The 107,470-nt window shown below is 50.2% G+C and overlaps 6 protein-coding genes and 1 long non-coding RNA gene across 9 annotated transcripts in view; 3 read left to right on the forward strand and 4 right to left on the reverse strand.

Annotated features, from left to right (window-relative positions):
* TAF8 (TATA-box binding protein associated factor 8) overlaps nt 1–3,772 on the forward strand; it is a gene marked incomplete at both ends in the record, with an annotated part of 17,279 nt that extends 13,507 nt beyond the window's left edge. Inside the window, 2 exons of one of the 2 annotated variants that reach the window (XM_079713549.1) lie at nt 2,811–2,950; nt 3,712–3,772. In XM_079713549.1, the coding sequence (XP_079569675.1) occupies nt 2,811–2,950; nt 3,712–3,772 (201 nt within the window). Of the gene's footprint in view, nt 1–2,810; nt 2,955–3,711 lie in introns of those variants that run through there. The other variant, XM_079713550.1, reaches the window with a different exon arrangement.
* Nucleotides 3,773–18,203: 14,431 nt separating this feature from the next.
* Nucleotides 18,204–20,073, reverse strand: LOC307058595. The gene is made up of 3 exons (XR_013811099.1): nt 19,980–20,073; nt 18,938–19,161; nt 18,204–18,341 (listed from the first exon to the last, which is right to left on the reverse strand). It is a non-coding gene; the product is annotated as an uncharacterized lncRNA (long non-coding RNA).
* Nucleotides 20,074–22,186: 2,113 nt separating this feature from the next.
* LOC307058594 (uncharacterized protein C6orf132) lies at nt 22,187–45,270 on the reverse strand (the record flags this gene model as incomplete). Its single annotated transcript, XM_079712118.1, has 5 exons — nt 22,187–22,304; nt 22,923–26,181; nt 28,277–28,352; nt 37,571–37,677; nt 45,126–45,270. The coding sequence occupies 5 exons, from the start codon at nt 45,268–45,270 to the stop codon at nt 22,187–22,189; spliced, it is 3,705 nt and encodes a 1,234-aa protein (XP_079568244.1).
* A 102-nt stretch (nt 45,271–45,372) lies between these two features.
* CIMIP3 (ciliary microtubule inner protein 3) lies at nt 45,373–62,687 on the forward strand (the record flags this gene model as incomplete). Its single annotated transcript, XM_079712643.1, has 4 exons — nt 45,373–45,461; nt 45,679–45,821; nt 60,411–60,466; nt 62,163–62,687. 4 exons carry the CDS (start codon nt 45,373–45,375, stop codon nt 62,490–62,492), a joined length of 618 nt encoding a protein of 205 aa, XP_079568769.1. The 3' UTR covers nt 62,493–62,687.
* Nucleotides 62,688–67,697: 5,010 nt separating this feature from the next.
* On the forward strand, nt 67,698–74,397 carry LOC307059152 (guanylyl cyclase-activating protein 1; the record flags this gene model as incomplete). Its single annotated transcript, XM_079712894.1, has 4 exons — nt 67,698–67,898; nt 73,295–73,444; nt 73,815–73,908; nt 74,225–74,397. 4 exons carry the CDS (start codon nt 67,698–67,700, stop codon nt 74,395–74,397), a joined length of 618 nt encoding a protein of 205 aa, XP_079569020.1.
* A 3,286-nt stretch (nt 74,398–77,683) lies between these two features.
* Nucleotides 77,684–87,205, reverse strand: GUCA1B (guanylate cyclase activator 1B; the record flags this gene model as incomplete). The annotated part of the gene is made up of 4 exons (XM_079713414.1): nt 77,684–77,811; nt 78,518–78,638; nt 80,035–80,184; nt 86,999–87,205. The coding sequence occupies 4 exons, from the start codon at nt 87,203–87,205 to the stop codon at nt 77,684–77,686; spliced, it is 606 nt and encodes a 201-aa protein (XP_079569540.1).
* A 9,084-nt stretch (nt 87,206–96,289) lies between these two features.
* MRPS10 (mitochondrial ribosomal protein S10) lies at nt 96,290–104,916 on the reverse strand (the record flags this gene model as incomplete). 2 transcript variants are annotated; one of them, XM_079713666.1, is made up of 7 exons in its annotated part: nt 96,290–96,687; nt 97,149–97,238; nt 98,363–98,471; nt 99,433–99,569; nt 101,725–101,797; nt 101,886–101,950; nt 104,869–104,916. In XM_079713666.1, the coding sequence occupies 7 exons, from the start codon at nt 104,914–104,916 to the stop codon at nt 96,604–96,606; spliced, it is 606 nt and encodes a 201-aa protein (XP_079569792.1). In that variant the 3' UTR covers nt 96,290–96,603. The 2 variants fall into 2 exon arrangements, with proteins under 2 accessions (XP_079569792.1, XP_079569791.1); XM_079713665.1 differs by lacking the exon at nt 104,869–104,916 and adding an exon at nt 103,981–104,167.
* Nucleotides 104,917–107,470: the final 2,554 nt, after the last annotated feature.

Consider the following 107,470-nt stretch of genomic DNA (forward strand, 5'->3'; position numbering starts at 1 on the left):
ATGACCGTAGGCGTAATACGTAAATACATCACTATATAGTTTGTAAAAGACGAAAGTACTACGGGGGGAAAACTGAGTAGGGGAGGATCCAGGGTAAAGGGTGGAGGTTTCAGTTTTAAATCGGGTGCTCAGGGTACACATCACAGAGAAGGTGACGTCTGAGCAGAGTCTTGAAGGAGGTGAGGGAGTGAGCCATGTGGATATCTGGGGAAGAGTGTCCTGGAAAGGGAACAGCCCGTGCAAAAGCCCTGGGGAATAGCACAAAGGAGAGTGGAGGTGTGACTGAGGAAGGTGGGGCCGGGGGAGGGGAGGGAGAGCTCAGATCAGGCGGGGCCTTGTGAGCAATTTTAAGAACTGTCTTTTCATTGGATGAAGTGGGAGTCCTGGGAGGGTGTGGAGCAGAGGAGAGGCAGGTCTGAACTTCTCCAAGGAGCACTGGCTGCGCTGGTGAGAACGGGACAGGCAGAGGAGGGACTGTGGCGGGAGGCCAGTTAGGAGGCCGTTGTCCATCCGGGTAAGAGACACTGGTAGGTCCTACCAGGGGGATCACGGTAGAGATAGTGGAAGTGGTCAGATTCTGCCTGTATTTGGAAGATAAGGCCAAGAAGTTTTCCCAACAGATTGGCTGTGGGATGCCAGAGATAGCAAGCAAGCAGGAGTGACTGCAGAGTTTTGGGCTTGGATAGCTGGGAGGACAGGACGGGAAGACAGTGGGAGAAGCTGTTTGTGCTCGGGGTTTAGTTCTGGGCACGTTGAATTTGAGATGCCTACTTGACCGCCACATGGAGATGGCACGTGGTTGAGCGACAGTGGCCGTGGAGGCCTGGAGGTCAAGGGAGAGGTGAGGGCTGGGGAGGTTCAAGTGGGGGATGCTGCCGTGGAACTGGTGGTAGAAGCTGTGAGGCTGGATGCAGTCACCCAGGGCGCATGGGGTGCATGAGGGGGGTGCATGAGGAGCGTGCACACATGCCCTGAGTCTGGCCTTTCCTGGCCCAGGTCGCTCCTGACAGACCTTTCTACTCCCACCTTTTTTTTACAAATCTCAGTCGTTTTAGTACTTTACTTCTTTAGTCTACTCCTCCTGTCGCTCCCCATCTCAAGGCTGCCTGTCCCCAAAGACAGCAAAGAAAGTGGCATTTCCAGAAGCTCTCCTTGGGAGTAGAGAAACCTGTTGTCCCATGACTCATGCCCCAAGTCCTGGCCTCATGAGGCTTAGCGAGCTGAGTGGGGGGAGCCTCCAGCAGTGATCCCAGGGCACCCCTGACTGGGTCCCCTCCACCCTAATCATCTCAGGAAGCACTTAAGGCACAGTTGAACTTCCAGTAACTTTGAAGGTCGGGCGTTTCCTGTAGAGAGATGAGAGGAGGGAGGTAGGGGTGAGCTACTAAACCGAGCCGTTAAGAACTTCAGAAAGGTCGGAGCCCGGTATCCAAGGCAGGTCTCAGTGTGGTCAGACATTGTGTCCGGCACCTAGTCTGGCACGCGCCAGCCAGGCTGATCTTGGGGTACTCGCTTTCAAGAGAGCCTCCAGGAGGTCCACAACAACTCTAGTGCCACCGGACTGGGTGTTGGAGAGGGAAGGCACAGGGGCCCTGGATGAACTGGGCCTCTGGGGAGAACAGGGCTGGCGGGCAGTGAGAGGGCACGCAGACGAACCTCAGAGTCATTGCTTTCTTCAGTCTCATTGAGCCCAGACTGGCGCTGCCGTCCTAGGCCAGTGGTCCCTATGGAAGAACCTGCCATCTGTCCACTGTCCCCCTGTCTTCTGACAGCATAATCTCCTGGCTGAGGTCAAGTCCTCTTTTGCCTCAAGTTACAGAACGGGAATCCCAGTGACAGAACCATTGGTCTGTCACCAGGGGGCGCAGCCCAACCAGCTGCTTCTGGTCCCTTACAGCCCCTTGGGCCTGAGCTGCTTCGTGTGATTTTTACCCCCTTCGCCTGCAGCTTCTGCTCATTTTAAAGAACTTGGAAAATAGAATAGAGTGTAAAAAAGGAAAGGAGAATCAATCACCCATATTTCCAGAAGCCGTCTGTAAAACTTCAACATATTACTGTTTTCTATGTCTACATCCCATTGTGATTTTAAAAAAATCTTTAACTGAGATCATATTGAATATATCCAAACTTATAAGCTTTTCTCCAAAATCACTTTCCTCAAAAAACGAACAGCAAAAGGCCTGATCCACGGGCTGCAGATGGAGATTTTGCATGATGTTCCTGTGTTGGTGCCTGCAGGTGTTGCTTTGCCTTCATGGGAGCTCTCAGGGCTTGAGCAGTTTCTGGCCTCTGCTGGGATATGATCATTTGTACCATGTTGCAAGTACCAGATATTTGAGAATTTGCGGGAAAATCGATTATGATTTGCATGAGCTTTGGTCCAGGGGGTGCCCACGCACATGATTTGTTTCAGTCCTGTACCTCTCAGTCCTGCAGGGCATCGGGAGCCACTTCTCTTTTTCTTTGTCTCCGCACAGGCTGGGCTTCCTCCCTGAGGCGTCTAAATGGTAGCCCCTGACTCTGCCCCTCCCAGTTCTCTGTTCCTTCTCACTCCTGTCCCTGCCTTCTGAAGAGGTTCAGGGTCTCGTGTTTTGTGCTCCACTGTGTCAAAGCTGGGCTCGCCGTCCTCTGATAGCAGCCGCTGCCTGGCCTCCTTTCGTCTGGGGCAGAGAGAGGCACATTAGCCAAAAGGTGGTGCTTGGGCTTCTAATTTCTCAATGAAGGGGATGCTAACAGTAGTTCTTACCGTGGGCATGATCTCTTTCCTTATGCCATTTGGTATTTTGCTTTATTTCGGCTTTTGCTCAAAGGATGATTCTGGAGCCGAGAAGGAGAACACCTCTGTCCTGCAGCAGAACCCTTCCTTGTCGGGGAGCCGGAACGGGGAGGAGAACATCATCGATAATCCCTATCTGCGGCCTGTGAAGAAACCCAAGATCCGCAGGAAGAAGTGAGTTGGAGGCCAGGGTGCAGAGAGGCCTCCCTGGCCGACCGAGGTGGTCTTCTCTGCTCCTTGGCAGAAAAGAGAGGCTCGCCGGTGGTTCTGAACCTTGGGGAGAGCTAGTCTGGTGAGAGGGGAATGTTGTCCCCTTTCCTCTCCGTCCTCATCTCCCGCATGTACCTTTTGTTGCATGGAGGTTGAGCATCCTGCAGCCCAGGGACCAACCCTCACAGCCCAGCAGTTGTTCCCCCGCAAGCAGGAGAGCAGCTGGGGCCCCCACCAGGCGGGCTCCATGGATTCCTCTTCTTTCTAGGTCCCTCTCATGAGCTGAGAAGGAAGCCTGCCTTGTAGAGAGACGCGGATGCCACCCTCCTGGGGGAGTTAAAGCCACTCAAGGGAAGAAGAGGGTGGCCACCTCGGGGACAAGCTGAGGCTCTAGGGTGTGACCGGGCATGATTTTAATAGCAAACTCTCTATTAAGATTACCTGTTTTCACTGGATGTTTGGGTTGACGAAGATACGATGGTAACAGTGAGGCTTTTTAAATCAACCGGGCCATACCGTGGGGCACAGGAGCAGCCAGTGACTTCATTTATAATCATGGAACTTGATTCCTTGAAACCTGGGAGACCAGGGAAGGCAGCAGAAAAGAAAGGACTGTTTGCCTGCTTTGCTCACTGCCAGAAAGACTGTTTGCTTAGTTTGTATTTCAGGATATCTTGACCCCTTTTGTTGACTGACAATTTGTGGCATCTATTTTATCGTCCTAGAACCTCCTTACTTCTCACCTCACCTGGGCTCCACGTGCCCTGTAGAGCTGATCGAAGGTGACTTTCCCTCCTTTAACATGTTGGAAACAAGAGGCCCACCCATCGCAGCCTCAGTCTGGGGCCGGCAGGAGTCAGGAGGCATAAGCAGATGCGTGTGGAGTAGAATGAAAGGCAGTACTGACTCTCATCAGCATCTGATGAAAGCTCCCTAAAGCAGGGCAGCGCCCTCTCCTGAGGGGTTTATCGTTTACTGGCCCTCTGTGGAGTGTGTGCTTGGGAACAACCAAGTTCTACCCCATCCTGGAAAAAGAGATTTTCTTTGACAAGAGCCTACGTCAGTGGATATATTACACTGTGACTTGATGGAGGAATCACTGGTTTTATGCAGTAGGAAAAGGATTTGCTGGGGGTGGGAGGTGGCGGGGATGAGATTTTGAAGGCCGGGCTTAGCCTCATGTTCTGAAAGCTGAGAAACCTGTTCGGTCTGCTGAAAGTTGGCGTGGATGGAAGGCCACGTGCCCACCTTATGGCAGAAGTGGGCCAAGAAGAGCCTGCAGGTCTGGATCTGTCCAGCCTCTTTGCCTCTTTATCCTTGATGTGCCCTACAAACCAAAAAAGAAAGATGCTGGGCAAGCTGATACCTTTTGACTGTTCTCCAAAGGAAGAGGTTTTAAAACCAAGTTGGAGGAAGAGAAATGCCAGTGACACCTGGAGGTTAACACAGGGTAAAGGAGGATATCCTGGGTTAGTGTCCTAAGGTCCGTACTGAGCTCTCCTGATACTCGGCTTCCACGGTCAGCCCTTAACTTTCTGTCCTCTTGGTGAATTTGAAAACTCGAAAAACCTAGTGACTTGACAGCAGGCTCCATGTTCCTCTGGCCTCACTGTTCTCTAAGCATTTCATCCCACTAGCTGGAAGGAAAGTGCTGCTCGTCAGCACCTCAAGAGAGGATACTGAGTGAGAAAATCGGATTCCCCAGCTCTGGACCAAATAAGAGTTTTTCCGGTTTGTAGTGACCTGAAACTCTTCCAGTTGAAAGTAGTCAGATCGGGCCTGTGCTGACCCCCTTTGAGCTTGTCATTTGGCTGTTGGTGATTCTTGGCCTGTTGAGTTTAAATATAGTTCCAGGTTTGAGCCATGGCAGATGCAGGGCTGAAACTTTCCTGGCTTGCTGTTCTCACCCGCTCCCGGGAGCAGTCATCCCAGCAATTCCTCCTGCTACTATCCCAAACAAGCACCTGTTGAGTGCTGTAACACTAAGGGATGAGGTGGGATTTGGAAAAGAATTGCGCTTTCTGCTGTTGAGATTTCAGAGGCCTTGCTGCTGTAATTCTGTTCTGCATGAGACACTGGGAGATGGTCGGACAACCTGAAACATTGACCTGACTATCGTGTAAAAACTGTGGATAATCCTCAATGGATATTTATAAGTTTTTATTTTTTATAACTTTGGGGGAATCATGGAGGGAAAAAGTAGTCAACAGAACCAGATTAAGCATGTGATTTATGAGCTCTTAATAAAAGGTCATAATAAAAACTTTGTAAATGAAACAGAATTATAAGCTTTGAACTTAATTTGTATGCAAATGTTATAGCAGTGAGTAAAGCTGTATACCAATAAGTAAGGCTTAGCCCTTATGTTGGACAGGGTACCCTTTTCAACTGTCTAAAACTTTTTTTATTTGGGAAGTCTGCAAACACAAAACTAGGGAGGAAAGTATATATACTTTCCCTATGTATTCTTCACCCAGCTTCAACACCTATCAACATCTTTTCTGTTTCATCTATTTCTTCTACTTTTTTTCTCTTATTTTTTATTCCTAGAGTATATTTTAAAACAAATCTAAGAGCTATGTCATGTAATCTGTAAATATATTGTTATGCATCTGATAGACTTTTTAAAGGTGTTTTGTTGTGTTTTTTTTTTTTGCGGTACACGGGCCTCTCACTGCCGTGGCCTCTCCTGTTGCAGAGCACAGGCTCCAGACGCGCAGGCCCAGCGGCCATGGCCCACGGGCCCAGCAGCTCCGCGGCATGTGGGATCCTCCCAGACCGGGGCACGAACCCGTGTCCCCTGCATCGGCAGGCGGATTCTCAACCACTGCGCCACCAGGGAAGCCCTTTAAAGGTTTTTTGAGGTAATTATAGATTGTGGATGTTGCAAAAAAAAAAAAAAAGTTCAGGGAGGTCCCATGTACCCTTCACCCAGTTCCTTCATTGGTAGCATCTTGAATAACTAGTATAATATCAAAGCTAGGAAAACGACATTGGTACAATCCACAGGGCTTATTCAGATTCCACCATTTCATGTGTGTGTGTGTGTAGTTCTATGCAATTTTGTCACGTGTAGATTCACAGTCAAGGTATAGAACATTGTGAGGGGGAGGGATAAATTGGGAGATTGAGACATATACATACTATACTATATATAAAATAGGTAACTAATTAAGGCCTACTGTATATAGCACAGGGAACTCTACTCAATACTCTGTAATGACCTATATGGGAAAAGAATCTTAAAAAGAGTGGATATATGTATATGTATAACTGATTCACTTTACAGCAGAAACTAACACAACATTGTAGGGACTTCCCTGGTGATCCAGTGGTTAAGAATCCACCTTCCAATGCAGGGGATGTGGGTTTGATCCCTGGTCGGGGAACTAGAATCACACATGCTGCGGGGCAACTAAGCACGTGCACCACAATTACTGAGCTCGCACGCCTCAGCGAGAGAGCCTGCCTGCCACAAACTACAGAGCCCATGCGCCCTGGAGCCTGCACACCACAACTAGAGAGAAACCTGCACACCACAATGAAGAGCCCGCACTGCAATGAAAGATCCCATGTGCTGCAACTAAGACCCGACGCAATCAATAAAATAAAGAAAATAAATATTTTTATAAAAGAACAATGTAGCAGATAAACTTATTTAAAAAAAAAACTAACAACATTGTAAATCAACTATACTCCAATAAAAATTAAAATATATATAGAACATTTCCATAACCACAAGGTTCCTTCATGCTGTCTTCTTATAACCACATCCACCTCTCAGCTCTTCCCCATCCCTACCCCCTGGCAGCCACTGCTCTGTTCTCCATCTCTATAATTTTATTTTTAAAATATTATGTAAATGGAAGCAAAGTTTGTGACCTTTTGAAGTTGGCTTTTTCACTTGGCATAAGCGAGTGAGAGCCATCCAGGTGGTTGTGTGTGTCTGTAGTTCCTTCTTTTTGTTGCTGAGTAGTATCCCAAGTATGGATGTACCATGTCTGTTTAACCATTCACACAAGGAGGGACATCTGGGCTGTTTCCAGTTTGGGGCCATTACGAATAAAGCAGCTATAGACATTTGTGTATAGGTTTTTATGTAAACATAAGTTTTCATTTCTCTGGAATAAATGCCCAAGAATGCAACTGCTGGGTCCTGTGGTAACTGTATGTTTCATTTTCAAAGAAACTGAAACTCTTTTCCAGAGTGGCTGTACCAGTTTGCGTTCCTGCTAGTAGTGTACAAGTGAGCCAGTTTCTCCACATCTTCGCCAACACTTGGTGTTACCGTTTTTTTTATTTTTTAATTTTAGCCATGCTGATAGGTGTGCGGTAATACTCATTGTGATCTTAATTTGCGTTTCCCTAATGGCTAGATGTTAAACATCTTTTTTTCTTGGCTGTGTTGGGTTTTTGTTGCCACGCGCAGGCTTTCTCTAATTGCGGCGAGTGGGGGCTACTCTTCCCTGATGTGCGTGGGCTTCTCATTGTAGTGGCTTCTCATTGTGGTGGCTTCTCGTTGCGGAGCATGGGCCCTAGAGCACACAGGCTTCAGTAGTTGTGGCACGCAGGATCAGTAGTTGTGGCGCACGGGCTTAGTTGCTCTGCAGCATGTGGGATCTTCCTCAGCCAGGGATTGAACCCATGTCCCTTGCACTGGCAGGCAGATTCTTAACCACTGCGCCACCAGTGAAGTCCCTAGATGTTGAACTTCTTTTCATGTGCTTTTTTGCTGTCTGTGTATCCTCTTTGGTTAATTATCCATTTAAATCTTTTGTCCATTTTCTAACTGGATTGCTTCTTTGCTTTTAGATTTCTTTATATATTCTAGATATAAGAACTTTGTCAGGCATGTGGTTTGCACATACTTTCTCTACAAGCTGGTCTTTTCATTATCTTCACAGGGATCTTTTGCAGAGCAATAGTTTCTAATTTTGGTGAAATCCAATTTATTTTTTCTTTTATGGACTGTGTTTTTGGGTTGAGCCCTACGTCCTGCAGATCTTTCTCTGTATTTTTTCTAATGTTTTTATAGATGTATGTTTTATGTTTTAGGCCTTGATCTAGTTTGAGTAATTTTTTTTTAAGGTTTTTGGGTTTTGTTGGTTTGGTTTGGTTTGGGTTTTTTTGGCCAAGCTGCTTGAGGGATCTTAGTTCCCTGACCAGGGATCGAACCCGGGCCCCTGCAGTGGAAGCATGGAGTCCAGGACCACCAGGGAATTCCCTTGAGTAAATTTTTTTATAAGGTTGGGGTTTAGGTTGAGTTCACTATTTTGCCTGAGGATGTCCAATTGATCCAGCACCCTTGATCAAAAGTTACCCTTCGGGCTTCCCTGGTGGCGCAGTGGTTGAGAGTCCACCTGCTGGTGCAGGAGACACGGGTTTGTGCCCCGGTCCGGGAAGATCCCACATGCTGCGGAGCGGCTAGGCCCATGAGCCATGGCCGCTGAGCCTGCGCGTCCGGAGCCTGTGCTCCGCAACGGGAGAGGCCACAGCAGTGAGAGGCCCGCATACCGCAAAAAAAAAAAAAAAAAAAAAAAAAAGTGACCCTTCTTCCATTGAACGATGTTTGTACGTTTGTCAAAAATTAGGTTTTTGTATGGGGGGCATATTTATGTGGGTTGATTAAGACTTTCTTTTTTTAACATAATCACCATATCAATATCACACTTAACAAATGAACAGTGATTTTATAACATCCCCTAGTATCCAGTTCATATTCGGATTTTTCCAGTTGTCTCAAAGATGTTTTTATTTTATTTTTTAATAATTGGCTGGTTTGAATCAGGATCAAAATAAGATCCACACATTGCACTGGGTTTTCACATCTCCTAAGTGTACAGCAGTCCCTCCCAGCTCTGGCCTGGGGATGAGGATGCCCCTTTCCTTTGTTTCTAACCACGAGGCAGTTAAAAGGTGATGAGTGCAGTTAACTGAAACACCAGTAACAAAGTGGCCTGGCTTCGGGGGCAGGGAGCCGGGGTGGGGGACAAGTGTAAAAGGAACTGGCTTTTCTGGGCTTTGTTTTTGTGGAATCCTGAAGCTGCTCAACTTAGAGGCACGTGGTTCAATAAAACAAGACTCGGTGCCATTTGTACGTGTGGCCCGACCACAACCTATCAGCTGTGAGATCTAGGGCAAATCCCTAAGCATCCAAACCAGTTTCCATAAAATGAATACTGATGATACCTCATCAGGAGGATTTAATGAGAACGTCTGTACCTGTGCCTTATAAACGCCAACGTTATTCCATTGCCAGACTTCTCTTTTTTCTTTTCTGTTGTTTTTAAAATTATACACAAGCTAATACTAATTGAGAATTGAGTCGCTGTTCTAAGTGTCTTACAGATATTGACTCATTTAATCCTCACGATTACCTCCATGTTCTTACTGTCCCCACTTGCAGTTGAAGACCTGGAGACCCAGGAGTTCAGAAACACCTCAGTCCGCTTGGCTGCTGAGGGGCAGAGCTGCGGTCCCGCCCCCAGGCATCCTGCTCAGGTCCATGCTTTTTACCTTTCACACTCTTGCTTCGAGACCGCATGATTCTGTTCCTCAAAGGCATTGACACTACTGTGTGCAGAGTGGCTTCCACCCGCACACCCACACGGTCTCTGGGAAGGGAGCTAGAAACGGAACCAGTTACAGAGAGAGTGACGGTGAGGCTGCTAGTTACTGTTATTCATTCCTTGAAGGGTTTTGCGTGGTTTATGAATAATGACTCTGTAACAATGGCTCGTCTTCCTATAAGCTCCACCTTTGTCCCCCGACCCCCAGCCCCGCACTAGGATTTGTAGTTCATCCCTACTGCTCTCCACGCAACTTCCAAACTGCCCAACCCGGCTTTCCAGGTCCTCTACCAATTCACTGTTTCTTTTGGATAACTCATATATCTTTCCTTCATCTGACAAGTATGGATCTGGTGCCTTCTATGTATGTCAGGAACTGTGCCAAGCTCTAAGCATACCACAGTGAACAAGACAGACATGGCCCCTGCCCCCAGGGAATCCATTCTAGTCGGAAGACATACAAAGAAAACAAAGACCAAAATCACCAGACTGTGAAGCGCTAAGAAGGACAGAAACAGAGGTTTTCATGCCTTGAGGGGAGGCGGCATCCTCATCCCCACCGCCTCCTGTGCCTTCATTTGTGCGCTGCCTCCCCATCGCCTCCTAAACTCTTGCCTGTCCTTCCAGCCTCTACATCCTCTCTCCAGATGACCTCAGTCCCTCCCTTCTTCATTCACTCATTCGACAAGTACTTATTGAGCTACTGTGTGCAGGCGCCGAGTCAGACGTTGGGATGCAGCAGAGGATAACTAAGCCACTATATTTTCTGACCTTCTGGTCTCTTTGGGGGCCAGACAGCTCACAAACCATAGGCATGTAATGGGTGGTGAATTGGGGGCCTGAAAGAAAAGCCACAGTATATTCAAGCTGGGTAATTTGAGGAAAGTTTAATAAAGGGATCACCTCCAAAGGTGTGGGCAAGGTATAGGGGAGCACAGCGTAGGTAGCCAGACCTGGGTGAGTGAGAGGGAGGGGAGGGAGCAGTTACTAGAACCTGGAGAGAAGCCGAGGTGAGACCCTTCTGCTAAGAGCTGAGGCTGTGGCCATTGAGGGGCCAGTGGGCGGCAGCCACCCTGCAGGGAGAGAGCCAGTCCGGGGATTAACGCCCTGGCCTCCTGCCCCCTCCCACCTTCCAGGATCTTGCCTGTTCTCTGCTGAACGGAAGCCAGAGGGCGTGGGGCCTGTCCCTGCAGGCAGAGCGGCCAGCCTACCAGGGCCCTGCGCAGGGTGGAGAAGTGGTGAGTGAGCGGATGTGGAGGGGCAGGTGAAAGGGGCTGGGTACTGAAAGGGTGCCATTTTGGAGCAGGGCCCCGCGTGCATCGATGGGACCAGCTGCATGGAAAAGCATTCCAGGGAGAGGGAAGAGCCAGCACAGGAGCTCTGAGGCAGGGTGTGGGCTCCTGGACCCTGGAGAGCGGTGGGAGAGGGGGCCGGGGGGGAGCAGGGCCCAGTCAGTGCAGAGCCTCCTGGGCCTGCGTCAGGGCTTTAGGTGCTATTCAGAGAGAGACGGGTAGCCAGGGAGTGACAGCAGTTGACTTAGCTTATCAAAGGGTCATTCGGGCTCCTGGGTGGCATTCTGGCCGGAGGGACATGAGAGACACCATTTCTCTTCAGTAATTTTCACGTAGTCTGGCACTTAGCAAACATGATGGAACTGGGGGGAGGTGAGTCTCCTCAGTGAGTTGGAAGTGGGGGGAAGTGGGTTTCCTCCTCTCCCCCCAGGAGAGCCAACAAGGCCGAGAGTGACTACTACCTGCAGACTGAGACCTGTATCAGTACCAAGGGGAGAGGAGGAAACACAAACACACGGATAACTCCCTCCCCCTGGGGTGTTCGTCAGGGAGACAGATAAACACTGGAACCTGTTTAACACCACTTACCAAGACAGAGGAACCACTGTCAATAGAAGGTCGAGTTGAGGACTTTAGGACTTGAGGACTTGAGGGATAAAGGCTGTGCTGAGGTCTGAATGGGGAGTGGTGAGCAAGTGAAGCTTCTGAAAGAGGTGAGTAAGGACAGTGGAGGGCGGAGATGGCTTGAGGGAAGGCGGGAGGGCAGGTGACCCAGCGGCTGCCCCAGCACAGCCCCTGAGGCCCCTGTGCCCTCCTGTTGTGGTTTTCTCTTGTGAGGCTACTTTGGTGTCAGCGGTCACCAGCTTTCTCCTTGTAAAGATGGAGGAAGTCCCCTCCGTGGCATTGGCCCTCAGGTTGAACCCCCGCTGGGCAGGTTGGGTTTTGGAGCGCGTCTGCCGGCTCTGTACCAGGGTTGCCCCAGGAAAGGGGTCATTTGAACTGGTGGGGTCCAGGGCTGGAAGGGGCCCTGCCCCAGCTCCTTTACCCAGGTGAGTTGCTGATGATCTGAGAAGCTTTTAAATAGAAGGGCCGGGATCCTCAGAGGCTCTAAGAAGTGTTTGTATGGGGAAAAGAGGAATGACCCGAGCCTTGTCAGTTATTTGTCATCACGAAAGAGCCCTGGGGCCCCAAATTTTAATGGTATTTCTTTTGGATTTTGTTAGGCGTTCATTTATGAATTTTCTTCAGCCACTGATAGTGGGGTCTATCATTCTTCTGTTTTACTCAGGCTCGTACTGAAATAAGTTTCTAATTCTCTGAACATCACCTGACAGTGCCTGGGCACAAGTGGGGAGCAGCTGGCCTGAGGATAAAGATTTCCCATGGGCACTCTCACTCCTGGAATCAAGTTCAAGGTATTTTTCTTCCTCTTGGAGCAGGGGGCTCACCGTCATCTCCATTTTATTACGTTTTTTTTCCCTACTTTACTAAAAAGTTATTTAATTTTGGGCTTCCCTGGTGGCGCAGTGGTTGAGAGTCCACCTGCCGATGCAGGGGACGCAGGTTCGTGCCCTGGTCCGGGACGATCCCACATGTCGCGGAGCGGCTGGGCCCGTGAGCCATGGCCGCTGGGCCTGTGCATCCGGAGCCTGTGCTCTGCAAAAGGAGAGGCCACAGCAGTGAGAGGCCTGCATACCGCAAAAAAAAAAAAAAAAAAAATTATTTAATTTTGAATAGATAATATATGTACACAGTATAACATTTAAAAGACAGAAAAAGATATAAGTAATAACTAAGCATCCCCCTCCTCCCCTCTCTCCCAGACTCTCAGTTCTCCTCCTTGGAGGCCTCCAGTATGTTGATATCAATATTATCTTATGTATTTTTCCAGAAATAGTCTATGCATTAAACACAAATGCCTGTATATACTTTCTTCCCTTTTTATATAATGGTAGATACTATCCATGTTTAACTATCCATGTATAAACTATCCATGTTTTTTGTTTTTTGTTTTTGCGGTACGCGGGCCTCTCACTGTTGTGGCCTCTCCCGTTGCGGAGCACAGGCTCCGGACGCGCAGGCTCAGCGGCCATGGCTCACGGGCCCAGCTGCTCCGCGGCATGTGGGATCCTCCCGGACCGAGGCACGAGCCCGTATCCCCCGCATCGGCAGGCGGATTCTCAACCACTGCGCCACCAGGGAAGCCCTATCCATGTTTTTTATTTCCCACTTCTGAGTATATTTGGTGATAGTTCCATGCTAATAATAAAAAGCTTCTTCTTTCTGTTTTATGGCTGCATCATGTCCCATTGTATGGCTTTACTGTAGCTTATTTATTTAACCTGCTCCCGGTGGATGGACACTTAGGTAGTTTCCAGCCTTCTGTTCTTTCAAGTGTCGATGCAATGAGTGGCTTTGTGCCTCTGTGATTTCACTGCATGTGCCTACTAACTGGACAGATGTGCAGGCAGGTGTGCCTTCCAGAGCCTCTTTCCACCCCCATGCTCAGACATCTCTGACCACCTTCACCAAAGCCTGCTCCCTAGTAGTCATCACACTGGGAGTCCTTCAGAGTAAAAGCAGCTGAGGGACCAGGCTCTAAAGCCAGATTACAGGGTTTCTCAACCTCAGTACTACTGACATTTTGGGCTGGCTTTGCTTGTTGTAGGACATTTGGTAGTAATTGTGACCTCCACCTGCTAAATGCCCTTAGGAGCCTCCCAGGTCTGACAACAAAATGTCTCCAGACGTTGCCAAAAGTCCCCACCCCCATAAGAACCACTGAGTTAAAATTAGGCACCAGGGCTGCGTGTTCAGGCACCAGTGAGAGGCCTGTGGAAAAGAATTGGGAATAGTGGAGATTATTTTTCCCTCTCAAATCAGAATGTATCTTCTTCAACTGTTTCCTTTGTTTAATTTCTTCACGGCTAGGCCACCGGAATGTTCTAGAAGACAGTGTGTGTAACACTTCAGAGCTTGCATAGGAATCCTGGCTGTGCAGCTTGCTAGCTCTGTGACCTTGGGTAATTTACTTAGCCTTTCCCTCTGTTTTCTTACCCATAAACTGGGGATAATAAAAACACCTACATCCTGGGTTGTTGGGAGGGTTCCTTGAAATTATATGCGTGAATGCTCGGAACAGTGCCTGGTACATAACAAGTTGTGGCAGGATAGGTTCCCGGGAGACTGAGATTTGTGTTCAGGACGTGTTTGGGGAGAGCCTTCAGGATGCACACCTGCGGGGTAAGGAGGGGAGGCGGCAGGACAGAGGGAGAAGCTGGGCCGCCCTGGGGAGCCCTGGAGCTATGAGGCATCTTCAGAGTTGTCCTGAGTTGGAAGGAGGGACCGTCAGCAAATGTGGGCCACCCCCAGGGAGCAGGCATGATCTTGGGTGAGCTGGCTGTCTTATGGAAAGAGCAGCTGCATGGGGTGGGGGGGTGGGATGAATTGGGAGATTGGGATTGACATGTATACACTAATATGTATGAAATGGACAACTAATAAGAACCTGCTGTGTAAAAAAATAAATAAAATAAAGTTCAAAAAAAAAGAGCAGTTGCATGGAAAGGACGGTCCAGGAAAGGACCCAGGTGAGCGCAGTCAGCCGCTGGGGGAGCCACAGCTTCAGTCCTGAAAAGGAGGGGGGTCAGGGCAGCAGCAAGGCGTCCACGGTGTGAGTGCTCATTGGCCAGTATTATGAGGCTAGATTCCAATAGAAGCAGTAGTGCTTCTACACTGTGGACACCAGGGATGACTGCCAGCCTAACAGCGCCCCGTGCCTCCTTTCAGTACCCTGCTTACCCCTACCCTGCTCTCTCCTCTTACTGCCCTCGCAGGAGAGGGGCTCATACCCACCCCAGCCACAGTGCTCTTGAGGCAGAGGGCAGAGCAGCCCGTGCTGGTTGGCTCCTCCCCATTCTCCAGCTCTGTGGCCTAGGCCAGGTCGCTTGGCCTGTCGGGAATTTAGCTTCTTCACTGGCACCTGGATGCTGCCTGCCCAGAGAGGGGTGGGATGATTAAATGGGATACCGCACAGCAGCAGTTCTCAAAGTTCGGTCCTTGAGTCATCAGGACTGGCAGCCGCATCTGGGGACTTGTTAGAAATGTGAATTCTCAGGACCCACTGCGAACTCACTGAATCAGGAGCTCTGGGAACGAGACCCAGGGATCTGTGTTTTCAAAAAAGCATTTCTGATGCACGCTCTATTCTGAGAAATACTGGCAGACGGGGCAGCACTTAGCTCCGTGCCAGGATCCTAAGGGGACCCCTGTCAACCTCAGCAGAATTGGAACCTGAACTCCACCTCCTGAGCTTGAGGTCAGGCACCTGTGAGTAGAGTGCCACCTGCTGCTTACAACCTGTCTCGCGTGCACACACGAGATTCACACAAGGGATTCAGGCTAGACCCATGGGGCAAGGACAGCAGTGCTCGACACCAAGGCAAGTGACACAGACGTCCTTTCCTCACTCTCCTCCACTCTCCCTGGAGAAATCAGGTTAAAGTGAATGTCAAGGGCAGCTTTACATGGCCAAGAGGTCACCAAAGATATCAGCAGTGTGTGTGTTTGTGTCAGCAGTAACAGGTAACCTTTCCCAAGGGTTTGAGTGTCAGACACTGTAGGAGAAACAGGCAAACAGGGAGCAGCCCTCCTTCCTCTGCACGCTTGTGCATGCACTCCCTCCGGGGTCACAGGGCTGAGGGCAGCCTTGATGACCTGGTCACAGGCCAGCAAGGAGGGCCAACCACAGTGATGGGCCAACAAACGGTGTGTCCCATTACGTGTGTGTGTGTGTGTGTGTGTGTGTGTGTGTGTGTGTGTGTCCTGCACTTGACTGTGAGCCTCTTACCTGGCTCCTGGCCTTGTACTGGGTGCCCCCCGCCTCACCGAACTGTGGGATTGAATTGATAGAGGTTTGTGCTACCTCAGATTTTTGGAACAAATGCTGGAAAGTTTTGAGCCAAAGGGCAGGAAGATCACAGGGTAGGAAAGAGAGAGACAGACAGAGAGAGAGGAAGCAGGAGACTACCAAACTCTCTTTGAGTGGCTCAGAAAACAAATGACAGTGACAAGAAGTGGCAGGAGATAGACCGCTGCTGTGAGGAAATCTTAAAGGAGACCGGAGGCTCAGTCTGTAGAAGACAAGATTGAAGAAATACAGTCTTCAGGAATGAGAAGGGAGCATCCCACAGTTGGGGTGCCAGTGGCATCCCACCCCTGAGAGCAGCACTGGACGCGTGATCCCACATTAAAGTGGGAGAAGTGGAAAACAGCAAGTCTGCTGGGTCCCCACTCTGTGCATAGATCCCTCCTAGGCCCTGAGAACCCTGTGCAGGGAGCTCACTGTTTAACAACAACAACAAAAACCCCAGGGACTTCCCTGGTGGCACAGTGGTTAAGAATCCACCTGCCAATGCAGGGGTCATGGGTTCGAGCCCTGGTCCGGGAAGATCCCACATACCACGGAGCAACTAAGCCCATGCACCACAACTACTGAGCCTGAGCCTGCGCTGTAGAGCCCGTGAGCCACAACTACTGAGCTCGTGTGCCACAACTACTGAAGCCTGCGCGCCTAGAGCCCGTGCTCCGCAACAAGAGAAGCCACTGCAATGAGAAGCCAGCACACCGCAACGAAGAGTAGCCCCTGCTCTCCAAAACTAGAGAAAGCCCGTGGGCAGCAACAAAGACCCAATGCAGCCCCCCCAAAAAATTAATTAATTTAAAAAACCCCTAGAACCATAAGGCTGTCTCCTGAGGGAGGGCTCTCCAGGTGGGCGGGACAGTGAACAGGTTGGTCCTGACTGGCTTCTGCCACCCTGGCCCCCAGCGGTGCTGTTCTTTCTCGTTGTGTGATCCACGTTTGGCAGAAACATTTCCAGTGGCCCTAGTAGCACAGGAACAGGCTGGAGAGCCCAAGCAGGGTGCTGAGGATGGAAGGAGATCAGAAGAGGAGCAAATGTAGAGTGCAGGTCGCTGGGCTGCTTGGCACTGGCAGCTGCAGGTGGCACAGGGGGCAGTGGACCTGACCTGATGATACGAGGGCTGCCCGAGGCCCCCACGCCTAGTCCTGTAAGGACCAGATGGGCCGCACCTGGTACCATCACTGCCCAGCTCCTTGTGTCTCCCCTTATTATCTTTTTTTGGCCACACCGAATGGCTTGCGGGATCTTAGTTCCCCGACCAGGGATTGAACCCGGGTCTACGCCAATGATAGCGCCGAGTCCAAACTACTGGACCGCCAGGAAGTCCCTCGTGTCTCCCCTTAGAGGGCATCGAGTGTCAGCCCATCAGGCAGGAGCCTCTTCAAGGCATCTTGACGCCTTTATGATGAAATGCAAGAAGCCCATCCCTAAAACCATAACTCTGTGTCACACAGGAACCTCAGCATTAGATCAGGTCACTCACCTCTAGAAACAAGAGGGTTATGTGGTCATGCGTCCAAGGGAGACGTGGCCTTTGCCCTCAAGGAACTTAAACAGTGCGTGACAGCATTTGATTAAATACTAAAAGGTAGTCATTCAGCAGACACATATTAGTACCTGCTGGTGCCAGGAGCAGCACTAGATGCTGGGGATACTGTGATGAATAAGACAGGCAGCCCATGAGTTGTGGAGCATACAAGCTGCTGGGGGAGGGAGATGTGGAGCAAGTAACACCATGAGAGGGGGACTGGGGGCCTTTAACAGGAGCTGATGTGGCAGAGGGGGTGAGGGTGTCCGGCTGCGCCTGAAGGATGAGAAAGAGCCAGCCAAGGTAAGTGGTTGCAGTGGTGTGGAGGAGGGAGGGGTCTCCAAGCAGCTCAGGGCTGGGGCGGGCTTCCCGCAGGAGCTGATTTATGCTGGGCTTGAAGAGCGAGTCAGCCTTGAGGAAGCAGAGGGGGCAGAGTAGTGAGGCCATCAGTCTGGCTGCTCTGGCCTCAGGATCCTGTGAGAGGGAAGTGAAGGGGAGAGGCGAGGCTGAATCTGAGTGGCTGGCAGGGAGCCACATGGAAATGGCCAGGAGGGCACTTTCAAGTTAGAAATGGGGAGCTCAGGTACAGGTGAGACGGGAGTGAAACTCAGTCTCCTGAAAAGGAAACTATGGAGAAGGAAGACTGGGCGGAGGAAGGGATCCAGGCTGGAGGACAGGAGACATCAGAGCACGTTCTGTAGAAGCTCAGAGAACGGTTCTCAAGGAGGGGAGGGAGGAGGGGCTCTTCTGTGCCAAGTGTTAGCGAAGCTTCTAGAGCTCTGAGAATTGGGCAGGGAGCACAGGATCATCCAGGTAAAGAGGGAGCATTCGCAATGCGTTGCCCTGGTCACCGCCCCTCTCCCAGAAGCTCACCTTTTCTCACCTTCCTGGCCAAAAACATCCCCTGAGGCCCCGACAGCGGGTCTGCAGCAGCCGGCCATCCCTGTGCCGTCAGAGGGAAGAAGCCCAGCTCCTCTGCCTGGAATCAGTGGCCGCCCATCCTGGGCAGCTGACTCATGGTGGGAAGCCAGCATCGCCTTGGAGCTGCAGAGATGAAAGCAGCCACAGGCCACTGAGGGTAGGCAGGTGGTGGGTAAGCAGGCAGGGGCAGGCCCGCCTGAGCACTTAGGAAGCTCCTCCCTTACGCCTCCCAGGTGGAAGGCACCTCTCCCCTGCAGCTTCCTGCAGGAGTGGGAGGAAGCCTCTCTGTTTCAATGAAGCCCAGCCCTGGAGAAAGCTGTGCTCCTTTTGGGAGAAGAGGACCCTTCAAGTATTGCTGACTGCAGGCCCCAGGACCTGCCCCCGCTGCTGCTTTGGGCGGGGCCTCAGAGAGGGGTTCTAGCCACTGGGGCTTGGGCCACGTCCAGGGAGCAGTGAGGAGGCTCCAGAAACCAAGGTGCAACCAACTCGATCAGGAACACCTGTGCCACCTACACCCATTAACTTTTTGTATTAAGCTTTTCCCTCCTCAGGCCCTCCTGCATCCCTGCTCTGATAGAAAGGTATAAAGTTCAGGGGTGGTGTGATTGGGAGAGGGATGAATGGGTGGGAATGGGTGGGAATGGATACAGCTAGAAGGGAGGCGGCTGTGAGGAAGCAGACAGAGTTTGGAGTCAGGTGGGCTATTCTGAGCAATTCACCTTTCTTCCTGGAGCCTTAATTTTCTCATCAGCAACATGGAATTAAGAGTATTACGAGGGCAACACACTTCAGAGGACTGTCGTGAGTAAACGAGGGAAGGAACGAACTTTCCAAACTGTCAAAATTAAGCGTTGGTGGTTACCATGACCACTGTTGCATCAGGAGTGCTCAGTGTGAAGTCCATGGAGCCCAGTTTGGTGGTGGTGGGGGGTCTGTGGAGTGCCTGAAATAATGTGTAAAAATGCATGTAGGGTATCTTTCTGGGGTGAGGATCCATAGCTCTCGTCAGCTTTTTGAAGACGTCTGGGCCCAACAAAGCTTAAGACCCAGACACAGCACGAGCCCATCCCCATCACTTTTGAGATGTTAGCCGAGACCCAAGGTCACACAGCTTGTCAGAGGCAAGGCCAGATGTGGGACCCTGATGCCCCAACCCTCCGCTCCCATTGCCCCTTCCTTGTCAGGCGAGGGGAAAGAAGAGTTAGGAGGGAACAGGGGTGGGGCTGGGGGCGGAGGAGCAGCCAGAGGCAGGGCCCCTGTCCTCACTGTTACCAGATGAGGGCCTCGCGGTACAGGGCAGGGGACGGTGAGAGACAGAACAGGGAGCCCCAGGATGGGAGACGGAGGCCCTTCCTGGAAGCACAAGTTGCTGAGTAAGTGAGTCGTCCTCCCAGCCTCCCTTTCCCAACAATCCCCCACAAAAGGCTCAGACACAGGAAACACAAGAAACACACTCTCTCCCTCACACTGTCTTGAGATGACCTCTGGTTCTCAGTTTCCTCTACTGGGAAATTTAAAGATGCCACGTCAAAGCTTTACGGAAAACCGTGAAGGGCCACATGCAAACGTAAGGTAGTCATCACCCAAAGATGCAGTTTCCTGAGCGACTCCTGAATACCAGACACGTGCTGGATGCTTGGCCTAAATCGGCATAAACGTCACGCCTTCAAGAGGCCTCCCCTGACCAGCCAGTCAAAGTAAACCCACCTCTCTCTCCCACCCTCTAGTTATTCTCATAGTCTCCGTTCCTTCCCGTCCTACCACTTATTATAATAGAGGCTGTTTCTGTGCGTTCCTTCCATCCTCTCTCCTCCACGAGACTACTGTCTTGCCATGGGCAGGAGGCGTGTCAGTGTGTTGATGGCCGTATATCCGTGCTAAACACAGTGCCTGCCGTCTAGTAGTCACTCAAATCCTTGTTAAATGAACGCATGACTGTCTCTAGTCTTCACAACAGCCTTATGAGGTAGGTTATCACGCTCACTGTACAGAAGAAGAAACTGAGGTTCAGAGAGTCAGAGACTTGCTTAAGGGCACAGTTTGTTATCACCAGACTTCAGGCCTGCTCCTTCTCCTTGAAGGACTTGGAGAATGAGAAAACCTAAGGGTCAGAGAGAGAGTTGGGTCCAGCATAATGGCTCCAGTTCAGCCACCACCCTGCGCTCAGCCTTCCCCAGCTGAGCTCCCCCAACCTCTGATCATACCCCAGTAGCTTCCAGTTATCAATCCATAGCCACAGAGCTGGAGGCCATCCAAACTGGCCTGTTTATTTCCCAAGCCAAGTGCGAATCAGTCCTTCCCTGCCCACCCCAGAGCAAGATACAGTTGGGAATCCACACCCCACCCCTCAAGCCTTAACACAGCAGATAAATTAGTGAACTCTTTTATAAAACATTGTACAGGGAAAATACATACATATATATAGAGCCAGTGCTGGCACTGGGGTGGGGTTCGCTTCTTAGACACAGGTAACCAGATCCTGGCCCATCAGGGTGCCCACCCACCCCTGTACTCTCTTTCCCTGAAGTGGTCATCCGCTATCTCCACACCCCAGTACCTTGGCTGGTTAGCACAAATCATAGAGGTCCATCATCGTGCCCCCAAAGGGAACTGCTTCCTGGCTGCCCCTACCAGCCTGCTCCTCTGAGGTGGGCACCCCCTGCCCTTCCTCCTTACCCAGGTAGCCTTCCTTGGCCTGGCCCCAGGAATTCGGCCCACCAAGACCTGAAGACAGAAGAAGATTGACCAAAGAATACTGTTTCCTGATATATTGGTGACCATATATTATTTAAACCAGGACTTTTTTGAAAGTGGAAGGGGTTCTCACTCACTGGAAAACAGGCATAAACCCAGACTTCCCAGCAAAGTACAAATGGTCACCCTACTGATAGGGCTCCCCTGCTCTGAACTGGCCCAGTCCTGCCACTCTTGACTTTCCAAAACACGTTCCATACTTGCAGCAAACTCCTCTCAGACCTCTATTCCCATCTCTGTCACCTTCTACTCTACAAGGCCTTCTGGCACCTTGGTTACACATTCTAAGGCCTCAGTAATATTGGAGACCTGTAGTATTGGGGTTGGGAGGGGTGGTTGGGAATGATGCCCCTCCAAATCCCATACAGGACCTGGCCATGTAAGGCCTTTGGAGTCAAGCCCCAGGCTTTCTGGCTCCTTGGGCCCGATCCCCCAAATAGTGGCTGCCTGGGTCTGAATAGAAAAGCAAGCCTTAATCCTCTGTCTTCCATCCCAAACCTGCCACGTCTTCTCTCTCTAGGCCTTCCTGTAGCTCAGGGCCAGGGAGAAATGAACCATCAGTACCCCTATCCCCATCCTTGGTCAATGCAAAGCACTTTGTTCCACTACCTTCTCTACATGTTGTGTATGCATATTCCTGCTCACACCTCAATGTGGCTTCTATGCTAGGAACCCCAGGTGTCGCCTCTGGGAGTGGCAACTGGTGGACTGGTGGAGGCTGAGGAGGTCAACCTGTAGCACCCTGCACACCCAATCCAGTCAGGGCTGGGCCTCAGCCCCTCATGAGGGCCTGACCAGCAATAACAGCCATCCCGATGGGCTCCCAATCTGAGCGAGTGCTCCAGCCCTTGCTTTTAGAACCTGCTCAGTAGGCCTGCTTGGAAAACTGCTTTCAATAAGCCTTGCTAAAGCAAATAGTACCAGACAGTGAAAACTCAGGCTCCAGCTCCTTAAAGGTCCCTCCTCTCCTCCCTCCTTCCCCCTCCCACCCCCATCTGCAGACAGTCCACAGCCACACCAGTGCTTTGGGAAACAGAAGTTCAATCTTACTCTTCCTGGGGTCACTGCTTCACTCGTTGTCCCCGTCTGTCTTTGGGAAACAGACTCCTGTGTGACTGAGTGAGGCTACTTAACACCTGCTGCGTCCCTCCCACCCCCACAAAAACAAGTGCCTGGATCCGACCCCTTGGAGAGGAACTGAGAAAACCCTGGGCTCAGGATGGGGACTTCCGATGGGCCCCCGAGTAGGCATAGGAGATGGGATGGTGGGTCCCGGGCCTCACGGTGAATGTGTTGATGGAGCTTCCATAGTGGGGGTTGCTGTGGGGAGACCTGGTGGGGAGCAGGAGAGAGATGAGGTTAATATCTGGTTAACCAACACCGCTTCCATCTCCCCCAGGGCACAAGAGGAAGGACGTGGCTCAGTGCGATGGAGCTGCCCCACAAGCTCAGGGCTTATCCCCAGAGTGGGACCCCAGTACTGACTCACCAGACACAGGGCTTCCCTCCTGTCTAGGCCCTGATGCCAGAGTACATGCCTCATACCCTTCTGCTCAGAACCCGTCCCTCCTAGGCTGGCTCTGGACGCATCTCTGTGATGGGAAATCCCAGCACCCAAGGACCACTCAGGTCTCCCCCCACCCCACGCTGAGGCTCCAGGGAGTGGGAGAGAGGAGAGAGAAGAGGGAGCTGGTGGGGAAAGCAGGAGGAGGGGGAAAGAGAAAACAAAGGAGATAAGGAAGCAGATCAAGAAAGCGCCAAAGGCGCCCTTTCCAGGTGAAGTGTGCCTCCCTCCCCCTTCTCTCTGCCCTGAGAGCCAGAGGGGAGAAAACCAAATGTCCCAGACTGATGGCCGTGGCCTGGCCAGCTTCCCCGTGGTCCACGGGAGAGCCTCCCTCTCCCCTGGCTTCCCAGCCCAGGCTCCCGCCATCACCCTGGCCCCCAACTCACCTGCGGGTAGCCGGGGCGCACCCGCAGTCGCCGTAGCTGCAACAGTTGCCGCCGCCGCCGCCGCCGCCGCCGCCGCCGGGCGCTTTGTACTTGGCCTCTCCGCGGGGGGCGCCCTCCAGGGGCATATTCCGCGCGTGCAGGCCGGCGGGCGGCGCGCGGCCCGTCGAGTTGACGCGCCGCACCTCCGGGCCTCCGGGCGCTGCGAAGGGCCCTCTGGGCTGCGGCCCGAAGCAGCTAGGGGAGGTCGGGCTGCGGCCGGTGCCGCCCCGGGGCAGCCTGGGGCTGCGGGGGCTCTCCCCGAAGACGTACAGGCGCTTCTTGATAAGCGAACGGCCCACGCCCGAGAAACGGGCCAGGCCCCTGGCGGCCCCGGCGGGGCCCGCACTGGCGGAAAAGCGCGAGGAGCCGCGAGCGGGGCCCGCGTCCGCGAGCTGCCCCAAGTCTGAGAAGTTGTTCCGGGGAGGGGAGCCCCGGCGCCCCAGATACTGCAGGGAGTGGGGCAGGGGCTCGGGGTAATTGCTGAATTCTGGAGGCGGTGGGATGATCTCAGAGTTGAACTCATCCTCCCTCTTGTGGGAAGGAGAAGGAGGGGAAGAGGAGGACTTGGGCAGCAGGCGGCCCTGGGGGGGGCTGGAGGGCGCTGGTCTTTCCCAGGCCACGGAGGGCCCCGTCTTTGTCCAGCTGTACCCCCGGCTGGGCTCCGTGCCCTTTGAGTCTCTGCGGGGCTGGGGCTTCCACTGACTGGGTACCTTGGGCTGTCCTGGTGAGGTTAGCTGGGGGTCCTTCTCAGTCTCCTTGGGTACCTTGGGGACCACTGTGAAGGAGCTGGGCTGGCCGTCGTTATAGAAGATGCTGTCAGAGCCTGCCCCGGGCTGGCTGTGGCCACAGAGACTCCCTGGCAGGGAGGACTGGCCCAGGGCAGCCCCTCTGGACCTCCCCTTCTGTGCCCTCTGCCTGGCTGCAAGGAGCAGAGCCATCGGGGAGCCCTGCTCCACCACCTCCCCTGTCACTGGATGCCTGAGGAGTTCCTCAGCACGCTGGGCTGAGGCAGGGGGTTTGGCTGGCAGCCTTTGGGGCTCCTTCACCTCCACAGGCTCCCATGACCCTACAGCCTCTCCTCTGGACAGGGTGGGCATCACCACGGCCACATCTCTGCTGGGGCTGTTCTGGCTGCGATGGGGCTTATAGAGAAATGGCACCTCTTCTCGGCCAGGGGATATCTTTGGGGGGAGGGCTGGAGATGAGAGGGCTCCCTGTGTAGGTTTACTGGTCTCTGAGGAGCGCCCTTCTGCCTCTGGCTTGGAGGGCACTGCAAGTTCTTGATGTTCTGGCTTCTCCCACTGCCCAGCTGGGACTAGGTTCTTCTCTGCTATCAGTTGGGATGATGTGGTGGGCAGAGGTGTGGCCTTGAGTGGTGTGGCTGGTCCAAGTGTGGCTGGCTCAGGTGTGGCCTTGGGTGGTGTGGCTGGTCCAGGTGTGGCTGGCTCAGGTGTGGCCTTGGGTGGTGTGGCTGGTCCAGGTGTGGCTGGCTCAGGTGTGGACGGCTCAGGTGTGGCCGGCTCAGGTGTGGCCTTGGGTGGTGTGGCTGGTCCAGGTGTGGCTGGCTCAGGTGTGGCCTTGGGTGGTATGGCTGGTCCAGGTGTGGCTGGCTCAGGTGTGTCCCTGGGTGGTATGGCTGGTCCAGGTGTGGCCTTGGACTGGAGTGGTGTGGTTGGCAGAGGGGTGGTGGATAGACGTGGCAGATTCTTGGCCACGGGCTTGGAGAATTTGCCGTTATCAGCCCTGTTTTCAAAGATTCTTACCCCTTCTAGCTGAGGTTTGGGAGGCAGAGACCCTCTGCTGGGCTTGGCTTCCTTCTCTGCTAATGAGGAAAGCTGGGCCTCCAACTTATTCCGGATCTGCCAGATGCTAGGAGTTGGTGAGTCTTGGGGGATGTAGTCCACAGGAGGGAGGGTCAGGCTGGTGGCAGCCTTCCTCTCTGGCTGGCTACAAAGACTCTCCTCAGGAACACTTGGGGGCGCCTCCTTCTCTGGCAGGCTTTGGGGCACCTCCTTCTCTGGCAGGCTTGGGGGCGCCTCCTTCTCTGGCAGGCTGGGGCCCTTCTGGCTCTCCTTTCCCTGAGAGGCTGCAGTTGGGCCTGGTCTATGACTGGCAAACCGGTCCTCTCTCCTTGAGCCACAGAGATAGGCTGACAGCTCATTCCGCAGCTTTGCCATCTGGCTGGGATCCCACCAGTCCACGGACTCTGAAGAGGCTGTGTCCTCCGGGCTGGTGGGGTCAAGTTTGGGTTTGGGAGCAGCAGAGCTGGACTTGGGTCTTTTCATAACCCCAGCCGGTGGAGGGGCTGCTTTCTCAGCAGATGGCAAAGGAGGGGCAGCTGGGGGCAGAGGGGGTGCTGGGGGAGGGAGTGGGGGTGGAGGAGTGGGCAGGGGAGGGGCTGGAGGTGGAGTCTCGGCTTGTTCACTTGTCCAGGCCTGGAACTGGCCCGGCCTCGGACTGGCTGGTGCCGTAGCCCTGGGCTCCTCGGGATGGTCTGGCTCAGTGGCCCTGTCGGGGTAGACCTGGGACGCGGGGCGGATGTGGAAGCTGGGAGGCAGTGGGAGTCGACTGGGGGCCTTCTTGGTGGCCTCTCCTTCCTCAGGAAGAGCCCCTTGTGCTTCCTGAGTGGAGATGGATGAAGTCCTGACTGGGGCTGGGGGAGGCACCTTGAGCGAGCTGGGGAAGGTGAGGTGTGTCTCCGGTCCCAGGAGGCTCCCCTTGGGCTCAGCAGGGCTCCTGGGGGGGCTGCCTCTGGGGGCCTCTGGCTGCCTGTCACTCAGCGCTACCTCTGATTTCCACTCGGTGACACCCGCAGCGGGTAAGGGGTCAGTCCCCGGTGTATGAGGAGACACTGGAGCTGGGGGAGCCGGGGTTGGCAAAAGGGGTAGGGGAGGCGCAGGGGGAATGAAGTCCGGAGGGGTGGGTGTGGATGGGGAGGAAAGGCGGGGTGTGGTGGATAGGGCCCCCATTACTGGGGGCAGAGGCGGAGCCATGCTGGGTGGGGACGGGGGCTCCAGCAGCAGCGGGGGAGGCGGGGGAGCTGTGGAAGGTGGAGGTGGTGGTGAGGGCTCCTCTTGAGGCTGTGGAGTGTCTGGGGGTGGTGCCGGGGCTGGGCCCGGGGGTGGCGGGGGGATGAGCAAGTCCTGGCCATAGTGCCCGGGCCTTAGGTCCCCCACAGAGCTGTATAATCGGAGGTTGCCATTGATGAGCTTGCTGGTGCCTGGAAGGAGGGAGAGGCAGAGATGAGAAGGGCGAGAAGGCAGCCGGGCTTGCCCATCTCTGAGTGCCCAGGGCAGGGCGGGGTGGGCTCCTGAGAGAGTAGCTGGCCGGTGTCGTGCCTTTCCTTTTGAACACCACGTGAGGAGCAGCCATGTCTCGAGTCTCCTGAGCTCTCCTGGGAGTGACCCTCTTCTTTCTAGGGATGGGCCCCTGCCTGTCCCTGGCACAGCCTCTTGAGCCTGTGCTAAATCTCCACAGGCTCCCGAGGCTCACCCTTCTCTGCTCCACTCACAATCCTGTATATAATCCCTTTACTAAACTCTCTTCAGTTAGGCCCTTCAAGTGCACCAAGTGTTTCTTACAGGTGCCTTGGCTGGTACAAAGCCAGAAAGGCCAGGGTTCAAATCCCGGCTCTTCCACTTACTAAATGTGTAACCTGAGACACACTCATTAACCTTGCTGAGCCTGAGTTTCATCATCTGAAAAATGGGAACGATGTCAGCACTTACCTCATAAAGCTGTTGTGAGGATTAAGCAAGAGAATTCATGTAAATGCAGGGCAAGAGCTTATCAGGTGCTAGGCCCATAGTAGGTGCTTAACGAATGGTAATTGCTTTGACTACTACCACCTGTGCTTACCTTTTCATTCAGCCATAAGACAGACAGAGAAGGTGGCAGGGATAGGAAGTCATGGATGGGGGCAGGGGCCTGGAGACCTCAGTAAGGAAGGAAGTCTGGGTGAAAGTTTGGGAGGGAGAAATTTGCATGAGCACCTCCTGCTTTCTAAAGATCCTGAATCTACCAAGAACCCAGCTTTCCACCTCATAGAGAACTTCTGGAACAGATTCTGGACTGCAGGATGCATGGGGGTCTCTGGAAACGAGGTGACCTGGACGACCGAGGCACCAGAAGGTGACCTGGACGACCGAGGCACCAGAGATGCTGAGCCCCCCTGGCCCCAGCGGCTCACATCCCTCTCTTCTTGGCCCCAGTCCCTGCCCCCTCCCTATTGTCTGCAGGCCACCAGGATGCCCTGATTACTTCTCTCTGAGGGGCACCTGTCCTTCACCTCTCCTCCTCTCAATGTCTAGGGCAGAGAGAAACAAACCTGGGAATGTGCAGCTCTGAAGGGCTCCTCCCAGCTGTCTGACTTCAAAACAGAAGCCAGACCGAGAGTAGGGAGGGGAAAACCAACACCCGTTGAGCACACAAGTGTTAGGAGCTAGGACACAGCGGTAAAAGACAGACCAAAAAATAGTCAAAATACTGGCTCTCGTGGCGCTTGTGTTTTAATGGGACAATGAGACAGGCAATAAACATAATATATTAGTAAATTACTACCACATTAGGTGATGAGTAATATGGGGGAAACCCAGGAGGGGTGGGAGGGGTGCAATGTGAATAGGGTGGTCAGGGAAGACCTGGCTGAGAAGATGACACTGGAGCAAAGAGGGAAAGAGGGAGGCGAGAGCTGTCAGGGCAGTGGGAACTGCAGCGCAAAGGCCTGAGGGTGGAAATGTGCCTGGATATTGAAGGAGCAGCATGGACACCGGGATGGCGGAGCAGCATGAGACGGGAAAGCCAGCAAGAGATGAGACCACGTAGGGCCAGATTCTGGCGGTCCTGGCAAGAACCCTTCCACTGGGTGACAAGGGAAGTCACTGGCGGGTTTTGAGCAGGGTATGACAAGAAGTGACTTGCATCCCATCCAGTACTTAGTTTACTCTTCCAGAACTGGAATTGTCTTGCCCGTGGCTCATTGGAAGATACGGAGGTGCAAGGGGTTAAGTGATTTGCCCCAGGGAGCGAAGCTAGTATGCAGGGGAGCTGGGACTCGAAGCCAGGTCTGCCTGACTCCGGGGTTCTCTCTACCAGTCACGCTGAACTTGTTCCTGCTCTGGCCTCGGCCCTCACCATCCTTCCCCAACTGGGCCTTAGCCAACCGTGGCTCTCCTCATCTCCCACCCACAAGAGCCAGCAGCCAAGAGGCCTGGGGACTCCAGCTTTCTCACCAGCTGGGGAGGGGGGACCAGATGCTTGGGCTTAAGGAGGAAAAAAAGAAAGATGGACAAGCCCCAAGCTTAGGGTCCTCTTACCTGTCATTTGTTTGTCTGCAAAGTTGTCTGGGACAGATGGGGTGGGCACAGCCAGTCCATGGTTCTCCTGGGCATCCTGAAAGAGAGCAGAACAGTTAGCAGACAGGGAAAGACAGATGGTTCTTAAATCGCTGCTCCGTGAGGCCATTTTACTGCTGGAAAATCCACAGTGATGGTTGCACAACCTTGTGAGTATACTAAAATATAAAAGGGCTCATTTAAAAGGGTGAATTTTATGATATAGTCGAGTCTTGTTATTCGCGGTAGTTAGGGTGTGTAAAGTTGCTGCGAACACTCAATTAGCAAAAACTGGATCAAAATGCCCGAGGGAAATACAGGGTTAGGTTCCTGTAAACGTTGGTCAAGGCACCTTCATCAGCTGATCAATACATAACTTTGTTTTATGCGTGTTTCTGTTTAAAGAGACCTTATTTAATATCTATTGTTGACTCACTGACACTGAACTCATGGCCAACAGCACCATAGCTCACACCTTCGGAGCTTACCTAACGCATGTATTTTCTCTGTAAAAGGCACCTCACCTAGCCTCCTCGCATATAGGGATGTCAGACGGCACATCAGCCCTATGCTTGGGGACCATTTTAAATAGCAAAATCACCAACAAAAAGCAAAGAAATATGAAAAAACATGGCACTAAATAGAAAAGGATGCTTATTTACAGCATGAGGGCTGAAACAAGAAAGCAAAGTGTCTTGTTCGACCTCAGCAGGGCCCGTGTGCATCAGGTGACTCAAATTTTTCACTACTCTGCATAGGTCCAAAGCATCTTGAGTACTGATTTGGGGGGTTACAAACAAATTTTAGCAAGTAGGCGAATTTGCAGATACAGAATCCGCAAATAATGAGAATTAACTGTATATAAATTGTATCTCAGTTAGAACAGAACAAACAAAAAAATTCTGCATGACTCCCCAGGGGTGGCCCCAAGATAAAAAGCCAAACCCCTCAGCCTGGCCTCCTGTTCACGCTTAGTTTTCATTAGGTATTTACAGAAAAGTACCTAAGTAAAAAGTGGTGAACTGGAGTATGGACAGCACTGCAGATGCCCTTCTGATCTCTAAGCTTGGCAGACCATAATGCGTTTACACAGCTGTCGGTTTGTACATACTATTTTACATTCTTTTTTTTTTTCCCCAAACACACATTTCCATATGTCAACAACGACCACACACCTGTCCTTTGGAGGAGCTGTGGAGCATTTTATGGTCACTTTCAAGGTCCTCAACACCCTGGCCTCATCCTTTCCAGCCAATGTTTATTTCCGCTCACCTGTTACAGCCATCCTGCATTCTAGCTGGACCAACTCCCTCTCCAGGATCCTTCCAACCCACACATCTAGTTCACATTCATCCCTGATGCTGGGTGTTGGTCAGGCTGTGCTCCTCTTCCCACCCTCCATTTCTAACAATACCACCCATTGCTCTGAGCTCTAAACATATGATCACCATCACGCCACTCTGTTAAGAAGCTATCCCCATTTGTCAGAGACCGCGGAGGCTCAGAAATGTTTGGTAAGTTGTCTATAGTCACATGACCAGTGCTGTCAAACCCAGGTCTGTGGAGCTCCCACCCCTGGGTATTTTGCTTCCCTAAAGTCTAAGTCTCTCATCCTGCAAGGATTCGCTGAGCCCCTCTAGAAAGATGGTAGCAGGGAAGGGGAAGCTGTGGAGCCAGACTGCCTGGATTTGAATTCCGGCTCTGCCACCTACTAGCTGTATGACTGTGCCAGTGACGTAAACTCTCAGTTTCCCTGACTATGAAATTGTGATGAAAATAGAATTTACCTATTCTAGGGAAGCTGTGAGGATTAAGTGATGCAATACACAAAAAGCACTTAGCTCCTGGCATGTAGTGAAAGCCCAATAAATGTTAGCTCTTGTTGTTATTCCTAAGAAGCCATCCCTTGTCTGCACCAGCCCACACTGACCTACCCTGTTCAGAGCAACCCACAGCCAAGCCCCATAGGGAGGACTTCTGTTTGCTCTCTAGATATTCCCCCAGTTCCTCCAATAAGATGTGGTTGCTCCTTGGAGCCCAGGGACATGTTTTACACGAATTCCCCAAAGCAGGACACATAGTAAGCCAAGTTGTTACTCGCTGATGGGCTGATGGTGCCAACTCTCTAGACTTAATGGTTTAATATATAAGAAGGGGGATTCAAAGTAGGTGTTTCAGAAATATCCACAAGACCCTGGGTTACCAAGGGCAATCTCAGAATTACTCTCTGGCCATTTGAGGGCAACAAACAACCCATCTTCTTGTTCTTACAGAATTCTGGGGACTTCCCTGGTGTCACAGTGGTTAAGAATCCACCTGCCAATGCAGGGGACACAGGTTCGAGCCCTGGTCCGGGAAGATCCCACATGCCGCAGAGCAACTAAGCCCGTGTGCCACAACTACTGAGCCTGAGCTCTAGAGCCCGCAGGCCACAACTACTGAGCCCGCACACCATAACTACTGAAGCCACGGCCACTCCCGGCACTGCTGCCACAGAGCAGCCCTTGCTCAGTGCCTGGGGTAGAGTCCAGCCCTGGCCCTGCCAGATGGGGCATTCCCCATGGAACTGGGCCTCAGGCCTTCTGCATCCCCACACCCGGACAACACCCAGAAGCTAAGATCACTGGTCACCTCACGCACCTCACAGAGGGGTGCAAGCCAGCTCCCCAGCTCAGTCAAGCAGCCCTTTAAAATCCCTCACAGCCTCGTATATTGAAAAGTCACCCAGCAATGATTAGCTGGCAGGGAGGCTGGGGGCAGAAGTGCCATTCCAAGACTATTTATATATATTTTCTTCCTTATACTTGTCTCTATTTTCAGTTCTTAACAATGAACTTCTGTTTCCTTCATAATTTAAAAAAGCACACAGTACATAGTTTTGGGTTTTTTTTTTTTTAATTCTTGTAATCAAGAAGAAAGAACATGGATTTTATAGGCAGGCAGACCAGATGGGCAATTTTTTTTTTTTTTTTGACCAGACCGCGTGGCATGTGGGATCTTAGTTCCCACACCGGGGATCAAACCTGTGCCTCCTGCACTGGAAATGTAGAGTTTTAACCACTGGACAGCCAGGGCAGTCCCCAGATTGGCAATCTTAATTTAACTCCATCATCTCAAAGACAGAATTGGACACAAGGTCAGTGGTCAGGAAGTGTGCCCCTCTCTCGCCTTTTGAGACTCAGTTTTCTCATCTGTAAGATGGGGTTGATCCCACCTCCCTTAGGTTTGTTGTGACACCCCACACCTAAAGAGATCCTGCAGAGAAGCACTCAAGGAAGGGCATTTCCCTGGGCTCCTGGCCCTCAGGCCCTAACAAGGCTCAGTAGGTGAGCAGTGGCCTGAGTCCATGGACACTCTGCCTGGGCACAGCTCCCGGGATGTGTTTGCCCGGCTGGACCTGAAGAGATACATGGGTGCTTCCCCGTAGTCAGGGTCAGGTAGCCGGGAATCTCCTACTGCCCTTTCAACCACAGACATTTCAGAGTTGAAGAGAAGGAGGAAGGAAAGAAGGAAGGAGGAAGGGAGGAAAGCATTCACTATTCAGGATGAGGTTGTCTCCCCCTTAATGTTACAGGGGGTCAGAGCCCATTGCTAGCCCCCTGCTGCACCACCAAGGGCTCAGGGGACAGCCTTACCCCACCGATGGGCCCAGCCCTGCCCCCTTGGCCTCCCTGGGCCTGGGACACACACATCCTCATGCCTGGGATTCCTCAGAACCCAGGCAACCCCCAAGGGTGGGTCACCAGGGGCTTGGCCAATGGGCCACACACGGTTGACCTTGGACACAGGCCAGCTTGGTGCCTTGGACACAGGCCAGTTCGGTGCCTTAGTGACACATTGTGGAATGCAAACTTCCTCACCAGATTCCTACAGTAGTCTGGCTGGGGCACCTCAGGGTGAGGTGTGGAGCTGCAGGGGGTGAGGGAGATGACCCTGAGTCAGAGTCAGAGCCAGGCACAGCTGGGGACACTGCTGTAGGCTAGGGGAGCAGGGGGACCCCCCAGAGTGAGAGCCACAGGAAACCCCTCCAGGCACCCAACGTCCCCAGCTGGGTGAAGCCCAGCCGGTTAGTTGTTTCCTGGCTTTGTGGGGCAGCATGAGGGTACAGAGTGTGTTCCCCACACAGCAGCTTCTCTGAAGCTGGGAACCAGTGAGCATTAAAAAAAAAGAGCCCCATTACTTCCCCACCCTGCCCTCCACCCTCTGCCACAGCTCATACTCCCTTCCTGGGGAACAGAGAATTCCACCAACAAGGCCGTCTTCCTCTGGACCAGCCTGCCATCCCAGAATTGCTTAGACCCTCGTTTCAGGGTCCTGCCCTGGACTCTGAGCTACAGAGGGCCCTGCTCTGGTTCCCTTTAGGGCAAGGAGTCCATGGGATCAAAGGGACATGCCCTAAGAGCCCACAACACCCTGTTCTTGACCCTGCTCCAGGCACCAAGGTCCCTAGAATCCCCCATTTAAATGGCCCTGAGCCCATTTCTAGAGCTTCTTTCCTAGTCAGTCCTTCTGAGGGCAGCCCAAGCTGGGGGTGCACATCCCTGAGCCCAAGGGGTGGCCATGTGTGGATAAGGATAAGGGTGTGGGTGGAGCTTTGGAGGTTCAGGCTGAGACCTCCACCATGGAGGAGGAGCCAGGTGGGCAGAGGCGCGGGTGGCTACGGTGGGGAGAGGGTGCTCCATCGGTACACTGGCTGCAAGCTTCTGACACCCACCCCCCAGGAACGCATGGAGCTTCCCCCACCTGACAGCCCTCCCAGCTAACGTCAGCCACGCAAATCACTTGAAAGCCAATAAGGACTGCCCTTCCCAGCTCACCCTAAGGAGCTCAAACCCCAACCCTAAAGGGAGCCTGGGCCTTGAGTTCAGAGATGAGCTCCCATGGTGGGGGATGGAGTGGAAAAGTGGGAAGGAGAAATCCGGCTGACTCGGGCTGCATCTTTGCGTTTCACAGAGGGCAGGGTCCAGAACAGTCAGGCTTCCTGCCCGGAACCCAGGCTGACACCTCCCCAGGCACCGCCAGGCCTGCCTGACTCAGAGGGTGGGGTGACCCAGGGAGCTCTCACCACCTGGGGCAGCTCGGGGGACCTGTCCAGCCAGTTTCCCCGTATTTGCCACGTTGGCATTTAATTTTTAATTCCTCATATGCATCGCCCCGGAGATGGCTGGGTTCAGACTAGGGTAGGGCAAGAGGCAGCCCCAGAGAAAAGTACGACCTTCCTTCCACCAGTTGTTCCACCAGCTCAGCTCTCAAAAGCTAGGGACAGGCTCTGGCTTGAGCTCTGGGCTGGGCTCCCCCTTGGCGGTAGAAGGAAGTGGGGAGAAAGGATCCTTCCATGACTCAGCCCAGGCCCATGTGGTGTAGACAGGACTGGATTGAGAGGAGGAGACCTGGGCTTGGGTCCTGTCTCCACCTCCATTGAGCTGTGTGGCCTGGGCAGGACCGTCCCCTCCCTGGGCGTCAGTTTTCTCATCCTGATGAGCACTAAGGTCCGCCCCTACCCCAGCTCTGCAGTTTGTGATTCTAATCCAGTTCCTCGGACCTTGCAGAGCAGGAAGTGGGGTGGCCCTGGTGACTGAAGCATGTCCTTTTCAGAGGGCCTGGAGTCTCTGGGGGGCTCCAGGGAGCTGACCCCACCTCCTGCCCCTCCATTAGCAAGTTATTTTAACACAGAAGTCACAGCTGAGGAGACCCTAGTGGACCATCCAGTATAACCCCCGCTGGTGGGTGAGGAGCCAGAGGCCCTGGGAGAGGAAGGCCTGGCCCTCAGCCACCCTGCAGCCCAGTGGCAGAGCAGGCACTGGTGCCAGCTACCTGAGGATCAATCCAGATCCCATCCCAGTCACTGAGGGATCCCAAGGTCCTCTTCATAATTGGCCTTTGGCTGCTGGCTGCCTGGAAAAGTATTTCTTCGTTCTCTGCACTTTCACCTCAAACAGGGCAAGGAAGCTCCAGGAACGGGCCAGAAGCACCTGCTGTGACCCTTCCCCGCCTCATCTTGCCCTCCCCTCTCGCACCAGTCCCTCTGCGGGCTCCTGAGAGGTACTCACAGCGACAGTGCTCCCAGAAGACGGTCTGGCCCGGACGGCGCTCAAGGAAGAGCATAGGCCTGTCATGGGCATCGCAGCCTTGAGCCTCCCCTGCCCCAGGGTGGCCTGGCCTGGGAGGTGCCCCCTGAGTATGGGAAGGGAGGAGACGGAGGGGCAAGGCCCAGCTGGTTCGGACAGTGTCAGGCAGGGCTTGGCCTCGACCCAGCTCCCCACCCCTGCCCCAACTCGCTGGGGCTGGGGGCCAGGGTGTGTGCACGTGTGTCTGTGTGTGAACCCACAGTTCTGTTCTCCTGCCTCTCATTCTCCCGGCCTCCTGCCCCTGCTAGAAGAAAGCAAAGGACACAGCCCAGAGCCTAAGGGAGAGGAGTCGGACTCCCCTCAACCCAGGAGCCAGTGATGAAGGATATTGGGGCTGCTTTGTATCTTACGACCTGAGTCAGGAGTTAAACATGTCCCCGGGATACGGGCCACCATGCCCAGGGTTCCTATTCTTAAGATGCATCATAGGTGGGCTTCCAGGGGCCTGAGATCCCTCTGCTGTAATTGTAAGCAAAATTACATGTACATGGCTCAGAGCCTCATCATGCTCTCAAAGGGATCTATGACCCTACAGAGGCAAAAGCCCTGGTGCCCAGAAAGCCCTGGCTGCCAGGCAGGGGCTCAGAGAGGCAGACACGGGAGATGCAGGCGGTGCTGCGGGCTGGTGCAGGGAGGGAAGAAAAAAAGCTTCTAGGCCGTGGGTGGAGGGGAAGATAGGACAGCCTGAATAGAACTCGGACCCTGGAGCCTGGCTACAAATCCCAGCTCTGCCACTTATGAGCTGCCTGTCCTTAAGCAAGTTAGTGCCCCGTCCTGTGCTTCAGTTTCTCTACCGGTAAAATGGGGATTCACAGCAGCATCTTCCCAAGAGGGTGGCTCCAATGACTCTGTTAACATATGCGAGGCACTTGGGATGGTGCCTGACGCACAGAAAGTGTCCCCCATGTGTCAGCCACGATCTCATGGCCCTGCCACTGGCTAGGACCACACAAGCCGCCCAGCCGGCACCGACGGCATGGAATGACCTTCCCTTTCTGGGTTCAGTTCCTGCCAATGTAAAGTGTGGCTGGTGTGGACCCGACGAGGCCCCTTTCAGTTGTGGGTTCACAGTGCATTCATTCCCTCGCCCTCACCAGTGAGGGGCCATGAGTTTGGTGGCGAGAAGCCCCATCTCCTGGGACTGGGTCTGAGGCTTGCCCGGAAGGACTGCTCCCAAGCCAGTACCAGCCAGCAGTCCCTAACCCTGTGCAGCGTCCCCCAGTCATGCTCGGCTTGGCCCAGACCAGATCCAAACCAGAGGACCCAAGCCAGAAATGAGGAGAGCAGAAAGGCAGGGACCTGCACTGATCACTGAAGGGGCCCAAAGTGGGTGGGTGGGTGGGTGGGAGCAGGGATACAGGATGCCGGCCCATCAGAAAAAACTCAGCTGTGCTGCATTAACCCTTTACTTGTTGGTGCAGAACTCAGGGAGGAGCCAGGACAGCAAGAGCCACTCAAGAGGCAACAGCCATTTATTTAAATATTTTAACAACCAGAACAAGCACTAGTGTGTCAGCTCTGGGCACCCACCACTGTAATTTTGAGTATGTGTGCTGGGAGTAGGTGAAGGGAGAGAATCGAATTCACCTCCAGCAACAGAAAATCTCAAAATTATTTCATCTGCATGTATGGGTGCGATAACCCTGTAACAGTTTTATGCATCTCTGGAAACAAAGTTAGGGGTGGACTCATTTGCTTTATACCTTTTTGTTGGTGGTGGTGTACTCTCTCTATTCGTCTGTGATGTCCGTGAATTGCTTTTGTATGCAGAAAATAAATTACTTAAAGTTGTATTCCCAGAGGTCTGTGTGCTCAGCCCTCCACATACAGGCCTTGGGGTCGCAGCAAGGAGACTGTAAGACTCAGTCCCTCTCACAAAGAATCTCGGGGTCTGGTTGGTGAGCTTGGACAACCCAGAAAAAATCAGTGATGGTGCAAGGGAGATGGTTGTGCTAGGCAGTGCTGGACAGAACTTGTGGGTGCCCCAGACTGAGGCATGGGGTGCCATGAGGTCTAACAGGCCCCTGAGAACTCAGACCAGGATTAGGTGCCTTGTCAGTCGAGGTATGGGATGCTGTGACCCCAGTGACTGTATTGTCTCAACCGGGACCCAGGTCTCACAGACTAGTGAACCTGGAATTTATGAGGCTGACAGTTTAGGCTCTAAATCTGGGCTGTCGCATACGGTAGCCACTGGCCACAAGTGGCTATTGAGCCCTTGAAATGTTGCTAGTCAGAAGTCAGATGTGTGTTCTAAGTGTGGCACACCAGATTTTGAAGACTTAGTATGAAAGAAAGAATGTAAACTATCTCAGTAGTATTTTCTACATTGATTAAATGTTGAAATGATCATCTTTGGACTAATTTTACCTATTTCTTTTTCATGTAGCTACTAGAAATTATAAAATTACACAAGAGGCTCACATTATACTTCTATTGGATGGCGCTGGACTAGGCTGTCCCTGAAAACCCAGTCACAGAGCAGTTGTTTTGAGTGTCTTTCCCTTTAGAGAACAAAAGCCCAACCACAGACTCCAGAAGGGAGTTTTTGGTTTCTGGCAGTTTCAGATCCACAAACAAATCGGTCCCAAATGCCCTTCTCCCAAGGGTCACTGCTATTTGACCTGTGAGACAGTTCAGGTGCCACCTCTTCCAGGAAGCTTTCCTTGATCACCACCCTGTAGCTGGATTGGCCACTCCTGCTCTTGCCTATGTTCTAATAGTCTGTTTACTGATTCATCCCCTGCACTGGGCAGGGAGTTCCTTGAGCAATGCTGGCTCAATCATCTCTGAATCTCAGCATCCAATGCAGGGCCTGGCACAGAGCAGTCAGCCATTGGTGATTGTGGAATATGAATCCTGCTGAGCTGGAGGTACCCACTGCTGCATTGGCTCTGCATGCAACTTCCCCATAACCTCTCCTTAGGTTTCGACTTGGAGGAGCTGACACCCCTAATCCCATCCTTCCTGCCATGAGCCATGCCTCCTCCCAGTAGCCACCCTGGGTTGGCATCAGGAAGGAAGGGAATGGACAGAGAGTGAGGCTGATGACCACTCGGGCCAGGGCAGGTGGGGCTCCCTCCTCTATGACAGCCAAGGTGGCCCATCCAGAGCAGACCCACAGACCTCAGGGCAGAACAGTACTCACCAGTGGAAGAAAGGTCAGCAGGGGCCGGACTCTTGGCCGAGCTTTCAGCGTGGCAGTTCCTGACTCACTCACTGTGTCAAATCGGTTGTCTCCATAATAGATCCCATCTAGAGGAGACAAGTGAGGGGAGACCATGAGCTGGAGATCAAAGGCACAGGGGCCAATGGAGTTTAATCAGGAAAACTGAGTTTAATCAGGCCCCACAGTGGCCCCTGCTGGACCCAGCCCAGCACCTCTTATATAACAAGATCCTACGGGTGGGGCGTGTGCTTTTGGGACCAAGTGAAGCAGGATTGCGAGGGACTCCAGGGGCGGTTTCTTGGGGTCTCCTGAGGCTTTCAGCCGCCAGCAGTCCTCTCTCTCCTCATCCACCCCATACAGGTCCTGAGCCCTCACTCCCACAACAAGTTCCTCCTTCTGGGGCCCTGAGAGCTTGAGCAAGGCCCCAGCTAAAGCTTATCTCTGAGAGAGGGAGGAAAACAAGCTGGCTTTTCGCTTGAGTGTTTGAATTTCTAATCTGGAACAAGCAGAGCAGATTAGGCCGCCCAGTGGCCCAGCATCCACCTTCTGGACTCCTCTAACCCAAGATTTCTTTAGCTCCCAAACCATCAATGGTTGGGGGCATGGCTCCATCTGATGTGCCCTTGAGGACAGAGCAGAAATAGGATGGTAGGGTCCACCTGACTTAGTACAAATCCCAGCTCTGCCACTGACTCGCCATGTGGCTTAACCTCTCTGGGCCTCAGTTTTCCCATCTGTACAACGGGAACAATGACAGTGCCAGCAAATGTGGTCCCATCCTCTGTAGGAAGACAATACAGGACCTTTCTCTTCCTCTAGTTGCTGGACCTGTGCTCTGGGCTGTTTCTACAGTAGTGGGAACTATTGTAGAACATTTTCTCAACCAATCTCCCTCATGACTCTTAACACACATTGATGAGATTTCACACACTGTCACCTCTGAGAGGCAGGGGTCACTGTGGACCTCCTACTACATGGGCCATGAGCAAGGAGGGCTTTCTCCATTTACCAGGGCCGAGGGACTTCCTCTTCCTCTATAGCCAGAGGGGAAAGAGGAGAAAGGTCAAAATTCCAACTAACCAGAATCCTACTAACTGGAACAATGGATGAATGGTGGTTACTTTGCCTCTTGCACATGACTTTAGGAGAAAAGTGCAAGAGTTTAAAGATTCCCACATAGAGGGCCTTGACTGTGACATGGAGGCTCCGGGGAGCACCCCAGAAATGGGACACAGAGTCCTTTATGTGCTGCCCTACCTGGCAGAGAGTCGGCTGGCACATTCCAGATTCTCCACCTCTCAAAGGGGCCAAAATGGTGAGTTTTCTTCATGTCCCCGGAAATTCTAGTTCCCAGCGCTGCCCCGTCCCGTCCCGTCCCATCCACTCTGGGCAAACACGGTTCCCCAGTGGTGGCTGCCAGGCTCCATGCCTAAGGCTGGAGACCCAGATGCCAGAGGGTGGGTGGGGAGGGAGAGGTGGGTTGTAAGAGTGCAGATTTGGCACAATTAGAAACAAGAAAAGTAGAAATAACTGGACACCCCCAACAGCTACCACTAAAACCCACCCAATTCTCACTGGCTTCTAAGCGTCTGTGTGTCGACACCAGGATTTCCTGGGACATTCTCTAGATAGTGCTGTTTTGATCACCAAGACGTTATACTGGGGGTGGGGTGGGGACTAACACAGGCATGCTTCCAAGCAGACCTTCTCTCTCATTATTTTATTTAATCTCTGCACCAGTGTTGGGGTCTAGGGAGCATCCTTTCTGCAGCTGAGTTACCCCAATATGAATAGTTACTCTTATTGTGTGCCTAGGAGTTTTAGAAGCAAGCAATCTGGCAGGTTGATCGCTATAATAGCAGTAATAATATAAGACTAGGTAGAATTTATTGAACACTTGTAATGGGCCAGGCACCCTTCTAAGCATCTTATACATTATCAATTCATCTAATTCTCAAAACGGCCCCTTGCAATTGGTATGATCACCATCCCCATTTTACAGATGAGAAAACTGAGGCACAGAGAGGGATCTAATAAGTTGCCCAAAGCCTCAGAGTAAGTGGTGAAGCCGGGGTCTCTGCTCCAGGGCTGGCCTCTGAACCACTATACTGTACACACTGCTCCCAAAGTGGGGAATCCTGATCTCACAATTTATAGGATGTGGATGGGAGGATGGGGGTGTGAGGCGCAGGGGTGCTATTGGAGGGTATGGGAGGCTTGGCTGTAGCCAAGAAGCAGTGCTGGGGAGGGGTGGGAGGTGAAGCAGCTTGCCCAAGGCCCACACAGGTTAGGGCAGAGCCAGATCTGAGCCGGGGCCATCTGACCCCCACATGCACCCACTCTACACACCTCACAGATTCCATGACTCAGCCCTGATTCTGAGCCACTGTTGTCTCAGTTGGTTTGTGGTTGTTTTGAGCAGGGGAGCCCTTTCTAAGAATACGATTGTTCTCTGGAATACCTGTGGAAGGCAAGCAGCTGTGGTAGAGACAGAAGCGGAAGGCCTGGGTGGCTGCCTCCCAAGGGGGCACCTCTTGGAAATGCAATTTGATTTCCCCATTCTAAGAGGTGTGGCTGGGAGTCGGGGAAGGAAATGTGATGAGAGAAGCAGAGTCAAAGTGGTATGATGTGAGAAAGACTCGGCTGGCCACTGCTGTCTTTGAAGATGGAAGGGGCCACGAGCCAGGGAGCGCAGGCAGCCTCTAGAAGCTGGAAAAGGCGAGAAAACATTCTTCCCTAGAACCTCCAGAAAAGAACACAGTGTTGTTGACACTTTCATTTTAGCCCAGTGAGATCAGTGTGAGACTTCTGACCTACAGAACTCTAAGGTAATAAATGTATGTTATTTCAAGGAAAAAAAAAAAAAGAGGTGTGTCTAGAACCTGACAGACTTTCCCTGGGCCCCTCATACCTGGGCTCAGTTCCCAGTTGGTCAAGGCACACCAGCAGGTGAGGCACGTGTGGCCACTACCATAAGCGGGGGCCCCCAAGAGTTCAAGGTCAGGGCTGGGGCTTTCTGAGCCTCACAGTCAAGGTCCAAAACTAAACAGAAAGACAATAGAGTCCAACCTTGGGGATTTTCCTGTGGAAGTAAATGAATGCTGCTAGGATCAGTGTCAGGGATACTAGAATGGGCCTTCCTGGGAAGCAGCGCCCTCCTCAATTGAAGAGATTAAAGGAGGGCCTCTTGAAGAAAGAATGGACCGTGAGGAGGTGAAGCCAGAGACAGACAGGAGGCTGGACAACTCTACCCACAGTGGGGAAGCCACTGGGAGGTGGGTGGCCCTTTGCCCTCTTGTCAGGGAGAGCTCTGAGTCTGGACCCTTGGGGCTGCCCTCTTTGCCGATGGGGAGACTGAGGCCCAGAATGGATGGGGCTGGTCCAAGGTCTCAGAGCAGTGGTGGTGGTGCCAGGGCTCAAACGGGGTCCCCAACTTGCAGGGCTGGACTCCAGGCACAAATAATGGGGTGCCTTACACATGGCGTGAGGCTTGCTGCCTCTCCCTGAACAGGCTGACCTGGTTCTCTCAGTCTGGGGCAGGGTGTGTGTGTGTGTGTGTGTGTGTGTGTGTGTGTGTGTGTGTGTGTGTGTGTGTGTGTGTGTGTGTGTGTGTGTGACCTGGTTCTCTCAGTCTGGGGCAGTGTGTGTGTGTGTGTGTGTGTGTGTGTGTGTGTGTGTGTGTACACTGAGCTGCAAGCAAACCACAGCACACCTCCAGGGGACAGGAGTAAACAAAAATCTCCTTCACACCCCTGCCATGCACAGGTCAGCTTTCCTTTCGGTAGGCTGGTGCCAGCCTGTCCCTGGCCAGAAATATGTGCTCAGCCCCTGGGGTTCATGGCTTCCTACCTGTTAGCCTGGCCTGAGACACCAGGTCAGGGGACCCCAGGAGCAGGAATACCAGAACCAGTAGCCACCTTAGGGAGCACTGGGGCTCTCCTGGATAAGGAGCTGGGACAGTCCCTATACATTTATTTAGAACTGCAAAAAGTCCTCAGGGGAAAGAGAATGGCCCAGCTCCATCTGGGGAAGGAAACCCCAGGATTCTCAAATATTCCCAATAAAAGAATCACCCAGGAGCTGGTGAAAAGTCCAGAATCTGGGTCCTAGTCCAGTGATTCTGACTTCATGTACCCCAGGTGGGCCCCCTGGAATCTGCATTTTAAATAAGTGTTCTAGGTGGTTGGGAGGAAGGTGATTTACATTTTGGAGGAAAAGAAGGAAGGGTCCCCAGCAATCAGGGCATCCTATTGGTGGGGTGGGGTGGTGGTAGATAAAGAAGCTTGGCTCAACTAATCCAAGAGGCAAGGGAGGAGTCCTGAGTCCTTGTCTCAGGCTGCAGCAAGTCCCTTATCCTGAAATTTGTAAAGATCCACATCTTTGCTTTCTCAAGTACTTCAAAAGCAATTGTGCAGCCTTTTAAGACCCTTGTGTGGGCTCGCAGGAGGCTTAATTAGGATTGCAATCGCATTAAGTGAAGCCCTTCTAATAGTTACTGGATAAATGTTAGGGAAATCCTGTAAAGAAAATTTTACCTGTCACCATCTTCACATGACTGTTTGCATTTTACCTGCTGCACCCAGCCTACCCTTGTGCAAACAGATTTTTACATGACTGTAGCCACAGAGCAAGTGGTTACTCCTTAATTCCCTTACACACTCCCACACTGATTCTTCCCCCTCCATCCTACCGGCTATTCTCCAAGGGCTGGATACCACCAGCATCTCAGAGAATGTCACAGACTCAGGGACCCTATGAAACTCTAATCCCAACCCCTTTGAGATCTTTTCATGGCCCCTACATGCCTCAGCTACAAGAACTGAAGCAGGAAGTGCTCAGAGTTGGAAATGCCCTGATAATAATAAAACATGCAGGAGTTGACAGATTTGTTCTGTAAAGGGCCAGCTAGTAAATATTTTTGGCTTTGTGAGCCATACTGTCTCTGCTGCTATGACTCAACTCTGCCCTTAGTAGCATGAAAGCAACCACAGACGATATGCAAATGACGGGCATGGCTGGCTGTGTTCTAATAAAACTTTATTTACAAAAACAGGCCATGGGCCATAATTTGCCAGTCTTTGTTTTAGTGTTTTTCCTTTTAATGCTCTTCAAAGCACTGCCATATACCAACCTCAAGCAGTCATTCTGTAAGCAGTCTGGACACGAGCCCCATTTAACAGAAGAAAAAAACTGGCCCAGAGAGTGGCTAGGCCCCCACTTACTGACAGAGGTGGACTCCAAAACAGGTCTGGGATCTTCATCACATCCCAGAATCCCCAACACTGGTCCTTCCCCTCCCCAACTCCGAGCACATGTCCTGTTCAGCAGGAAGACCTCTGCTACACCCACTGGCACCCTGGGGAACACCCCAGAAACACTGGAGAGCCATCCTGCTGGGTGCACATTGCTTCCCACCCCTCCATGTGGTGCAACCAGGCTGAGTCAGATGGAGACTCAGCCCTGCCCTGGGGAACGGGAGGAGGTGCCTCCCTGGGCTCCAGCCCTGCTGGTGGAGGCAGCAGTTGGCTAGAGGTGACAGGGCACCATGCCTGCATTTCTCTAGTGGAGGGACTGAACCCCACCTGCAGTCTGTTCAGTGCAGGCAAAAATGTAGAGAAGTATGTAAAGCAAAAATGTACAGAAGTGTGTAAGGCATTCCCCTTGGGGAAGGAGTTGGGGGGGTGAGGGGAGAGGTGTTCTCAAGCAGATACCCCTCCAGTCAAATTCACCCTTGATTACCTTCCACAAAGTCCACTCTGCAAGCCGGCTAAGAGTGTGGTCTCTGGAGCCCCACTGCCTGGGTTCAAATATTGGCTGTGCCTCATGAGGGAAACTGGGGGGTAATGGAAATGTCCCAAAACTGAATTGCACTGACGGTTACACAACTTGATAAGTCTACTAAAAAAATCAGTGAACTGTACACTTGAGAAAACCCTGGCTCCATCATTTAAAGCTGTGTGATCTTGGGCATGTTACTTAACCTCGCTGTGCCTTGGTTGCCTCATCTGTCAAACAGGATCATAGGCTAGGATTCAACAAGTCAACAACACAAGGACTTTAGAACGGTACCCTGCACCTAAGAAGGGGTCAATAAATGTCTGGGACCCAGGCGAGGAGAGGCGTTTAGGCCTCACACAGTTGTACTTGGCAGGACATGTGTGTTTGTTAAGTTCCTAAACCCTGCCTCCAAGCCACCCCGGCCCTCATAGGCTTTGCTCCTGCTGTTTGCTCTCGAAATGCTGGGTGCCCTTCCCTCTCAGCTCACATGCTAGTTCCAATCAGAGGTCATCTCTGTTCCTTTTGCACTTACTCTTTTATAGCAAAGACTCAGAAAGGGCTAAACAGCATTCGGTCAGCTCTGTTCACCAGCTGGTCTGAGATCCTTGGGCCAGAGAGAGGCAACGTCTTGTTTGTCCTGCTCCTGTCAGGGTGCCTTGTGTCCCAACTGTGACAACTTGGGTGCCGAAGTGAATCCAATAGCAAGGGTTGAGGCTGTAACATCCTCTATGGGTCCCCACACAGTGGCCATAAAGGTCAGTGAAGGTAATGGGGTGACAATGAAGGCAGGTGAGGTAAAGCAGTGATGGGTGACCCTCCTTGGGCCCAGAAGCTCAGATCATACACAAGAAGTGAATTCCTGTCCCCACCCGCTGGATTCCCCCTCAGTTATATAGGGTACAAACTTCAGAAAGATGCAGTGATAAGGTGACCCCCAGGAAGAACCCAAAGGCAGGGTGGGAATGGTGTTTTCAGATGCCTGCAGACACACCACCCTGACTCAGGGGCCAGGGGCGGCTGGCAGTCAGGAGGGGCTTCCTCAGCCTCCCCTGTCGGGTCTGGGACTTCTCCCTCTGAGCTCATAGGCAACTGGGCCCCAGGTTGACCTGGCAAGAGCCTGTGACCCCGGTAAGTGACTTGGTGTCTGGCACAGGCTGGTATCCTGCTAGCAGTGGCTCCTGTGGATTTTTCCTGGGCCTCCCCAGGGCAGAGCCAAGTGTGTGGGCATGCAGATAGCAGCTCCCTCTCTGCCTGTGACCCCGGGCCAGGAGAAGCGGGGCTGGGAACTGGGGGTGGGGGGACGGAAGCGGAAAGAGTGGGGGGTTGAAAGGACCACCCCCAAGTCCTCAGATCCAGGGGAACACTTTGTGCTCAACAGTACTGCTGGGGGAAGGGTGAGGGAGGGCACTGCAAACCGCGGGAAGCCTTTCTGGCAACAATAACGCAAATATAACTTCCACAGAGGAGGGAAAATAAACACCTCGGAAGAGGGACTAAGATCAGATGCGGGACCCCCGCAAAGGTCTCCGACCTCGCTGTGGAGTGAGGCCCCTCCTTCCCTTTCCCAGAGACACCTCTCTCGCTGGAGGCTCCTGCCCGGCCAGCAAACAGGTTCAAACGCGTTCCTTCCCCTCTGCGCTGCCGCGTCTCCCGCCCTGGAGGCCGCGGATCGCCCGGAGTCCCGGGAGGGAGGTCGCCCCCGGGGTGGGGGGGCCGCCCGGCAGCCCTGCGCCCTCCGGCTCCCGGGCACACTCACCGAAGTCCCGGGTCCCCTCCTCCGGGGCCTCCTGGGTGAAAATCCAGGGGGGGTTGGTGGCGTAGAGGGAGGTGGCGGGAGGGTTGGCGTGCTTCTTGCCGAAGAGTTTGCTGAAGGTGCCCTGCACCGTCGAGTTCTTTTTCATGCTGCCGCCGGTCGAGCAGGCGCCGGGGAGGACCGTCCCTCCGCCTCCTGCCCTACTCCGGACTGGACTCCTCACCGTCTCCCCAGGGGCCTCTACCAGGCCATGCCCCGCGCCGTCCTCCCCGCCCGCGCAACGGGAGACAGGTGCTGCGGGCGCCGCCGCTCGCCGGGAAATGCGAGCTACCTGAACAGGTAAGAGGCTGAGGCTGCGACCCGGCCCCGCCCCGCCGGCCCGCCGCCCGACTCCCCCGGCCGCATTCCTGCCGCCTCCTTCCACAACTGGCCATTGTTGGCGGGGCCCGGTGGGCCCGAGACCTCGCCCAGCCCACGCCCAGCCGCGGAGACGACCCGCCCCCTCCCCCGGGTCGCCTCCCGGCCCCCCTCCTCCACCCCTCGTCCCCCGGGGAAGGGAGGGGGCAGGCCCGTTCCCAGCTTCTCAGGAGGTGCGTGACCACGTCGACACGGAACTTCGGAAACGACTCTTGCGCCCAGCACTGGGGAAGTGGCTGGCCACAGCGCGCGCGCTGAAGGGTTCTAGGGGCCCTCAGAAATGTGGGCCAGGAATCTTCCAAGCTTGTAAGGAAGTGCCCATAAAAAAAAAAAAAAGGTAAAAGCAATAAATAAAAAAGCAAAAAACTAGTGTCCCGATCTGATGACTAGGGCGGAAAATATCCTCATTGACAGAGCTCCAAAAAGCATGTAGGATGACTAAATCTTGGCATTTTTTTTAAACACCAAATTCCTTTTCTTTTTCTTTTTCTGTGAAGCTAAGTGAATATATATTTTTTAATTGAAATATAGTTGAATTACAACATTATATTAGTTTCAGGTGTACAACATAGTGATTTAATATTTTTATAGATTATATACCATTTAACGTTATCATAAAATATTGGCTATATTCCCTGTGCTACACAATATGTCCTTGTAGCTTATTTATTTGATACATAGTAGTTTGTGCCTCTTAATTTTCTACCTCTGTTTTGTCCTTCTTTCCTTCCTTCTCCCCACCTCCACTAGTTTGTTCTCCATATCTGTGAGTCTGTTTCTGTTGTGTTATATTCATTCGGTTTATTTTTTAGATTCCACAAATAAGTGTTAGCATTCAGTATTTGCTTTCTCTGTCTGACTTATTTTAATAAGAATAATACCCTCTAGGTCCATCCATGTTGTTGCAGGTGGTAGGATTTCATTCTTTTTATGGCTGAGTACTATTCCATTGTGTGTGTGTGCGTGTGTGTGTATGTATATACACATTTATATGTATATATATAAATGAAATATCTTCTGTATCCATTCATCTGTTGATAGACACTTAGCTTGCCTCCATATCTTGGCTATTGTAAATAATGCTGCTGTGAACATTGGGGTGCATGTATCTTTTGAATTAGTTTCTTCATTTTCTTCGGATATATACCCAGGAGTGGAATTGCTGGATCATATAGTAGTTCTATTTTTATTTTTTTGAGGACACTCCATACTGTTTTCCATAGTGGTTGCACCAGTTTACATTCCCACCAACGGTGTACAAGGGGTCCCTTTCATCCTCTAAGTGGATGTAATTTCTAAAAACTCCAGGTGGGTCAAGTCCACAGAGGTTCAGTTCATTCTCCAGGGAGACGAGCTGTGAACCTTTAAGTTGCTTCAAGTTCTATACTAGCTAGGCTGGGCGTGGCTGTCCACCAGGGGAGGTCCCATCAGATGAGGACCTGGGAGACTGTGTGAAAGATGCAGAGAGTAGGGGAGAGTCAGTGCAAGGGGTTAGATTTGGATGCTTTCTGGGTAGCAGGGGTGGAAGGCTGGGTGGGGGGCGATCAAGTCACAGATAGAGTGTTTCCCCTGAGCTACCCAATCAGAATCCCCGTTGCATTTCTCCTCCTCTTTCTCCCAGACAGTTGGGGTGGCACTGCTCTTTGTACCAGATATTTTCCCTTCAACTTTTCATCCTGAAAAATCTGAAAGACTAGTAAAATGACCATCTGTACTCACACACACACACACACACACACACCACACACACTTTTCATTTTCTTTTTACTGACAGTTGAAAGGTGTGGATATCATGGCACATCTCCCCACACCCACCACTACTTCAGTATCCATTGCCTAAGAATAAGGACATTCTCCTAAATGACCTCAATACAGTTATCACACTCAGAAATTTAACATCGATACACTATTAACATCTGAAATATACTCCACATTAAAAATTTCCCAATTATCCCCCCAAGATGTCATTTTAGTTTTTGATTTTTTTCCAGTCCACAGTCCAATCAAGGTTCACAAATTGCATTTGCTCATCATGTTCCTTTAATTTCTTAATTTAGGGCAGTCCCCTGCTTTTGTTTGTTTTTCATGACAGTAACATTTTGAAAAGTCCCCCCAGTGTCAAGGGACAGGATGAGAAGGGCCCTCAAGTCTTGTGGCTGTGAGGTCATTGTTTTCCCAAACTGAGGAACAGATTGGGGGACAGAGCATCTTTAAAAACACTCGTGTTTCCCAAATGTTCTTGGTTGGTGACACGCCTGTGGTCAACCTTGTCCTACCCCACCCACTCCTGTGGCACTCCTGTTCATTCAAGGAGTATTTGTGGAGGCTGTCCCAGTTGCCTGGTGCCGTGCTCGGGGTTTGTGATAACTGGGGATAGAAGAGGATTATAGAAGTCTTATTTCTACCATGGAGGATCTTGGGGTCTCATCAGGAAGCTGGGTTTACATGATTCAAGGAGGCAGACCATGATGACCAAGTACAGAACAGGACTGCTGTCACTAATACATACACAACAGGAATTCAGAGGAGGGGAGGCCAGCGTGGGCTGGAGAAGTCCAGGAAGGCTTCTTGGAAGAATTGAGACGTGAGCTGGCCTCTGAAGGATGACAAAGATATTAATAGAGACCAGAAGGATGCCCATTCTAGGGCATCCACACATACCCATATGATCTGTCCCTCCACCCCCCATCTCCACATCATGGTTCCTCCCACTGTCCACACAGGAAGGGCACAAGGGGACCCCAGATGCCCCATCACACCCTGGACATCATCACAACCCACCGAAGTGCTCTAGACACTCAGGCATGAGATAGGGGCTTCCTTCTAGGAGACCTCTGAGGTACAAGGCCCCTCCCACCTTGGATTGCTCCTGGGCTCTTACACCCTGAACCATCCCCAGCAGAGCCACCATCCAGTGGCTCCATTCATGTACAACTTCCACCATATAACTAATATTCTTGAGAACCGCTGTGTGCCCAGCTCTGGGCTGTGAAGGATCCAGAGAAATCAAAGACATGGTTCCTGAGTTCAAGTTGCTTTAGTCTATTTGGGGAGACAGGGAGAGACACATGGAGAGATGAAGGGTGGGGAGGTAAATGATGAGGGGGAGACTAACAATGGAATTAACAGAGATTCAGAGGAGGGGCAATCAGGGTGGGCTGGAGGATCAGGGCGGGGGGGGGCATGTAGGAGGAGCAAAGACCTTTGCAGGGACTCAGGATGGTGGAGCTGGGAATTGGGGGATGGAAGGGAGGTCACAGCAAGGTTGGCCAGGGTATGATGGGCTTAAAAAGGCCAGCTGGTGAAATTGGAAACAACCCAGATTGTCCAGCTAACAATGACTGGTTAAATGAATTATGGCATATTCACACAATGGAAAAATAATGCAACTCTAAAAATGAATGAGTCAGCCGACTGTGTCCAGTTATCTACAAGATAAACTGATAAACTGTTGACAAAACCGTGTGTGTATGTGTGTGTGTGTGTGTGTGTGTGTTACCATTTGGGGCAGGATAAGTATGATCATATTTGCTTGTATTGGCACAGAGAAACTATGGAAAGATACATAAGAAACTAGTAAAAGTAGTTACTGGGGGGAAGTGGGGGGAACTGGGCAAATGGAGTGGGAGGGAGAATTTTCACTGAACACCTTTTTACAGTTTCTAATTTTCAAACGATGGTAAATATATTTGCTGTTTAAAAATTAAAGAAGGGGCTTCCCTGGTGGCGCAGTGGTTGAGAATCTGCCTGCCAATGCAGGGGACACGGGTTCGAGCCTTGGTCTGGGAAGATCCCACATGCCATGGAGCAACTGGGCCTGTGAGCCACAACTACTGAGCATGCGTGTCTGAAGCCTGTGCTCTGCAACAAGAGAGGCCGCGATAGTGAGAGGCCCGCGCACTGCAATGAAGAGTGGCCCCCACTTGCCACAACTAGAGAAAGCCCTCACACAGAAACGAAGACCCAACACAGCCATAGATAAATTAATTAATTTAAAAAAATTTTAAAGAAAAAAATAACTCAGCAGGAGAGCTTAGTCTAGAAGTGTGGACCACCACGAACCAGCAGCCTCTGCATCATCTGGGATCTTACTAGAAATGTAGGATCTCTGGCTCCATTCCAGATGTTGGGCAAGCTCTCTGGGTCTCCGCCTGTTCTTCTGTGAAACAGGCTATTAATTTAAGGCCATTATGAGATTCAGTGAGCTGTTGCATTAAGGTACCCAGCAGAGGATCTGTATTTTAACAAGACCCCCAAGTGATTCAAGAGCATGTTAAGGTTTGAGAAGCTCAGGCCTAGAGTCAGTGGTTACCAGGCAACGGAGCAGGCAAGGGTGACTGGTGGTAACAGCTGTGTATAAGGATCATCTAGCAGCTGGATGAAGGGCCAGGAGAAGGAGAAAGTGTAGGCTGAGGGGCTAAGAGAGGCTGCGTAATTGATCGGTTAATTGGTTAATCAGTTGGTATTGATTCAAGCAGGAGGGGATGTGGACACGCGAGCCAGTGGTAGAAACAGAAAGTAAAGTTGTTAGTTTGTGGGACATTTCTTAGGAAGAAAGGAAGGGCTTGGTAAACAGCTTGCATATAGGGAAGTAGAAAAAATGACAACAACAAGAACTCTGTGCCCGTTTCCTCATCTGTAACATGGGAGTAATAACAGTACCCCCATCTGAGGGTTGTTAAGAAGATTAAATAAGATAAAGGATGTGAAGTGCCAGCACAGGGCCTGGCACCCAGGGGCCACTCCTCAAGTGTTTGTTCATTTCTCCTCCTTCTGGTCCCCTTGCTTTTGGGGTTAGTTTTGGTTGGGGATGGAGGAAAGGGGGGAACGAGAGTGACCCATGAACACCAGAAGGGTTTGAGGCTGCTGAGTCTGGACAGCAGGGCTCTCCCTGCCCTTACACCACCCATTTCACCCAGATTCCACTCCCATGTTGTTGCGTGAGGGGTGGGCAGTTTCTGGCAGCTTTGGAGGCTGAGTTCCCTGGAGCAGGCTTGGGGCCTGATTCTCTGTCCAGCTCAGCCCCCCAGACCATTGTAGCCCCGCTCCGTCTAATGACAGCACCTCACACCTGCTCCCCCAGGAAAAGAAACAGCCAAATAACAGGCTCCCCTCGAAAAAGCCAAAAGCCCAATCCTGTAATTAAATCTCGGCTCAGCAATGACTTAAGTCACCTCCAAGAGCCAACTTTACTGGCCGGTTCTGGAATGTGGGGTGAGATGAGGGCCTGGCAGGTGCAGTCTCCCCAGAGACCCAGCCAGGCCTTTATCAGAGCTGTGGTCTCTCCTCCAACAAAGCCAAACACGCCTGGCTTGGGGGAAGGCAGGCTGAGAGACCCTGAGAATCACCTCATTCCCAGACCCAGGTCTCTGCGGTTAGCTCTGCAGGGGCAAAAGTCAAAACTCCCGTCATGCCAACTCCCACATGCCACTGAGCTGCAGCTCACCTCGTCCAGCCCCGTGTTCCAGGCTGGAGACACCTTCTACCAGACCAGCTCCTGAAACGGTCCCCTTCAGCCTGCAGGGCAGGATGGGCTTCAGTCCCCCCAACCTCGGCCTTCCTCTGGGCTGGGCAGGTGCCAGGAGATGTGATCAGGCTGAGAGAAAGTCTTGCTGGTGTGGAATCCTACATCCTGAGAAGTGGGTCAGGGTCATTACCTGGTGCCTAAGAGTGTGAGGATCCAAGGTCCAGCCCTGGGTAGGGAGTGGTGTGTTAGGGGGTGCTGGGGAGAGACTCATTTCCCTTTGTAACCGTGGGCTCTGTGGATGGGACCATGGCATAGTGGGAAAGACCCTTGCTAGGGAATAGGTTTGAATCCTGACTGTGCTGTTTAGCAAGGGTGTGACCTTGGCTGAGTTACCACCTCCCTCTCTGAGCCTCAGTTTGTTCATCTGTAAAACAGGGGCTATTAATGTAGTTTTTATGAGATTCAACGAGATAAAGGGTTAAGATGCCCAGCAGAGAGTCTTGACTCATGGTGATTACTTAGTACCTACGTGCTCCTGCCCCGGTTCCCTACCCTGACTTTGGGCATGGAGACGCTAAACAGAGAATAGCAAAGACAGAACAGAGGCCTCGAGAGTCTGCACAAGAGCAGCACCAATTCTACAAAGAACCTCAAGAAGGAAAATTACACCGGGGCCCAGGAGACAGGGTGGGGCAGGTGTCTACAAGGTTACCTCGAAGGCCAGACAAAAACATCCCATTGTAAAACATATCCCACCATCTGAAATCATGTGTCTATGTTAAAAAAAAAGATTGTTAAGTACAAAAGCAAAAAACAAAATTTCATGTAGATTGTGACTACACATAGATAAAGTGTATTTGTGAATGGTCAGGGGTTAGCAGGAAACAAGACTGTGGAGATGGCTCAGGGGGAATGCCAGGATTACATGTGGGATTTTTACTTTTCAGTAATGTGCTCTGTTGGTAGATCATTTGTTTTAACTTAAAATTCTACAAATAATAAAGAACATAATTTAGCATGGAATACATTTTCTTTTTTAAAAGAACACTGGATGGGGGTGGTGGTGGTGTGTGGAGATGTGGAGTCTAGTGGCTCTTCTGCCCCTAACCTCCCGTGAGACCATGGAGCCTTCCTGAGCCTCAGTCTCTCCATCTGTAAAATGGGATGGCAGGCTCCAATACTCAGGTGTAGTTTCTCATCTCGTTAAAGTGCTCATTGGCTTGCAGAGCAGAGGCAGAACAGCATATGAGGCTGTCTGGCCCTCCTGTACAGGGGGTCTCTGAGGAAAGTGAGGTGAGCACTGGGATACAGGAAGCATTTCCTGGGCATGGCTGTCTCCTCTGCACCAGTCCTGTGCTCTGGTGTGGGAGGTCTAGCCTTCAAGATCAGTCTCTACCCTCTAGGAATCAGCACAGCCCCACAACACTTCTCACTTGTTCTGGAGACCAACACTTGAATGGGGACTTTGAGCCCTGGGTGCGTTTCCATGCAACCTCTCCTGGGTCCAGCTTGTCTCTGTGTGTGTGTGTGTGTGTGTCTCTCTCTCTATCTCTCCCTGAGACCTGGAAGGATCAGCAGCTGCAACTGCCATTCACTGAGCATCTTTTCTGTGTCAGACACGGGGGCCGAGTGGATTATGTGCACTAAGCCACTACCATCAAGTCAGCCCTGCAAGGAAGGGGCAATACACCCATTTTATGGATGGAGAAAAGAAGATTTCAAATGACATCTACTCATTCTCTATGACCAGTCAATTCTGTCTTAGGAGTAGGCCCCAAAGAAACCTTCACCCTGGTCCATAAGGGGACATGGATGTGATGTCATTGCAGTGCTGTTTTTGGGGATGGGGAATTGGAGACACCTGGGTGGAGAAGGGATACACAGCATTTGGAAGCAAGTAACTAGATGCTCATATAGCAACGCAGATGGATCTTAAAAAACAGAATACAGCGATCAAAGTAAACAAAAGAGTGAGATCTAAAATACACAAAACCACTTACATAAATGAACACTACTTGCACACAAAACAACAATATATATTTTGCAGACACATGAACAAGAAGATACTCATTAAGCACTTTTGAATGGTTGCCTCTGGTGGGGGTGGATGGAGAGCATGGCTGGAGACTGGAGATAAAGAGGGAAAATTAATACAACAAGAGAGGAGGACTTCATGGACCAGTGGTGATAATGCACCATGAAGTGAGCTGTAGGAATAATTCAGCCACCTGTACTTGAAGTCCAACAAGGGAAACGCAAGTAAGGATCAGAGAGGTTAAGTAATTTGACCAAATCACACAGCAGGTAAGGAGGAGTGGAGAGGATGTTTAAATAAGCAGGCTGCCTCTAAGTAGCCTGCAAGGCAGTAGCAGGACCCTGAAAGCCACATGCCTGCACCTCAACAGCAGAGGTGTGTGTGTGGCAAGGGGTGGGGGTGGTCTCTGGATCTTTCTGGGCTCCACAAGTCAGCCCTGAGTCTCACTAGCTCTCCCCATCCTTCCCAAACACCCACTGAGCGCTGTGGGGTACAGATCACAGTCCTCACCTTCCAGGAATTTTGATGAGGAATAAAATGAGCTCACACTGGGAGTGTGGCAGAGAAGTCAGAAAGGGTGGGCTTCCAGGAGGCAGGACGGATTCAGTGTTGTCTGGGGCTTAGAAATGATAATAACAATATAACTCAGCACCTACCATGCAGCAGGCCCTGCTCCAAGCTCCCGTTCCCTCTTCCCCACCCTCTCCCAAGCAAGATATCATCTGCCCAGAGCCTTGGAGATCCCTGAACAGAGGCTCCGGCAGGACTGCTCCTCCTCCCCTTCCTCCCTGCCTGCCTCCCCTCCTGGCCTCTCCCAGCCTCCTCAGAAATTAGGGGTCATTACCATCAGGGCTCACACCTGATGGTCATTACCTCAGATTGATGGTCATTACCTCAGATCTCACAATCTGAGCAGAGCGCACAAGTCATCCACACCTCAACCCCCAATCTGCCTGTGGGCCCCAAAGTCTACCCCGTGCCCGACAGTCGGTGCTGACACAGTTCCAGGAAGGAAGCAAGTCCTGGGCCCAGCCCAAGCCAGTGGGCTGAGGGCAGGAAGTCACCACCTTGCTTTGCCTCTGCCACCCTGGGCCTCCGCCTTTCCTCCCCCACTGACCCAGGGAGAAGCCCAGGGCACTCCTGCATTTCTGACACATTCCTGGAAGGCGCCCACCAAGTCTGGTGTTGGGGAGGCGGGACCCTAAGGAGGTGTGTGTGGGGAGGGGTCAGGTTTTGAAGATGGGGAGAGGACAGCCCATTCAGCCACCTACCCCTCAAAGCAATTACCCACCCAAACATAATAAAAGCTAATAGTTACTGAGTGCTCACTCTGTGCCAGGTACTGTCCTAAGTGTTTTGCCCAACTCTATTAGTTAGGGACCTTTAGCCCAACCATTTTACAGATGAGCACACAGAAGTACAGAGAGGTCAATTACTTGCCCAATGTCACAAAATTGGTAAAATGGTAGAGCCAGGATTCAAGCTCAGCAAGTCTGGCTCCTGGGCCTGCAAGCCCATCCTCTATACCACAGCAGCCCACCATCGATCCGCACATTGACCGTCTGCCCATCCACTCAGCCATGGCCACCCCACCCAGCCACCTGTCTACTCACCTATCCATCCATCCCTTCATCTCCTAACCCCCTGTTTGAAGTGGTCCAGGAAAGGGAACAGCAAATATTGAATACAAAGGCTTAGAGGGGAGAGGGCAGGGCATTTAAAAAAAATATTTATATATATGTTTATTTAGGCTGCACCAGGTCTTAGTTGTGGCACGTGGAATCTTCGTTGCGGCATGCGGGATCTTCAGTTGCCATGCAGGATCTTCTGGTTGCGGCATGTGCACTCTTAGTTGTGGCATGCATGCGGGATCTAGTTCCCCCACTAGGGATTGAACCTGGGCCCCCTGCATTGGGAGCACAGACTCTTACCCACTGGACCACCAGGGAAGTCCCAGAGCACGTTTAAGAAAGTAGTTACTGCATAGAGTGAGGGAAAAGATAGCAAGAGATGAGACTAAGAAGGTGACCAGGGCTCAAATCAGGAGGGTCTGCCCATCCACCATCTATCCACCTGCCCACATCCATCCACCTGCCCATCCACTCTCCCACTCCTTTGTCTGTCCATCCATGGGTTCATGTGTCCATCCATCATCCATCCATCCACCCATCCATCCATCCATCCATCCATCTATTCATCCACCCATCCTTCATCTCTGTACTTTATTATTATTTTTATTTTTTTATTTATTTATTTTTTGCGGTACGCAGGCCTCTCACTGTTGTGGCCTCTCCCGTTGCAGAGCACAGGCTCCGGACACACAGGCTTAGCGGCCATGGCTCATGGGCCCAGCCGCTCTGTGGCACATGGGATCTTCCTAGATCGGGGCACGAACCCGTGTCCCCTGCATCGGCAGGCGGACTCCCAACCACTGCGCCACCAGGGAAGCCCCATCTCTGTACTTTAGAAGGCAGATAGAAAGAGAGGAAGAAAGGGAATGGAGAGTTGGCTGGGTACATTTATTCCCTGCCAGTGATTTCTTGTGAAATCACGAGAAACATGAGGGTGCCTGGAGGAATATTAGGACTGCTGGAGGCACCTGAATAACTAGAGTGCTTTCCTCCTCTCTCCACTCACCCCACTACCCACAGCTCAAAGGTCCTGGGAACTGTGGGAAGAAGGAAGTGCAGAGTGAGTCAGTATCAAGGTTGTAAGACCCATCCAGACCTTGAAACTTCAGCCCTCAGCCCTGCCCCTGTATCTCCTTAGCAAGATAGAAGGAACTGTGTTGTCAGAGAGGGGTCACAATGCCCCCAGCCCCATATAATTCTCCCTAACTTGGCATCCCAGTACCCTCTTAAGAGTCCCTGAAAACCTCTGGAGCCCCTGGCCACCAGAAGTTCCATCTCATCACCAAGGGAGGCCCTGGTCAAGGATGTCCCAGGTAGGATGACATCACAGTGTTGGATCAGGGCAGCCCAAGGTCACAAGAAGTTTGATTGGCAGAAAGGAGCATGAAGGCCCCAGCCAGGCCCACCTGTGCGGCTGGGAGCTGAAGGCCTCTTACAAAAGGCTTAGGTGCCAGTGACACTGCCTGACTCTTGTTCCCCAACTGTGGAGCTGTCATTGTCTCCCGGGAGGAGGGGGAGGCAGGCAGGAGTGGGCCACCATCAGTTCCTCTGGTTTCTGCCCCTTCACTTCCCCGAGAGGCTTCCTGGACTGTTAGTGTGCACGGCCCCACCACCTAGGCAAACTTGTGACAAGTAATAATGCTGGCAAACGTTTACTGAGTGCTGAAGAGGTCTATTATGTACCTTGCCGAGAATATCTCATTAACTCAAGGTAACCCTATGAGATAGATTCTCTTGTGATTCCCACTTCACAGATGGGAAAACAGGCACAGCGTATTATAAACTACTGGGGGAATTCCCTGGTGGTCCAGTGGTTAAGACTCCATGCTTCCACTGCAGTGGGCACAGGTTCGATCCCTGGTTGGGGAAATAAGATCCTGCACTCTGTGCGGTGTGGCAAAAAAAATAAAAAATAAAAATAAATAAATCGCGGAAGAGCAGGTACCTAGTGGGTGGTGGAGCTGGAATTTAAATTCCAGGCCATCCTGCTACACAGCCTCCTGAGGGAGCTGAGGCCCCCTCTAGGCCTTCCCATTGACTCCCTTCAAAGTCCCCCTTGTCCCCACCGCAGTCAAGTATGTGCTCATAAAGATTCAGGGGAGTGTGTCGACACCTCGGTGTAGGAGCTGGAAGAGGCTGATGATAATTACCATTTGCTTTTACAGCTCCCTCGACTCATCACTCCCCCCACCACAAGCTGGTGCAGTAGATAGCCTTATTAGCCCCATTTTGCAGATGAGGCAAGTAAAACTCAAAGAGGTTCAGCGACTTGCCCAAGGATGCCTGACCTGTAAGGGCAGAGTCCGGTCCTGAGCTCAGCCTTCAAACTTCAAAGGCCAGGCACATTTCCAGTACCAGGTGCCCTGGGAGCCTTCACCAGCTGCCTCACCCAATGCTGTTTGCACTTTCACAGGGCACAGGCCTTCTGTGAAAAAGCGAGGTGCTAATGGTGGAGTGTCAGGCATGGGCTAGGCCAGCAGATGGGGGCCTGAAGTATTTGGGAGGACAGACATATCACAATGGGGTCTTCTTGCCCTACTCAGAAAGTGGCACCTTTGAGTCTCTCTCTTCCCCATTCTACATCCTGGTATAAGGGGAAAACGTATACACTGTATATCTAAAAGGCCTTGGTGGAAGTCATAGAGGGAGGGGGTCAGATTCCTTCTTTTGGCTCTAACTCAAAACCCAATTGAAACAGGGTAGTGAGATTCAGAAGGGAGGGAAGGGGCTGGTGGGACCCTCTCCTTGCCCTTTAAGCTTCATTGCCCCACCCCCATCCCCCATAGAACAGGAGGAATGGGAGGCTTAAGGCTGCAGGAAGCAGATAGGGGAGATGGGGATCTTCCTTCAACCGCTAAACCAGTTTTCTCAACCTTGGTACTCACTACGGACCTTGTGAGCCGATCATTCTTTGCGGGGCCGGGGGGTGGGGATGTGTGGCTGTGTGCTGACCTGTGCAGTGTGGGATGTTTAGCAGCGTCCTGGCCTCTGGACACCAGTAGCACCCCCAGTAGTGATCACCAGAAATGCCTCCCGGCATTGCCAACTGTCCCCTGGGAGCGGGGAATACACCCAGTTGTGAACCACTTCTCTAGTCGCACACACACACACACACACACACACACACACGCACACACACACACACGCTGTGCATTTGACAGGGAGGATCTCCTGAGAGGGGAGGAGATGGTTAAATGAAACCAGATGTTAACCTGGAAAATATGCAGTCGGGCCCCACCCTCCCTCCAGAGCTGGCCGGATGGGGTGTTCTCAGCCCTCTGAGCTTAGTCGCCTGGAGCCTGGCTGGGCCCCCGGAAGGGGCAGGGCAAGGCTGGGACTGCCTGGGCCTCCTCCTCCCCCTCCCCCTCCCCTCCCCCTCCTTCTCCTCCTCCCCCATCCATCTCCTCTTCCACTCCCCCTCCTCCTCCTTTCTCTCTTCCTCCTCCCTCTCCCCTTCCCCGGGGCTGTCCCTCTGCCCCGGTTTCTGTGTGGGTCTCGTCCCTGGATGTCCTGGGGGTCCTGGGTCCCCCTAACCAGGGCCCCAAGTGTAGAGGCAGCAGCAGCAGCTGGGGCATAACTTACGGGAGACTCAGGGCCTGGGCTGGGGTGGAGAGGGAGGGGAAGATTCAAATCCTGGTTCCTGCACGAACTGGTCACTAGTCCTGCGACTTCTTCAAGGTTCTTACACGCCACTCACTAACCGTGTGAACTTAGGCAAAGTTTAGGTTCCTCTGAGCCTCAGTTTCTGCATTTGAAAGATGGGGGTAACATCTCAAAATGGCTCTTCGGGGTTTTTGCAGAGCTGAGTGGTTAGCACTTGGTAGATCCTCAATCCTGTTAGCAAAGAGCGTTGCCCTTCCCCCTGTAGGAAGATCCCCACCCACCAACACTTCTGAAAGCACATGCCTCTGTCACCCCTCACACCAGCTCCCGAGCCTCAGGTGCAGGGTCCAGGTGGCCAAGACTGCTGGGGAGCAGGGGCTGGTAGGGGGTGGGGCCTCTGCAGTTCCTTCACCTCTATGGCCACAGGATGAGCCTTCCCGTGGTGTCAGGAGGACCAGAACCTCAGAATCATGCTTTTTTTTTTGGGGGGGGCGGCTGTGTTGGGTCCTTGTTGCTGCTTGCAGGCTTTCTCTAGTTGTGGCGAGCGGGAGCTACTCTTCGTTCCAGTGCACGGTGTTCTCATTGTGGTGGCTTCTCTTGTTTCGGAGCATGGGCTCTAGGCACGCGGGCTTCAGTAGTTGAAGCATGCAGGCTCAGTAGTTGTGGCGCAGGGGCTTAGTTGCTCCGCGGCATGTGGGATCTTCCTGGATCAGGGCTCGAACCCATGTCCCCTGCGTTGGCAGGCAGATTCTTAACCACTGCGCCACCAGGGAAGTCCCCAGAATCATGCTTAACATGGGAAAAACCCAAGCCACTTCTGTGGCCCAGGTAAGGAAAATTCTGCAGGGCCAGGCCGTCAGCCTCAACACTGAGGATATAGAACTTGTCATGGACTCTACATCAGTGATTCTCACCGCCCTCAGGAGGCACTGGCAATGCGAGAGACATTCTTGGCTGTCACAATTGGGAGCGGGGGCTACTGGCATCTAGTGGGCAGAGGCCAGAGCTGATGCTAAACATCCTTCATTGAAGGACAGCCCCACCGCAAAGATTTATCCAGCCCAAAGTGTCAGTGGTGCCGAGACCTAGGAACCCTGCTCCCCAGGGCTTCATATTTGTGTTCATATGTGTAGTGCCTTTGTTACTTCCACACCCAGAGCCTGGTTTACAAGAGGAGCTCAGGAATAGTTTTGCATGAAAGGATGGAGCAACCGATGTCACGTCCTCAGCGGCACTAAGAGATAATTCATAGAATAAACCTCACACTCGCGGTGTGCCATCCTGTCTGTGCAGGGTCCACAGACCCAGAACCCAAATCCAGCATTCAAAACCCCAGAGTGTCCCTGCCAAACTGAGGCACTGGGCTGCCCTCTCTCACCAGTGAGCCTGAGGGCTGGGGAGGGGCCACCTTGACTGTACGCCTGCCGCCCAGCACCCCTGGCAAGGGCTCAGCAAGGTGACAGAATGAGGACAGAAATGATCGGCAGGCCCTGCCCCACAGTGCTGTGGATATGGCAGTACACGCTGTGGAGTACAGGGTGTGGTCCCTGGGGTCAGCCAGGCCTGGGTTCCCATTGCAGCCTGGCTCCTTACCAGCCACGTGACCCTAAACATGGGAATAACCTCCTTACTTCAGTTTTCTCAATTACAAATGGGGCTAATAATATACCTTCCTTAAAGGGTTAATGTGAGGATTCACAGAGAAAATCCACTTAAAGAGTTTGGCGCAGGGCTCCTAAATGGCGGTGAAAAACGATCGTTGATTATCACTGTTATACCTCATTTCCAGTGCTTGCCCCTCTGCTTGTAATCCTGCGTCCCAAGGCTGAGCCTGGACGAGTCTGGGAAGGCTGTTGATGGCTCGTGCACCCATCCCTCTCTCCAGCTTGTCTCTGTGCCAGCACTGGGTTAAGCCCCAGGGACACAGGTGAATAGGATGTGGTCCTGACCGCTGGGAGCAGTTTACGGGCTGTTGGGACATTAGCAAGAGCCCGGAAGGACCACAATTTGGGATTAAGATGAGGCAAGCACAGCAAAATAGGGCGCAAAATATTGTAAGGAAGCCACTCACCATGCCCTTGCACGAGTCTGAGTGTGAGTACCTCCTTAAAATGTACACCCTTGCCTCACCCTAGTCCCAGCCCAGCAAAGGACCACATCCCAAGAGGAGGGCCTGAAGGCCCAGAGGAGGGTGAGATGGGGGCAGAGACTGCAGCATCTGAGGCTTCCTGGAGGAGGTGTCATGAGGGCTGCTGGCTTGGAAGGATAGGGAGAATTTTGAAGTGCAAAGCTGAGGGCACATATAGTGCTGGGTAGGAAACTATGGGAGCAGAGACTGCCTTGGAGAAAAGCCCTGGGCAAGTCTGAGTTGGGCAAATAGTTTGTAAATTAAATGCAAAAGAATGTACATTACGACTTGGGTATAGGGGGTTTCTTTTGTAAGAAGGCAGGGGTTCAGCTTCTAGTAGCTCTGCAGCTAGGGATTCCCTCCCAGTTCCCTGGGGCCTCAGCAGAGAGGAGATGGGTTCCCCTGAGATTTGGAGCCTGGGGGAGTGGGACAGAGCCGCCTGACACTCAGGCGTCTCATCCTTTGGGCTGGACCGTCACGGCTATGAAGATCCCTAGTGAAGGGCATCCAGTAGCTGGGAGATCGTGTGGGGAGTTCAAAGGTAAGTACGACGATTCGGTCACAGGATGGCCAAGGCGTGTGGTGGACAGAGGAGCCGATAAATGTCAGTACCATGTGCTAGAGGTGGCCACGGGGCCCTCCCAGGAGGGTGGACCTCCATACCCAATCAACCAAGAGTGGTTAAGTAGAGCAGGCATTGTTGGGTAGAAGACACACTCTGTAACAATGAGAGGTTACTTAGAATGGGCTGGCTGGCTGGAAGGCCAGCAACCCCTTACTGGAATCCAATTCTGTTGAACCAATAGTTATTGAGTGCTCACTCAATGCCTTGGTCTGGAGTAAGAGAAGGAATAGGATTTTAGAGGCTGCTATGTCAAGGGTAAGGGTAAGAGACACTGCTTTTTAAGGGGCTCAGGGCTGAACAGGAAAGTTTCCCTGATGGGTGGGAGTGAGGACACACTAGTCTGGGGGGACAGCCTGAGCTAAGATGTGACACCTGGAAGGACCAGGTGTGACCAGGAAGTCACAGGCAGACCGTGTGGCTAGAATACAGGATTGGGGAAGCCCTGTCCTTACAGGTCTTGCCTTCCAGGCTGGGGGCCTTGGCTTTTATTTTCTGGGCAGCAGAGAGCAAAAGTTGCTTTAAGGACAAGCCATACGTTCTCGCCATTAATATGGAAAGATTAATTCGGTGTGTGTGTGAAGCGCAGGCTGAAAAGGCAAGAGATGAGGAAGCAGAAGCCTTGGTAGAAAGCTGGAGTAACCCTGTGGGAGAGCGGATGGATGCCTGATGGAGCGGTGGCAGAGGACAGGGAGAGGAGGATGTGGGGGCCATTGATGGACAGACTGGATGCATGGGAAAGGAGTTCCCTGGTGGCCTAGTGTTTGGTTCAATCCCTGGTTGGGGACCTAAGATCCTGCAAGCCGGCAGTGTAGCCAAAAAAAAAAAAAAAAGACTGGATGCAGGGGGAAGGGGCAGGGGCTGGGGGCGGTTTGAGGAATAACTCCCAGGTTCGCAGCCTCTGAGCTGGTCTATGTCTTTAAGAAGCAAACTGAGGTCTGTAGAAGCAGGGTCAGGTCAGTGAACCTTGAAGGCCTTTCCCTGCCTGGTGGTGTCTGGCTCCAGGGCCAGCAGAGCTCCAGGGCGGCTCTGTGGGCTTCTGACCAGTGCCCCGTCCCCTCCCTCCTGCCTCTGGCCCTCGCGGTCAAAGTCCTGGTGTCCGATGCTCCAGCTCTCCCCTTCTTTCCTTCCTCCCAGGACTCACAGAAACCCTCAGTACTCAGCCATGGGCCGAAGACGCCATCAGGCAAAAAGGTGAAGGCTCCACACTGTCCCCTGTCCCGGTCGTGGAAGCAGGACCATGAACAGACTCTGGCGGCGGCCTATGTACCGGTGGTGGTGGACCCCAGGGGGCAGAACCCGGACAAGTTCAGGCTCAATTTCTACACCTCCCAGTACTCCAACACCCTGAACCCCTTCTACACCTTGCAGAAGCCTACCTGCGGCTGCCTGTACAGCCGGGACACCGACCACACCCGCAAGAACTTCGACGTGCCTCCTGCCAACCTGGTCTCGTGGCGCTCGTAGGCCTGTGCCAGTCAGAAGCCCCCTACCCTGCACCCTCACCCCCATGATCCTGGGTCCCAGAGGGGAAGGGCTGCTCCCTCCTGGAGGAGCAGAAAGTGCCTGGGCTAGGACGGCTGTGCCCTGCCCACTGTCAACAATGGCAAAGGGAGGTCTCACTTCTCAGCAGCAATTAAAGTTTGTCCTTCCTTTCCCTGGCATCTGAATGGGTGGCCATGTGTGGGTAGACTGAGGCCACAGGGGTGTCATAAGCAACGTTATGTCCAGAGGTGCCTGAAGACTTGGAAAGACTTGATTCTCATCACCTCACCCCAAGAGTAACCCCAACTCCCCTCCAGAGCCTGAGTCCCAAGCAAAGTCCATACTGGCCATGCCCTCCCAGTGGCCCAGTCTTGGCAAGCCATCCAACAACAAGAAAGAGATACATCAACTGACCATGACATGGGGTTGGAGCAGCCACTGGAGAATAGGGAAGTCCTGTAGGGAGCGAACCCGGTCTCCAGGGGGCCCCTCTCCAGCCCTAGTTTTACATAAAACTGCCTCTTCTGACTTGTAGTTTGTTGGCGAGGGATGGATTTCCCATCTCACGTCTCACCTCTGGTCCAGCAGAACTGACGCTGAGGTTAGTTAGACTCATGGGCCATGGTTCATGGGAAGGGGGATGAAGGCAGAGTGCACTTGACTCATGGCCTGACTGAGTTCTGGTCACTGCCACCCAGGCCTGGATCCAATGGCCTGCTGGCACCAGCTCAGACTGGCCTGTGACAGCTGACTGTGGACATCTCCCAACTCCTCAACCAGTGACTTCTTGCTGGTAGCTTGAAATCAGCCGTGGTGGAAGTATTTACACTACGGAAACCAGCAAACACCTATAAACAGGGGTTTCTTTTTTTCCAGAGAGCCAGTGGTTAAATTCACCACTGGGTGAATCCAACTGGTTTCGCCTCTAATTTCTCTTGTCTCCCGTGGAAATAACAACACCCACCCCACAGGGCTGTCATGAGCCTATTTATTGAGCTTAGCATGGTGTCTTACACCTAAGAGCTCCATCCTACATTAGCTCTCTTTAATCCTTTCTTTAATCATGCATACATTCAATCATTCAGTAATGTTTTATCGAGCTCAAGCCCCTGTCAGTCAAATGTTATCTCAAAAAGGTAACTGGGGAGGGTTTAATGAGGGGACTATTCGCAGAGAAGCGGGCACAGTTAAGGGACTGGTGGTATGCCCAGAGGGTGGCAACAGAGGGAGGCCTTTCTTACCCCTAAGCCTGAGGGGTAGAGGGAGGGGGTTTTGTCACAGGAGCTTGGAGAGGGTTCTGGCAGGAGCTGTAGCTGAAGGTCAAAGAAGACAACTGGGGCCCAAACTGTGACCCAGCAGGGAGGGAGCGGAACAGATACCCAGCTTGTCTCTTTCCATCCTCCAATCTCCTTCCAGTGCTTCTCAATGGACGAATCCAGGCTGAAGCCAGAGGGCTGGGGAGCCCAGGTGATCCAGTCCACGGGGGTCAGCCTCCTGGGGCTCAGTGCAGACCCAGAAAGGTGGAGAAGGAGTGGGGAGGGGCAAACCGAATAACCAGCACACGACCATGTGGAATCCGTGGTACTAGGTGCTGGGAGGTTTTGAGAAATGAGTAAGACAGTAGTCTCTACCCAGGGAACTTGCTGGATTCCTGAGGGCAGGCTGGCAATAAACAGCTGCTTATAATTCCAGAAAGAAATGAGTGTTGTGTCTATGTTATCGTAGAAGTGTGACTGTCATAGACCCTAAGGTGACGTCCAATGATTTCCACCTCCTGTTGTTCCTGCCTTTGTACAATCCCCTCCCTCTGTGACTTGCTTCTACTCCACAGAATATGGCAAAGGTGATGGGTGTCACTCCCTTGATTAGGTTCCATCATATAAAATTCCATTTTAGCAGATTAGAGGGAGATTCCCCTCGCTGGCTTGACAAAATAAGCATCTGTGTTGAGGAGCCCATGTAACAAGGAAATGTGGGCAGCTTCTAGAAACTTTAGGCAGCCTCTAGGACCCGAGAGTGCCCTCCAGACAATATCTAGCAGGAAGCCAGGGTCCTCAGTCCTAGAGCCACAGGGAATGAATTCCACCAACGACCTGAATGAGGTGGGAGTGGATTCTTCCCCAGTCAAGCCTTCAGATGAAAACATAGCCCAGACAACACCTTGATTCCAGCCTTGTGAGATCCTGGACAGAGGACCCTGTTGAACCAGGCTTGGACTCCTCGTCCTCAGAAACTATGAGGTAATAAATGTACATATTTTGAAGCTGCTGACTTTGTGGTAATTTGTTATGTGACATAGAAAACTAATATAACACGTAAGCAAGATGTTAGTGTGCTGAGGCAGGAAAGATGAATTCTGCAGAGATTCAGAAGGCTTCACAGAGGAGCTGGCTTTTGTGCTCACACATAAAGAATGAGGAGGATGTAAGTAGGGAGAGATGGAAAGATGAGCTGCCATCTCCTCCTTGACCTCTTCGTTTCAAACCCTGGGCCTGAGAGGACTCTTCAAGGGCACAGATTCCAGCCTGGGCCCCAAGCAAGTTCAGTGGAGGAGCCCTCCAGCCCCCAAGCCCCCCACCCCCCCAAAATAATATGTTCTGGAAAACTTGATCAAAGTAGGCAGATCCAAGCCCTCCTCTCCCCCTACAATGCACCATAAATTGATCACTTTAGGTAGAAGAGAAATAAAAGTCCCATTTGATTCTTTTTTCAAAAATAATTATCCTCTGGTTATGTGAGCAACATATGTTCATTATGAACCACTTTTAAAAATACAGATTTCTTTTTTAAAAAGCAAAGATTAAAAAATCAGTGGTGAGACTTCCCTGGTGGTCCAGTGGGTGAGACTCCACGCTCCCAATGCAGGGGGCCCAGGTTCAATCCCTTGTCGGGGGAACTAGATCCCACATGCGTGCCGCCGCTACTAAGAGTCCACATGCCGCAATGAAGATTCCACGTGCCGCAACTAAGACCCAGAGCAGCCTAAATAAACAAATAGATAAATAAAAAGAAATCTGAAAACAAATAAAAATAAAAAAATCACTGGTGATCCCATGACTCAGAGATGAGCCTGTTAACATTTTGGTGGTTTCCTTCTCATCATAGGTATCATGTACACAACAAGTGACAGGGACAACAGTATTAATGCCACTCTTGTCTCAGTCTTTCTCTCTCTCTCTGGTCTTCTAAGGAGCATTCTTAGCTCTGGGCCCTTTAGATGAACTTTCTCGGGATAGTGGGCAAAAAGAGTTGTAAAATTGGAAAGGAGGCCACCTAGTGGTTTCTATGATGGAAAGGAAGAGAACTGCTCCTGGGGGAAGACCAGGTCTGAGAAGGCGGACCCTGCCCAGAGCACACAGCCCCCACCCGCACCTCTAGTTATACCTGGCAGATGCCACATAAGACAGGGCCAGAGAAGCAGCCCTCCCAGGCTCCTCTAGTTCTCAGGGAGCTTTGTCTCATTCCATCTGGAGCACCTTGGTCAAAGAGGGAGATCCCTCTCCAGGTGTCCAGGGTTCTGCTTCCAGTGGTTCCTCTGTGCCCTGAGCTGTTGGAAGGGGGTGTCCACTTGAGGAAGAGCTGCTGGGGCTGAGGAGTATCTAGGCACACTGACCCCATCACTCCGGGCTCCTCCCTCTGCCCGGCCAGTGGTCACAGCTCGTGGATACAGAGGACTGAGCCCTGACGGCTGGAAGGCTGTGACTGCCCTTCCTCTACAGAGCTGGGCCATCTCTGAGCTGACCGTCTCCAGGCCCCGGTCTTCCTTCTGTCCAGTTCTCAGGAAATGCTCCTAAGATCAAGAGCCTGATACTCTTCTCATAAAATTGCAGAAAAACCACCATCTTCCTGGTGCCTCCATCCCCAAACTGCCTCTGAGGGTTCTAACTTGCTTTTTATTTAAATAAAGATGGGGTGGTCCACATAGCAGAGGAGGGAGGGAAACAGGGAATGGTCAGGACAGAGCGAGTGCTGGCTCTGAGCTTTCCCAGTAGCACCCAGCTTAAGTGCACTTCAATGTTGGCTCCAGAAAAGAACAAGTTTTAAATTCTATGGCCGGAGAGCATCCCACTAGGGGTCAGAGAAAGATATTGCTGCATAGATGGGCCCCTAGGCTTGGCCTGGGAGCTTTCTAGGACCAGCAGGTAGGAGCACACTCATGCAACCGTGTGCCTGCCCTCATACACACACATACACACACACACACAGGCCATTAGGCACACACTCAATGTCCCCTATCCCCATGCCCCTGGGTGGTGATGGTATCAGGTTTAGGGTCAGATGGAGGGCTGAATTCAAGTGTCCCAGGATGGGAAAGATGCAACCTCCAGGAATACGAGAGTGTGGTCAGAATAGGATCTGTGTGTGTGTGTGTGTGTGTGTGTGTGTGTGTGTGTGTGTGTGGCTATGGATATTTGTGCAGTTTTACGTAGGAGGGGGTTCCCTTTGGCTGCTTAGGACTCATCTTGGAAGCCCACAAACTCTGCATCACCCAGACACTCTCATATGTTTGCCATCCGTGGTGTGATTTGAACCCCTTGGTTGTGACAGCCAAGTGCAGTGCACAGCCTGGATAACTACACACAGCAGCCCTATCAAGGGCCCAAAGTTGGCCCAGCTCTGGAAGAAAAACCAGCTCTTTCTCACAGGTACCTCAATGCCATGTCGGAGGGCAGGAACCAGAAACATTGAGAACCCATCAAAACAGGAGGAGAAGGCAGAGGAAGTGACAGGATCAGAACAGCTGCTGGCTGGCCACCCACTCTGTCCTGGTAAGAAGGGATAAGGAGGTTGCATACTGGGTAAGAAAATCCTCTCACCTCCAGCTCAGGGCTGTAATCCTGGGCCTCTGTTCCTCTAAGCTTTGTTCTATTTTCACTCCTCTTCCCAGGGAGTAGGTCTCCATTGGCTGCCAGGATTTAGTGGGGACTTTTCACGCGAGTTCTCCGGCAGCCCCTGGATTTGGGTGTAGGCTGGCACAGCCCCCATTACCTTCTTCCTTCTGCTCATTTCCTCCTATCATTTCCCTGCACTTTTTGATTCACCAGGCCCTCCCTCGCTCAGATCTGCAGGACTCAGGCCTGTGGGAGAGGAGGGCCCAGTGTTAGGAAGCCCGGCGGCCCAGGTGCGAGGAGCAGCAGAGAAAAGAACCAGTCCGTCTGGGGCATCAGCCTCCCGTGGGCCTGAGCGATGGGGAACATCATAGACGGGAAGTCGGTGGAGGAGCTGAGCAGCACCGAGTGCCACCAGTGGTACAAGAAGTTCATGACCGAGTGCCCCTCCGGCCAGCTCACCCTCTACGAGTTCCGCCAGTTCTTCGGCCTCAAGAACCTGAGCCCGTGGGCCAGCCAGTACGTGGAGCAGATGTTTGAGACCTTTGACTTCAACAAAGTGAGCAGGGGTCTGGGTGGGCAGTGCTGGAGGGACGCCCCGCCTCGGCCAGCATGGGGGTGGGGAGAAGAAGGTGTGAGAATGGCTGGAGGAGTGACTTCATTTATCTGGGAGGTCGAGTGTCGACATCAGGGATTCCAGTTTTCTAACGTTCATTGAGCACCTACTGTGCACCAGGCACTGGGGGTTCAGAAAGGAATCAGCCATTGTCCCTGCCCTCACTCTCCAGGGGAAGACAGAGGCCCCCGATCAGTGCGCCCAGAGGCCAAACCTATTGGCTTCCTCTGCCTCTTCCACATGCACAGTTTATTCCAGAACAAATATGAACACTTACAAGACAGTCGTTGAGCACCTACTAAGTGCTTGGCACTGTACGTGGTGCTTCTGCACAGGCCATTAGATGCTCACGGGATGCAGGAGGAGGAGGGTGGAGAGCAGAGAGCAGGGTGATGAGCTTCAGCCCGGCTGGTCTGGGATGGGCAGGCCCATGTTACTTGGGTCACCCATCCCATGATGGCCTGTGGACACTAGAACTGGGGACAGTCAGGGTTGCCGGGTCACTGGGGAACCCAGGCTACTCCAACTCCCAAACACCTGGTGACCTCAGTTCATCCTAAGAGGGATTAAAGGTCTGCGCAGCGGTCAAATTATATGTCTTCCCAAGGAATCACCTGGGTGCATTGGGTAAGGACTTCCTGATAAGATAGAGGGGACACTGTGAGTTTGGGCCCCTAGTTTTCATCAGCTGGGTGGCCTGGAGCCCATTTCCCCCGCTCTCTGCCTCAGCTTATTCACCTGGATCTGTCTTGGAGGTCGGGAGCATTACTTAAGGTGTTTCTTGGTGTTTCATAGCAAATCTTCCATTTATCTGGAGCAATTCAGTCAAGATGTACTGGTAGAAGAATGTAAATCTACACACCCATCTCCCCACCCCTGCTGGTCCCCACCCCGGCTGGTGTTCCCTTGAAGGTGAGGATGTGATGCTGCCCTATGTCCACTGCACACCAGGGAGAGGTCGCCCAGAGCTTTCCCGGCTCCACTCACTGCCCATAGGGTCCCAACATCATTGTAGGCAGGGCTCCTAGGGAAAGCTGGGGTTCAGAGGCTATTTAAAACTCACTAATGTTTAGGATCAAGGGGCCAAAGCAGATTATGGGCTTTGAGTCCCAGCCTCAAGGGCAGCATCATGGTGCCCAAGGGCTTTCCTGAAAGGGATGCAGGGTCAAAGTACTGGAGCTCAAGATATGGAGACCCAGAGGGATGGCATCATCAGGCTGGTCCCCCAAGATGCTCCAGAAGAAGGGATCTTTCCCAAAAAGGAGGGGGCAGAGTCCATGGTTGAGCCTCAACACCTTACACCCAAATGCACTGAACTAGCTCAGCTTCTTGCCTGTTAAGGAAACCTTCAGAAGGGCCCCCTAAGATTACATGTATGATACCAGGGAGGGGCAACCCATCAACCCTGTATTTGCCTAACCTGAGTCATTCATATGTCATCTCTTGTCACATGTAAGCACCACCCATACTGTCCCAAACCTGACTTCCTCAATTCCACACACATCCCCACCTTCAGGCCTGGGTGCTGCCTGGGACTCTCTTCCTCCAGAATTCTGCTTGGCTCACACCTTCCCCTGCTGCAAGACTCTGTTCAAATGTCTCCTTCCCACTGACACCTGCCCTGATCTCCTGGTTTCAACCCCATTTAACTAGGACTAGCCCCCACCGTAGCATTTCCTACTCCTCCCCTTTTCCCCCAGAGCATGTCTCATCTTCTAATACATGATACTGAATAACATTTAGTTGCTATGTTTATTGTCAATTTCTCCTGCTGGAATGTGAGCTCCATGAAGGCAGGGATTTCTGTGTTTCTTGTTCATTGCTGTAGCCTTTGCACCTAGAACAGTGCCTGGAACACAGTAGGTGCTCAATCAATATTTTTATTTGAGTGAATGACTATATGAGAAATTATGAATTTTACGAAAGAGCTATATATTATATAATATACACTAATTTAAATACATACCTGCTAATTGTTAAACTGAAGAGCATCTTTGTAACATCTAAAGTGCCTTGTACACACCAATGGGATAAATCACACTTCAGGCAACATTGCTTCCAACCATTATCGCCAGCATAAAGCAGTAGGGCAGGTTAGTTACGAGACAGGACACAGGACTGGGAAGTTTTGATACAGAGAGAAGTTAAACAGGGCAATGCAAACAACAGCCCATGGGTCTTTTTTTTTTTTTTTTTTTTTGCGGTACACGGGCCTCTCACTGTTGTGGCCTCTCCCGTTGCGGAGCGCAGGCTCAGTGGCCATGGCTCACATGCCCAGTTGCTCCGCGGCATGTGGGATCTTCCCGGACCGGGGCACGAACCCGTGTCCCCTGCATCAGCAGGCGGACTCTCAACCACTGCGCCACCAGCAAAGCCCCAACCCATGGGTCTATTTTTGTAAATGAATTTTTATTATAACACACCACACCCATTATTTTACTGATTGTCAAAACTGAAATATGTGCTATTTGGCCCTTTATAGAAAAAGTTTGCCAGCCCTTGAATTAGAAGAGAGCTGTATCCTAGGGTACTGCACTGGGTGCGCAGGGTTTGGGGGTATAGCTGTGAGTGGGGAGTGTGACCTGGGTAAACTCCACATGCTTTGTTTACTTCAAAGTTTTGCCTGGGCTTGGCTGTACCCAGCAATCACACAGGTGCACACAAATCAATGTAAATCTTCCATACCTGCATCTGAGCGCTGGGTGGCATTTAGGAGACTTCAGTTTCTAGGAAAGGCTTTGTCATTCACTAGTGTGTGGCCTAACCTCTTTCAACTTTAGCTTTTCATCTGAAAATGTGGACAAAAATACCCAGGGATGGTTGCGAGATTAAATGAGTTAAGTGAGTAGAACATCATATGAAGCATGAAAAAAAGTATCACTGTAGTCTTATTACTGAATCTAACCCAGATCACAATCTTGAAAAGCGCATACTGTCATTCCCATCTCAGAGCTGAGGAAATGAGACTTGCAGAGGCTACAGGACTTTTCCAAGGTCACACCTCTCCTAAGACATGGTTTAGGTCTTTCTGGCACCAGTACACATACCTTTCCATTGCCCCCCTTTTTTTTTTTTTTTGCAGTACGCGGGTCTCTCACTGTTGTGGCCTCTCCTGTTGCGGAGCACAGGCTCCGGACACGCAGGCTCAGCAGCCATGGCTCATGGGCCTAGCCACTCTGCGGCATGTGGGATCTTCCCGGACCAGGGCATGAACCCGTGTCCCCTGCATTGGCAGGCGGACTCTCAACCACTGCGCCACCACGGAAGCCCTAGCCATTTTTTTTTAATTACAAAAAATTACAAAATTAAAAACTATTTTAATTACCAAAAAATTACAGCTCATTGTAAAAGTTTCCAACAATATAGAAAGATAAAAAATGAAAAGCAAAAGTACCCTCACCCTGTGTCCCCTTGCCCAGAGGAAACTTCGATAGCGGTCTTCTTGCTTCTCTGAGCGTCGCTGCAGGGGCGCCTGACTCCATCCTGACAACGATCCTGAAAGGAGGGTCGGGCAAGGACTGACTGAGCTAAGGCATATGGGAAAGCCCTTAAACACGGGGAAGCACTCAGCAAATGTTCACTAAGAGTGTGATGCCTGGGCTTCCCTGGTGGCGCAGTGGCTGAGAGTCCGCCTGCCGATGCGGGGGACACGGGTTCGTGCCCCGGTCTGGGAGGATCTCACATGCCGCGGAGCGGCTGGGCCCGTGAGCCATGGCCGTTGAGCCTGCGCGTCCGGAGCCTGTGCTCCGCAACGGGGAGAGGCCACAACAGTGAGAGGCCCGCGTACCGCAAAAAAAAAAAAAAAAAAAAAAAAAAAAGAGTGTGATGCCTACCACGGGGCTCAGGTGGTTAAGGTCTCACCTAAGGCCAAAGGCCAGCACACAATCGGGAGATCTCAGAGGCCTTCATACCCAACCTCTGCCACATCCCTAATAACGCTACCCCAGCCTCTGCTTGCACACTTTCCGTGACAGGGAGGTCATTACTGCACGAGGCTCATTCCACCACGGGCAACCCTGCCTGTTAAAGAGTTCTTGATACTGACCCCAAATCTGCCTCTCAGTAACTTCCTGGTTCCAGAGTCATGGTTGTGAGTAAGTGGAGGAACAGGGACTGGACTCCAAGTCATGTGCTCTGAGTCCAGTGCTCCTTTCCTTACAGTACTCAGCCCCTCTGCATGACAAGGCTTCCCTCTCCCAGCTTCACTTGGCTTGGCGGAGGTGGGCAGAAGCAGGCCTGTGCTCCCTGCTTCTCTGGCCCTATTGGTAGGGCTGGCAAGGCCAGGCAGAGGCTCAGCTGCTGAACATTTGGAGGGTCCTGGGGAAATATCCCGCAGGAATGCCTTGCACCACCTTCCCCCTTGGCCAATCCCTCCAAGACTCAATGAGGGCAGCGCCTCCCCCAGGAAGCCTCCCTGCTGCCCTTGCCTGGGTGCTCCCCTATTCTGTGAGTCCATAATGTCCTGTCCAGATGTGCTGTCACTGAATATACATCATGATGGCACAATGATCTCTTGATAATAATAATAATAGTAATAATAATACTAGTAATAGTATAGTGGTAATAACAACAGCTAACATTTACTGAGTGATTACTATGTGCCAGGCAGTGTTGACTGCCTTACACACACGCACTCATTTAAGCCCACAACAATCCCATGGAGGTGGCAGCTGTTATAACTATTACAGACGAGGAAATCGACGGCCAGAGACATATTGAATCCTTTGTCCCAGATCCCACATATTTGAGAGGGTGAGGCCAGGATTCAAACCTGCGTCCTCAACATTGTGCTCCCATCAGGACAGGGTTCTATCTTACGGAGTTCTGAATCCTCAGCCTATCACAGCACGGAGTAGGTGCTCGGTAAGTTTCAAAGAATAAAGGGAAGAATGAGAAAGGCGCTCGGTGCCTCCCCATCGACCTGTACCCCTTATCTCGGTTAGTTAGAGCTCATCCAAACCACGCCCCCATCCCTGGGGAGTCCTTGTCTCTCCTCCCACCTTCACACTCTTACACCCCACCCCGCAAACTGGAAGGCTGAAGTTTGAGGATCACAGGGAAGCAGCCAGTGACGGCTGGAACCAAAATACCTGTGAAGGGATAGCATAAGCCATTCATACTCTAGGGGGGACTGGTTTATCAAATTTGATAAACCATCCTGCGGCAGGTAGGGTGAGCTATAACGGGCGTCCAGGAGGGCGTAAGCAGATGGGCGCCAAGGGGGCGGGGCGCGGGTCCGGGCCTGGGCTCAGCGTATCCTGGGGCCCCGGGGGCTCTGAGGGCGGGGTCGGGGCGGGGCCCAGGCAGAGGGTGCTCAGGCGGCCGTGCCCTTCACCCAGGACGGCTACATCGACTTCATGGAGTACGTGGCGGCGCTGAGTCTTGTCCTCAAGGGGAAGGTGGAACAGAAGCTGCGCTGGTACTTCAAGCTCTACGACGTGGACGGCAACGGATGCATCGACCGCGACGAGCTGCTCACCATCATCCGGGTAACTCCAGGTGCAGAGGGCCGGGCAGGGGCGGAGCCAGAGCTGAGAGCCTGGGGCTGGGTCTTGAGGTGGCGGAACAGCGTGCTAGGAAGGGGACAGGATTGGGACTGACTTCCCCTGGGTGGCTCGGCCCTCACCAGCTGCGTGACCCGGGCCAGGTTTCCTCTGCTCTCTGGGCTTCAGTTTCCTCATCTGTACCAAGATCTGTCGAAGCACAGTCCCAGCTCTGCCTGCGGCCTCAGGCACCTTGATCTGTACTCACCTTACACACACACGCTGTTGCTGTTCGGAGCCTAATGTGCTCGCTCTGCCCCCGCTCCTACCGCTGAGACTAATTAGGACGGGTCGTCTCACTCTTCTTCCCTCCCAGGCCATCCGAACCATTAACCCCTGCAGCGACTCGACCATGACCGCAGAGGAGTTCACCGATACAGTGTTCTCCAAGATTGACGTCAATGGGGATGGTGAGGCTGAGCTGGGGGTCCCCAGGGGAGGGGTCACTGGGGTTGTCACCAGGGTCCCCAGGGGAGAGGGCAGAAGGGGAGAGGGAGGCACAGAAGGGCCGCTGCTGGCCACCTCCTCTGCCTGCCTCCGCCCCGGCCACAGAGCTGGCTTTTGGGGATGCCTGCACCAGACTTTGGTCTCTGGCTCCTTGGCCAGCCTCATTCACAGCCACTTCCTCCAGCCTTGGTTCTGTCCCCCTTATAAGACTGCAGCTCTGGGCCTCGGACAGCAGGTGTGAACACCTCCTGCCCATGATGCCCTTTCTCTCTACCCCAGGGGAACTCTCCCTGGAGGAGTTCATGGAGGGCGTCCAGAAGGACCAGATGCTCTTGGACACGCTAACCCGAAGCCTGGACCTTACCCGCATTGTGCGCAGGCTCCAGAATGGAGAGCAGGATGAGGAGGGAGCTGGTGGCAGGGAAAGTGAGGCAGCGGAAGCAGCCGGCTGAGCCCACCGCCCTGCAGTTTCTGTATTGGGGAGGGGTGTGTGGTGGTGCCTGGTGTCTCGTTGTTATACTACTAGATGGAGTCTTCTGAACTCAAAGGCTCAGCTCACCTGCTCGGGGCACATGGTGGCAGCAGAGGGGCAGGGGTGGGAATTCAGAGCAGGGGACAGGGAAGGACGGTTCCTGAACCCTCTGTGCGACTCAGCTGGTGGTGACCGCTCCCTGCTGGGGGAAGCCTTCAACGTCCCTCAGGCTCCTCCCCGGCCCCTTCTGGCCCCTCCCCCAGCTTTTACCAGCTCTTCCACTGAGCTTCTCCAGTTCCACGCTCTTCTGGACAGAGAAGCTCTGACGCAGAGGTGGGCTTTCCCGGGACTCTAATGGGATCACACAGATCTGGTGGCTGCGGCCTCCATCTGGGTGCTGTATCACACACCCATCCTGCTCCCAGCATCCCAGAGTGTACTTATGTGGTCTGTGTTGATTCGTTCCTCCCTTCAACAAGCATTTATCGAACACCTACTTTGTATTAATGCTAGATGTTATACGTGCAAAGAAGACGACAGTTCTCATCCTCAAAGAACTCACAGGCCAAGCATCACTATAATAAAATATGATACTATAGACAGTGCTCCTTTATCCAGAGGAAATCCATATTTATTCAGAAGTGACTGCACAACACCCTCGTTCTTCCCCTGCTGGCCCCTCGGTGGCACATGGTGCCACACGGTTCCCCACAGGATTGTGACTCATTGTTTATGGCAAGTGTCCTGACCATCCCTGATCTAGCCTAAATCCCTCTTGCTGCAGTGACACCTGACAGCCAGTTGGGAAGTGGAACAGTCTGTTATAGGTGGGCTCTATCCCCATTCTTTGCACACCTCAACTTTAGGAACACCTGTCCAAGAACCTGGGGAGAGACAGGCTGGAGCAGTTATGACCATTTTTTCAAAGGTGCTCTTTCCTTCTGAACTTTGAGTCTTCGCTTCAGTGGGGTGTGGGGGAAGTTCAGGGAGTAAAAAAAAAATCCAGGGGTGGGAGGGAGCAAACAAGCGGAAAGGGGGGTAAATCCTCAGCTTGCAGAGAGCCCCCTGGGCGGGGAGGAGAGGATGTGTTTCACTCAAACCGTCCGCCAGCTGGAGCACAGACATGGAGGGAAGGTGGAGCTCAATGCCTGGGGCAACCTGGAAAAAAAGGGAGTTGACATTTCTGCTTCTTCTCTTGGTGGCTGCCTCTTGGAAAATCCTGGAGGTCAAAGCTGGGAGGGTATTTGGATAGAACTGGGACATTTCCCCAACCTCATTCACATACCATCTTCATGATTTGGGGCATATCTGTGTCCCAGCTGGATTACTATTATTTTTTAATCAACTATTTTTTTACCTTACATTTGTTTCTAAAGGAAACTTTATATGAATATAATGCCCATGAAATCACAGGCTCTACAAATTAGTTTTATTCTTCATACAACACAGAAACATATCTAGTCACATGAGTTCCTTTTCTGAGTTCCTCGGCACCCCATGCAACCAGAGTGACTGCCTTTTATTTATTTATTTTTGGCTGCATTGGGTCTTCGTTGCTGCGTGCGGGCTTTCTCTAGTTGCAGCAAGAGGAGGCTACTCTTCGCTGCTCAGTAGCTGTCGTGCACGGGCTTAGTTGCCCCCGCGGCATGTGGGATCTTCCCGGACCAAGGCTTGAACCCGTGTCCCCTGCATTGGCAGGCAGATTCTTTTAAAAATAAATTTATTTATTTATGGCTGCGTTGGATCTTCGTTGCTGCATGCAGGCTTTCTCTCGTTGCGGCACGCGGGGGCTACTCTTCGTTGCGGTGTGCTGGCTTCTCACTGCAGTGGCTTCTCTTGTTGTGGAGCACAGGCTCTAGGTGCGCGGCCTTCAGTAGTTGTGGTGTGTGGGCTCAGTAGTTGTAGCTCGCGGGCTCTAGAGAACAGGCTCAGTAGTTGTGCACGGGTTTAGTTGCTCCACGGCATGTGGGATCTTCCTGGACCAGGGCTTGGACCAGGGCTCGATCCCGTGTCCCCCGCATTGGCAGGCGGATTCTTAACCACTGCGCCACCAGGGAAGCCCCAGAGTGACTGCCTTTTAATCTAGTTTATGCACTGGGGTTACACATAGAGTTTGTATAACAAAAGTAATTCCACGTCTAGAGAATTCCCTCACGGTCCAGTCGTTAGGACTCCATGTTCTCAGTGCCGAGGGCCTGGGTTCAATCCCCGGTCGGGGAACTAAGGTCCTACAAGCTGTGCAGTGCGGCCAAAAAAAAAAAGAATTCCACATCTAAAAAAATAATAATCTGAAAACTGCTTGTCTAGCCCAGCCTGCTCACCGTGCAGATGAGACACCAAGGTTAGGGAAAAGAAATGGCCGTCTTGGGTCACACAGCAGTTGGAGGCAAAGCCTGGCCTAGAACCCAGGTTGGCAGGCCCCAGTTCTCCCCAGAGACAGAGTAAAGTTTTTTTCCATCCTTTAAGGAGACACATTTGGCTTGTGGGCCTGTGACGGGGAACTGTGGAGGGTGCATTCTGGGGGCAGGGGTTGGAGAGGTGAGTGTGAGGGATGAGGGGTAGGGAGGGGGAGAGGAGGGTGGGGAGGGGTTGGCAGCAGGGGCTGGGGAGCAGCACCAGGGCAGAGCTGAAACAGCCCCTTTAAGCACAGCTGACCCCCTCCAAGGGCAGGAAGACCACGGCCTTACTTGTTGCAAGTTTCCCTCCTGACACCCTTGGCAAGGACAACTTGGAGAGGAAGAGGCAAGAGTCCTCCCCTGAACATTCCTCAGGATCCTGGAGGGATGTAGTTATTATCCATCCCTTCTCCCCAGTTCCTACCTTTTCTTCACAGAGTCAACACCACCTGCCAGCCCCACCCTTCTACTAGTCAGTTTCACATTGTGTGGGCATTCTTATTGCTAATTTCATCTATGGAACCCCTACCCCTCAGTTTTCCCTGCTTCCAGCTATGAACCATGTAGGAATTTGTGGAAACCCCACAACCACCTAGCCAAGGCCTAGCTTTCCCAGGAGCAGCTGAAGGGGGAGAGGAAGCCTGTTCCCTTCACCACCCTGTGAATCCTCCCAATGGACCGGGTCCTGTTGGCCACTTCAGACCAACGGCCCCTCCTCTCCCCACTCAGCCCCACCCCCTGCACAGGGGATGCCAGGAAGTCCAAGCCAGGATAAGAGTGGGCATAAGCAGGCTGAGCCAGGGACCCTCCCACTGCTCTGGAAACCTGGTGAGCCTGGAGTCTTGGAGGGCTCCCAGGACCCCGGAGCCCTCAGAACATGGCACTTTTCCGCCTTTGCTGAGAGATCCAGCTACCGGGATTCACATCCATCTGCAGCATCTTCATCACCCACTTGTCACGACGGGCACCTTCAGTGAACTCACTCAGGGACAGCTGGCCTGCACAAGGGGTAGGAGAGACGGTCACAGGGGGAATGGAAGAAATGGGGTGGGGTGAGAGGTGAGGCCTTCTCTCCTTGGGTGCGCCTACACCTTGTACACAGATGAGCCTGCGGCCTCAGGGCCTAAGCTTGGGCCTTGTGATTCCCTGATTCTCCAGGAGTCACCTGGAACCTTCAAGGGTTTCTTTAAGGGACTTTATTTGCAAGTGAGTTTAAATTTTACTTCTGCCCGCGGTACCCTCAGAATGCTCTTGAGGGCTCTTCTGGGTGTGTTCCCAGCCAGCTGCCTCCCTGTACAGCCTGGGGCTGGGGCTCTGAGCTACGGCGAGGAGAGCCCAAGTAGCTGGCTCTTAAGTACATGACCCCATTTTTTCCTTTCAACCGTTCTTAGCCCCATTTTCCAGGTGAGGAAACTGAGACCAGGCTGAGAGGGTAAATGTAGCACCCTGGTCTGCCCGACTCCAAAGCTTCTCTTCTTCCACTGCGCTTGCCTGGCCTCCATCAGCAACTCCCACAGGAGTTTTAATCACTCTTACAAACCTCACATGCTAGTGACACCCTTGTTATTTTATGTATTCCCCTCTACACCCATCTCACTGTCAGGAGGTGAAGGGCCTTGCCTAAGGTCACGTGGATAGAAAGTGGGGTGATCCAGGGTGGGTGCCGTGCCCCCAACCCGCCCCACCATCCTCTCTGCCCGTTACCATCTCCGTTCTCATCCACCAGAAGGAAGATCCTGTCCACGACCTCCTCAGGTGTGAGCATCTCACCATCTTGCTCAGCCTCCATCTCCACCCTGCAGGCTTTCTTCAGCCTGTAGATGGACTGTGGGAGAGAACCCGGTGGTATCCACAAGACCCTGCACGCCCTGCCCTCTCCCCAGGACCCACATCCCTTGGCAGCTCGTCCCCAGCACTGCCCCCCAGTCTGTGCATCTGAGGACCACAGGACCAAATTAAAAGTGACCCGTGGGTCCCATTGTTCCCTCAGGGTCCCATTGGCCTAATTCCAACCGAGGAGTTCCCGGCTTCACACACCGCCTCAGCCCCACGCCTTTGGCATTTCCACTGTGAGTGTCAGAGCTGACACCCAAAGCCTTTAAGGAGGGATGTGGACGGCACAGTGATGGTCTAAACTCTACACTACAGAGGAAGAAATGGAGATTCAGAGAGGAAAAGAGATTTTAGTGTATTTATAGATGTGTGTGTATGTGTGTGAAATAGGATGACGGGAGAGGGAAAAGCACAGGTGTCTCCCTTGTCCTGTTTCTGGCAATGAGGCAACGTTTGGAACTGAAACGGGGAAGAGACAGACAAATGTGAGGATTATCCTTAGTCCTTGGTTGGGGCTCTCTGAGGACAGAGGTGTGCCTTCGGGGTCCCCACAGCCCAGTGCAGCGCCTGGCACAAAGCAGCGCCTGGCACGCCACTAACGGTGCTGGGAGGCTCAGGTGTTACAGGCAGCCCAGCACCTCCTGGTGGATGAACTTGGGCAAACCACACAACCTCCACGGGCCGATTTCCTCATCTGTAAAATGGACCAACAATCCCCTCCTTGGAGTGCAGTTCTGGGGAGTAATAGGCTAATGCAGGTTTCGTGCAGAGTCTGAGCTGTAGTACTTTTTTTTTACCCCTTGCTTGTTCTTGCTAGTAGTCAATCAGCTTTGTTAATCTTTTCAAAGAACCAACTTTTGCTTTTGTTGACTTTCCTTATGTATTTGTGTTCTGTTTCATTAATTTCTGCTCTTTATTGGTTCTTTTCTTCTGCTTTCTTTGGCCTTAATTTACTCTTTTTTCTAATTTCTTGAGATGACTTCTTGGGTCATTGAATTTTCAGCCTCTCTTATTTTCTAGTATATACTTTTTAAGGCTACCAATGTTTCTGCAAGTCCAGCTTTAGCTGCATTCCACAAGTTTTGTTATGTTTGCATTATTATTCAGTTCACAATACTTTGTGTGTATGTGTGATATTATTGTTTTGATTCATGGAGTATTAGGAAGTGGATTGCCTAATTTCCAAACAGATGGGGATTTTCTCATTCTTTTTGTAATTGATTTCTAGCTTAATTTCACTGTGGTCGGAAAGCACACTCTGAAGGGTTCCAATGCCCCTTCCCACCCCCAGCCCCAGGGGCCCCCACTTCAGCAGCCAGCACTCACAGCCCAGCAGGGCCACATGCCCAGGTGCCTGCCCTGCGCCCCCGCCCTGAGCAGACACTGACCTCCACGATGTCCAGCAGCTCCAGGCGGTCAATGAAGCCATTGCGGTCCTTGTCATAGATCTTGAAGGTCCACTTCAGCTTGTGCTCCAGGGTGCCCCTCAGTACAAGGTTCAGGGCTGCCACATACTCCAGGAAGTCGATGGTGTCATCCTGCATTGGGAGTGGGAGCTGTGAGGCTCCCTCCCGCCCGCCGCCGGATCTCCCTGGAGCGCAGGTGTGAGCCCTAATCTAGGCCACCATCCCTGTAAACTCAGGGCTTTGCATCCTCCTTGCATTCCGTGTGCCTCTGCATCTGTGCTTGTGCTATTCTCTGCCCTGGGATCTATTCCCAGTCTCCATGCTCACCCACTCCTACCTGTCCTTCAAGGCTCAACTCAAGGGTCCCCTCCTCCAGGAAGCCTTCCTTCTCACACCACTTCAGCCACAATGATCTCCCTCTCCCTCTTCCGACACTCCCAGCACCTATCTTCTATTCTACCCTTAAGTGTTTCGTGTGTCTCATTCTCTAGCTACAGTCTATGCTCCGGGAGAAAGGAGAGGGGTTTACATTGCTTTTATCCCTCCTCCATGCCTAGCACAAGGCCACTTCCACCCAGAGTCTCATAAATATTTATGAATCAATGAAGAAATGATTAAGTCTGAATTTGAGACTAACATAGTTTTGACAGGAAATTAGAAAGCAGGACCTCACGTATTTCAGGGTCAGGATCTCAGCCCTCCAAATCAAAAATTGGAATTGTCATCTCTCCCAGGAGTGTCTGTCATTCCCATGACTTTGTTTTTTTTCAATATAAATTTTTTTTTAAATTTATTTTATTTATTTATTTTTGGCTGTGTTGGGTCTTCATTGCTCCTCGCGGGCTTTCTCTCGTTGCGACAATCAGGGGCTGCTCTTCATTGAGGTGCGCAGGCTTCTCATTGTGGTGGCTTCTCTTGTTGTGGAGCATGGGCTTTAGGCATGCGGGCTTCAGTAGTTGTGACACGTGAGTTCAGTAGTTGTGGCTTGCAGGCTCTAGAGCACAGGGTCAGTAGTTGCGGTGCACAGGCTTAGTTGCTCCGTGGCATGTGGGATCTTCCTGCACCAGGGCTCGAACCTGTGTCCCCTGCACTGGCAGGTGGATTCTGTTTTTTTGTTTTTTTTTTTTTTTGCGGTACGCGGGCCTCTCACTGTTGTGGCCTCTCCCGTTGTGGAGCACAGGCTCCGGACGCGCAGGCTCAGCGGTCATGGCTCACAGGCCCAGCCGCTCCGCAGCATGTGGGATCTTCCCGAACCGGGGCACGAACCCGTGTCCCCTGCATCGGCAGGCGGACTCTCAACCACTGCGCCACCAGAGAAGCCCGGCAGGTGGATTCTTAACCACTGCGCCACCAGGGGAAGCCCATTCCCATGACTTTGTAATCAGAAATGGCATTGCTGGCCCAGAGCCCCACTGTCCCACTGGGTCAGGTCACTCAGCCCCGGTTCAAGGGGTGCCTGGGTGGGCAAGGTTTGAGCAACAGAAGAACAGGGCCCCAAATGAGGGAAACAGCAAAAGCCTAATGAAAAGCCAAGAAAATAAGATGAGCCTACCTGAAGAGTTTTATTCAACATCCTTTATATAATTCCTTCTGGTCCTCCACACTCCTCACAATGTATTTACCTAATTGAGGTTAGACTGTAGCTATAATTTTAGTTCCTGGATTTTTATTTTAAAATTTCCCATGCCTTCAAATTTATTTAAAATCATATCTTTTCTTCTTCTTTTTCAGAGGAATACTGGGAAGTCCCTCTTGCTGAACATGGTTTTGATATTTTATGTGACACAATGAACATCTTTGTGCATATGTATTTTTTCTTATGTCTCTGGTAATTTCTGTAGGGTAGATTCTTAGCAGTTGCTGGTTGTTCCTCACCCCCCACCAGTAGTCTTTTTTTTTTTGGCTGCGTTGGGTCTTCGTTGCTGCGCGTGGGCTTTCTCTAGTTGTGGTGAGCAGGGGCTACTGCGGTGGCTTCTCTTGTTGCAGAGCACGGGCTACAGGCACGCGGCTTCAATAGTCGCAGCATGCAGGCTCAGTAGTTGTGGCACACAGGCTTTGTTGCTCCACGGCATGTGGGATCTTCCCGGACCAGGGCTCGAACCCGTGTCCCCTGCATTGGCAGGCGAATTCTTAACCACTGCACCACCAGGGAAGCCCCTCTATGAACTTTTTAATTGAAATATAGTTGATGTACAATATTATATAAATTCCAGGTGTACAATACAGTGATTCATAATTTTTAAAGATTATGCTCCATTTATTGGAGCATACAATATTGGCTATATTCCCTGTGTTGTACAGTATATCCTTGTAGCTTATTTCATAGGTAATAGTTTGTTCCGCTTAATCCCCTACCCCTGAATTGCCCCTCCCCACTTGTTCTACAAAATTTTATCACGTGTAGATATGAATAACTCTCAACACAAAGAAACTCTCTTGTGTTACCTCTTAAGGGTCACATCTTTCCCCCAACCGTAACACTTGACAACCACTGATCTGTTCTCCATCACAATAATATTTTCACTTTGAGAACGGTATATAAATAGAATCATATAATGTGTAACTCTTTTTTTCACTCAGCACAATGCCCTACAGATTCATCTCAGTCACTGCATGCATCAACAGTTCCTTCCTTTTTATTACTGTATGGTGCACCATTGTATGAATGGTCCCTAGTTTGCTTTCTGTTTGCTCATTGAAGGTTATTTGGCTTGTGTCCAGTTTTTCTTCCCCAGCTCTACTGAGGTAATAATTGCAAAATAGCCTTTTAAAGAACTCTGTGTAAGATTAAGGTGTACAATGTGATAATTGGTTGTTCTTTAAAAGGCTATTTTCATTAGTAATTATTATTTATTAAGCTTACTAAAAATAGATGTTAGGTTTCTTTTAAAATAATAATTGGGTAGGAAAATGTGTGCAAAATGGCTGGTAGGGGGCTTCCCTGGTGGCGCAGTGGTTGAGAGTCCGCCTGCCAATGCAGGGGACGCGGGTTCGTGCCCCGGTCCGGGAAGATCCCACATGCTGCGGAGTGGCTGGGCCCATAAGCCATGGCTGCTGAGCCTGCGCGTCCGGAGCCTGTGCTCCGCAACGGGAGAGGACACAACAGTGAGAGGCCCGCGTACTGCAAAAAAAAAAAAAAAAAAGGCTGGTATGGATCATCTGTTTTACATACATCATCTCCCTCAGGTCTGTCATCCCCATGTTATGGATGAGGAAACAGAGACTCAGAGGTTGAATAAGTTGCCCAAGAAATTCCCACCCAGCAAGTGGCAGAGCCTTTCAAGCTACATGCCTTCTCCAGTTCATCAGGTTGGGAGAAATGTCTTATTCCATGCAAGGTCTATTACTGTCTAAAAAATGAACCTGGTGTCTAGCACCAAGGGGAGAACAACAAACAAAAAACCACAGACAAATCCCTACTCTCCAGATCTCTAGATTCCCCCACATTCTTTGTCTAGAACCTCTGTTCTTGTAACATCCTGTCTCACCATGATACGGTTTCCACAAAGACCCCTCGCCTTACCTGAGGCCCACTGTAGAGCAGCCCCTTCCTGACAAGTGATCTCCCCTGCGAGTTTACTTCAAACCCCCCCCAACTCTAGGGACTTCCCTGGTGGCACAGTGGTTTAGAATCCACCTGCCAAGACAAGGGGCACGGGTTCGAGCCCTGGTCAGGGAAGATCCCACATGCCACAGAGCAACCAAGCCCATGCGCCAAACTACTGAGCCTGTGCTCTAGAGTCCACGAGCCACAACTACTGAGCCCACGTGCCACAACTACTGAAGCCCACGCGCCTAGAGCCTGTGCTCTGCAACGAGAAGCCGCCGCAATGAGAAGACTGCACACCTCAACAAAGAGTAGGCCCTGCTCGCCGCAACTAGAGAAAGCCCGCACACAGCAATTAAGATGCAGCCAAAAATAAATAAATAAAATAAAAATTAAAAATTTTTAAAAAAAAGAAATAGAAAAAAAAAACCACCCATCCCCCGGACCAGCTCTGGAAAGCTTCCAGCTGGGGCTAATCTCATCCACTGCACACCAGCTCTCTTCAGCTTCAATTACCCACAGGGGCCCAAGATCATGGAAATGCCTGTCTACTCAAGAGCTGGAGCAGAAGTGACAGGAACGTGATCTGCTCTATGGGATTACCTGCCTTGTTTCTCCCTGAATGGGCTGCACTGGTGAACTAACCCTGACCCCCAACACTCCTTACATAAGGATCCCGAAGGACATTTGAGCTTCATCCTTCCTTTTCTTCCATCCAGTGCATCACAGGCAAGCACCAGAGACGAGTGTTACTACCACCACCAGGAGGGGGCGCAGCAGCAGCAGAGACCAGGTACTCCTACCTCCTTGCCTCCACCAAAACCCTGTTTCCACGAGCTCAGATTTTGACGTGTGAGCAAGATCTATGAGCTCTTCTGATTTTATTTGCCCCAGAAATCTCAGACCAACTGCCTAGAAACAAGACTTGCTGATACAAAGATTGTGCCAAGGTGGAAAGTGGAGTTGGGTGGAGGTTTGGAGACACAAAGTGGGAAAAGAAAAGAAAGAAGGCTCAGTCCCTGACAGAGGAGCTGAAAACACCTGCCTGGAATGCTCTTCTTTACGGCAGGAGGCCAAGTAATAAATAGAGATGGGACGGTGGAGTTACAAAATTATCAGCTGAGGCCAAACCCAGAGGATGAGCACTTGATGAGCAACAGGAAATTTACTTAGTCTCAAAGTATCTCCCTATAAGATGCTTATAAATTACAAAGGAAAAATAGTCACTTTACAGTGGTGGAACCTGGCAGAACACCATGTATCCAAGTGATCGAAGTGAACCACTCCACTAATGGGACAAACCAACATCACGTGCCCCCTGACATGATGCACTCAGGAGGACACAGCATCTCTTCTGGGGCATTTCTGCCAGAAGTGTAACCTGAATCTCATCACGAGGCAACATGGGACAAACCCAAATCACTGGTCTGCAGTCTTCGAAAATGTCAGAGTCAAATAAGATAAAGAAAGCCTGAGATTAAAGTTTCCAAATTAAAGGCTAAGAAAGAGACAGGACAAGTAAATGCAATGTGTGATCAAACGAAAAAAAAAAAAAAGGTTATAATGGATGTCACCAGGACAACTGACCAAACTTGAATATGGATTGTCGATTAGATAACAGAATTTATTACTGTTGAATTTCCTGGTTTGATCACTTATTAGGTTAATAGAATGCCCTTGGTCTTAGAAAATACACACTAGAATACTTGGGTAAAAGGTTGTGGTGTCTATAATTTTCTCTCAAAAATATGTATGTATATTTATATGCACAATATACACATATATGTATATATTATGTGTATGTATATATACATAAATACATAATACATTACACGGAGAGAATGGTAAAGCAAATGAGGCAAAATGTAAACAGTTGGGGAATTTGGATAAATTGTATATGGGAATTAATTGCACTATTATAATTTTGCTGTAAATTTAAAATCATACCAAAATTAAAAGGTTGTTTTAAAAACAATTAATGAATATTATATGCTGATTTATAGGAGGAGATTAGGTATAAGAGGTCAGCCATATTATTCCCAGGGGCTTCATAATCCCTTTGAGATCTTGAATTGTTATTATACTGAATTTTAAATGAATTTGAGGAAGATTGATAAATCTATGATAGTGACTCTTGCTATATATGATCTATTTGTTTACTTTTCTTGTGACATTCAACACTTAGAAAAATCATTTTCTCTCTGAAAGAAACCCAACAAACTGCCTTCTGGGCAGGAGCACTTGCCTGGGACTCAGGACCCCTGAGTATATGATCTTGGTCAATCAATTCACTGAATTTGCAATAACAACCTCTGCCTGTTCCCTCCCAGGGCTGCTGCTGCCTCAGAGGTGCCTGTGGAGAGGAGCTTTGAGAAGGCTGAAGCTCACTCTGGGCCCCGAGATAGGGTTCATCTCCAAGGAGGTTTCTGTTGCAGGGAATGACGCTGACCCCGCCCTCCCGCCCCCTATAGGCGATGAGGAGATGTGCACTGACCGGTACCAGGGTCAGGTTGGGACCTGAAGAAGCCTTCCCAGTGACTCTCTCTAGAAAGTGAAGCTCTCCCCCTACAAAGAAGTGGGATACCCACCGCTCTCTCCAGATTAATTATCTAGGTCCAACCCACCTCCCCCTCAATTTGGGGGACTGAAATAGGTATTTGAGGCAAACTTAATGGTTTAGAGTACTGCGGAGGTGCTGGACTGGATGGCCTTAAATAATGAGGGGATTTCAATGTTTGAATTCAGTTTCCAGGTGCGCATTTACAAAATATATTATCTTCTTAGCTCCTGGTGCCATCCAAGGGCTGGAAGAAACCTTGTGGATGGATGATTTCATGGAATCTTTTATGGCTTGAAGAGTAGAAAGGGGATTTTGCAATAATCCGTCCAACCTCCAAGTCCAGGAAGGAGCCTCCTCCAGCTTTCTGGGTGGGAAGAGCTGACCGGTCTCAATTCGAAGGACCCCAACAAGGGGGCGCTCACGACCTGTTCCAAGATAGCTCCGCCCATTTAGGGCAGCTCTGGAGCCCCTTATCTTTACAGCGAGGGGTGCTCTGGTGGGTGCGAAAAACCAGGTCCTCTGGCTACGGAGCCCTGTCCATAAATACACGCAGAGAGGGCTGGATCGTGCGCCTTTCTGCAGAATCTCCCCTCAGCTCTCAGGAAGAAGGCCAGTCACGTGAGAGCGGAGAGGTGGAGGGGAGGAAGAGAAGACGGAAAGAAGAATGATGGGGAGAAGAGTTTGGGGGAACAGTGAGACAGAAAAGGCGAGAGGGGATGGAGAGAAACGAAGAGCAGAGGAAGAGCAGGAGGACTGGGGAACGGAGCTCCCACTGAGGATGCTCCTTTAGCACCGGGATGAGACCTGAGCCATCGGTCCTCCCCCTCAGGGCGCCTTACCCCGTTCTTGTCGAAAGCTCGGAACATGCCCTCTACATACTGGGTGGCCTCCTCGTTGCCCGCGACCCTGAAGAAGCGCTTAAACTCGTGCATGAAGAGCGTGCCGCTGGGGCACTCCTCCAGGAACTTCCTGTACCACTCCTGCAGCTCCGCCACATCCATCGCGCCGTTCTCCTCTGCCTCCTCCCAGCTGAACTGCTGCCCCATCCTGGCCCCTGGGGACGTCAGGGAGCAAGGGTCTGTGCTTCCTCCCGGGCTTCTGCCAATGGATTCCTTAGGCGAGGGCCCTCTTCCTCCCTTTCCTCCTCTTAGCCAGGCTCTTCATCATCTCCTAGCCAACAGAACAGGACGGGCAGTGCAGGGGGCTGGCAGCGAGGGGGCGGGACCAGGCCAGCTAAGCGCCCTAAGATCATTAGAAGATTCCCCTGGAAGGTCTGACCTCCAGTCAGCTAAGCTCCCCCAGCCTCACCCCTCCCTTTAGTCTCATCAACCACTCAACTAAGCTGCCGGGCAGATTCTGAAGAGGGAGAAGGGGAGGACACTGAGAGGTAGGCAGATGGAGGGGGAGTCGAGAAGACAGGCTGAGACCCTCCCATCTCACACGTGCTCCCTGTCCCTTTCCGTTGGGCACCAGGCTGCTCCAGGGAGGCCCATCTTGGAGATACAGGAGACTCTGAAGTCCAGAGAGGAAGCAAGGCCAACTCCTAGCCCATAAAACAGAACCACTGGTGAGCTGGGGCTTGCCCTTCACTTGGCCTAATGAGAAGCAGCAGGATCTATGATGTGAAGGGCTCTGGGTGAGCACTTCTGTCCCCAGGCTAGCTCAGTCCCCAGCACCGTATCTGAAGCTCCTTTACAGATCACACCCTTGGGTCTTGGAAGTTCTCCATCTCCCAGTTTAAAGTACAAATACGTCCCTCCTACACCCTTCATCCAAGACCTATCAGCAGGGCTCTTCCCACTTTTTCTCCAAAGTATAAACACATGAGAAGGATCTGGGAGCGTGGCTTAACTTATCTCTGAAGGCTCTTACTTTTATATTAAAGGTTCATGCGAATTTGGTGCGGAAATTATTTTTATTTATTTATTTTGGCCGCGCCGTTCGGCATGCAGGATCCTAGCTCCCCAACCACGGATCGAACATGCATCCCCTGCGTTAGAAGTGTGGAGTCTTAACCACTGGACCACCAGGAAAGTCCTGCGAATTTGTTTTTGAATCAGTTATATACTCATGCTTATGTTAATGGAATATAAAAATGACACCTCCAAGAAATCAGAAAACCTGGAGCGCTAATTTTTTTGAGATTTTAGGGGCAGTCCTTCCAGTGTGTCTCGTAATCTCAGGCGCAGCACTGCCTGCCTCCCACTGGATGTTCATTCCTGAATTGCTTTGTACATTCCAGTCTCTCTCTCTCTCTCTCTTGCTCGTTCTCGCTCTCGCTCTCAGCTCCCTGCCTCCAGATGTCCCTAATCTCTCAAAGTTCTTCTAATTTCCTTGCCATCCCTGAAGGTGGAACCCCGCTTCCTCTGTCATCCTTTCAAGTGCCGATGGGTTTTTCTCCCAAATTCCACTTGCCTCCGGGTCTGGAGGTTAAGGCTGGTCTCCTCCTTGTTCAGCTGTTGCCTCTACCTTTCCTCTTTCCTCCCTCAGAAATGCCAGTGCCTTCGAGGCCACCTCTGACCCTCCCACCTTGTACTTGTCCTTATTGTCATCATTCACTGGTGATGTCACCATTCGTCCCAAAGCATCAGGTGGACAGCTGGTCCCTCTCACTCTGGCCTCAAAGGTTCTTATCTCCCCAGTTCCCAAGAGCTTTTCTTCCACCCACCTTGGCCCCCATTCACTGTGGTCCCTGGGCCAGCAGCTGCAACATCTGGGAGTCTGTTAGAAATGCAGATTCTCAGGCCCCTCCTCCCCTAGTGAATCTGGAACTTGGGGTTGCGGGGCCACAGTCTGTGTTTTAAAAAGCTCTCCAGGTGCTTCCACGGCGTGTGAAGTCTGAGAATGTCTACCGGAGGCCTTGCTACCATGAATTTCTCTACTGATGGTCTGAAACGTTCAAACACCGTCATCGCCTCTCCTTCCACTCACTTACACTAACAGCTTCACTCCAGCAACTCACCAGCCCTGTTGAGACTTCCAACCCGTGTATCACTGCGCTTTTTAACATCTGTCACATTCTCACTTTCCTCCTTATCCTTACGCACAGGCCAGAACTCTTGTCATTTCCTTGCCGTGACCTTGACCTTTGTGCCCCTCTCTCCCTCTAACTACTCTCTTGGCAAAACCTGACCCTGGCTACAGCTATCCCCTTAACTAGGCACTAACACCTCATCTGCACCCGAGGCTGAACACAGCTGGAAAAAGTCAGAAAATCACACTGGCCGCACACCCTTCAAATAATGCTGGACAGTTGTACTGCACGCTCTCCTCTGCTGACTTGAGACCCCTCTCCCCGAGATGACTCTTCCACCACGCTTCCTGCCCTCAAAACGTCCCCTCGCTCCCACGTTCAACTGATGACCCTGTCACATCCTTCACTTCACAGAGAAGCAGATGCATCTGACAACCACCTCATCCTCCCATAGCAGACACACCTCTCTGCACCTGTGCTCACATACCCGGCCCCTCTTCCTGGTTCGATGGATGCAGCGTCCCTTTCCCACTTCTCCCCGTCAGCTCCTCCACTTGGTTTCTAGATGTCACCTCCCTTTGCCTACTCAAGCACTTCATGTCCACAGTAATCCCTTTCTCTTCTGCACCCTCCATTTATCCTTCTGTAATGGATCATTCCCGTTTGCAGATGTGCTTTATTATCACCTTTATGAAAACAAGATTAAACAAAACAAAAATTCTTCCTTGATCCCACATTCAGGATCCCACTGTGACTTTTTTGGGCCTACCCACATTTGCCTTCATGGGTCACAAGATTAATATTGATAATTAAATATTAAATAAGGAAATATTAAAAGTGCTATTTTATCTATCATTCATTGGTAAAAAGATGAATATAATCCAGTCCAGTCCAGGTTGCATTATATTAATTCTTTCTTCTGGTTTTGAAAATTAAAACATTTAAAAGAAATTAAAAATATTGTGGGCCCGGGGACTTCCCTGGTGGCGCAGTGGTTAAGAATCCACCGCCGATGAAGGGGACATGGGTTCAAGCCCTGGTCCGGGAAGATCCCACATGCCACGGAGCAACTAAGCCCATGCGCCACAACTACTGAGCCTGCACTCTAGAGCCTGCGAGCCACAACTACTGAGCCCACGTGCCACAACTATTGAAGCCCGCACACCTAGAGCCTGTGCTCCGCAACAAGAGAAGCCACTGCAATGAGAAGCCCACGCACCACCACGAAGAGTAGCCCCCACTCACTGCAACTAGATAAAGCCCGCGTGCAGCAACGAAGACCCAACGCAGCCAAAAAGAAAATAAAGAAAAATAAATATTGTGGGCCCTAGGTACTCTGCCTACTGGATCCACTGGCCCTGCCGACTCCTACTCCCCTCCAGCCACTGTCCTAACTTTGGCTCCCGTGACAACAAAACCCCTTGTGGAAGATGTTATCTTCCAAAACTGGCACAGCAGTAGGTCTGGTCTCCCATGTTCCTTCCATCAACGGGAAGAGTCTATTTCTCCCTCTCTTCAAGCTGGATGGGACTTTATGGTACTCAACGAAGAGAATGGGCAGAAGTGACACTATGTGACTTCCGAGACTAGGTCATCAAAGGCGACAGGGTTTGTGCCTGGCTCTCCCTCGGGACTTGCCTGGGGAACGCAGCCACCATACTGTGGGGAAGCCCAGAGCACACGCAGGGCTTCTAGCTGACAGTCAGCCTCAACCACCAGGCTGAGGGAGTCAGTGAACCTGTAGATGCCTCCAGGCCTGGCCTTCCAGCACCCCAGCTGATACCAAATGGAGCAGACAGTGTTCCCAAACTGCAGATTTGCATGCAAAGTAGATATTGTCATGAAGCCATGAAGTGTCGGGCATTTTTTATGGTAGCAGTAGATAACTGAACCTGTTTTGCATCCTCTGCATTTCTTATTCTCTCCTCAACTTACTCCAATTGGATTCTCATCCCCATCACTCCATGGAGAAGGCTTTACAGTGGTCACCAATGACCTACTTTTCTTACTCAACCTGCCAGCAGATTCAGCACAGCTCACCGAGTTCTTCCTTCAAACACCTTAGGTTTCAAGGACCCACACGTGTCTGATTTCACTCCAATCTCACTGACTGCACATCTCCTTTGCCAGCACCTCCTCCCTTTAAACAAATCTCTTCATGCTTGGGCTTCCCAGGCTTGTCCTCAGTACCATTCTCCCATCTACTCACATGCTCTCCACAGAGAGCTCATTCACCCTCAACATTACATACCATTTGTAGATTCCAGATTCATGAGCCCAGCTGTCTACTGGACAGCTCAACTCAGATCACAAACTTAGCAAGGCCAAAGCCAAAGTACTGATTTCCTTCCCAAATCCCTCCTCAACCCTTCTCAACCTCAGTCATGGCATCAACATTTATCTAGCTGCCTAGGCGAAAAATGAGGAGTCATCCCTGAGTCCTCTCTTTCTCTTAGATCTCATTTCAATCTATTAGTAGGTCATTCCATCAGCTCCACCTCCAAACTTATTCTGAATCCAACCACTTCCCATCCCCTCCATTTCTGCAGCTCTGGTCCAGGCCACATCCTCTCACTGGTCCACTGCATCAGTCCTAACTGGCCTTCCTGCCCCCACCTTCCCATCACCTCCCTCCTTCCAGTCCACACCCAGCAGCCAGAGGAGTGTGTTCTAAAGCATAAATCAGATCCTATCACTGTCCTGCTCCAAACCCTTCCGTGGCTTCCCGCTGAAACTCAGGATAAAATCCACACTCCTTCCCATGGCCGTGATGCACTCTAGGATCCTCCTATTTCATCTTCATGTTACTCTGCCCTATCCACAGACACACCACACTCACTGGGCCTTAGCACTGATGGGTCCTGCTGCTTGGAATGCTCTTCCCCAGACCCTCATATGGCTGCCTCCTTCCTGACATTCTCCCCTCCTCAGAGAGAACTTTCCCAACCTCACCTCAAATAGCTACTGAAGTAATTCTGACATTATCCTACTTTATTTGCTTCATAGTGCTTAACTGCTTATGAAATGATATTATTTTTCCCCCTAGCATGTCTTCCTCACTAGAATCTAAGATCCTTGAGGAGAGGGACTTCAACATACACACTGCAGAATTTCCAAAACCTAGAACAGTGCTTGGCACAAACAAGGAGTTCTTGGCAGAAACAAGACTTGTTGAGTAACTGAGCAAAGTGCTTGACACACGGTCACAGCTGAATTCACGTGTGCTACTCCTAATTTTACAAGACAACAGCTCTTGATTCCTTTGAGAATGCCTGGGTTAGCAGATTTTTTTTTTTCCTGTTTTTTTTTTTTTTTTTTTCCCTTGGCTGCCCTATGCGGCATGCGGGATCTTAGTTCCCCGACCAGGGATGGAACCTGTGCCCCCTGCAGTGGAAGCGCAGAGTCCTAGCCACTGGACCACTGGGGAATTCCCTAGCAGATATTTGTCCATGGGAAAACATAATGGGATTTTAGCACTGCAAGAGGTCTCCAGTGATTTTTCGAACTTGTCCCCATCTCATCACACCTGAAGACAGCATATGCAATCCACTGCTGTGGGTACCTGTGCTCAAGAGACCGTTTGAATGAAACAGAACTTGATTTAGCCTCTGGCAGAGGAATCTAAAATTCAATTGGCTTTTCATGTGGGTCAGTTGCCCATGACCTGCCCTTAAATACCGCTGAGCTGTTGAGGTATAAATATATCAGTTTTAAAGAGGATTAGGACCCCATAGAGAACAACAGCGTGGAGTAACAACAGTAAGGCTTTAAGGAGGACAGGGTTAGGAATTGAGCAGGGATTTGCAGAGAACCCTGGGGATCGCAGGCATTCAGCCATAAGCCTGGCTCCAGGGGTAAAGAAATGCGTGTGAGCAACAAACCAGTGTCTGCAGAGCCTGAGATGGGCCTGGCGCAAAGCCACAGGGTTAACTGTCTCCATGCCAGGGTTCCTATAACCCAGTAGGCCCCTCCTTGCTGGAGCTTAAACTCTCCTGTTGCTGCCTCAGTCAGTCAGAACCAATGTCAGCCTTGAGACCACAGGGATCGCGCTGTGGGTTATGCTTCTTGCCTTTATTCATACACATTTACATCTTTTATTCTTTAGATTATTTTCCCCCAGTCAATCTCTTTACTTCTAAGCCTTAGGGGAAATGAGTAGCACACTTTGCTAATGTGCAAGGGGAAATAAATCTGGATTTTAGGTTTGAATAGTCTGCATTTAATGTGTGGGCATTTGAGTACATCCTAGCCTTTAAAAATTAGGTTCTGAGGCTCTGTCTTCACTAACCTGAACTCAGACAAATCAGTTTCACCTTTTTGTCTCAGTTTCATCTGTCAACTGAAAGGGCAATTGAGCAGGCAAGTCAAACTTAGTTTTCTCTCTTATAAAATGGGGATAATAGTAACTACTTTATTGGGTTGTTATAAATATTAAATAAGATAATATCTGTAAATGCTTGGCATAATGTATGGTGGTTATAATAAGCATGCTACATGTTTTCTCATCTAAATTAAATTTTGCAACCACTGTAAGGTGTTATCCTCACCTTAGAGATACCCTGAAGTCCTTTCCAGCTGGTTTTTAAACAGTACAGCACACAAGCATCTGCAGTATCATCAAATTTGTTCTGCCATCTGGTAATCGCTGTCAACTGAAAAAAAAAGCACAATCTAAAAGTCGAGAGTTATGTTTTATTTAGCGGACAAAACTGAGGACTTATGCTCGGGACACAGCATCTCAGATAACTCTGAGAGACTGCTCCGAAGAGGCAAGGGGGAGAGCCAGGATATACAGAGGTTTTTGCAATAAAGACCAGGTATTCGGAACATTAAAGATTACCATTAATTAAAGAAAACCAGGTGTCTCGAGTTAAGGACTTCTGCACTTTTCTAAGTATGGGGAGATGCAAGTCTGGGCTCACTGAAATCATTCCTGTGATATCCACCTCAGCTATCTGGGGGCAGTATCCTGTGCTTCTCATCCTGAGTCTCCTCAGGGTGCACTGTTAGGGTGGCTGTAATGTGATGGCTTGATGGCTGCAACATCCTTTGTTTACTGATATGGCAGGCAATATTCTTCATTCACATAGCTAGTATTTATTGAATGTCTATTATCTGCCTGGTACTGTGTGAGGTGCTTTACAAGTTACCTAATTCAATACTCCAACCTTCATAAGTTTTATTTCCTACATTTTACTAATGAGTAAACTGAGGCTCTGAGAGGGTTAAACACCTTGCCTGTTTATAGCAGTTAGTGGGTTTGAACTCTTATCTGACTCAAGCCTGTTTTCTCTACTCGGCTACTCATGAATGTTGCAGTAAAGCTAATTTAATAGTGTAAGAAAGGAGGAAGGGTAGCTGACAAACAGAAATGTTACAAAAATAGACTGATTTAAAATAATTGCTTTATGTATTTACTGTGGCATATCTAAGTGGCCAAAGGACACGTAAGTAATTCTCTTTGAAAGCATCAAAACTAGGCACTGAACGAGTTTAACCTGTAGAGTCTACCAATAATTTAAAACAGACTTTAACACTATTTTATTTAATATGAAAAGAAACTATACTTCAGATCAGAGAAAATAACAATGAACTCAGGGCTTCACCTCAATAAAAAACCATCTCACTTCCTAGCTGCCTTCTGGTCCATCCTGAACATCAGGTCTACTTTTCTCACTACCTCCCGTCACCACCATGAACAGAAAGATGAGACTTGGGCATTAATTCTAATTTTCAGAACATACATTTTACTCAGGAGACCCAATTAAAAAACAAACAAAAAGACCCCTCTCAGTCTATCAGAATAAATTACCTAGTTTATATCAAGTAGGCTTCAAATATGCCAAGTACTTATGTCAAGGAAATACCATTAATTTTTGTTGTGTGTGTAGTTTATCTCTGTATTTATCTTAAAACAAGATTTTAATATATAATCTGAAGTGCTAAATAATCTGGTTTAGAGGCTACTCTAGTCTGAAAACAGCTGGAAATGGATGTACACCTTTAAAAGAGAGCCACTGGAGGTGAGTATGCAGAAGTCATCCTATTATAATAAAGTGATTGATACTGTCTGTAAAAAAAAGCACAAAAAAGGATTAGATGTGGGTCTACATTTATTTTTAAAGAATTATTTCTTTCAAAATGAAAATGAGTCACAATGGCTGCTTTGCTAGATACAGTTAATTTTATACTGCTCTTGTTTTATTGACTAGTTCTTAATCCTGAGGTTTATACCTGGGATAAACAGGCTTTAGGCATTTGTGAATGACACAGTCGACAACTGAGCTGCAAACAAAATGAGGTCATGGGGCACAAGGCTGTAATTCTTTTCATGTTAATGACAGTAATGTAAGTCTGATACATGAGCAGTGTGCATTCAGAACACTCATACCTGATAGCAGGTCGGGAAAAGAGAACAGAGACTCCAGATTAAGGGTGGAAAACTGAGAAGTCATAACTACCCCAAAGATGTGAAGGAAACCACAAAAGACATGGGCTGGATTCTGCTGTAAAAAGGAAACGTATCACTCCCTTGGGGTTGATACACCAACCTCAGCCCACCGTCATCTTGCCTCTTTCAGAGCTTTAACTATTTAATTTTATGGAAAAGCAGACATCCCCAAACAAAAAGAGTGCTATTCACCAAAAGAAAGAGGTCTTATCAGCATGGAACTTAATAAGGGAAAAGTATTTGTGCCTTGCACAATTTTTGAAAGCTGTTATTGCTATTCAATTTTTGGTATTTACTATAGTGCTGGGTGCAAAGTCAACAAAAGAAAAGCTTATTGAATAAATGAATTACAGGATGAATGAAACGATACAGTAATTTCTTGAGAGCTCAAATTCCATTATAGTGACCATTCTAGGCAGCCGTGAAAGGGTTCGGGCTACAGAAGAGTTCAGCGCATGCCACAAATGTGCTTGATCTGCTATAAAGTATATCAATTTTCAAGAATGTAACGCTTACATGAGGTAAAACTTGGAGGTCACCACCCCCAAACTAGCATATGCCAGCCTGCTCTAAGGTAAATATCAAAAACTTTAACTGCTCAGTGTTAAATTAACCATAGTTTCCTTTTAGGTCCCTCAAAAGAAAGAAATGTGTGTGAGGAATATCTGAAACACTTTTAGATGAATGAAATGATACAAATCACAATCAGTACAAACTAATAATTGAACAACAGTGGAATAACAAAATATGAATTTGACTGTTTTGGTACAGAGTGGTCCAAATGGTTTGCTCACATTTGTTAAAATCCGAACTGAAACAATGACATGTATAAAAGAATAGATAAGGTGGTTCCTGCACAATAGTCTGGTGTATCGTAAACTTCCAATCCCTGCTTTCTACTGATCAGGCCGCGTGGCCTCAGGAGGGCAGTCAGGGTGACTTGAAACTGTCTTCACTGGAGACTCTCTCCACTTGACATGCTCATTTCACATCCCAGCACAAGTGGTCACTCTGAGACTTTATGACTTGCTTTCTTCTTCTTCCTCTGGTATTGTTTCCCAGATTGGCTTCTTGATGTGTTCTGGTAACTGTTCTAATTTTGTCTAAAGAGAGAAAAACAAAATTATAATATAATGTGGACTTAACTCTTCAGCCACAAATTGAATTTATTCATTCTGTTCCCTCAAGTCCTCTTTTTTCTTTTACCCTCCCATCTTGTTGTAGGGCTTTGAAACAGAGACGAAAACTCGATGGTAGATAAACACTCTCACATACATAATCTATTTGCTCCTCAGTGATCTCCAGGGACCACCAATCAACGTGGAACCCGTGTCTAGACAACTGCTAAGAGGGAGGGAGGCATCAGAGGTGGCTCCAGGAGGACATGGGCTGCGGGGGCAGCATTCTGTTGAGCTGCACCCTGCACGGCGGGTGTAGACCCCAACCACTGTGGCAACTCTGCCTCCAGGTCCTCCCCTCCACCCAGTGGGCTGGAATCAGGCGGCGATGTATCAACACAACAATACACATCTCCCTCCAACAGAGGCAGAAATTCAAGTCGTACCTTTGTAACTTCCATCGCAACTCCTTCAGGTAAGTTTCGCTGAATATATTCCAAGTAGACATCTGCTGTACTCCCAGTGAGATGTTCTAACTAAAATTTCAAACGTGAAATTGATTCATGCTATGCTGGTTAAAGCAGAAATTTTGAGGGTTTTTTTTTTTTTTTCTGGTAAAGGCAGTAGAGTCTTTTCTTCATCTGTAAAATCTTACAGAATCCCAATTTAAAAGGAAAAAAGTGCAGATCCTCTGGTTGAACTCAATGAGGGGAGCACAGCCGCAATGTCCCCTTTCCTCCTAAATGCCTTAAAGCCAGGGCTCCATGGAACCCAGCTGGCAAGCATGGTATTAAAACAGTGTAAGAGTTTCACGAAACAACTCAAAACAAAAGGAGACAAAAGAGTAAATTATAAAATAGAGTTAGTATAAGATGTTGTGTGCTCCATGGCAAGGTGGATAAAATTTTGGATTTTTCTTTTTCATTCAAGGGTAGGACTATGTCTTGATATTTGTACTCTCAATGCCTAGTACAGAGCTTCTCATATAAAACATGCACAAGCACTTGTTTTAGTAATATTTACCAATCATTTACCATGAGATGAAATATTCTAAGTGCTTTAGATAAATATCTCATTTAATCTTCACACCAACTGTATGAAATTGGTACTGTTATTATTTCCAACTTAAAGATGAAGGACTTGAGGCACAGGTCACACAGCTAGTAAATGCCAGTATTTGGACCTGGCTGTCCAACTCCAAAGCCCATGCTTTCTCTTAACCACAAGACTGTGCTGACCTGGGAGGCTGCACAAATGAATAATAACTGACGAATGAAAAACCTTAATGCTGCCCATCATGGACATAGAGAATTCAGTGAGCATGTGAGAAGAATTATTAGAGCTGTGTGAAAACGTAGCTAGAATTTTTGAAATATAAGCAAAATTATTCCAATGATAGCTTACTGTATAAAAATTAGTCAACATAATGTGCACTACTGAGTTAAAGTATTAACTACTCTGAAGGATGGCTTTACTTGAGTTTGATTTTCCTATCATGCTGCTTCTATAAACACAAAAAAACACTTACCTTCTCTACCACTACCCGGCATGGGCTGACAGAAAGGAAGTCTACTGGGCAAGGTTAAAGGAAAGTTATGATGTGCTAGTGTGAAATTCAGGTCACTTCAAAAAAATGCCTGAATGTCTGCAATAAACTCACCTCTAAACATCTGTAAAGTGTTCTCATTTCATACTGAACCCTGTGCTTCTTGAAAATATGCACTGATTTGAGAAGAGTAAATCGCTCTATTTTCCTTGGAGGTTCATGTCTGGAAAATTAATGGGCGAAGCAACATACTTAAGCTAAGTGATGTTAGAACCTGAGTCACTGATATCAAAGCATGATTCCACAATTTTGCAGGTCAGGCTCACGCCCAATTATAGGCGTTAACTACCATTTTCAGACTTCCATTTGTCAAGACTGTCATCTCTAACAACTGCTGTCATGAAGCTCCGGCTAAAATAAACCTGCAGACAGCAACAGGAACATTTGCCATCGACCCAAAAACAAGCCTTGGCATGCAAGTGCACACACACATGCCTCCGGCTTTCACACCCTTGAGGTCTCGCACTGACTAAACACATGAACTGTGAGGCGCAGCACCGTGGGCTGGACGTGGTTGTAATGTCTGCCGTGTTATTACAGATATAGTGAAAAGCACAAAACCATGGTCTGTTACGGGAAATGTGTGAGTTCCTTCAGTTTTGCTAGAAGGCAAGACTGGCAAAGCTCCATATGGGCCTCGTGCAGGTGACAAAACACAGGAGGTGGTTATACTTGACCCTGCAGTGACTTCAAGGCCATACGAAGCTTGCCTTGCTCAGGCATGAAAGTATTGGGTGAATGGTGCTTCTTAAGGCAGTTTTGAAACAGTGAATATAATAGCAAAGATACCAAATCCAAGAGGCCTGAAAGAATTGCTTGTTCACCTAATCCACCTCCCTGCCCCATGGAGATCCCAGACACGAGGGCTTCTTGGGCCTCCTAAGTCTATGCAATTTCTAGAGAAAGGATTCCTTCATTTTCCTTGTTCACTCATTCTAGTATTTAAAAATTCTGGCAGACAGGAAGGGATGATCTTGCTTAGAATAATATAACAAACCTAATCTCTCCCCATCATGAGTTTTTATCCCATTTTAAGAGCTCAGACCTAGCTGAGACTGGCAGCATTTTCCTGACTGATTGTGTTATAGCAGCTAACAGGTCAGAGTAAGAAAGATCATACTTACACTTTAACAGAGATACCAAGTTCTTTAGCAGCAAGTGCTGCAAAATATTCATAACTGTCCAATACAGCCTTATCGTGGCCTTTTACTAAAACTGATAGGCGCTTATATAACGTGTCTGGTTCATCAGAAACGGTTATCTGCAATTTTAAAATCAAAAAGAAAACCTTCAGTCATGGTTCCTCTAATATTTACAACTGGAAAATTTAACGTATTACCCTCACCTGAACAACTTCAGAGTTTACCAATAAGTGGGGAGAAAAATGCTGCGTAACATCTTAACACAGCTTAAATATCTAGATACAACCACATTCAGACTCCACAATGACCCTTAAGAATCAGTTAAAATACAGTTTGAATCAAAAGGATTTTCAAGCAACCTACAAAATCACCAACAGAACCTTCGAGCTTAATAGTTATTAAACCCCAAATATACAACAGGAAAGGATTTGGGGTTCTGTTAATAAAAGTAGCCTGGTCAGAAAACCTGGATTGAGAATTGAACTCTGCCACTTAAAGATGAATAACAATGGGCAAGTAATATAATCTCACTGAACTTTAGTTTTCTCACATATAAATAGGACAATACTTGTGCTACAGCTCATGGCATTTCTGTCAGGAACAAATGAGAGAGCATGGATTTAAGTGCTTATAAGTTATAAAACATTGTTAAACAAAGGCGGGCTATTTCTATTCATATTCTTTTTATTAGGTTTGTCCATGTTTATTTTGCCTGCTCTAATAGAAAAATTGCTCATTTCTAACTAAAATGTCATGACACTGACTGTACAAATAACTTCCACCTCTTCCACCCTAATACTTAAAGATTTTAGAAATGATGGGTTTGACATTTCTGACTTTCTTCCAAGAGGTGAATTACCTTTACTTCATTCACCCATCAAACCAGTAATTTATATTACTAATCCAATGTTTCAGAGTTAAATTACTTTGCCCTTGAAAGGAGATCTACTTACTAACCAGGAAGCTAGATATTCACTCTCAATTACCCCAAATAGGGTTGTTGGAAGAAGAGAATACACTGATATCCTATCTCTTAAGTTGAGGGACAAGAGAAGGGGAATATAGACCTAAAATGTATAATGACTGGTCTCTACAGGGTTTTAAAGATAATTCTGAATCTGTTACAAATATTAAAAATCAAAAGATTTTGCACAAATATTTGAATTTCATTTAGTTTGGAAAATTCAGACAATCTGATATCACTAGGTCTAATTTCCCACATGGCAACAACTGGCTACAGTAAGTAGCAGCTGTCTTGCTTATAAAGGGTACAGCCTGCCACTGTGCCCACCCTGTTACCGTTCCTTACAGGCCTGGCCTACGCAGGCATCTGAGCTGGAGACCTGGGGTTCATATATGCTATGAAGTGAAAACACTGAACCAGCAGGCCATTAGGTATAACACAATTCCATTTTGGCACTCATGGTGTGCACAGATGATTATATACAGACAAAGGTCTAGAAGGATACGTACCAAACTGTTAAAGGGGATTATTTTTGAGGGGTGGGGCTGGAAGCATTTGGAATTTAAAAAACTACAAATTATAGTTTGTAGTTTTAGGATTTAAAAAAACTACAAATAATACAAAAACTGGGTTGATGAAATCATGGCTTTCACTTAAAGGAAACAAGGTTACACAGCTGCTCCTGGATTTTCTCTACTTGTGATAATGCTCTCTCTCACAATAAAGCACTGTTCACTGTTCAGTAAAGACTTGAAGCCTACAACAACAAAATTCCATAATATAATACCAAGTATTCAGCATCATTAATTGTGACAACGCTGTACACTATGCTGAGCTAAAAGCAAAAGACTACTCATTCCCACAGCTATTTGGGGTAAATACTTTATTCGATTAGCTCTTACCTTAATAGACTGAAAGCGACCATGAACACTCAGGGATATCAGTGAATACTTTCTCAGGTGCACTGTGCACCTGCCAGTATTCCAGAACAAATTTTTTTTTTTTTGCGGTATGTGGGCCTCTCACTGTTGTGGCCTCTCCCGTTGCGGAGCACAGGCTCCGGACGCGCAGGCCCAACGGCCATGGCTCACGGGCCCAGCCGCTCCGCGGCATGTGGGATTTTCCCAGACCGGGGCATGAACCCGTGTCCCCTGCATCGGCAGGCGGACTCTCAACCACTGCGCCACCAGGGAAGCCCCCAGAACAAATTTTTTTATTCATAAAGTGTTTGGGAAACAGCCCCAAATGAAATAATGAGGAAAATTTATCGCTAATGTAGCTTCTTATGCCAAGAAATAGGGAGTGCATACCGTAGGCTTGGTCAAATCCTTGGGAACATCAACGTGTAGGTTTGAAAACCGTACCCACTTCATATTGGTGCTGCTATGTGCGGAAACAAAGAGAAACCTAAGTAAAACAGCACAAGTGCCCATTTTCTTATTCAATTTAGCACATCCAATTATATACTTACAGAAGAAGGCCACCATTTTTGGCTATACTGCTCCTAGAACTGCATACAGAAAAATTCCTCGAACCCTTAAAAAGAGGGGGATGTGTGTTAGAATTAAAATCAATTCCCAAACCATTCATAGTTTCCATTAAAACCCAAAAGATGCAGGATGCTTCAAATAACAGGCTATCTCATTATTTTAGATGAAGATATTGGGGTAACTAAATTGCCAAGTTAGATTTCATTTAAAAAAAAGAGGACAGTGGTAGAGTTGATAATCAAAAAGGACTCTCAAAATACTAGAGACTATATTTTTTAAAGCTCAGGAGCAAGAACTTTTTTTTTTTAATTAATTAATTTATTTTTGGCTGTGTTGGGTCTTTGTTGCTGCACAGTGGCTTTCTCTAGTTGTGGTGAGCGAGGGCTACTCTTCGTTGCAGTGCAGGGCTTCTCACTGTGGTGGCTCCTCTTGCTGTGGAGCATGGGCTCTAGGCACGTGGGCTCAGTAGTTGTGGCTCGTGGGCTCTAGAGCGCAGGCTCAGTAGTTGTGGCACATGGGCTTAGTTGTTCTGCGGCATGTGGGATCTTCCCAGACCAGGGCTCTAACTCGTGTCCCCTGCACTGGCAGGCAGATTCTTAACCACTGCACCACCAAGGAAGCCAGGAACAAGAACTTTTTTAAAAAACAATTCTCACATTAACAGCTATGAATTAAATATGCAGACATCAAGGAAGAAAACATGTGACTTCATTTTCCCATTTTTTTTTTACAGATTAAATATATTTCAACTTAATACTTCTTTTACTTAAATACTTTCGAGCATTAAAAAAAGCGTCTTTATAATTTAATTTATGGAGCTGGAATAAGAATTCTAAAGTACCCTTCTTTGAAGCTTTCATACACCTTTTCCAGCATATTTATTTCTTGGCTTGGCTGAGACAACTAGCTTATAAACGTCTAATTTTATTTTATTTTTATTTTTTATTTTTTTGGCGGTACGCGGGCCTCTCACTGTTGTGGCCTCTCCCGTTGCGGAGCACGGGCTCCGGACACGCAGGCTCAGCGGCCATGGCTCACAGGCCTAGCCGCTCCGCGGCATGTGGGATCTTCCCGGACCGGGGCACGAACCCGTGTCCCCTGCATCGGCAGGCGGACTCTCAACCACTGTGCCACCAGGGAAGCCCTAAACGTCTAATTTTATAAGTAAGTTGAAATACACATTGGAATTTACGCTCATCTTATATACCACTACTGTGCCTCACACTGCAACAATACAGCGTTTCCAAATCCTTACTGTCAGCTCCCCCTGGTGGAACAAAATTTCTAGTTGTAGGAAACCTATGGTACTGTATGTAATACACATTTGCCACCCGTTTTTTTCTTAAGCTTTCCCAAGATTTAAAAGTGTAACCTGAGAGCTCAATAGGATCCTGAAAAATACTTTAAAGATGAGAATAACAGTTTAGTACAAATGAAACTTAATTAGAACAACAGAGGGTCACCTATGTTTAAAAAAAAACAAACTATTCTTAGCTAATTATCCTTCTTCCACTCTTCACCCAAGATGGAAGCAAATCAAAACTTTCACAGTCTCTCTTGGATCAAGGGAGAAAAGCAAAAAGAAGGAAATCAAGCACAATACAAGGTAGTAAGAGGTACGTGCCATTTGCCACACATAATCACAGAGAAAATTCCCTCCCCGCATTTATACCCCTAAGCCCACAATCCAGTTGTGTAGAAGGCCCACAGGTCTAAGGAATATGACACTTCCCAGGCATCTTCTCCCAGTATAAACCCCCTGCTTTTAAAAAGCTGGAGCTTAAAGTGCTATTACACCCACAAACTAACCTTAAGAAGTTCTTAAGCTTTCCTTCCTTTTTTTCCTTTCTTTCTTTTTTTTGAGGGGGTGGAGCCTGTTCTGGGTAAGTGCGTCTTAAAATAGTTCAAAATTTCAACCTCTAACAGTGCCTGATTTAATAACGGTGGTTCTCAAAGTGTGGTCTAAGGACTTCTGAGGGGCTCCTGAGACACATTCAGAAGGGGACCGGGAGACTAAACTTATTTTCATAATAACAGTAAGATGTAATTTGCAACTTTCCCACTCTATTCTCTCACCAGTGCACAGTGAAGTTTTCCAGAGGCTGCAGGACGTGTGATATAGCAACAGACTGCAGAAGCAGCTATGAGAGCCAAGCTGTCTTCTATTAAGCCAGACATTAAAGAGATTTGCAAAAACGTAAAACATTGCTACACTTCTCTCTCAATTTGTTTGGGAAAATATGGTTGTTTCCCATAAAAACGTTAATTACGTTAACATGCAATGAGTTTATTTTTAAGTGAACAAGCACTTTTAAGATTCTCGGATGTATTTTCTAATAAGCTAAAAATCGATAGCTAAAACCCACAAAAACCAAAGCTCTTCGGAGTCCTCAACCATTTTTAGAGTGTAAAGAAAGGGGTGCTGAGGCCAAATAACTTAAGAACCGCCGCTTAAATTTTTGCTTTTTCTCCAAAGAACCGAGCAGAGGATATCTAACCCACTCCTCTGACTTCAGCGATTCTCATCTAAATCTCAGAAACCCGGGTATCCGGAAAGTATCTCAATCTGGTTCCGTGGGAAGCGTCTAAGATCTCGTGCCACCTAATTTTCGCGAGGTTAACCTTCTTGACTTCTCTGAGCCTCAGTTTATTTCGCAAACGTGAAAGGCGGGGTCTGGAACATACGCTGTTCAATATCCTTTCCAGCCCTGACAGTCTACGATTTTTCTAGCTCCTGTCTTTGCCCTGACTCATTAACTTATGTTTTATCCTATGAGATAATTCGAGATAAAATCAGCCCTTTTCTCGCCACCTTCCTGCAAATAACGGGCCGTGCGGAATAAATATCGCGGAAAGCTCCAGATGTTAAGAATGACAGGCGGCAGCTAGACGTAATGGTAACTGTCCTTGTTGGGCCGCCTAGTCCCCCCAGCGCACCCCATACCTGCCAGAGACGCCACATACCTGCCACAGACGCCGTCCCATTAGTCCAAACGCCGCTCGCGCCGCCATCTTGCCGTTTCCGCTTCCCCGGATCGCTTCCGGGGTCACAGAGTAGTCCTCTGACCATAGAGTTCTGCAAAAGGAGAGAGTGTATCCCTGTGTTCCGGCACCGGAACAACCATAGAGATGCGATTCCACGCTCTCCGAGGGTGGGATTGTGAACGTAGCAACCTTCCGGTCGCAACCTGACCTGTACGCCGTCCTGTAATAGTTTCAGCTCGTATCTAGTTACAGAGTTCTGTCAGCGCTTTCCTTTTCAAATCGTGTTTGTCCTTTGCGGTTCCTGTTTTGTTGGATGCAAACACAACAAACACATACTTGGAAAAAACATGAGTAATATATTGACACTGGTTATCTCTGAGTAGTGGATGAATGGTTGATTTTTTCCCCTATTATAACGGAGCAAAGGGCTTGTGTGCCTGTGGCTCGCAGAAAGCCAAACTGACAGCGGGAGTTCGTAGCCGAGTAGGATTTATTACAGGGCGCCAAGCAAGGGAGTAGGAGACAAGCCTCAGATCCACTCCAACTTGGTATTTGAGTTAGGGGTTTTTTGTTTTTTAAAGGAGAAGATCAAAGAGACTGGGATTAATCACCTTGTGACATTTCTGAATTGTAGTTTTGGGAGTCACAGTGTCTCTGGTTTACGATTCCCTGGCCAGGTGGTCCGTGACTCGGGATCTGTTACCTCATCTTGCACTGGAGAAACAACCTGAGTTTGTACTTTAATGGTGCTAGCGATAACAACAATAGCCTTGGCAGGCTGCCCAGTGTCCTTTTCAGAATCAGGCTCCCTCTGTCAATTGTGACATTCAGAGTTGGCTGGTCTCTCTTAGCCAGTGGAGTTTTCCTATAGCTCTCCAACTCTGTTGCTGCTTTTGAAGCATCAGTCTCTCCTCTGGGATGGCTCCTCAGCCTGCCTCTGCCCCCTTTAGCAGCCTTATCTGGGTGAGGGTTCTGCAGCTGCCAGTGATGGTGACCTTACAGCTTGCAAACAACTTTTCCCTATGTCACCTAATCTGATCCTCACAAGAAGACGTGCATCTTGTCCTAATTTAATAGGTGAGGAAACTGAGGCTCAGAGATGAAATGACTCATTCAAAGTCATATGGGTGAGTTAGTTATAGCTAAGCCAACAACCATCTTCAAAATCCTAGTTCAGTGCCTTTTCCACCCCTGCAGCACCCCTGGTGCTGACTTTGTAATAAGGTCCAGTTCTACTAAGTAGAACTCTTAGTAGTCTCTTTTGGATGTGAGGCATAGAGGTCCCCATTTCCCCACACTCCTGCAAGAAAAGGAGTTTATTTTTTATTTTTAAAGACATGTATGGCCTGAACTGCTCCTGCAATTGGAAAAGTGGGCTCAAAGCAGCCTTAGGGACTGGATGCCCTCTCCACCCCTAAGGCCAAACATGGTCTCTTTATTGATGGGCTTTCTCTGCTTAGAAATAGTTGGTGCTCCCTCAGAATTCTGCTTGCTGCCTTTGGCTCACCAAGTTTCTCCATTCATACTCTCAAATGTGGGAATTGGATTTGGTCCCCTCATTTTCCGGGGCTAAATCATGTCATGTGTCATCAAATGGACTATGGGCCTAATAGCTTAGGGTCAGGTACTGGCCCTGGTCCAATTAGCTGGGGGTAAGGTGGGAGTCATTGTGAGGGGCAAACTCGGGTTTTGCCAACAGTGGGGCTGTGGACAGAGCCCTTTGGTATGGTGTGTGGGCATGAACAGTGTGGAGGTTTTTATTGACATGTAAAAGTTCTCAGTTTATTAGCGTGGACAGTGTTCTAAAGCTTGGCCAGTCCATTATGGGTCTTTTCCCTACGACCTAAGCCTTCAAACCTCTGAACTAGTGTAAATGAGCAGGAGATCAAGTTGATGCAAGTCCACCTTGCTTTATATCCAGGAAAAATAAAAGTGTGTGCATCAAACATTTCTAAGTTATATCATACTTTGATTGCACTGGTTGTTCTGTTTTAAAAGACAGATCTTCTCACTTGATTGTGATGGTTTCATGGTTATACACTTATCTCCAAACTCATCAAGTTGTATACAATAAATATGTATAGCTTTTTATGTGTCAATCATACCTTAATAAAGTGGTTGGGGAAAAAAAAAAGAAATAGCAAGACTGCCAAAATAAAATTACATAAGCAGAGGAAGTAAGGAAGTAATGAACCCAAACAGCCCAAAGAGAGATCCATGTTGTATGTTAAGCATATGTGTGCTGGAATGCAAATCAAGCATATATGGCTGCTTCGAAGCATGTATGGCTGCTTTGTCTTTACGACTCAAATAGAAACATTAAACACTTCCCTTGGGGGGGGGTGTAGGAGGAGGACAGCTCTTTTCAAAAGATTCTCTCTCATATAAAGAAATAATCAGCCCTTTGGCTCTTTTATACAGGGATATCTGAGACCCAAAGATCACTATGGTTCACTTAGGAATATATTATTCAATTTCTTAACATACCTTCCTAATTATGTTTTGTTTATACCAACATTATAATTCAGACTCAGTCCACAGCTGGCTGGCTGTGGCTGAGGAAGGTAGACTGGGAGTCTGT

The sequence above is a fragment of the Hyperoodon ampullatus genome (genome assembly GCF_949752795.1).
Source record: "Hyperoodon ampullatus genome assembly, chromosome: 10".
Lineage (NCBI taxonomy): Eukaryota > Metazoa > Chordata > Mammalia > Artiodactyla > Ziphiidae > Hyperoodon > Hyperoodon ampullatus.